General features: G+C 34.6%; 5 protein-coding genes, 3 long non-coding RNA genes and 1 pseudogene across 10 annotated transcripts in view; 4 read left to right on the top strand and 5 right to left on the bottom strand.

Annotated features, from left to right (window-relative positions):
* The first annotated feature begins 250 nt into the window (after window positions 1–250).
* Window positions 251–3,982, top strand: LOC133880353 (uncharacterized). Of its 3 annotated transcripts, XR_009902243.1 has the most exons (4): window positions 251–845; window positions 1,095–1,424; window positions 2,445–2,513; window positions 2,680–3,982. XR_009902243.1 is itself a non-coding variant. In XM_062319308.1 (3 exons), exons 1-3 carry the CDS (start codon window positions 574–576, stop codon window positions 3,651–3,653), a joined length of 504 nt encoding a protein of 167 aa, XP_062175292.1. In that variant the 5' UTR covers window positions 251–573; the 3' UTR covers window positions 3,654–3,979. The 3 variants fall into 3 exon arrangements, 1 of the variants encoding a protein (XP_062175292.1); XR_009902244.1 differs by lacking the exon at window positions 1,095–1,424 and having other exon boundaries at window positions 2,680–3,981; XM_062319308.1 differs by lacking the exon at window positions 1,095–1,424 and having other exon boundaries at window positions 3,491–3,979.
* Window positions 3,983–6,518: 2,536 nt separating this feature from the next.
* Window positions 6,519–9,794, top strand: LOC133879111 (receptor-like protein 51; annotated as a pseudogene).
* Window positions 9,795–60,086: 50,292 nt separating this feature from the next.
* LOC133880373 (uncharacterized) lies at window positions 60,087–62,666 on the bottom strand. Its single transcript, XR_009902252.1, has 3 exons — window positions 62,216–62,666; window positions 61,215–61,288; window positions 60,087–60,597 (listed from the first exon to the last, which is right to left on the bottom strand). It is a non-coding gene; the product is annotated as an uncharacterized LOC133880373 (long non-coding RNA).
* A 6,077-nt stretch (window positions 62,667–68,743) lies between these two features.
* Window positions 68,744–78,717, bottom strand: LOC133879413 (uncharacterized). The gene is made up of 2 exons (XM_062317977.1): window positions 78,579–78,717; window positions 68,744–69,727 (listed from the first exon to the last, which is right to left on the bottom strand). Exons 1-2 carry the CDS (start codon window positions 78,605–78,607, stop codon window positions 69,163–69,165), a joined length of 594 nt encoding a protein of 197 aa, XP_062173961.1. The 5' UTR covers window positions 78,608–78,717; the 3' UTR covers window positions 68,744–69,162.
* A 20,072-nt stretch (window positions 78,718–98,789) lies between these two features.
* LOC133878903 (uncharacterized) lies at window positions 98,790–102,199 on the top strand. Its single transcript, XR_009902024.1, has 3 exons — window positions 98,790–99,745; window positions 100,742–100,810; window positions 101,790–102,199. It is a non-coding gene; the product is annotated as an uncharacterized LOC133878903 (long non-coding RNA).
* Window positions 102,200–102,563: 364 nt separating this feature from the next.
* Window positions 102,564–107,013, bottom strand: LOC133878902 (uncharacterized). The gene is made up of 3 exons (XR_009902023.1): window positions 106,709–107,013; window positions 104,051–104,122; window positions 102,564–103,102 (listed from the first exon to the last, which is right to left on the bottom strand). It is a non-coding gene; the product is annotated as an uncharacterized LOC133878902 (long non-coding RNA).
* A 5,288-nt stretch (window positions 107,014–112,301) lies between these two features.
* Window positions 112,302–112,640, top strand: LOC133879110 (protein RALF-like 32). Its single transcript, XM_062317654.1, has one exon. The coding sequence runs from the start codon at window positions 112,302–112,304 to the stop codon at window positions 112,638–112,640; it is 339 nt and encodes a 112-aa protein (XP_062173638.1).
* A 15,798-nt stretch (window positions 112,641–128,438) lies between these two features.
* LOC133878824 (uncharacterized) lies at window positions 128,439–129,101 on the bottom strand. Its single transcript, XM_062317367.1, has 2 exons — window positions 128,795–129,101; window positions 128,439–128,689 (listed from the first exon to the last, which is right to left on the bottom strand). Exons 1-2 carry the CDS (start codon window positions 129,000–129,002, stop codon window positions 128,517–128,519), a joined length of 381 nt encoding a protein of 126 aa, XP_062173351.1. The 5' UTR covers window positions 129,003–129,101; the 3' UTR covers window positions 128,439–128,516.
* A 14,528-nt stretch (window positions 129,102–143,629) lies between these two features.
* LOC133879109 (uncharacterized) overlaps window positions 143,630–144,179 on the bottom strand; it is a 2,346-nt gene continuing 1,796 nt past the window's right edge. Inside the window, exon 1 of the mRNA XM_062317652.1 lies at window positions 143,630–144,179. This exon is cut by the window's right edge and continues 1,796 nt beyond it. Coding sequence (XP_062173636.1) covers window positions 143,630–144,179 — 550 coding nt within the window.

Genomic DNA, 144,179 nt, shown 5'->3' with positions numbered 1-144,179 from the left:
ATAGAGATTACTAACTCAAATTCCTTTCACATTTTTCCCCTCAGTTGCGAAGATATCAAAAAAACAAAAATATGGCTTTATATATTTTTCTATGCGAGCCATGAGGTCATATTTTTTTTATGACGAACAAGTAGTTAAAGGCCTAACTAATGATCCAAGCATCGCTGGACTTTTAGGTACTAATTTGATTAAAACTTTTAACCGTTAAGATCTTCTCATTTTTAAGGTTTTAAGACCCCAAAGGGCCAACCCTCCAAATAAATTTTTAAGAGTTCACTTTTTGGAAGGGATCGAACCATCTCTAACGGCCATATGAAGTGGTTCCACTACCCTCATTAGAGGTGTGTCGAACCCGCAGAAATCGACCCGACCCGATCCGACCAGAATTTCAGCAAAAACCAAACGCTCCGCCACTGCCACCCAAAGCCGCCCATCACCGACCATTCGTCGCAGCAACCTCCAAGCACTGGTGACCCCGCCGACCCAACCTCCGGTGATTTCAAATCTGGTTTTCACCCAACTCGTTCACTGACTTGGGATCGACAATGATGGACGGACTTCCCGGCATTCAAAATGAAATCTGCCATATATCCCTTCCCCTTTCATTTTCACCTAAAATCTCCCCAAATCTCTCTCTCCATCTCCATCTTCCCTCTCCCCCCACCCACCGCCGACCACGAGCAGCAACGCCGACCCAAAGGTCGAGCACTGGTGACACAGCAACTCCATCTCCGGCAACCATGGATTTCAATTTTTTTTTTTTTTTCCAACCGTGCCACCTCTCTCTTCCACCGTGCTCCTCCCCCTCCCCCCTTCACCACCGACGATTCAGGCCACCAAAATAGGTAAGGTTTTCTCCATTCTTTTCATTGATTTCTGACACCTGCACTTCGCTTCCTCACTTTGATGCTAGTAGATGTTGGGTTGATGGGTTGGGCTGGGTTAGCCTCTGGATTATCAATTCAGAATTTGTCTAAGAAAGTCTGCATTTTTTGTTGAATACTTTAATGCTGTAGTGATTGGAAGTAATCAAAGTGAGAATCTGAACAAAGGTTTTATTTTTATTTTATTTTATTAATTTCTCTCTTGCTTAGGGTTTGTGCACATCAAGACCCTTGGATGTTCCCAATACTCCTAAACGTTCCCAATACTCAGCTTCCAACGAAAAGGTTAAGAAATAAGGTAGTCCAAGGCTTCAAAACATACCTGATGATCAAAAGCCTTTCTATGGTAGTAATAGAAAGAGGTTATCAGATGGCCTCGAAGAGAAAGTTCGCGATTAAAGGACTATAAAAGTGGTGTTCGGGGAAGACATTCGTTGTAGAAGCGATCTGGTGACGGGTCATAACAGTTTTCGTGCTCAAGTTGATAATTCAGATAAAAGTGTGGCCAGAGTGAAAAGGGCATTTGAGGGTTTTCAACAGGTTTTACCTTCGCTTTTTTCAGGTGATTACAATATGTGTGTGTGTGTGTGTCTATGCATGTATGTGTATAGTTGTAGTCAAGTTTCCTTCAGATGTGTTATTTTATGAATATTTGGATGTGCTTTAGATATTAGTATGTGTTTTTATCTAGGATAGAAATTTGTTTGTATCACTTCTAAAGTTTCTTCAAACATTATTTATTTATTTATTTATTTATGTTAGCTTGCTACTATGTGAACTAAATTAAGGACAGAAAAGGGAAAGTTTGGAATTGGACATGTCTACAAATAGCTGAGGATTAATAAAATTCAAGAAGAAAACAACAGTATAATAAGAATGTAGCATTAGCTTCATAAATGCCAATTGTGCAACAGTGAAAGTAAACCAATGATGCTGATACTTTAACCTGCCATAATTGCTTTGTTGGTTACTTTTGTCAATCAATTGTATGAACCTCTTATTCGCATTATTCTGAATTAAATGCTTTTTACCCCCTGAGCTAGATAATACCAATTTGCAGTTTTGTATCAGTGAGGCTAATAATTCATTTGCGCACACATCACGCATTGGTGCCTCAAATCCTTGTTGAGCCTTTAACACTGAGATTGAACTAGTACTTTATACAGAATTAACTGTTTAGGGTGATCATATTGTTGTCTTTTGACTAGTTTTCTGTGTACATTTGTTAAATCTTGTGAAACCACAATGAATACTTTAATTAAAGGTATAAGAGCCCTGTAGTGACCAAAATCTCTTCTAAACTTTTCCATATGTTTTTGATTTGATTAATCTGGAGTAGATATGGTTGCGTCTTTTTTTTTTTTTTTTTCTTTTTGTCTACTATAATCATCTTAATAAGTAATCTTTTCCTTAGCCTGTCTATGCTTGTACTGTTTTTTTATATATCTGCAGATTTCTAATACTTGTGCAAAGGAAGACAAAACACAGCTTGTTTTGTCTAATTTAAAAACTTGAGCAAATAATCTTTTATTGACATAGCCTGTCCGTGATTGTCTACAGGAAGTGGAGAAGAGATGCAAGAAGCCTAAGGATAAGGATATGCAAGTTTCTAATGGTTCAGAAAATAATGTGAGTATCTTCAACTTCAGTTTCCTTTTTTCTCTTTCTTGGTGGTTTTGTTTTTTGTTTTTTTTTAAAAGTTGTTTTCAACATGCTGAAGAAGTTCTAGTTTCCTGCACTGCCTTGCGCTCTCTCTCTAACTCTCTCTCTCTTTTAATGCCTTTTCTAAGTCTAGCTATTGACAGTTTTGGAGAAAGCACGACGCTGAAGTTGAATTTGACAGTCTGAAAGTCTGGGCTCTACTTCAACTACTACAGTTCTGTATGTGGTTCGGGCCCTTAAATGTTACCAGGCTGGCCTTGCCAGTTGATGCATATATGTCAATATGACCTTTATGTTTGACATGCTTTATACTCTGTTACACTAGGCTGTAGTTCCACTAATTCACTAGTGTATATGGTTTGAGCCCTTAAACGTGAATAGGCTAGCCACCCTATTGATCCACCCATTTCAGTTTGACCTTTATGTGCGATATGCATCCTGCATAGCATTTCAGATGATTGCTAAAGTCTATTATTTAAATATTCTCAACCCTTGGTTTATTATATCCCTTGCTGGATTCATGGTTTCCCCTTGGCAATTTTGTTTTTTCAGTTCTTTAATCTTCTAATTTCGATGCTGGCTCTTTTCAATTGGCCAATTCACGCATTCATAATTCACACAAAGTATTCGTCTGCCAATCCTAAATCACTCAAGGATCAGTATGGTTTCTAGTGATTCTGTTCCACAGACATATTAAAGCAGTAGATACTAAAGTTTTATAGGCTTGAAATGTTAGTTAATGAGAAGGATTGGAGCAGCCTATTGGGTGGAGGTCACAGAGTTGGTGCAGTGGAAAAGGGGGATCAAAATAAGAGCCATTGAGAATGGCCCATGTAATATCTTTAATAAATTGTCAAGTGCCTTCAAAGATGGGAGAAAACTTGTACCTTGGTGATTCTTGATCTTTGTGGTTTTGTTTACATTAATGCTACAAATGTTTGCAGAATGGAAATGCATCAGATGATTATTCAAGGAGATGTTCCAAGCGACCTAATCTGTAGGCAATTTCTGAGGCAAGTTGCTGGCTTATGTGTTAACATATGTGAATTCAGATATGGAGGACGATTTCAGTCCTGTGGATGTGGATGTGGATGTGAACCTTGTTAAGAGCTTTCTTGATTCCTTTTCTTCCCAACAAGGACCTCCCGATCCTGCTTCCAATTTGCTTGGGCTCATGGGTGTACAGCTCCCACGCGATGACAAGAAGGGCGAATGATTCTCTCAATGGGCCTTGTCCAATTTTGTATTTTGTTTTCAGTTTAGTTGAGTGGTTTCAGGTGTAATTTTTTGAAGAGAAATATGATTTATTGGTTTTGGGGCATCATGTGTATTTCTTAGAATTTTAATTCCTAAAAGTACTCCTAAAATTAGTTGTTGTTTGTTGATGTTTTTGAGTTTATAGTACACGTAATTTCTATTGGTGTTTGTAATAGTTAGGTGTTGTACCATGCACAAATAATCAATTGATGTTATCTTGATGTATAAGAATTACATTATTTTGAAAAGTTGTGTTGTTTCAATTGATATTATCTTCATGTATAAGAATGTCACAGGTATAATAGCTTAGTGGGCCTTTGGCCTTAGCAGCTTAGTAGCCTTTGGCCTTGATAGCTTAGTAGGCCTTGAGTTTGTCTATATAAGGCCCAGAGTCTAATTGTAGAGGCATCTAATTTGATCATTGTTCTTTGAACAAACTTAGAGAATTGCACTCTCGAATGTGTTAGGAGATTGACCCTCTCGAATGTGGCTTGAATTCTATATTTTCCCTTCTATGAATCAATCAATTTCAATTTCATCATCAATTCATTTCCAATTCCAATTTTCTTTTACAAATTCTGTAGATCAAACCCTAAAATACCTAGAAAATCAGTAACAAGATAAAATGCTTGTTACAAAGAACTACATTATTTTCAAAGTTGCTGGGCAAACCAATTTGATCATTTTTCCAATCTTAAAGCTGCAAATACTCAAACAAATAGATAAATGTTTTTATTCTTTTTCGCAAAATTTACTTCGTGCAGATGCAATAGTTCTAATTGAAAAGCTCTAAAAAAAGATGTGCACCGACATTTATCCAACAAGCTACCACCACAAGGCATAAAGTGAAGATATGTGTTCGTCACGTTGGTAAAATTAAACCCCCCCCCCCCCCCCCCCCGCACATGAGATAACAAAAATTCATTGGTATTCATTACAAATTTACAAACAAACAAGAACCAAGTTCACAAGCATATGGATATACATGTCTCTGATCTCTGAGGATCCCCTTGTAGATAGCAGAGAAATCGCTCTTCCCCAACAAATTCACCTCTGAGAAGCATTGAGTTGCACGCTCCACATCCTCTAAATTGAACATAAGGCTTTCAAGAACTTCCTGAAAGACCCCGCTTCAAACTTTAGCAATTGGGTCCCATCCATCCATTAGAATACTCAAAAGACTGATGAGAGGAGACACATTCTTCCTATAAACTTCCTTAACCTGGTCAATACTAAGACGACTACCTGAAGCGTCAAAGGCATTTCCAATTTTCTGTTTTTGTCGACGGTACCATGCAAACATGAAAAGTCCAGTAACAGCCAAAGCAATAAGAACTCCAATCACCCCAAAAGGTACACCAATTTGTACTGGAATCCACCATTCGGTCTCTTCAAATCTAAGTTTTCATCCACAAGGCCATAAAAATAAAATCAAAACTTTTGACCACCTTGATTCTCCAAAAACATCTATACTTCAAGCACGAGAGCAAGTTAGTGTAGCAAGATAATATTACTTGAAGGGACCATGCCTGAGAAAGAGTTGTTTTCTATGTTAAGAACCTCTAGAATGGGAGCATTAACTAACCATACAGGAATAGAGCCAAAAAAGTAAGTAAAGGTCAAATCCAACCTCGTTAACATTTGCAAATCACCCAAACTTGCAGGAATTGCACCAGTCAATTGATTGTATTGCAACGCAAGAACACTTAGCCTCCTCATATTTCCTATTTGTGTTGGTATGCTGCCAGTCAACTTATTGTAGCACAGCTGCAAAACTGCAAACAAAGAAAACCCCAATTGAAATTTTGTCAGTTATGTTTAATTATTGAGTCCTGTGAAATAACCCTGAATTGATTGATGATTCAGTTCACACTATAAGAGCTAAGTCATGGATTTAAACATAAACGAACAAGATTTAAAAGCTTTTCTGGTCCTACTAAGGAAACTCCTTACAAATCGAGTTCCGAGTTTGTACTATGGGGAAAAAAAAGGATCAATACTTTTTCAATTGGTTCATTGCCACCCTTTTTGAAAAAGTGATATTGTCTGTCTACGGGTTAGATACCTCACGACATGTATGGTCTGCCTTAGCTAATATAACAATATAAAAAGGATACACCTCTCTACTTGGGATTAAGCTTCCAAGACAATTCATGATATCCCTTGTTTTTGACTCAACCTCACAAAGAAGTGAATGACACTAATTCCATCTAAATTATACATTAATCTTGTCATGCAGGTCAATAAATCTAGACAAAATGGCTCTTCCTTTTCTAGAGAGAGACGCTCCCGAAATTTCTAGAGAGAGAGAGAGCCAAAGGGGCCGGGTTTTCACCCGGGGGGGGGGGGGGGGGGGGGGGGGGAGGCGCTCCCGGTGGTGAGCTCCTCCAAGTCCTCTAAAGCTTTGGAGGTTTTTTGTTTCCTCCCGAGAGTGACCCAGTGGAGGTTTAGGTGTCTCCCGACCATTAGGGCTGTGGAGTTTTGGTTCCCTCTGGGTTGATTCGATAGTGGTTGTTGTTCCCTTGCAGAAGATTTCACAAGATGAACGTGTTAGGGAGCGGCTTCTGGTGTGTCTTTGGCGAAATTTTCTGATTGTGCTCTTTAGTTTCTTTTCTTTGGAGTCAAATCTACAAACTTTGACTAAGTCTCTCAAGACACTCGCCTCTCCACTGCGGTCGCCGACTTCTTCCGATCCAGCAGTCCCTAGTCGCAACCATGTCGGCCCTTCCTGCTCAATGCATGGCTAGCAAGCGCCAGGAAGGTCACTCCTTGGTTTGGTGCGTGAGGGCCATAACTTGTTTTCCAGGGCATAGATGGTGGAGTTTGGAGGTTCCGGTGGTTTTAGCAGTCGTCTGCTGCAGAGGATGGTCCCTGGTGTGGCACGTGTTCTACACGCGTCGTCGCCTGTGATGGCGTTTTCCAACGCCGATTCTGTTTTGGCTTTTGTTTTTGGGCTATTTTTTTTTTATTCACAGTTTACCTTTGTGATGCTCAAAAAATAAATAAATTTGGACAAGATATTCTTATCTGGACAACTACTTTTATAACAAGAATGTGCATCCAATAATATCCACCTGCATATGACCCTGCCGTGACGCCGTCATTCTAAGATCAACTATTCCGTCTTTTGGAATATAAGGGGTTCAATTTGTTTCGGAATAAACTGTTTTTTTTTTTTTTTGAAAATTTATTTTGCAGAAAAATATTTTCACAAGAAAATATTTTTCATATTATTCGGTATTTGGATTGTGTGAAAAATCACAAATATTTTTTTATATTTTCATTAAATGATCATATTATCATATAAAAATTAATTTTTATTCACAACATCAAAATATTAATATAAAAAAATTAACCTAATAATTTTGGTTATAATGGGCCCTAGATCTGGCTGGGCCGGGTAGACTGCAGGCCACGGTGGCCACTCCCAATGGGCTGATCAGGTGGCTTGCCACCCGGCCACCTTTGATCGTTGATGATATTAAGAGCAAAATGCCAATAAATGCTTGTTGACAAAGATAGAGGGCCGGCTAGCGGCAAATGAGCATTGCTGGGTAGCCCATGCCCCAACCAAAATGGATAAAAAGAAGGCGGAATTAACAATGTGTATTGAGAAATTTCTAGACACAAAAATGATGTTGGATTTGGGTTCAACCGGCGAATCGGAAAAAACATTTACTGCATTTCTTGATTTGTAAAAATAAAAAAAGCATTATATTGCTTAACTTTAACCCCTTTTTTTCACGGATCCCGAATTATAAATAATTATGCAAATACTGATAAACTTTTACAGAATTCCTGTATCCCAACAATGCCCGGAAGATTGCAGTTAACGAGATGAAAAAAAAAAAAAAAAGGTTTAATAAATAAGGAAATGCTTATTACTAGTGTGCATTGGAATTGGCCTAGCCTATATATTAATGGTTTTACTTTACCTGAACCACATGCAATTGAAACAATAATGGATTTTGACTCATATGAGACGTCGGGTTAAAAAAAAAAAAAAAAAAAAAAAAAAAAACCTTCTTGCCAGATGAATAAGGTCATGATTTGCGGGATGTCTGTCATAAATAAGGTCACAAATTTGTAAATTAAAAATATGTACATTCTGGATATTCCGTCACTAGGAATTAATGTGCATTAGACTAGTTTTTCACGTTTATTTGAACACTTTCTTAAGTGGCTTTTAAAAGTCATTATTAGATTTGGAATAAAATTTTATAGAATTTTAATTCATGGTTTTAAAAGTCACCTGACGACCCATGTATAAACCAAAGAAAGCCATGGTCAACCTTGGATTTTAATTTTCTTTTTTATTAAATTAAATATATATGTATTTTTAGACTAAAAATCCAAGCTTGACCCCTACTAAAAATAAATTTGACACCTCATTTATACTTTAGTCTTTTCAAATGAAAAAAGCTTGGTTTCATCCCCGCGTAAGAGAGTGTATAAATGGGTATAAGAGAAGAAAATGTGTGTAGCATTACTCTTTTCTGCCTAGAGACTTTAGCCCAATTATCAAGATGGACCATTTGTCATTTCCAAGTAATTTTAAATACTAATTTTTTATCTTATTACTATTGGATTGATGTGTCAGTATTTATTAACCTGTTAATTTTTTTAAAAAATAAATATTAATTCAAATACCAATTTACGCTCTCAAAGCAGTCCAATATTATATAATTGAGATGGAAAATAGGTAAGAAAAAGACTCCTGAACCACAGTGTAGAGTCTAAAGACATAGGTAGGACCCATTTTATAAGACCAACACAATCACATTCTATGTTTCTAGAAAGGTGCGGTTGCGCACCAATCAAGTCTCAAATGAGTAAAAAGCATTCCTCGTGTGCTGGAGTATATTAACTCGGATCCGGCTTCTGTGCTGTACTTTAAAAGTACAGCACAGGTGCTGTAATATAAAACGGTGGCGTTTTAACTTCAAAAGAAGAAAACGGTGATGTTTTAAACCAGTAGAAAATTAAACTCAGCTTCTTGTTTGACGTCGTTACTCTTCTGCTCCCTCACGTCTCTCTCACAAAATCTGCCTCTGCCTCTCACACCACTCTCTCTCTCTCTCTCTCTCTCTCTCTCTCTCTCTCTCTCTCTCTCTCTCTCTCTCTCTCTCTGATTAAATTAGAAGAAGAAATTTGAGGTATTTGGCTCTCTCCCTTTTGTCTCTCTCACGAATCTGCTTCTCCCTCAGCTGAATTAACAGAGAACCAACAAAATGGCAGCAACAGCAGCATCACTCTCCACCGCCGCCACCAGCAGCAGCAGCAAAACAATCTCCCTCTCCCCCACACCCTCTCCCACTTCCTCTCCAACTCCAACGACGCCGTCTCCATCTTCTTCTTCTTCGCCCTCCACGCTTGACCCAAAGCAGTTGAGAGCCCTTCAGTCCCTCAACATCCCAACCGCCAAGGACCCCTGCCAGAGCAAGAACAACGCCACCCTCTGCGACTCCTCCAAGCCCTTCCGCCACCTCCTCTCCTTCTCCCTCTCCCTCACCAACTGCCCTTAAGTCCCTCTCCTCCCTCCACTCCCTCTCCTTCCTCAACTGCCCCATCTCCCCCATTCGCTTCCCTCCCGAACTCTCCTCCTCTCTCCGATCCTTCGCTTGCATCCACTCCCTCAAAACACTCACCGGCTTCTGGCTCTCTCACCTCCATAACCTCACCGACCTCACTGTCTCTGCCACTCCCGTCAATGCCTCTGGCCTTTATGTCATTCTCAGCAACATGAAGAAGCTTAATTCCATAACCATCTCCCACGCCAATTTTACCGGTTATATTACTAAACACTTGAATCTTAACCTTACCCACATCGAACTTTTCGGTAATAAGCTCAGGGGAAAGATACCCAGTTCCATTACGCTTCTTGAAGATCTCGATTTCTTGAATCTTTCGTCGAATGCTCTTGTTGGTGAAATACCCAACTCCATTATCTTGGTTTATCTTATCTTGGCATCCTCAAATTTCTTCTTCTAATTTAATCTCAATCCATGGTAGAATCAGAATCTCATAGGAAAAAAATTTGAGAGAGTGAGAGAGAGAGAGAGCCAGTGGTGTGAGAGGCAGAGGCAGATTTCGTGAGAGAGACGAAGGGGAGAGAGAGACGTGAGGGAGCAGAAGAGTAACGGCGTCAAACAAGAAGTTGGGTTGAATTTTTTACTGGTTTAAAACATTACCGTTTTTTTTTTTTTGAAGTTAAAACGCCACCGTTTTATATTACAGCACCTGTGCTGTACTTTTAAAGTACAGCACAGAAGCCGGATCCTATTAACTCATCAGCAGCCAAGCTTTTGGCAGATATTATCCGCAACGTGGCAAAAGGAGGATGGACTGAAATTGGTGGATATTGGTCTTGTTTGGTAAAGACAGGTACAGAACAGAGTAGTAGAGTTGTTAATTTTAAAATCAATAGAAAATGATGATGTGATATAAAAGTAAAAAGAATTTGTATAGAAAAGTGAAAAAGTTTTGTATTTTAGTGAATTTTTTATTTGAATAGTAATAAAAATATTATTGATGTAATATATAAAAAAAAAAAAAAAAAGTGAAAATATTTTGATGTCGATTATTGTTGAAAAAAATGAAAAAGTGAGAAAAAGTACTGAAACGGATAGTGTCCTGTTCTGTAGTGTTCTTCGCCAGACACTGCCATTATTTTTTGAATCAAAACAATGAGGGAGCAATTGTCGTCTTTGCACTCTGCGTGTGGCCAGGAAACAACGTACACATACATTCCATAAGCTTCATGCAATGACTTATCGGCAACGATATGTCGTCGCTAAAAGTAATTATCAACTACTTGTATACTATTAGCAATGACAAATTGTCGTTGCTAAAGACCAAATTTCTTGTAGTGAGTGAAACGGATATTGTCCTGTTCTGTAGTGTTCTTCGCCAGACACTGCCATTATTTTTTTGAATCAAAACAATGAGGGAGCAATTGTTGTCTTTGCACTCTGCGTGTGGCCAGGAAACAACGTACACATACATTCCATAAGCTTCATGCAGACTCGTCAAGGAGAATGGGTCGAAGGCCTAGGTTTGGTAAGTCTCTCTCTCAACTCTCTAAGAAATTAGTGATGAATCTTTGCTGTCTGTTAGAGATGTTAATCTTGTTTTATTATTATTATTATTATTTTCTTTTTGAACCTTTACTGTTAAATATTAATGAGGAGTCTTCTTTCTTTTCTTTCTTTTCTCCTGGCCCTCTTGTACATGTTTTGTCCGAAAATATATTACTAGTGTTCTACCTTCTTTTTCTTACCATTTTTGAATGGTCTAGTAAAATTACTTTCACGTCAGAGGTTCTAGAATCAAACCTACAGGCAATAGCAATATGTTTGGAGACTCAGGCTCTTGAGATATCGATTTAGGGATTATTCAATCATATATATGAAAAACCATTTTCATATATATATATATATATATATATATATTTACTTAACATAGTTTGATAAGCTAATTTTCATTACTAATTAACTAGCATTATGTGAATTTGTGAATTAGGTATCACTACAAAAAATTTAGATTTTAGTAACGTGCAAATTTTTATAGGTTACTAATATTAGTAATGTGCTAACAATTCGCACGTTACTAAAAACTTTAGTAACTTGCTAATTTTAACACGTTGTTATTTAGTAACGTGCCAAAATATGCATGTTACTATTTAATAACGTACGAAAATTTACACGTTACTAAATTTGGTACGTACTAAAGTAGTAACCCTAAAATTTTGCACGTTACTACATTAGTAACGTGCAAAATTTACCACGTTGTTATTTAGTAACGTGCTAAAATTTGGACGTTACTATTTTGTAACATGCAAAATTTGCACGTTATTAAATATTATGTCAATATAATTTTTTTTTAAAATAATAAAATTTTAAATAATTAGTAACCTAACTAATTTTGCACGTTACTAAATTTAGTAACACGCAAATTGTTTGCACGTTATTGAATTAGTAATGTGCAAAATTAGTAACGTGCAAATTCTTGCACATTACAAAAATAGTAACATGGATTATTCTTGCACGTTAGTAAGTTGGTATAAAAAAAATAATTTTAAATTTTAAATTATTAATGACGTGTCAAATTTAACACCTCACTAAATAATAATGATCTATCATGATCAATCATGATTTACCATGATTGATCGGAAGATCTATTGATCCTATTGATTTATCATGATCGGTCGGATGATTTATCATGATCGATCATGATAGATCAATAGGATCGATATATCATCCAATTAATCATGGTAGATCATCCGATCGATCATGATAGATCAATATGATCAATAGATCATGATAGATCAATATGATCAATAGATCATGATAGATTAATATGATCGATAGATCATCCGATCAATCATGGTAGATCATCCGATTGATCATGATAGATCAATAGGATAAATAGATCATCCAATCAATCATGGTAGATCATCTAATTGATCATGATAGATCAATAGGATCGATAGATCATCCGATTGATCATGATAGATCATCCGATCGATCATGATAGATCATCCGATCGATCATGATAGATCATCCGATCCATCATGATAGATCATTCAATCAATCATGATAGATCAATATGATCGATAGATCATCTGATCGATCATGATATATCAATAGGATTAATAGATCATCCGATCGATCATGATAGATCAATAGGATCGATAGATCATGGTAGATCATCCAATTGATCATGATAGATTAATAGGATCGATAGATCATCCAATCGATCATGATAGATCAATAGGATCGATAGATCATCCGATCAATCATGGTAGATCATCCAATCGATCATGATACATCAATAGGATCGATAGATTATCCTATTGATCATGGTAGATCATCCAATTGATCATGATAGATTAATAGGATCGATAGATCATCCGATCAATCATGATAGATCAATAGGATCGATAGATCATCCGATCGATCATGATAGATCAATAGGATCGATAGATCATCCAATCAATCATGGTAGATCATCCGATCAATCATGGTAGATCATCCAATCGATCATGATACATCAATAGGATCGATCGATCCTATCGGATGATCTATCGATCCTATTGATCTATCATGATCGATCGGATGATTTATCAATCTTATTATCTATCATGATCGATTGGATGATCTACCATGATTGATTGGATGATCTATAGATCATATTGATCTATCATGATCGATCGAATGATCTATCAATCATATTGATCTATCATGATCGATTGGATGATTTACCATGATCGATCGAATGATCTATCGATCCTATTGATCTATCATCATCGATTGGATGATTTACCATGAGCGATCAGATGATCCATCGATCCTATTGATCTATCATGATCGATTAGATGATCTACCATGATTGATTGAAATGGTCTACCATGATTGATTGAATGATTTATCTTGATCGGATGATCTACCATGATTGATCGGATGATCTAATATGTTAGTTAAACATACTATATAAGGCAAAAATGTATTTTTTTAATAAGATAAAAATGTCTATAAATTTTTAAAAAATAAAATAAAAATAAATTTTTTAAAAAACAAATTAACAAAATTAAAATTAAAAAAAAAATTAAAGAAAAAACGAAAAGGAAAGATTTTTTTTTTTTAAACCCAAAATTAACTTAAAATTTTTTTTAAAAAAAAAACCAATTTTTCGAAAAAAATAAAATTAAAGAAAAATTAAAGAAAAATGAAAAAAAAAAAACGAAAAAGAATTTATTTAAAAAACAAATAATAATTATGAAAACAATTTTTTTTAGAAAAAATCAAACAAACGAAAAATAAAAAAGAAAAACCTGTTTTTTATTAAATTAAAAAAACGAAAAATAATATTTCTTAAAAAAAAACAAAAAATATAAATGAAAGTTAAGAAAAAAAAAAACCAATATATATATATATATATATATATATATATATATATTCAAAAAAATGAATTAAAACTTAAAAGACAAGAAGGCTCATGATTGAGCCTTTTGGGGGGTCTCTCTCTCTCTCTCTCTCTGTGTGTGGTCTTTGTTTCAGATATTTGATTTATTAAAATCTGCTACAATTTTAAAGAGAAACAAGAAGAAAAAGGTACCTACTCTTCTCCATTTTCTTCTTCTTCGTCTTTGTGGTTTCTGTTTCTTTCTTTTCTATTCTTTTTTTTTTTTTTGCAAATTTTGTGACATATCTCAGCTCCGTCTCTCTCGTCTTTGTATCAGATTATAGTTTATTTATTGCAATTATTGAAATCTACTTCAATTTTCAAGAGAAACAAGAAGGAAAAGGTATCTTACTCTTCTCCCCTTTCTTTTCTTTGTCTTAGTGGGTTTCCGTTTATTTTCTGTTCTGTTTTTTTTTTTTTTTTTTTTTTTTTTTTTTTTTTTTTTTTTTTGTTTTGCAAATTTTGTTAATTCATTTCTTTTGGGGCTGAATTTGCAGATGTCCAGAAGCTTTATCAGCTGTGCGATCCCGGTGGGTCATTTCTCAATTCTTATACTTCATCTTCTTCGGTTTTTTTTTTTTTATTGAAATAAATTTTGTTTTGTGCGACGCCGGCTCCCAAGTTGGCTTAATGTTCATCCCACCAGAAAGATTGACTCCGGTTAGACCCAGTACCTGGCTGCCGCCCTCTCCGTCCAGTCCTTCCCCGGTGGGTTAAGAATGGAGTTGTGGGGCTTCTTCACTCCGCCAGTGGCCAGAGTGGACTTTCGGGCAGTCTTTGTGGCCAAATGCTTCCTCAGAACTTTGCCTCCGGTGGACTTGCAAGACGTTTGCTTGGTGAGGGGCACTAAAAAAATGGTTAGATCTGAAAAAATGGCTGGATTTGAGCAAGAGGGAGGGATGAAGAGAGGGGGTGCGTTGGGGGTAAACATTTTTTTAAATTTTTTTTTACATAATTTTAGTAACGTGCGAACACACGTTACTAAAAATAATATATTTTTTTATTTATTTTTTATATACTTTAGTAACGTTTTTTTTTTGTTTTTTTTTTTGTTTTTTTTTTTAAATTTTTTTTTTTTATTAAAAGTTAGTAACATGCAACACTTGTGCACGTTACTAAAATTTAGTAACGCACAAATGTATCATGTTACTATTTAGTGATGTGCAACACTTTTGCACGTTTTTAAAATTTTAGTAACGTGCAAATTTTTTCACATTATTAAATTGTAACGTGGTGACGATTTCTACATTACTAAAATTATTTTAGTAACGTGAAAATCACATTACTAAAGTAAGGTTACTACACTTTAGTAATGTGGAAATGGGTATTGCACATTACTAAAGCATGGTTACTAAAATATTTTCAAGTGTCTCATGTAACGTAATATATATTTATAAGAAACTAGATATAGGTGATCTAATTCATGTGTATCCACTATTGATATACTAGAGAGTTATATGATCGGCTTGTCTTTTATCATCTTGATCCATATCTTCCTCTCATGCTAACCGTACCCAATCAAAATCTACAAGATTAATTTAATTTTTAATTTCTAGATTGACATAAATTTCAATTTAACATTTGATTTCAAGCATTAAATACTTAAAACAAGATGCCAAACTTGCATGTTGTTGGTACAGTTTACGGTATGGTGACGTGTCGCCTAGTGATTCGTTGCCTCCCTCGATCGGCCTACCTCGAAACCTGTGAAAGAAACAAATGACTAGTCGGGGGTGTCGACTACGTTCATTCCGATGCCTAAGTCAGTTCAAACTAATTCTTTAGAGAATATCAGTAATCTCAAAAGCTCAAAGAATCTGTGTTTTTTCATACCTGGCGTAATAGTCTTATTTATAGGCTTATGGTTACGTTATAGACCTACTGGGACTCTCAAAACCCAATTGGACTAGGAGTTTGAGTCTCAGTTGGCTTGAATCTCAACCTTATCTTCAGGAGATTTGAATAAACAGTAGAGTCCGGGTTGGATAGCACTCTGCTTCTTCAATCCTTGTTCTATACCATTACGGCCTTATCCCACTAATTATGGGATATAGATTAGCCTCTAAGCTTCTGGGATATGGGCCTTGTCCCACTGTGCAGCGTTCTAGCTTCAAGGATAAACTCATGCCAGCGTTCTGTTAACAATTAATCACTTATTAGTCGAGTTTAAGAAGATACCTTCGAGACGGTTGTAGTGTGCTTCGACCAATCCTCCGAGGCATAAATATCCAAGACATGTTCGCTCTGATCGTACTAGGAGATCTCGAGATATTTCGCCGAGGTGTAAATATCCGACACATGTTCGCTCCGATCATACCAAGAGATCTCGAGATATTTCACACAGTTGTTGAGTTCGGTAGGTCCGAGGTGTTATCATACCGAGACAATCTTTCTATACAGGGTCACGATGAATGTCTGATATGTAACACCGAGTGACTCAAGGTCAGGATCCACATGCCCTCGGGGTTGATTTTATCCCTAACACATGTAACAAATAATCATCTCAAATTAAAAAATACAACTCAATACATTAACAGAAGTAGATGATTTTTTTTTATTTTTTATTTTTTTTTTTAATTTTCATTAAATAGGTATGCTCATGGCATGGCCTATTCATACTCACGCCATCTATGTGTACTCTGGAAGTACATATATGAATTTCTTTTGTAACATTTTGGCCTGCACGAGTCTGATTTATTAACTCTAAACTCTCAAAGGCAAAAGGTTATTAGGATGCCAGAGGAACTTATAAACCACTACAATTCATATCATGAGAAAATCATATTTTTACGGAATCATAAGTCTTAGCAAAATAAGTGCATGACAACATAGCTTAATAAGACAAATGGTCTCTTGTTTTGTCTGTGCCTGAGGCACTTATTAACGCAGAACAAAGATGCAACAAAAGTAACATAAGTGGATGCCATGATTCCCCTCAAAAGCTTAAGCATCCGAGCCACCTGCATCATCTGTCTAAAAACCTGAAAAAAGGAATAAAATAACAGGTGAACGAAAGGCTAAGTAGGTAATAATCCTAACCAAGTTAAACATTAAAACAATTGGTTAGGGGTAGACATTTAACAACACAAGTAATTAAGATTAATTGGCATAAAACATTTAACTTTGAAATAAAACGCAAACTTCTTACTAACTTAAACCTCATGTCATTTGTAACTTTAATATTGTGGTTATGCATACAATTACACCTCACATGCATGAAATTGTGCTATCCGACTTTCGAGGATCTAGCAACACCGTGGCCACAGATATGCCCTGATCAAATGATTAACATATAGGTGCACTCGGCATAGCAACTTAGTGATGGTCACACCTTCACGTAACCATAACCTCATTGTGGTGCAATTCATCCTAACTTGATTTCGTGCTACTAACTTTTCCATAGGCCAAAATATACTTCAATAATTAAGGTTTCACCTAAACACATGCTTGTCTTACTTCTTGATATTCTCCTTATTCATCTAATACTTTTATGTGTATAGGATGCCCTTTGTTTTGTAAAAACGTTCTTGTTCTATAAAGTTTCCTAAAATGAATTTTTTTTTTCATAATTTGGAAAGTTTCCTAAAATAGAAAATTTTCAAATTTGGAAGCCTCATTTCATAATTAAGCATTTGCACCCATGTTTGAGTGACAACTTAGTTATAAAATATCTCAAAACCTTGAACTTTTAAATCATGTGGTAACATTTTAAAACATGAAGTATTGACAACATGTAATAATTCCAATGACAAGAATGTAATAACAAAACATTTTAAGGTAAAACATGGTATCATAATCATATATAACTAACACATTCACACGAGATATGGATCCTTACTTATTCAATTATAAAATATTACTTTGCAAGATAATTAAACTCTTAAAGAAATTTATCATGACATGGTTAATAACCAAAATTGAAATACATTTAAAAGGGGTAAGGATATCACTTATCTCGATATTGCACTAAACGTAGGAGACAATTGTTAAAACCTGAACAATAAAATTTAGCTAGGTTAATTAGCCATATACTAAGTACATAGACTCTAATTAGAAGTTGGTCCTCACTTAATTAACCTTTTTGACATTTTCCCCTATTAATAGAAGAGTTTTCTTCTTAGGAATAAGTCCAGAGCTTAACCCTAGGTTCCTCAATTTTTTATTTTGTTTTTTTGGACCTTGGTCCAAAATTATGGGTTTTGATCACTTTCCCCCCCCCCCCCCCCCCCCCCAAAAAAAAAATGTTATAATCTTACTTATTTTATTAATATTTTTCATATTATTTGAATAAAGGATTAAAGTAGGGTTAGTTTTGGCCCAAAACACAAGAAAGGCTTAACACTTACTAAAATTTGGATTAAACACCGACCCAAACATGGTATAGGCAGAAATTTTCAGATTTAACTCAAAGTTTTTCATGATGCCATCCATGACAAATAACTTATTTTCTTGGAATACTTTTAATACCACTTTAAGGGTTAATGTTTAGAAATGTTTTACCGTTCAAAAGAACTACATTATAAGAGTTTTTTTGCTCTAAAAGTTTATGACCTAGCCTAAAATCTGTGCTCATGACCATTAAAAATGCACTTTTCACATCAATAATCACTATGGGCTTTAGGAATGAAATCCTAGGTCTTTTTAATAAAAGATCATTATAATAAGGACTATAATATTGAGGCTCATTTTTAAATGTCAAATATTTTCTACAAAGAGCAACGTACTTGGTAACCATAAACTCATTTTTAAATGACAAATCTTTTCTACAAAAGAGCAAAAATATTTTGTCAACATGGATTTAGATAATAAATCTCCTCTTCCCCCCCCCCCCCCCCCCCCCCAACTCTCTTTTGTTGTTATAGACTACCATCTTACAAAATCATATATTTTGGCTAATAAATGACCTTACAAGTTTTTCTTAAAGTATGGTGATACTCATATGTTCATGCCCTTGGCTAATAAAAAAAGAACTCGGGAATATATAAGACAAGGTAACATAGTTTCATTTTTATAGTTTAAATATCATTTTCATTACTTAAGCAAAAAATTTCCACACATATTATTAAGCATAACATGGATAATAACTTTGAAAGATCATATAAAGAGTTACTTACAAAGGTGAGGTAAGCCACAGTACAAAGGTAATGCACTTAATTAAGAAAGAGTTATTCTACATTAAAATCATAAGGTTTGATTGTCTATTGTTCTTTATGTTGTATGTTATGAATCAAATTAACATTAAATCATGAAATCAATCATTTTTCATAATCTCCTTTAGGGGGCCTTAATCCAATATTTACTAAGTTCACTAGATCCAATGACATTAATTCTAATATCTAAGCTAGCCAAATACTTAGGGCTAAAATTCTTATACCAGATATGAAGGTGTATCGCATTGTTTAACTTTAATTTCACTTTAATAATTGGGTGAAACTATCAGCAGGATGCGGTCATATATGTTCTTCAATTCCTGATGTTATGATATGTCGTAGGTACATAGCACGTCAGTGGTATCTATTCAAATAAAGTTAGAAAATGATTTTTTTTTTATTTGTTTTTCTAGAAATTTTCTATGGCAAAGCAATCAAAACCCACATGCATGTAAACTTGATTTAGAGTTGTGTAAACTTTTCATTCTATCAAAACTACGTGATTGATTGATGCAAGTCATGATCAGCTTAATTTGCATTAAAAGTTGTTAGGTTTACAAGCTGAACAATCAGAATTCACATGATTGATTTGATTTTAGATTTCTAGCTTGAAACAAAATTTCAACTGGGCGTTTGAGCTTGAGCATTAAGCACTAAAATCAGATCCCAAACTTAATAATTAATCATCTATAATTGAGAACACTTCATTGATAAACATAATTAATTAGAGTACTTTTGTTAGTCTCCGTTCCAAAGCCCCAATGCTTGTTGAGATCAAACCAATTAATGGGTCCATTTGAAATCCTTTAATTTTACCAGTACACACTCAATGTTGCATAGTTCAATAGATTAATTAATGTAATTAATGATTGGGTGAAATTATCAGGAAGAGCCAGTCTAATATATTCCTCAATTTCTAATGTTATAGATTTTGCTGGAATGCACGAGTCCAGTACGTACGATCTCAAGAAGCGCCTATCACTACATTGAATACAAACAGTGCGTACAACATGTTCATGTAGATGTTATATATAAGGAAATACGTACCTTTTCACACTGCTGTCGGTGGCGTCTCGTTAGATGTTTGAGGGGCTGCTTCTGCTTGTTGAGATGGACGGAAAATCTGTTGGAATCGGCAGGATATAGCAGTGAGCCACTCAACAGCCTTTTGGTAATAGTCTGAGCTGTGTGGTATCTTATCGAACAGGAATATTAGAGGTGAACACGACCAGATCAACCCAAGGAAAGGATGGAGGATGTATAATAAAAAAAGTGTGGCAAGGAAATAAAATACGAGAAAAACACAGGCATGGGTAAGTATAAAGTTTGAAATTGGTGGGGTTGTCTGGTTTGAGGTTATGGGGAGCTCGCTCCTGTTTTGACTTGCTAATTTAAATTTACACCATGCCATGAAGGTAAACAGTTGGACTACAAGAAAAGTAGTCCAGGTTATAGGGTGGTTGATTGATAGTTTCGCGTCCGTGTTTACTGAGATAAATGCAACTAACCCAGCAATGTACGGTAAGAATGTTTTTCCCAAAATCGGAGCGAAACCTCTGCACAACCAAAAGTAAAAGAAATGTAATAATCTTTTAATAAGCTAAATGCAATATATACATTAATGCATGTAAGACACGTTCAAATTGACTTCTTTGTTCATTTCCATCTCTTTATTAGGTTTGTTCTTATGATCCAAAATCAATTTCGTTACCAGTGTTTCTGGTTGAAATTTATGGTAGGTACTTCTAGGCAATGAACATCGATCAAAGCAAGCACACTAATTAAGTTAAGCAATAATATTTAAAAAGAAATAATAGTGCAACATATTATCCAAAGCAAATGGTGCATGAACCCAGCCTTCCCTCTAACATCACGTAAATTAATTAGATCAGAGATTTATTTACAAAATAGAGTTACGAAAAGTAAAATATTTTGTGCCAAATGGGGCTGGTCCTATATATTGCACGAATTTTCTCACATCATATATATATATATATACATAAATATAATTAAGCTCTCTTGCGCATTTCAATCTCTTTTTCAATTTCTTTGTTATGAGTAAAAAATTGGAAAACTCATTTAATCTCTTTGAACTTTCATCACATTTGTAATTACTCCCTCTAAACTTAAAAAAGCTCTTAATTTTAGTGTATTTATCTTTCAATTTTTTATTTTTTATTTTTTCAATTTCACTCATTTATTAGGATTTTGTGAAAAATCCTAAATGAGGGGTATCAAAATTTCCAAAATACCCCTCATTTTTCTTTTTTTGGAAAAAAAAAAAAAAATTGTTAGGATTTTAGCGTTGGCAGTATTTAAAGAAATTAAATTTGCAAAAATACCTACACCTTAATATTTGAAAAAAAAATAGGTATGTTGGAAATTTTGATAAAATTTAGCAAAAAATCATAATGAATGGGTGAAATTGAAAAAAAAAAAAGAAAAAAAAAAGGGATAAATAGACTAAATTAAGAATTTTTGAAGTTCAGAAGAGTAATTACAAAAGCGACTACAATTTAAAGGAAATTAAGCGAAGTTTTTTTTTTTTTTTTTTTAAAAAAAGAAAAATATGTATACCAACATCTCATCTTGAAATTTATGACGCTGGATCAATTCAATTAACATCAAAGAATATATAATAGCATATAAATTGAGCAATTGAACATAAAAATTGAATAATACAAAATATTCACAATGGAATTGTAGGAGTGGACCGAATGGTCGTTTTTATTCATTTTCGATCATCTCCATCTTTCAGTAAGCTGCGGAGCAATATTTACTGATGAAGAACATAAGCACACGGGAAAAGATCGAAAATATATAGTCATGTTCATGTAGGTGAGAAGAGCCAAAGGGAAAACTGTACGTGAAACCAAAATCAAATAAGTTGATACTCACATTAGTGCGGAACGAAGATTGAGAAAGGTGTTGCCCTGATCATCCATATCCCCTCTTCTTCTCGCACAAGCTGCTATGGAGGAACCTCCCCTGTATTCTTGGATTGAAGAAGCTGGTTGAAACTAGCAGCAGGAGAAGCATGTCATGAGGTCCATTTGCTTGTATGTACGTGTCAGTCTCCTGAAAATATATGTAATTGTAAAGGGTGACACTGGTAATTGTCCAAAACACCCTTTACAATTAGCAGTGTTTTGGACATATGTGCCAAAACACCCACCCTTTATATGTAATTGTAAAGGGTGTTTTGGACATTAAGTGTTTTCTATGAAATCACTTTTCCAATTTGAGTGTCTATGAAAACCCTTTACATATGTAATTGTAAAGGGTGGGTTTCTCGGCACAATTGGACCCACCCTTGACCAATTCAGCAACACTTTTCCAATTTGACCAATTTGAGCAACACCTACATGAAAATTGACTATTTTTCTTTGTAGTTTCTTCTTCCTTTGAAAATTTGATGTAGTCAGTACTTTAAGCTATCGCATGAAATGGCTATGAAGTGAGAGAACTGAGAAGAGCTTAGCTTTTTTTAATTTGTTTAGTAAAAGTAGAGGAAATTGGCTTTTCCTTTTTTTTTTTTTTTTTTTTTTTTTTGGCTTAATTAATGTTTTGATTATTATTTTCTAACCACTCGATTACATCACCTGTTTTGGATGAGTGCATAGGAGTACTGGACCACAATGGTAGGCTCGCGGAAGTTTTACGATTCGAATTCAGAGTATTCTTTCTTACTTTCCATTTCATTATTAATATTTGGGGTAATTACCTTTTCCCTCATCAATTATCAGCCATTGTCAACATGCCCCTATGAACTGACACATCGACCAAAAGAGAGCATCCAACTACCAACTTTACACACTTTGCCCCCTTCCGTCAAGGAATTCCGTTAACTTGGACGGAATATTCCATTTTTGGGCGTTAATTTTGGTTTAAAGACCAAAATGCCCTCCAGCAGTAATTAATAAAAAAAATATTAAAATTAATGTTTAAAAAAGTTGAGGGCATTTATGTCTTTTTACGAATTAAACTGACGGAAGGGGGCAAAGTGTGTAAAGTTGGTAGTTGGATGCTCTCTTTTGGTCGAGGTGTCAGTTCATAGGGGCATGTTGACAATGGCTGGTAGTTGATAGGGGAAAAAGGTAATTACCCCTAAATATTTTTTTCTAATGCTCCGTTTGTTTCAACGTAAAATGGTTTCCGTCGTAAAATGGTTTCAGGGAAGTCATTTTTCAAGAAACCATTTTCCGTCGAAAGCATTTTTCGGTGTTTGGCGCGTACGGAAAATCGCAAATATTTTTTTTTATATTTTTATTCAATCATATTAACTTATAAAAATCAATTTTTATTCACAACATAAAAATATTAATGTAAAATAATATAAAAATCATAGATGACGAGATTCGGTCACTGACCGAAAAGATTATGACAATTTTTACCTGATTCCGGCTAATATAGCCAGAATTCGAGATAAAGGCCGGAATCCAGACATTTTCGTCGGAATCTGGGATAGCCGAATTTCGGCGAAAGTGGCTGATTCCGGCAGTTTTGCTGGAATCTAGCACTAAAGGCCGGATTCCGGCCATCTGGCCAGAGAGGCCGGATCCCGGCAGGCTGGCCGGATCTGGCCAGATCCGTCCGGCCAGCCGGCCGTTTTGGCCAGAGCCGGCCTGGAACCGGCCTCTCTGGCCAGGGCCGGCCGGGATCTGGCCTCTCTGGCCAGATCCAACCAGCCGGCCAGAATCCGGCTCTCTGGCCAGATCCTGCCAGATGGCTGAAATCCAGTCAGATGGCCGGAATCCGGCCAGTCTGGCCAGATCCGGCCATCTGGCCGGATTCCGGTCAGATTGGTCGCCGGAATCTGGCTGACCGGATTCCGGCGAAGGTGGCCGGATTCCGTCGCCAGATTCCGGCGACATTAACCGGATGTTGTTGGATTCCAATTTTCATGTAGGTGTTGCTCAAATTGGTCAAATTGGAAAAGTGTTGCTCAATTGGTCAAGGGTGGGTCCAATTGTGCCGAGACACCCACCCTTTAGAATTACATATGTAAAGGGTTTTCATAGACACTCAAATTGGAAAAGTGTTTTCATAGAAAACACTTAATGTCCAAAACACCCTTTACAATTACATATAAAGGGTGGGTGTTTTGGGACATAACACTGCTAATTGTAAAGGGTGTTTTGGACATATGTGATGAAAACACCCACCCTTTACAATTACATATATTTTCAGGAGACTGACACATACAAGCAAATGGACCTCATGACATGCTTCTCCTGCTGCTAGTTTCAACCAGCTTCTTCAATCCAAGAATACAGGGGAGGTTCCTCAATAGCAGCTTGTGCGAGAAGAAGAGGGGAAATGGATGATCAGGGCAACACCTTTCTCAATCTTCGTTCCGCACTAATGTAAGTAATATATTGGACCAGCCCCATTTGGCACAAAATATTTTACTTTTCGTAACTCTATTTTGTAAATAAATCTCTGATCTAATTAATTTACGTGATGTTAGAGGGAAGGGTGGGTTCATGCACCATTTGCTTTGGATAACATGTTGCATTATTATTTCTTTTTAAATATTATTGCTTAACTTAATTAGTATGCATGCTTTCTTTGATCGATGTTCATTGCCTAGAAGTACCTACCATAAATTTCAACCTAAGACACTGGTAACGAAATTGATTTTGAATCATAAGAACAAACTAATAAAGCTAAGAGATGGAAATGAACAAAGAAGTTAATTTGAACGTGCATTTCTTACATGCATTAATGTATATATTGCAGGTAGCTTGTTAAAAGATTATTACATTTCTTTTACTTTTGGTTGTGCAGAGGTTTTGCTCCGATTTTGGGAAAAACATTCTTACAGTACTTTTCTGTCTTTATCTTAGTAAACACAGTCCCGAATCTATCAATCGACAACCCTGTATCCTGGAATGCTTTCCATGTAGCCGAATTGTTTGCCTTCATTGCATGGTGTAAGATGAAATTAGCAAGTCGAAACACGAGCGAGCTCCCCATAACATCAAACTAGAGAACCCCACCAATTTCAAACTTTATACGTAACTCTGCCTATATTTTTCTCATATTTTGTTTCCTTGCCATATTTTTTCTATCATACATCCTCCGTCCTTTCCTTGGGTGGTTGATCTGGTAATGTTTACCTCTATTCCTATTTGACGAGAGACCACGAAGCTCATCCTATTACCACAAGGCTGTTGAGTATAGCAGCCGACTATTCAACATATTACGTTCCTCATTCCAACAGAATTTCCGTCCACCTCAACAAGTAGAAGCAGGCCCTCAAGCATCTAATGATACACCACCGACACCAGTGTGAAAAGGTATGTATTTCCTTACAACATCTTGTATGCATAGTTTGTATTCAATGTAGTGATAAGCTTCTTGAGATCATATGTACTGTACTCGTGGGCCACTACATCCCAGCAAAATCTATAACATTAGAAATTGATCGAGGAATATATTGGACTGGCTCTCCCTGATAATTTCGCCCAATCATTACATCAATTAATTAATCTATTGAACTATATATGCACCAAGGAGTGTGTACTGGCAAATGGATTTCAAATGGACCCGGTAATTGGTTTGATTTCAACAAGCATTGGGGCTTTGGAACGGAGACTAACAAAAGTACTCTAATTATATTTATCAATGAGGTGTTCTCAATTAGAGATGATTATTAAGTTTGGTATAAATATCTGATTTTAGTGCTTAATGCTCAAGCTCAAATCCAGCTTGTAAACCTAACAACTTTTAATGCAAATTAAGCTGATCATGACTTGATCAATCAATCATGTAGTTTCTGATAATTTGTAAAGTTTACACAACTTTTAATCAAGTTTACATAATGCATGCGGGTTTTGATTGCTTTCCATATAAAGTAAATGTCAAGACCCAAAAAAAAATCCTTTTTCTGACTTTATTTTAATAGATACTGCTGTTGTGCTCTACATACCTAAGGCATACTATTACATTAGGAATTGAAGAATATAAAAGACCACGTCTTCTGATAGTTTCACCCAATTATTAAAGTGCAAAGTTGAACAACGCGATATTAATGTGTTTGTTCATGAAAGATGTAACACCTTTCATATCTGGTATAAGAATTTTAGCCAAGGTTTTGGGCTTAGATGTGAGAATCAATGTCATTGGACGACTTGGTGAGCTTAGTAAAGATTGGATCAAGGCATCCTAAAGGAGATTATGAAAAATGATTGATTTCATGATTTAATGTTTGATTAATTAATAACATACGGCATATAGAACAATAGACAATAGAACCTTATGATTTTAATGTACCATAACTCTTTATTAATTAAGTGCATTACCTACCTTCAATCATATTTAATTAAGGAAACCTCTTTCTAATTAAGTTGTCTTAGTAGCACCAAATTCTACATTCAAATGACTACCTTGGTAATTAGGGAAAGAAGAAAACCTTCCATATAGAGGACTAGTTAATAGGTGAAAGTTTTCCACGTTGGGAGGGGCATAGTTGCTTTTTTGACTTCACAAGAAAAGCAAACTAGTATCTTACATTCCAACTCCTCACATTTCACACGACAAACCCTTCATTCTAACTCCTCAAATTTCTTTGATCTACTCTTAATTTTCCTCAGCGCTCATTCACTTCCAAGAGCCCAAAACCCACTTCCTACTCCTCATTTACTTCCTACTTCTTAATTTATGCATTAGATAGCACTGTTGCATTATCAGGGAAAATAAAAATATAGAGAAGCTACTCTAGGTAACTTTTTGTGATTTTTTTTTAAATTTTTCTTAACATTTAAGAAACAGAATTTTTATAAAAATTTCTAAATTTTTGAGAATAGAACTCCTATCAAGAAGCTACTGTGAATACTTTTATAAAATAAGAGATAACATTTTGTTGGTTTTAACAGCAAACCAATAAAAAATTAAGTGAATAATCGTTAGTATTTGATTGATTTATTATGAATGAATATAGAATTTGCGGGCGTGTGCTCCTCGATGCTAACAACTTCCTTTCAATCTAAACGAAAATGCTACTTTAACAATAGAATAATGATTCAATGCCACTTAAATATACAACTTTTCACCACCTTGCCTATGTGACAAAGTGGTCCCCCACTACTTTTTGAGTTTTTTTATTTTTTAAAAATAAATTAAGGTGAGGGACCACCTTGCCACATAGACAAGGTGGTGAAAAGTTGTATATTTAGGTGGTAGTGAATCATTACTCTTAACGATAAGCCCATAACATGGGCACTCCTCCCCTCACACGAGGGAGGGTGGGGCCAAGACTCATGTGAGGGGAGGAAGCAATCAGGGCCCGAATGTAAAATGATCCTTTCTTTTCTTGGTGCCTGCGGAACTCATGCTTACCTGTGGCAAAATTCTTAATGGGACCCACCACCGTCTCTCTCTCCCTGATTGCTTTTGAACAACGGATAATCTTTTTTAATTTTGTCATATATATATATATATTGAGACAGAAAAGTTGGTAATTCTCCTGTCTGCACTTTTTTGTACGACGTCAACGTACCTGCATTTTGCCTCTTAAAAAAAACATGGACAGTGATTGATGCACATGCAATACAAAGTACACAGCATATGCATTTTTCTAATACACATGAGGTGGGGTTCACACACATGGAATGGGGTTTATAATGTGTGAATTTCACCTATGTGTTTTGGAAGATTGCATGTATTGTACACTTGTAGTTTTTTTTATCATTTCCTAAAAAACATTCAAACATCTTTTTAGAGTGATGATGTTCTTTTACAAACAAGATAACAATCGTTAATAAGGTGATTGAATATTGTAGATGGGCTTCAAATTCAATCTTTAAATTCAAAGAATGAATCATCTTAAGTTTTTTAATACGAAAGTTTGATATTTTTTTGAATTTGTAATCATATTTTAATTACAATACAATTTTCATTATATTTTATAATATTTGTTTGTTTGATTTTCTTTACAATCATTTTATTTAATTTATGGATTTAGATTGTGAACTCATTAAGATAAATAAATGATAAATAAAATTATGAAAACTAACCATAACTGTAGCTGATTGAGCATTCCTGGTAGCCTCATCAAAATAGTTTTTTAGTTATTTTGGTGAGTCAATTTCATGAAAACACTAAAAAATCACTCATAGCAACCTCACCATTTTAACCAAAAAGTTTTGATGTGTGAAATTACTCACCAATTCTGATTAGAAATAATCACTCATCACCAACTTACTCACCAAATTTTGTTTCACATTTCTCTCTCACATGATCAGCACACTTTTTTCCTTTTTTCTCTCATTTTCTTCTCTCATCTCCCATCTCTCTCACACGATAATGTCCCTTTTTCAAGGATACGAAGGATTCTTTGTAAAAATATTAAATAGAGAAATAATAAAAAAAAATTTGGAAAATTATTATTTAAATGAAATAGTGAATATTGACTAGTTAAAATAGTGAGACTGCTGGAGGAATTTTAATAAAGTAGCTCACCAGAATAGAAAAAAAATAATTTTTAATTATTTTGGTGAGTAAAATTTGAAGAGGCTACTAGGAATGCTCTTATACACTTGTAATAACAAATCAATTAATAAACTTAATTTGTTGGTTAACATGTCAACGTCCGAAACTTCCAAAAGAAAGAAAAAAACATTATTTATGTAACCACTCAGATTGGAAGTTTGAATATTATCTTGTTCTGCAGCAAACCTGTTTTGACTTTTAGTGAGACCTTCTCATTCTCCTGCTCTTTCACACGACACGACGTCGCGACAAGTGAAATCCAACGGCCTTTTGCCACGTCTTTAGATTAGAAGACGTAATTCATAAGAAACTTCCGGCTACGATCCATTTTTATTTAAGAAAAATTGTATTGTTAGTCTCTGTGGTATGCTATAATTATTTTTTATTTCTTATGGTTTAAAAAGTTCATGAGAGGTCCTCGTTGTATGCAATAATTACAAATCAATCACTGGCGTCAAATTCTGTTAAAATTTTTAACAAATTCCGTCAAATGCCACGTCAGCGACACGTGTCGCCCATAAGATGGCGACACGTGTTCATCTTAATTAAAAAATAAATAAAAATACTTACTTTTTTCTAAAAAAAATAAAAAAAAAAATTAAAAAAAAAAAAAAGCTAAAAGGGTGGCTGGGCCATCCCTTTGGGGGTGGCGCGCGGCCACCCCCTGTGGCCGAAGGTGGCCGCGCGCCACCCCCTGCGGCCACCCCCAAAGGGGCGGCCGAGCCACCCTTTTAGCTTTCTTCTTTTTTTTTTTTTTTTGAATTTTTATTTTATTTTTTTTAAAAAAAAATAAGTATTTTTATTTATTTTTTAATAAATTTATATTTTTTTTATTAAGATAGACACGTGGCGTCATTTTATTGGCGACACGTGTCGCTGACGTGGTATTTGACGGAATCTGTTAAAAATTTTAACAGAATTTGATACCAGGGATCGATTTGTAATTATTGCATACTACGAGGACCTCACATGAACTTTTTAAATCATAGAGAGTGAAAAATAATTATGACATACCACATGGATTAACGATACAATTTTTCCTTTTATTTATTTATTTATTTATGTCGGTGGCAAAGATGAAAGATCCCCTTAAAACACTGACTTTGGTTTCTTAACTAACATGGAATCATTATTGAGAGGAGCTTTTTCTTTTTTCAGATAAATAAAATATAATTTATTTTTTTTAAAAAAAGTAGAATATTATTCTACATTTTAAATTACCAACTTTTTTATTTTAACTTATGTCATCCTCTAAGAAGACAACGTCAAACCTAGGTTGAGGTCATCCACCACAAACTGAGAGGACATAGTGATGGTGGTTCTGTTTGAAAACTCCCTTCCTATCCTCTTCCCTTGTGTGTTTTTTTTTTGAATGATTGAAAATTAAAATTGATGTGATATAAAGTTGAAATAATTTATATGGAAAAGTGAAAAAAAAAAATTGTATTGTAGTGAGTTTTTTATTTAAAAAGTAATAAGAAAGTGTTGATGTGATATAAAAAGTGAAAAAAGTTCAGAATATTTTGAAGTTGATGGTTTTCAAACAGGACCGGTATCTCTTTTGTGTCGTGAAAAATGCAGCTTAAAATAGGAATGACACCCATTTATTTAGTGAAATAAGTGATTCCGAGGAGACCAGGGCAGAGCCATCTAATTAGGCCCAAGGCCCAAGGTATTCCAAAAAAAATTAAAATTAAAATTTTATTCTTAATTTTTTATTTTTTTATTTTTTAGTTTTGGCCTGTTCAATTTTATTTATTTTTTTATTTTTTTAATTTACCCCAATTTGCAAAGGTGGACTTCTAAACTCTTGTAGAGAGAGACTATATAATAGCCGCTCCAGCTATGAATCCAATAGCAACAGGAGTAGCTTTTGAAAGAAAATAATAAAACCAATTAAGCCTGTGCAAGTCATCCAAAAAAACAATATCCAAGTATGAAATTATTAATTGAGAACATTTCAAATGGGTTTATTAAAAGTTCTTGCTTAAGTACTTGCAAATTGTATTAGATTATGTCCAGATTAAGTTAGTAGTACTGAAATTAATTAATGTGAGAGGAAGTTAAGAGGTTGGCAATGTGAGAAATTAGTCACTCTTAACTTCCTCTCCAAATTAGATTTGGATTTTTTTTTAAAAAAAATCTATTCTGTTAAATTGATATTTGTCTATGAAATAAGTGATTTTTACAAGTATTTTTAAATTTGCATATGAGAATAATATGATTTACATAAAAAGGACACATATAGAGTGACTATGTATATTTTTGTATTTATTTATTTATGTAGGTTCGGACCTCCAAATAAAAAATTATGATTCCACCTATGATCCAACTTCTTTTTTTGGTTACTTGTACCATATGGATATAAACCCTTGAGCACCCAAGATAAAAAATAATGAACCTGTACATGGCAAATCTTATTGGTAGGTAGTGTTATGATAATGGATATGGCCTTCACTACCGCATGCATGTTGCAGTGGAAAATGATACCCTTTTCCACCTAAAAAATTTGCTTTATAAACTTAATAAGAAAAAATTTATTAAAGCTTAAAAATTATAGAAAAAAATAATTAGAAACCAAAAAATATAAAAATTAAGAAAAAAAAATTGCTTTAAATACTTAATAATTAAAAATTGGAAAAAAAAAATATACATATTCCCCTCAAACTACCACTCAATTGTTAATAAACCTTCCAAACTATTAATTATGTCAATGTTCCCCCTCAAACTACCAAAAAATGTTAATGTCCCCTCTAATACTAACAGAACGACAAAAATGACCTTAAATTTGCTTGAATAAGACAAAAATGTCCTTATAAATTCAAAAAAAAAAAAACTAAAACTAAAAAAGAAAAAAAAAACTTAAAAAATTAAATAAAAATTAAATAAAAAATGAAAAAAATACTGAAAATTTTAATTTTTTTTTTTTAAAAAAAACGAACAAAAAAAGAAAAACAAGTTCTTTATTAAATAAAAAAAATGAAAAAGAACAATTTTTTTAAAAAGAAAAAGAAAAAGAAAAAAGAGTTTTAATTTTTTTGGTATAAATTCTTGTCATTTTATATTTTTTAATAATTATTTTAGTTTTTATTTTATTTTAATAATTTTATGAAGGGTATTTTTGTCGGTAGGGGGACATTAACAATTTTTGGTAGTTGAAGGGAGAACATTGACATAATTGGTAATTTTGGAGATACATTGACAATGAGGTGGTAATTTGAGGGGGTTATATATACTTTTTCCTAACAAATTTATTAAAAATTAAAAAATATAAAAATAATTAAAAAGCAAAAAATATTTAAAACTTTTTTAAAAATAAAAAATAAAAAAAAAAGGAAAGAAAGAAATAAAGAAAAGGTAGCCAGTTGGACAAGGGAGTGGCCCAAGAAAAATACATAATAGCCGGCCACCCCCTTGGCTAGCCGGCCACACCTTTTGTTTTCAATTTTTTGCTTTTTAATTTTTTTTTTTATATATAATTTTTAAGTTTAAATAAAATTTTATTATTAACTTTTTAAAGCAATTTCTTTTAGTTTTTAATATTTTTTATTATTAACTTGGGCTTAGAGATGCAGGCTCTTGGGCCTTGCCGACTGAAGGCGTAACCCTCCCTTGACTGTGTGCCCCAAGCAAAATTACGGAGGTGGAGTCTTTTGTGATTCCAAATTCATTTTGGCCAAAAAGATTGCAGAATTCGTAGTGCATTTGAGATTGTAATTTCACAAATAAGAAGTGCAATTTTAAACTAAATTGCATAACATAAATCATTTGAAAATTGCATTTTTAAAAATAACTAAATTGCATAACATTAATCATTTGAAAACTGCATTTTTAAAAATTGCGATTTGAAAACATAAAATATCTATTTTTTCAAATCCCAGGTAATATAGTGCTTTCTTGAAAATGCATACTTTTAAATGTTAATTTGCGATTTTAAAGGCAAATCTGCAATTTTACCAAATGCTTAACTGTGTTTTTAAAAATCATTTTTTCAAATCGCACATTTTAAAATCGTTATTTTAAATTATACTTTTTGAAATCACAAACCCAAATGAACCCTTAACATGATCGAAAAATGAATGCTTAACACTTGGTTGATTCATTAAGTGCGGGTTTAGTATGAGATATATGGAATAGAATTGTTATTCCTATGAATAAGTATTCCTCAAAAAAAAAAAAAAACAAAACAAAACAAAACAAAAGAAAAAAGAGAGGAGATGAATAACTATTTCTTGAAGAATGGAATGATTTTTTTAAAAAACTCTTATAAATTTTTTTTTTTTTTTAAAAATAGAGAGTATTTTTAGTAGACTCACGAAAATAATTTTTTTAGCAATTTTAATAAGTCAAATAATTTTTTTTTTTTAAAAAAAATTCCTCTCTAATAGACTCACCAAAAAATTAAAAATTAATAAAACCCGTCTCTTTTTTTTTTTTCTTTTTTTTTTTTTCATTTTCACACCCAAAAACAAAACGTTCATTTTTTTTTCCTTGGAAGCATATGACATTTTTTGAAAAATATGACCATTATGGATAAAAAAAAATTAAAAAAAATAAGACCGTTAAGAAAAGACAATTTTTTAAAAATATGACCGTTAGAATAAGATAAATATTTAAAAATATAACCATTAAAATAAGATAAGTATTCAAAAATATGATGTTAAAAAAAGTCAAACATTCAAAAATATAAATGTTATTAGAGAAAGAAGAAATAAATCTTTAGTATATATATATGGAATAGTGAAGTGAATACCTTAAATGATAAGATTGCTGTGGTGCTTTGAAATAGTACGTTTATATGTAAAATAAAATAAAAAATAAAAATATTTTAACTATTTTATCTAGCAAAATTTGATTACTCTCCGTCTTCTGAGAATGCTTATGTACTATCGGAATTATGACAAGGTAGAGCTAGAGTTGCTGAGCACAGCACCAGCGAAGTCGCGCACGTATGGTCCGGTAATTCAAGTAGTGATGTATAACAAAAGATCGATGATGCAAGAATTTAATTCAAAAGGAACCTGTAAAACATATATAGTTAACACAAACAAAAGGTGGCATAACATTGCATTTTTGTTAATTAATTAATTATTATTATTATTATTATTTTACTTTATGTTATACTTTTTTAAGATAATTAAACTCTAACACATTTTTTTTTTTTATTTTCGTTAAATATTATCTTCGAGTATTTTTTATTTTTATTTATTTTTTAAATCATCCCTAAGAGATAAATGAAATGACTATCAAAAAGAGGGAGAGAAAAGAAAAAAAATGATTAAAAAAAATACACAAGTTAAAGTGTTTGAATAAAAATAGCTAATAAAAAGCAAAATATTTGTTTTAAATAACCAAAAAAAACAAGCTATTTGATGTAATTTTTGTCTCTCATATTAACTAAATATAAAGATTCTAGACATGCTGGAGATGCTCTTTAATAAATTGCATGATGGCTCATGATATTCATGCTAAGGGTGGATAATATATATAATGTATTAATGCCCAGACAGCACAAACAAAACCGGGAAAGAAAATCCTATATATCTTTCGCGTCTACTTTCTTGCCCAAAAGTTCGTTGCATGCCCGATTAGGAAAATGTTAGATTTACAACATCAATACAACAACTGTACAACAATCCCTCACATGAGGTTGGGTCCCACATACTGGGGTCCACCCTCATGTGAGGGGTTGTTGTACAGTTGTTGTATTGGTGTTGTACAAGAATCAAATCCCGCCCGATTAATGTCCCCAACAAACAGGAACGAGGTATAAATCATCTTTCTTGTCTCCTTTCTTGTTCAGCTTATGCATTTTTGGTGGCAACTATCTTTTTTATTATAATCTTAGTAAATTATTTGTTTAAATTTGAGAGAATTTAGATGGGTAATTGTGGAAGATCATTTATGAAACTCACATGACCTAAATAAAAATTAGACTTCCCAACCACTTATCCGGCCAGTCAGATGTCTCTCACAAGTACAGAATTGTCCGTCCAAATTCTCTTAAATTCGAAAAAATTATTTGGAATGATCCTGAGAGGGAGAAATTGTAAAAGAGTGAAATACAAAGTATTGAAAATATGATTTTATTGAATACTTTTACAGTGATACAATCTGATCTGTTATATAGACCTACTGCTATGAGCTGTACAACGGCTATAAGCTATACTGCAAGGAGTGATATATACCATGATTTGTTGGATTATGTTTGTACAATCAATTAGACATAGTAACATGCCTTTTGGGTGTTTATCCTTTCCCTTTGAGATCGTGATACGAGTTATACCTTAACAAGCTGATTGCATTTCTTTGGTGGTTGAGCAGAGGAGTTTCTGCAAGGAAAGCTCTTATTTCCTTTAAGATCTTATCATTTTTTAGGTTTCAAGACTTTTTGATAATGTTTGATTAAATCTCTCATCTTTAAATTTTAAGGTAAATATATAATAAATTTCTGAGTCGGAGTACTTTTTTTTTTTTTTTTTTTTTTTTTTTTTTTAACATTGGATCCTTTAGTTTTTCGCAAATTTGAAACCAATCTCTCCGTAAGTTTTCGGTTTATTTTCGCAACCTCTGTTAGTGTCACGTCAACATTTTTGCCACATTATCTTAAAATATGATTTTTTTTATTATATTATATTATTTTGTAATTATTTTTAAAATATATATATATATATATATAAAATGGAAAGAAGGGTTTAGGGGTGGCTGCCACATTAGGGAGTAGGGTGGCTCACGTCTACCCCGAAATTGGTATTGTGGTGGCCCGAAAGCCATCCCCAAGGGCCGCGGGGTGGCCACACAGCGCCACACAATTACCCTTAGCCTTTGGGGGTGGCCCCTCCCTAAGGGGGGGTGGTTGCCAAAACTCCTCTTTCCATTTTTTTTTAAAAAAAAAAATAAAAGAAAATTTTAAGAAGATGTAGCGAAAATGCTAATGGGACTCTAACGGAGGTTGCAAAAATGGACAAAAAAGTCATAGAGGGACTGTTAAAAAGGCGCTCCGGCTTAGAAATTTATTATATATTTACCCTAAATTTTAAGATAGTAATATAGTATGACTATGCTATATATTTCAAAGTGGGCCTAACCCTTACAAAGATTTTAAATATTGATTTGATTAAAGGGTTAAATATTTTTTTAGTAAACGTGGTTTAACGACTTTATTAATGTTGACCTCGACTTTAATTCGTATTGTATATGATATCTCGCTTAAGGTGAAAAATGGAGATGATCCCTAATCCATTTTATGTCTATAAAATTAACAAAAATTCATGTCAAACTGATGAAAATTTGTCATGTGGCATGTCTCTTTCAAGAAAAAAAAAAAAAAAAAAAAAAAAAAAAAAAAAAAAAAAAAAACCACCATTTTGTGCAAAATAGGAGTGGTTGAGCGATTCCCAAAGGGGCCAGCCCTCCAAACAAATTTTTAAAAGTTGGCCTTTTGAAAGTAGCCGAACCATCCCTGAGGACTATAAAGGTGATTCCACCACCCCAAACTGGCTATAGGGGGTGGTTAAACCACTCCCAAAGCCCTTGATATTGGTTTGGCCACCCCATTACTCACTATGGGGTTGGCTCCGACCACTCCTTTCATATTTTCTTTCACCTTTTTTTTTTTTTCCAAATTAAAAAAAAAAAAATCTATTTTTATTGAGGCATATGCCACGTGGCAATTTTTTAATTGGTTTGACACAGATTTTTGATAATTTTATGGATGGAAGATGGACAGAAGGACCATCTCCGTTTTTAGTCTTAAACAAAATACCATCTACGACATAAATTAATTGAAATCGTGGTAGGACATTAATAAAGTCACAAAGACAGTTAACCATTGGTTACATCATTAACCCTTAAAATCATACATTTCACAAGTTTATGACTTTGTTAGTATCCCAAAATATCCTCATAATGTTCTCCTAATATTTTCTTTGTTTTTTGTGAAGCCCATTCAAAATAAAAAGGAACTTCACTCTTACTTCCAAAGTATCAATATTTTTGCAATCATAATATCGATTTCTCAAGAAATCTACCCTTTTAATTTCATGTATTTTTTTGTTAAAATACCCAAAACGAAAAAAGAAAGTGAAATTGAAAGGCGAAAATTCTTGGGCCACTCTCCATCAAGACAAAGTCTAGACCCACGATGGTCCTGTGGACTGTGGTGATCAGAATTTTCATTTTATATATATTAAAGACAAGCCAATCTTCCTAAATTCTATTTTATCAGCACTGAGCACTGAATACACATGAATTAGATTACCTATATCAATGTTGTTTCTTACATTATATGGTACACTAAAAATATTTATAGCTGATTCACAAATTCAAATTCACATTCACAATTATATAATCTCAAGTCCAAAACTCATAATCTCCAAATCAAAACTCAGTCCAAAACTCATTATACTTTCTTTCTTTAGTCTCCTTTTAGCTGTATTGGGTCGAGCATGTTGCAACTTACCATACTGAATCACACTGGATAACAATATAATCTCTGCTCGGAATTATGCTTCCAAGACAATTCATGTAATAACCCTGATTCCCTTTCGAGGGTAAAATAGTTTTTACCACCTATGAGAATGGATAACTGGACGGGATTAATAAACACCTGATTTTATATATGAATTTTTAATTCTTGATATTAATTCATATTTCTTGATATTAAATAGCCACTCCTATATTTTATTAAAACACCTACTTTTAAATTTAATAAATTTATATCAATTTAAGTTCCACTTTTGTATTTTATATTTATAAAAAAAATATGAGGACCAGATTTTATATTTTTATTCAATTTTATTCTTATTAAAATACCTATTTTATTATATAAAACCCTAGTAGCCAAAAAATAAAACCCAATTCCTATAAGTAAATATCCTGCCGTCACTTTCACTTTCCCCAACCTCAAAACACTCTCAAGCCGTCTCCCTCTCTCGCACAACGGTGCGTAAAGTATGTAGGAATGGCTTTTTCCCATCTTTGCTTCTTGTCGTTAATCTCTGTAGCAGGCATACATACCTTTCTTTCTTTACTAGCTATTTTTTTTAATACAAAAGTGGACAATTACATTGAATTGCATGATGTCTTTTTCTCTCTCCTTTGTCTTTCCCCAAACACCAACGTCACATGGTCTTTTTGTCTTATTGTATTGTCTTACTTTTCTCTTGCTTTTTTTTCTTGTCTATAGCAAATCATGAGAATTGTATCAACCTTTGTCTTCTTCTTTTTCTCCTTATTCTTTGTTTTTCCGAACACCACCGGGAAGTATATATATATATTATTTTTTTCTCTTTTCTCTTCTTGTCCTGGCCTAACTCAAATTCAGATTTGTTGTATTACAAAATTCTCTCCCTTTTCAATTCAACCGGATGCTACTTTGGGAAAAAATTATAAATTGTTGTTTATTTGATTGTGTTTCTTTTTCTTCTACTCACATGTTGCCATAAATTCTTTCCAGATGGATGTTTAATCCTGAAAATTCTATTTTGATACAAAGTAGTTTAAAGTAAACATTCAAACCTTCTTGTAAATTCCTTAAAAATCATGGATTATTTTTATAAATTATTTTACTTAAGGGTATAGTTTGTGATATCGGAATTTATTAAACTCTATAATTATAAAAATAAAATATTTCTGACAACAATTACTTTTATAGAGTCGTATTTCTAGTGTCAATAAAAGAAAACGTGTTATTACTTATTTAATGATTTAATTATTATTAGAATAATTAATGTTGTTAAACATACCTAAAGAATCCATTCTCAGCAGGTTAGCAAGACAAATCCTAGTGGTGTTAGTGTGTAGTTAGTGCCTAGCACGAGATATTGATTTATTTAAACCTGTACTAGGTGACTAGTTAGCAGTCGAGATAGTCCAGCGACTTATTGCAATCAGAGAGGTAAGGGATCCTCTACCCCTTCTAAAATTATTTTACGTCATTATTTTGTCCATTGATATTAGCATATTTGCAATTAATTGTTATCGTTCTGTATTTCAAATTATATTGATGTATGAAAGACTGTTTTTAAAATAGTTTTGAGATGAAAGTTGTCGGAATAAATGTTATTCTTGAAATCAACAGTTTTAAGAGAAGCTTTGGCTATAAAGGATTTTCTAATTATTAGTAAATTGTTTAGTTGGTTCCCGACACGGGAAGTTACAGCTTTTTGAAATTAATGAGAAAAGGAGAGTAAAAACCTTCCCACACGTTGCCTCAAAAGTTATTAAAGGAATAAGAATAATTTATGAGAAAAAATAAAGATTTTTATAGATGAGACACGTGTGTGGAGGAGATTATTATTTTGGCCCCAGGGATATTCACAGAGATTTACAGATTTTGAGCTCGGTACCGTTGCTTGGATGGAAGCGCAACCACTCAAGGACTTAGAGAAGGCGGAATCCATCCCTATGTCATGCTAAGTGCACTTCAATTAATTAGCAGACGGGGCAGGGCCTGTGGCCACAGTTTACCTGCCTGAGGTCGCAGTAGACCGTGCAACCCTAGTACACGGGGAGTAATAGTGTACAGGGGCCCTAAATATGAGAAGTTTATTTATCAACCAATAATTTTATGCTTTATGAAAAAAATGCCAAATTTATGTTTTATATTATGGAAATTACTAATTTCAAGTGTGTTTTGAATACTAGTTTTGAAGAAAATGAATTTAACTCAACCGTTTTATGGTTAAGGGTTACCTTACTGAGCATTTTTTCGCTCACCCCTTATTTTGTTTTTGTTTTCAGGTTATGAGCAGAGAGACCTAGGCGGCCGGGATGGGATCTAGGCTAGCATTAGGACATTGCATCTCAGTTACTTTAATAAGTGCACTTGCACAATGAATTTAGTTTTCTTTAGATTTTCAATTATTGAATCAAACATAATTGTTCATTTCGAAATAACTGTTTCCGCATTTATTAAAGCTCTGAGTTTTTAAAATCTTTATTATTTTTCTTATTTAATTTATTTAAATCAACATATTAGCTAGGTTATCTGGCAGACCTTACGAATCTTTGCAGTTTGGGTATGAAAATGGACGAACCTAAACCATAGCGGTTTGGGGGCGTTACAATTCATATCCCTTGTTTTTGCATCGTATCATAGCCTTACAAACTCCTACTAGATGAACAAAACTATATGGCTTGGGTCTAACAAGTTTGGCCCATACTTTGCACGAATGATTTAATAGGCATTTTTTATGGCATTGAGCCATGCTCACCTAAGTTCATTTATGGTCCTACTAAGGACACTCTTGACAAATTGATTTCCGAGTTTGTACTGTAGTAAAAATAAAAAATAAAAAAATTAATACCTTTTTTTTTTTTTTTTGAACAAAGTAGCATGTGCTACCCAATATATTGCTGAAAAAAGCCATAAGGCTTACAATGAGAAGGAGGTACAAGACCCCTACAACTCTAAGCCAGAAGGATCTGACTTAAAAAACAGCTCCCTTAGTAGAACCCAAACCTTACAAAAATTACATTGGAGCCTCTCTTTACATTAAAGCACACTCTCAAAATAAAAGAGGGCCGATCTAGCATTTAGCCACTAAAAATTCCAGTAAAATTTAAGCAATACAAAGTCAGGCTGTACTGGAGAAACAAAGAAATAACACATCACAAGGCAGAAAAACAACCAAAACAGGACGCCGGCAGCGGAGAACCGGCAGAAAACTTCGTCAGAGCTCTACACGCGCCGACACCGGGAGCACCCAGCAGCAGATCCGACGCCGTACACCCCAGGCGCCGACAAGCACGGCTTAAAACGACGGAGTGTGGCCTTCACGCGCAGTCAGAGCGTAAAGACACTCTGGCGCGTGAGGACCACACGCCGAGCTCCGGTGAACCACGCGGCCGATGCTTCTGACAGGAGGGGCGGAAGACGCCGGGGAACACAGCTGGGTGGCGCGTGTCTAGCAGAAGTCGACGGAAGTGCGTAGATCTAGCTTCGAAATCTGAGAGAAACAAAACTTAAAAACCGGCCAAAACACTCTGTCGACGACACCAGAGAACCGGCCACTCCCCAAATCGGACTTCTTGAGTTGGATCTCACTGCCAAAACCTAATGAAAAAACAACAAAATAAAAAATAAAAAAACAAACAAACACAAGCCACCATAACCCAAAGGAGCTAGGGGAAAAACAACCACCACCGGTTCAACCTGAGGGAACAAAATCTCTACAGCTCAAAAGGCTGAGAGAGAAGCAAAAGACACAGCCGGGAGGAGGGATGCATGCCCCCCTCCTCTGGCCAGATGGGACTCTTTTTCCTGGACTCTCAGAGAGAAGTTTTTCTAGACACACGCAGACGACTCTTAAATATTAATACCTTTTCAATTGGTTCATTGTCACCTTTTTTGAAAAAGTGATATTAACTGTCCATGAGTTAAATACCTCACGACATGTATGGTCTGCCTTAACCAATAAAACAATATAAAAAGGATACACCTCTCTACTTGGAATTCAGCTTCCAAGACAATTCATATATATCCCTTGTTTTTTACTCAACCTCATGAAGAAGTACTGAATGACACTAATTCCATGTAAATTATACATTAATCCTGTCTACAGGTAGACCATGCTCCAACCAAAATGGATAATGTATAATGTTAGAAATAATCAATATATTATTTAAACTAATATGCATAGCGAAAATAAAATAGGTTTTAGGCTTACCACTGGCTATTGTTGCTCAAGCGTTTCCCAAGAACTTCTGCAAAAATAAATTTTGAGGTATCTTCTAACATATGCCTTTTGCTTTATGGTTGTACTGATGGTGTATATAGGCACTCTATTTATAGGCTAGGTCAGGGACCCTCAAAATAGTAAATACCATATTATTCATCCCATCAAGGAAACAAATATTATTAATTGATTTTTGAAATCAATTAAACGATTCCATTACGGTAATCTAAATTAATAGAAATTACCATAACCATAATACCATATATTATATTTATTTATTAAAACATAATAAATATAATAAATACTGTAATATGTGATATAAATGTCACATAAGGGAATAATATCTTACATATAAAACCTCTGTCAAGTTGAAAAGAAGGCGGAACAATGTGAATTGAGAAATTTCTAGCCACAAAAATGATGTTGGATTTTGGTTCAACTAGCAAATTGGAAAAAAAAACATTTACTACATTTCTTGATTTGTAAATTTTTTTTTAAAAAAAAGCATTATATTGCTTAACTTTAACCCTTTTTTTCTCGGATCCCGAATTATAAATAATTATGAAAATACTGATAAACTTTTACAAAATGCTTGTATCCCAGCAATGCTCGGAAGATTGTAGTTCCCGAGATGATAAAAAAAAAAAAGAAATAAAAATAATAAAAATAAAAGTTTAATAAATAAGGAAATGTTTTTTTTTTTTTAACAGAAACGGTAATATATCATTGATATGGTGAACAGCCCAAGGCTTACAACTTGAAAATAAGGGACAATTCTCCTATTCTCTAAACCAGAAAGATCTGGCTTAATAAACTGCCTAAGTAGAAATACAACTTTTACAAGAAAGACATTTGAGCCTCTTTTACATTAACGTTCACATTCAAAAGAAAAGAGACCAGATCTAGCAATTAGCCAACAAATATTCCCATAAAAATTGAACCCAACACATGCAGACTGTGACCCAAGAAAAGAGAAAAAACACACGAAACTGAAGTAGAGACCACCCAAAAACAAGCTGCCAGCAGTGGAGGAAAAGGGCCAAGAAGCCGGAGGGCAGTACGTGAGGGACACACCCCAACACCGGCGCTACCCAAACGGAGGACCGACGCCGAACGACCGAAAATCGCCGAGATCGGCCAGAAAAAAAGCGATGCATGGCCCACAGGCGCACCAAACAACGGAGAGCCCACTGGCGCATGGGCACCACGCGCCGGTCACCGGCGACCGACAGGGCCGGATCTAGCGGCGGCTAGGGCGGAAGGCGACGGAGAACACGGCTGGGGGGTGCGTGTTAGTCAGAAGTGGGCGAGGAAGATTAGATCTGACTTCCAAAATCTGAAGAAAAAATGGTGAAAGAACGGGCCAAAAAAATCCTGCCAACGACACGAACGCTCGGCCAATCCCCCAACGAAGACAACTTGAGATGAGAAATTCTGCCAAACAAAAGAAAACAAACAAATAACGATACATAAAAACCACCATAGCCCAGAAAGGCTCGGGGAAGACCAACCTCCACCGGATCTAGCCAGGAAGAACAAAAGCTCTACAACTCTAAAGGTTATGAGAAAAACTAACTCCACTGAACCAACCCAGGGGGAACAAAAAAACTCTCTGACTCACGAGGAGTCAGAGGGAAATCACCACCGGGAAGGGGAGGCAAGAAAAAGCACCCCCTCCTGGCGAAAACCATGCTCTCGAAATGTTTATTACTCGTATGCATTGGAATAAGGTCATGATTTGCGGGATGTCTATCATAAATCAGCTCACAAATTTGTAAATTAAAAATCTGTACATTCTGGATATTCGTCACAAGGAATTAATGTGCATGAGGCTAGTTTTTCACGTTTATTTTTACACTTTCTTAAGTGGCTTTTACAAATTATTATTGAATTTGAAATAACTTTTTAATGGATTTTATTTCATGGTTTTAAAATCATCTAAGGGCAAAGAGACGGACCCATGTACAGACCAAGGGAGACCATCTCCCTTGGCTTTTAATTTTTTAATTTTTTTAGATTAATTATTTATGTATTTTTAGGCTAAAAAATTAAGCTTGATCCCTACTAAAAATGGAAAGGTTGAATTGGTCATTTCTCTAGGATCAATAAGCTGTGTTTTGATACCAATTTGTTGGAAATGGGAAACCACACACACACTAAGAGAGAGAATGAAAAGGAAGAAAGACAATAAATTGATAGAGGACTTTGTATTTGTAACTCCTATGTAAAATAACTCTTGAAAACCCAAAAGATACAACCTCTTCAAGTCACTTATTAACTTACAAGAATAATAAAATACTCAAATAAAAGTTATTAAAATTAAGTTTATTATTCAACATAAATGAGCAAGTTATGGAAATATTTTTTTGATGAACTTTAGCTTTAAAACCAAATACAACAAACTACACTCAAGTCAAAACTGGATTTGAAGTTTCAATAAGAAACAAAACCTAAATGCATGCAGCTAATCAGCAATCCAAAACACACTCAGCTCAACAAGCAGAGCAAACATCACAACAAAGCAACACATTACAACCAAAGAAGCAAGGAAGCACACAACAAAACAGAGTAACAAAACCACAACTTAACAGATTAAAAGCAATGAATCATTCTAGCTGGAAACTTGGAAGCTATGGAAATATTGCTTCATACTTTCTATTAGTCAAACATTTTGCACCCTTGGAGGATCAGGGTCAGCTTGCTGTGTTGGATTGCAAATCCATTTGAATGCATCATGTAGTTTGTTGAATACTCGAGCTGATATACCATGAAGCGACTCAGAAATTTGCTGGTATTTATCATGGAGGCTATGGAGAGACTCAGAAGTCTGTTGGTATATATCATGGAGAGACTCAGAATTTTGTTGGTATATTTCATGGAGTGACTCAGAAGTCTTCTGATATACATCATGGAGCAACTCATAAATCTTCTGATATGAGCCATGCAATACCCTTATGGACTTGAATGCACATGGACATAAAATGATCCACCACCAAATGGGAGGAAGGAGGATCGATAGCAATAAACCACAGGCTATGACACCCGAAATCTGACAAACACAAGTTTAGTGAGAGGGAGGTATCTCGTGTTTTGAATTGGTTGGGTCATCTCCTCTAGCAAATATTTGGCGTAAACTTGTGCGGCTAGTACTAGAATGAAAAGCAACATGATTGGACCATGTGTGTCGAATGGAAAAGCCTGTGCGTTTTGATAGTTCACTTGGATGAGGCCAATAAGCACTTGAACAAGAAACTGGACAATACCAGCTTGGATATTGTTGGAGGAACCATGGGTGCCAATCCGTCCTTGCTCACTGGCAAAAACAAAAATAGAAAATGAAAATCTTTTCTAGTTTCTCACTTATATATTAATAAGTTTAGTTTATTTAAAGAGTATAAGAAATATAAAGATATATTGATAGGCCGGGTACCAATTTTCTCTCAATATATACACTATCGATCTCATGTTAATTGAAATTTTTGGCGCCTCAAGATTCAAGTGTGTGAACATAAAAACTTGATAGGATATAAGTTTTGCAATTCAAAACAAAACATGCAATAATGCAAAATATTCAAATAATTAATTTCAGGTATTTTTTTGTAGGCTTAATTGATTTACAGTAAATGGTGAATAGGGTCTTTTATATTAAACATATATAGAAGAAGAGTGTATAGAAAATGTATGTTCACATTGTGTATCAATAAGCTTATAATAGATTTATTGGAGTGGGCGCTTGCTTCCAAACCTGTAAGTAGATTTCCGTCCATATATGTATATAATTAAAATTTGTTTGGGATTCAATCTATTATTTTGTGGGTTGACAACATAAGAAATTCTGAGAATTAGATCATATGTCTAATTAAAAAAGAAAAAAAAAAAAAAAAAGAAAAGAAAGAAAAGAAAGAAAGAACCATTTGACACATCAATCCGACCTTCATGTATGTAAGACTTATTGTCCCAAATGATATAGCACAAATATTTTCACATACTATTATTAGTATTATTGGGTTTAAATGGTAAGGTTACCTAATCCTAACTTTCTAAACTCTTCTATTTTATTCATTTATTTGAGAAAACTCTCCTATTGATTTTATTAGTGATATATCAACAAGAAACCTTCTGGTCTTATAATTAAAATCATAGTTTAATGATAAGAGGAACAAATGAATAAGAAAACAGGTCTTTTCTCTACCCGTTAATGTTGAAATGTGGGAAACCAATTTTTTTGTGGCATTAACCTATAATTCATTTGAAGTTTGTACTAATAAATACATGTCTGTCTTTTGATCTATATTTTTTAAATTGTCGCATTATTGATATGTGAAAATTATGATAGTTGTAAATCTTGAGATTGAATGATTGAATTTGATTATTGAAGAAGTTAATTACATTCAAATCTTTTCAGTTGGCTCCCCAATTCATCTATATATACATATATAAAAGATTGAATTTCAATCTTAAATGCTCTCCCTTTTTTTTTTCTTTTTCTTTTTTGCGGGAGGGTGGAGAGGGGAATTATAGGATTTTTTTACCTTATAATATTTATTTTGTAGTGATTATTATATGCTTAATTTTGGTTAAAACCATGGCAATATAATAGATTTGTTAATATGTGGAGCTTAACGAAAGAAAGTGTGAAAACCTACAGATGATACAGAATGAGACAATAATAAATTGGTCATTTAATTTTATTTGAAATTCAAATATGAGTTTAACCCAAAGTTTTAAGTTATTTGTAATTCAATAATGAATGCTCTCTATTTCAATTTTTTTAGACCATTTTATCCTTCATAAATACACAAAAATGTCCCCTCCAACATAAGGTCTACCAACAACATGCAATCACGACCGAAGCAATAATATGAACCAATGTCCAAGCTCCAATAGGCTTATAATACTAAGTTACCATACTAAAAATTAAAAGATTACGACATTAAATTAAGAGTTTTTTTAAGTTTAGAGCAGTAATTGCAAAAGCGACGACAATTCAGGTAGGTTAAGTGAAGTTTTCTCAACTTTCTTTTTTCTAGCAAATACAAGGAAAAAAAAAAACACTATTTGGTAGATTGCTAAACAATTGGGATGACATGACAGTGAAATCAACAATTTTTTTTTATTTTTTATTACAAGCTCATATTGATCCAAATGTTGATTTCTACTACACTGTCATTCAAATTATGTAATAATCGTATAGCAGTCTACTAAATAACAAAACTCTTTTATTTTTTTGTCTCTTTCATATATACTTGTTAATTATTTAGATTTTAATGTGCATTCTGGAATTGGTCATAGAGAAGATTAAAAAGTACTTTTAGTACATAAAATGTTAAATAGGTCTGTTTGGTAAAATAAACTCTTTATTGACCTTTTTTTTTTCCTCTAAAACAACTTAAAACTGCGTTTTGAAATAAATAAATAAATGAAGCTTTTTTTTTTTTTTTTTTTTTTTTTTTTGTAAAAAAGCTCTTTCAAGTATTTGCCACAGATAAAAGTTGTATTTCTCCGTACAGTTCCAAACCAACTCTAAAGCAGTGAATTGAGCTTGTCAAAAATTAAAAAAAAAAACACTACGCCTCTCTCATTTTTGCCGAGCTTGGTGAAAAGAGAGTGAAGAGTGTTGAAGTGATCACGTGATGGGAATTGGCAACGAACAGTTTACGGGAATGTGGTTTACACGTACAGTCGTACATTGTTTTGGGCCACACCTACACCCACGTACACACGCCGCCACGCGCACCAATATTTGCCTTAAAATACAACAAATTAAAAACGCACCACATGACGACCCACCATTGATGCACCGGAAAACCCAGCAGGATCGACTCCTCTCCGTTTCTTCTGATTTCGCCGGGAATGGTCTCTAATCTCCCGATCTGAATCTCTCTTCTCTTGTTCGGTTGAGAGATGAACAAGAAAGAAGAAATAAAGGGCAGGGAAGGGAAGGGAAATAAAAGAGGAGAAAATAAGAATATAAAGAGTGAAAATTTTTGAAAAAAAGATGGGGGGATACGCGGGACACGAAAAATTTCGTGGACACGAAAAATTTCGTGTCCCGCGCATCCCCTCCAAAAAACGACTCCAGTTGGAGTCGTTTTGCCCAAAAAGGTTCCAATTCAATATAAAAATTAAATTTCAAAAAAAGAAAATTAAAAAATTATATATATATTTTTGCTATATGAGTCAAATTCTACTAATTTTTTATTTTTTATTTTTAAAAAAAAATTACAAAAAAAGTGATTTCCTAAAATAATTAAATCTAATATTTTTTTTTTTTTTTAAAAAAATGAGTTCATATTTTTATTTTGAGAAAAGATTAAAAAAAAAAAAAAAAAACGAACTCAGCCATCAATTGAGATTATTCTCAATTTAAAAAACCAAATTTGACGCATCACTAATTTAGTGACATGTTAAATTTCTCTATGTCACTAATTAATTATGTGTTTAAAAAATATTATTAAGTAACAAAATTTAGTTGGTATACCCTCTATAGTGTATAATTATATCATTGTAGTTTAAGGGTTTTTTCTCTCTCTATATATATAATGATTATTTTAATTATAATTAAATAACTTATTATAGATAAATTATAAAGATAAATATAGTATAATTGTATAACAAAATAAATAATGTGCATGCCTACGTACTTCTATCGATCCTATGATCCTGTCATAATCGATCGGACTAATGTAATAGGATCGATTGGATGTTCGATCAATTAGAGTAATACACTTAGTTCGGTCCTATCAGACTAATGCATTAGAATTAATCAGATCAAACTCTATCATGGTTGATGAAACCTTTAATTGTGTCAAGTTTGATCGATCATTTGATCGTATCACGATCGACTAAACTAATGTACTAGGATCGATTGGATGATTCTATCGATCCTTTGATTCTATCGATCCTTTGATCCTATCATGATTGATCGGACTAGTACTTACGATCAATTGCATGTTAGACCGAACATTCACAGTGTCAAGTTGGATTGATTGAACTCTAAAAAATAAAATAATGACTTCTAACAACCAAGTGTGTGTTTGTGTGCAACAAAATATCTTAAATGTGAAATTTAAAGAAGACAAGATATTTGTTGAGGAAGTGGAAACTCTGTGAAGAGAAAAACCACTTCGAGGCAGCCAAACCCAGGAACTCCACTATCCAAAAACAAAGCAAGTTACAAAGCACTCGTACTCACAAAACCTATTGTAGTAGTCATACCTTTAACTATAACACGAAGCTCATCGTGAACGCTTTCCAACCAAGTCTCATACTTGAAGGGGTCTTTGGTGGATTCCTTTACCTTATGGCCGACTCCTAAGATAGACTTCACACAAACTGTTGAGCACACACCGGCAACGGTTTGAGAGCTAGCGAATCTTCGATTCTCCCTAAACACCCTCTCAAAGATAAGAGAATTCAATACCAAATTCTATACAATTTACAAGCCTAGAGCCTTTTATTTATAGGCTTAAAGAAACCCTAAATCTGCACAAATTTGGACTCTGGCTGTCTAGCATTCGGACGGAAGCTAGCCACGTCCGGATGGTCTTCTGCGACTGCCTTTTAGAAACAACGCAATTCTTACTATAACAAGTCCACGTCCGGACGGTTTGACCGAGCGTTCGGACAATCTTAGCTATAACTCCTTTTCGCGTTCGAACGGAACACCGGAACATTCTGAAATGCTGGACAGCGTCTGGATGTCTTGCCATGTCGTCCAAACATCTTGTAGAAACTTCACAAACAGTGTCGACTACTGAAATCCAACTCCGTATAGAAATTAGAGAAGCTTACCTAGTGTCCGAACAGTGTTGCTCTGACGTCCGGACGTCTTCAACGCAATCTGCTAGACACTGCGGGGCGTTTGGGTGCCTTCAAAGGCTCGTCCGGACGGTTGCATAGGAACCGATTTTTCTGTCTTGGAATGTGCAAGGAATCTTTATGGACATCTTGTAGAAACTTGTAATCAGTCACATGTTTTGAAATGAACACTGTCCGAGTAAATGAAGACTCTGAAATGAGAACCGACCATCCTGTTAATTTGCAACCATTACATAAAGTGTTTTTGTCATTGTGAATGTAGCCAACTTTAAATACTAATAAACTCTCCATTTGACCATTTTGGGACAAAAAACACTTGACCGGTTTGGAAATACATTCCCGGTCCAAAAACCAAAAAACACTCTCATTTTTTGTCACACAAGGACAAATGGTAAACAAAGTATTAAGAAAAAGACCAAAACAAAAACAAATATAAGAGAAACAAACAAGGCTAGGTCTTCAACGAGAAATCATCACGCACATGTATCTAAACCTGTAAAAACAGTCAGATAGCTGGTCAAAAATACGCAAGCATATAGAAAAGAGTTAAGTAATCAATTAGCATAAATTTCCTGCAGACAAAACTTTTTCAATACTAAACTTAACTTATGCAATGCGTGTGTGTGTGTGTGTGAAAGCTTTCTCAATAAGGTATGAAGTTCACTGATATGAACTAAATCACCTGGATTTTCTAAAGAAGAGAGAAAATCAATGTTAGATCAGTCAAAAGTCAAACCTTATTTTATTAGGCCCTGGCCACCATCATTTGATACACTCCCCCTAAGTTGCAGCACTTTTCTTTTACTTCATCCTTTAGTGACCGTCTATTTCTGCAATGATTTGGTCACTAAATGTTTCTATAGGGACAAGCTAAGAACAAATTTATAACATAAAAGCAATGGATCTTTTTATTTATCCATATTTATTCAGAATTGAATGTTTTTTATCACTTGGTGCTGCAATCTAAAAAGAATGCTAGAATTTATGGGTTCTACGTTCAACTAGCGAGTTGGTCAATTTGACCGTCTTAGAAAAAAAAAATCTCTCTCATTTAGAATTTCCAAAAGCTAAAAGTTAGAGGAGAAAAAAAAAATACCTTAGGAGAGCCTTAGATAGTGCATATTTTTCATCGCATGAGAAAAGCAACTATCTAAAAGAATGCAGCAGGAAAACTCAGCACATATTAGATTTAGAATCTTAATCAAATGAATATATATTCTATCAAAGCACAGAGAACTGTCAAAACAGATAAATATACACGGGATAGCTGAAAATTTTTTAAAAGAACCCTTACATCAAATCCCCTCATTTTTTTTTTAACAATAAAAAAAAGGGGTAATTACCTTTTTCCCCCATCAACTACCAGCCATTGTTAACATGCCCCCATAAACTAACACCTCGACCAAAAGAGAGCATCCAACTACTAACTTTACATATTTTGTCCCATTCTGTCAGTTTAATTCGTAAAAAGACTTAAATACCCTAACTCAAATTCAAAAATGACATAAATGCCCTCAACTTTTTTAAACATATTAATTTTAATATTTTTTTATTAATTACTGTTGGATGGCATTTTGGTCTTTAAACCAAAATTAACGCCAAAAAATGGAATATTCTGTCCAAGTTAACTGGATTCCCTGACGGAGGGGGGCAAAGTATATAAAGTTGGTAGTTGGATGCTCTCTTTTGGTCGAGGTGTCAGGTCATGGGGGCATGTTGACAATGGCTGGTAATTGATGGAGGCAAAAGGTAATTACCCCTAAAAAAAAAAAAGCATGCAACCCACGGAAAATACTTAGAAGAATAGAAGAGTCTGATTTGGGCATGAAGCAAGACATGTCTAGGACATGTTACAAATACCAATGGCTTTTCTAAGAGATTCAAACCTGCTTCCATCAAGAAATTTGGTGAGGATGTTAGTCATTGATTTTCTGTGGCAATAAAAATAAGATCTACTTCCCTAGACTCTACAAGGTCACGGATGAAATGATGTCGGATGTCGATGTGCTTGGTTCGAGAATGTTGAACTGGATTCTTGGAAATATTTATAGCGCTAGTATTGTCACAGTGAATAGCCATAGTGTCTTGAGTGAAGCCATAATCACAGAGCAATTTCTTCATCCACAATAACTGGGTACAACTTCCAGCGGCAATATACTCGGCCTCTACAGTGGAAAGGGAAATTAAGGCTTGTTTCAGACTCATCCAAGCTCTTAGATTAATACCAATATAAAAACATCTGCTAGAGGTGCTTTTCCTATCATCAGCGTTTCCAGCCCAATCTGTATCAAAGTATCCTACAAGCACAAGATTTGTTTCTCGAGAAAAATATATACCACAATGAACAATGGCATTTATGTACCTAATAATGCGCTTGACAACGGTGAGATGAGATTCCTTAGGATTAGCTTGGCATCGAACACAAACTTTGACACTGAAGGCAATATCTGGTCGACTTGCTGTAAGATAGAGAAGACTGCCAATAATACTTCTGTAAATAGTAGAATCTACTTGCTTGCCTGTCAGATAAGCACTAATCTTGATGCTTGTGCTCATGGGAGTATATGTGTGGCTTTTCCCATCTACACCAAAACGTTTCACCAGATCTTTGGTATATTTAGCTTGAGAAATAAAGATCCCATAAGAGGTTTGTTTGACTTGCATCCCCAGAAAATAGGTCAACTCACCTATCATACTCATTTCAAATTGTTGTTTCGTTTCTTTGGCAAACTCATGAGCTTGAGAATCTAAGGTTGCTTCGAAGATGATATCATCCACATAGATTTGAGCAATGAGTTTGTGATTCCCTTGATTTCTGATGAATAGAGTCCGATCTGCTTGTCCTCTTGTTAACCCATTATTCAGAAGATAAGTGGTTAATCTCTCATACCACGCTCGTGGAGCTTGCTTCAGACCATACAAGGCTTTCTTCAGCTTGTAGACATGTTGAGGATAGTGAGGATCTAGAAATCCTTTTGGTTGTGCCACATAAACTTCTTCCTAGAGAATGCCATTCTGAAAGGCACTCTTGACATCCATCTGATAAAGCTTGAAGCCTAGATGATAGGATATAGAGAGCAAAATTCTGATAGATTCAAGGCAAGCAATTGAGGCAAAAGTTTCGTCAAAATCTATCCCTTTAATTTGAGTGTACCCTTGAGCAACAAGCCATGCTTTATTTCATATCACCGTGCCATGAGAATGGTGAATAGACATGCCAGGTTTGATAAACATAGTTCTATGAATAAGCATAGCATGTGAAGAAGATGTAGCATTATTACTACTCATAACAGATTCACAGGGTTTTTCCAAAGGTAGTTTTGAGTGCATTAAAGCATCTTCTAAAGACTTAATTTTTTTAATAAACACATCTTTTTCTTTTTCAAAACTTTCAAGTCTTTGAAGATGATCTATGCTGGAAGTTTTACAACTTTCAAATTGTTCAAACAATTTGTGACACATCCTTTGGAGTTCACCTTTTTCCATTATAAACAAAGAAGTCAATAAAAGATCACACTCAAGAACATAAATCTAGAATAGAGTGTACCAAACTCTTATACCAATTGAAAAAAAGTGTGTGTTTATGTGCAATAAAATATCTTAAATGCCGAATTTAAAGAAAACAAGATATTTGTTGACGAAGTGGAAACTCTATGAAGAGAAAAACCACTCTGGGACAGCCAAACCCAAGGACTCCACTATCCAAAAACAAAGCAAGTTACAAAGCACTCATACTCACAAAACCTATTGCAGTAGTCATACATTTAACTATAACACGAAACCCATCGTAAACGTTTCCCAATCAAGTCTCATACTTGAAGGGGTCTTTGATGGATTCCTTTACCTTAGGGTCGACCCCTAAGATAGACTTCACAAGAATTGTTGAACACACACCGGCAACGGTTTGAGAGCTAGTAGATCTTTGATTCTCCCTAAATACCCTCTCAAAGCTAAGAGAATTTAATATCAAATTCTGTACAATTTACAAGCCTAAATCCCTCTACTTATAGGCTTAAAGAAACCCTAAATCTGCAAAAATTTGGACTCTGGCTGTTGAGCGTCCGGACGGAAGTTAGCCATGTCCGGACGGTCTTCTGGGAATGCCTTTCAGAAATAGCGCAATTCTTACTATAACAGGTCCACATCCAGATGGCTTGACCGAGCGTCCGGGCAATCTTAGCTATAACTCATTTCTGTGTTCGAACATAACATTGGAATATTCTGAAATGCTGGATAGTGTCCAGACGTCTTGCAAAAACTTCCCAAATAGTGTTGACTACTGAAATCCAACTCCGTGTAGAAATTAGAGAAGCTTGACCTAGTGTCCGAACAATGTTGCTCTGACATCCAGACGTCTTGAACGCAATCTGCTAGACATTGCGGGGCGTTCGGACGCCTTCAAAGGCTCGTCCGGACGGTTGCACAAGAACCGGCCTTTCTATCTTGGAATTTACAAGGAATCTTCATGGACATCTTCTAGAAACTTGTGATCAGTCACATGTTTTGAAATGAATACTGTCCAAATAAATAAAGACTCTGAAATGAGAACCGACCATCCTGTTAATTTGCAACTATTACATAAAGTGTTTTTGTCATTCAGAATGTAACCAACATAAAATACTAACAAACTCTATCACGATCGATCAGGCTAACGCACTAGAATCGATTAGACTACTACACTAGGATCGATCGGACATTGGATCGAACCTTCACTGTGTCAATTTTGATTGATAGAACATTCGTATCACAAAAGATCAAACCGATGCACTAGAATGAATTACATATTCGATCAAACCTTCAATTGTGTCAAGTTTGATCGATCATTTGATCGTATCATGATCAATTAGACTAATGCACTAGGATCGATCAACGTAATACATCTAGATGGATTGGATGATTCTATTGATCCTATGATCCTATCATGATCGATCGAACTAGTACTTAGGATCAATCGCACGTTAGATCGAACATTTACTATGTCAAGTTGGATTGATCGAACATTCGTATCACAATAAATCGGACCGATGCACTAGGATGAATTACATATTCAATCAAACCTTCAATTGTGTCAAGTTTGATCAATAATTTGATTGTATCACGATCAATTAGACTAATACACTAGGATCGATCAAAGTAATACACCAAGATCGATTGGATGACTTTATCGATCCTATGATTCTATCATGATCGATTGGACTAGTACTAATTAGGATCAATCGAACATTCATTGTGTCAAGTTGGATTGATCGAACATTCGTATCACAATTGATTTGACCGATGCACTAGGATGAATTACATATTCAATCAAATCTTCAATTGTATCAAGTTTGATCGATAATTTGATCGTATCACGATCGATTAGACTAATGCACTAGGATCGATTGAAGTAATACACCAAGATTGATTGGATGATTCTCTCGATCCTATGATCCTATCATGATCGATCGGTCTAGTACTTAAGATCAATTATACATTAGATCGAACATTTACTGTGTCAAGTTGGATTGATCAAACTCTATTACGATCGATCAGACTAATACACTAGAATCGATTTGACTACTACACTAGGATTGATAAGACATTCAATCGAATCTTCACTGTTTCAAGTTTGACTGATCGAACATTCGTATCAAAATTGATCAGACCAATGCACTAGGATGAATTACATATTCAATCAAACCTTTAATTGTGTCAAGTTTGATTGATCATTTGATCGTTTCATGATCAAGTTGACTGTTGCAATATGATCGATCGATTAATCTTATCATGATTGATTGGACTAGACAAGCTCAGCTCAACTAGAGATCGAGCAAAGTTGTGAACTCAAATAGCATTTTCAACGAGCTCGAGCTTGTGCTCGCCCGAGTTTTAAACGAACGAGCCGAGCTTGAACATAAATTTCATAGATTGGCTAAAGTTCGATATCTACAACCCTAAATAGAACTTATGTAGTGCTCTATATATATATATATATATAGTGGGTTTATACAAATATGATATATGTATATATTATATTTAAAGAGGGGAATGAAATAATTAGTGATGTGTCCAATTTGACACATCACTACATTTAGTGACGTTTTGAATTTAAAACGTCACTAAATTAGTGTTGGTCAAATTAGACACGTCACTAATTATTTAAATTTTGATATATTTTTTATTTAAAAAAAAAATAAAAATGTGTAAAATTTAGTGATGTGTCAACCATAACACGTCACTAAATCTAGTGACGTGTCAAATTTGACACGTCATTAAAGTTTACATGTATTTTTTATTTATAAAAAATATATTCAAATTTAAATAATTAGTAACGTGTCATATATATATATTTGAAAAGTTTTAGGTATGTAATTATTTTCAAATTTATTATTAAATAATAAAAATGTCTATTTAAACTTTGATATTTAGATTGATCTTTTAAATTAATTATTTATGAATATGTATAGTTTTCGATACAACAATTAAATTTTGTTAAATTATTTATTTATTTTGTTAGTTAGATTCTTTAATATTTTTTCTTATCAAGTTTTGTTTAACTCTATTGTTTAATTTTACCCCGTGCAAATCAAAATCCTTGCTCCGCTAGCAGTAATGGTGGCAGAGCACGCTATTAGAGTGATAACTACATAATTCATATTCTAAGTGCCTCACCATAGCTCAGAAAATGAGATTGAGAGAGATTTTCTGCTCGTTGTTGATCTTGAACTATTACTGCATGCATTTCTTGATTTGTAAAAATAAAAAATGCATTGCTTAACTTTAACCCTTTTTCCTGAAATCCCAAATTATAAATAATTATGTAAATACTGATAAACTTTTCAAGATGAATGATGGTTTTCTGAGTTTGCATGTATCACAGCAATGCAGTAATGAGATGAAAAAAAAAGGGGATATAATGAAGGAAATGTTTATTTTACTAGTGTGCATTGGAAAGGTTTTTTTCTTTACCTGACCAAATGCAATTGAAATAATTCAGGATTTTTGATTTTATTTTTCTTGCAGATGAACAAGGTCATGATTTGTAGCATTTTTTAGATTCTAGTTCTAGACTTGAAATTTTATATATAATTGCAATTGCTTCGAAAATACCGTTTAGTTGACTTGTGATAATTTGTTTGAACAGCCTCATTCAATTCTGTCTTTCTTCGATAAGAATCAATATGATTTTTGCCGAAATGACCATTAATTTGGAGGTTCAATTCTCTCAAAGCGACCAATTATCTTTATTTTTTCTTTTGTTTTCAAGCATTTTATACGAGAAATGTACTCTAAAAGCCCCAAATTTTAAATGTGCTCGTTAATTAAGATGGATTAAAAGTTGACAAAATTGAAAGGTCAAAAGACATTCAGTCAATTAACACCATGATTATTGGGGGTATTTGGTAACAAACCCTCCATTCTCCTGCTTTATTTTTATTTTTATTAAAAACAATCAACTTTAAAACATTTAAACTTTTTTCACTTATTTATATCACATTAATAATTTTTTATTACTATTCAAATAAAAAAACTTATTACAATACAAATTTTTATCTCTTTTCCATATAAATTCTTTATACTTTATATCACATCAATTACTTTTTATTATTACTAAAAAAAAATTCAACTAAACCATCTTTACCAAATACACCCGTTATCTTTGAGACATTTTTTATAGGTCAATTGTTGTATCATTGTAGCAGTACTGATGGTGTCATGACGAAGCTCATGATTCATAGAATATTAATGGAATCTCTCCTGGTTTCACATTTGATGTGCCAAAAATGTCACAAGGGATATATTATATTAAATACATACTTGCCCCATGTGGTTTGTAAACTTTATTTTTTGGCCCTTCAGTTTTATTTTTTTACCATAGGTGGTATCTGTGCTATAGGAAAAGATGCAAATGGTACCTCCATCTATTTTTCCATTCAAAACCAACAGAAATCCACGTCAGCACCACGTGGTACCATTCAAAATACGACACCTGGCCATAATATTTTTTTTTTTTAATTTTAAGGCTTTTTTTTAAAAATAATAATAATAATAATAATTTTTAGGGTGGCTCCTTTTGGGCCACATGGAGGAGGTTCGGCCACTCCCAGACAGGCCGATCTGGGGGTGGCCGAACCACCCCAGTGGCCCATGAGGGTGGTTCGGCCACCCTCAAGGGCAAAACGGGAAGCAAAAAAATTTAAAGGTTTTGCTTTGGGGGTGGCCGAACACCCCTGTAGGCCACAGGGCTAGTTCGGCCACCCCTAGACCGGCCGATTTGGGGGTGGCCGAACCACCCTCATGGCTCGGCCACCCTCAAGGGCAAAACAGGAAGCAAAAAAATTTGAGGGTTTTGCCTTGGGGGTAGCCGAACACCCCTGTAGGCCACGGGGGTGGTTCGGCCACCCCCAGACCGGCTGATCTGGGGGTGGCCCCACCACCCCCGTGGCCCATGGGAGTGGTTCGGCCACCCCAAGGGCAAAATGGGAAGCAAAAAAAATTGAAGATTTTGCCTTGGAGTGACCGAGCCACCCTCGTCGGCTACGGGGGTGGTTCGGCCACCCCAAGGGCAAAACGGGAAGCAAAAAAATTTGAGGGTTTTGCCTTGAGGGTGACTGAACCACCCCTAGGCCAAATGGGGTGGCTGGCCACCCTCTTATGGCCCAGCCACCCCTACAATTTTTTTAAAAAATAGCTTAAAAAAAAAAATAAAAAAAAAAAAGGTGTGGCCACGTGTCGCATTTTGAATGGTGTCATGTGGCGCTGACATGTATTTCTGTTAGTTTTGGATGAAAAAATAGACGGATGTACCATTTGCATCTTTTCCCATAGCACAAGTACCACCTATGATAAAAAGTAAAATTGAAGGGACAAAAAATAAAGTTTGCAAACTCTAGGGAGCAATTTTGCATTTAACCCTTTTATTTAAATAGGCCATGCCATGAGTATACATATTTAATTTCCATATAAATACGCCATCTATGTTTCCTTTGGAAGTACATATATGAATTTCTTTTGTAACGCCCTTGCCCAAAAGGGTCCGGTTTGTTAACTCTAAAGCCTCATAGGCAAAAAGTTACTTATTAAGATACCATAGCACTTGTAAATCACTACAATCCATGTCATGAGAAAATAATATTTTTGTAAAAGTATAAGGTCTTAGCATAATAACTGCATAACAACATAACTTAATAAGTCAAGTAGTGTCTTGTTTTGTCGGTGCCTGAGGCACTTACAAAAAATACTCCTATATATATATATATATATATATATATATATATATATATATATATATAAGTAAATTTTTATTTAAAAAAATGAAAATTTCAATTTTTTTAAACACTACGAAAGAATTTAATTTTTTTTAAAACAAAAAAAAAAAAATTAATTTCTAAAAAAAATTAAAACAAAAATTTAAATTTAAAAAAAAAAAATCAAAACTTTTAAATTTGGCCACCCTTGATTTTTATGTATTTACTTATTATTATTATTATTTTAAGTTTAATTTTTGAATTATTATTATTTTATTTTATTAAGGGTATTTTCGTAATTAAGAGAACATTGACAAATTTAAGAATTTTGGAAGGGATGTTGTCCAAATTAACAGTTTGAAAACAACATTGTCAATTAAATGATAGTTTAAAGGGATACGTAGGCTTTACTTTTTTTCTTTTTTCTTTTTCTTTTTTTTTCTACAACCAAACAAGATAAATCTGTTAGGATATAAAAGATTAAACTCATAAAGGCCCCCATCAGTGTTTTTATGTAAACGTTGAGGGGCCGAAAGTCTGTCCCAATTACTTGCCCATCATCCTTTTGCCAAATTGTGGGTATTACTTGATGCTGGGGAACACAAATGTCTCGTCTTGTTAATTGGGCTATAGTCTCTAGGCCCAATATTTTGGGAGGGTAGTCCTTCAATGGAACGTAGCCCAGTTGATTTGGCCTTTCCTTTTTCTCTCTCTCTTTCCAACAAGCTCGCTAAACATGGATTTTAGGCATGAAATTAGGGGTGGGCGCGGGCCGGATTGGGCCGGAGTTGCATGTTTTCCACAATCCGCCCCGCAGTGAACGGGTTTGAAACTCAAGATCCGCAACCCCCAAATTTTAGTTTTCTAATTTTCCCCCCATTTCCCCCAGCGACCACCTTTCCCCTCCCCCACTATCCGAGCGCCACCCACTAAACGGCCCACCGACCGAACGCCGTCCATAGACTGACATCTCCACCATTCACCCTCCCCCACCGATCGAGCGACGCCCACCAAGACACGCAGACCACCCCTCTCTCTCTCTCTCTGACTTATTATTCATGGGTTTTTCAAATGATTTCTCGGTATGGATAGGTAAGAAATAAGCTTGTTTAAAGTTATATTTTTTCTTGAAGATTTGGTTTTGTTCTTGAAGGTGTTTTTTTTTTTGGTTTATGGGGTTGTTCTTTTTTTTTAGAAACATCAGGTTTTTTTTCCTTGGATTGTTGTTACTTGCTCTAAACATATGTTATTTTAGTGACCAAGATCCAAGAATTCCACATATATGTTCATGGATTTTTCTTGATTTCTCTCTCTATGTGATTTATCCATGAATTTTTCTTGATCTCTCGGTATGGGTAGGTGCTAATTTGAGTTTTGAATGAATTTTGGCCGTGGGTTTTTGCCCCACCTATATTCTGCAACCCACTTCCTCTAGCAACTCCTGAAGACATTTTTTTACAGGAATGTAGAGTTGTTCGAGTATTGAAGTGGCTTGAATATTCATATTCCTGAGATACATGTTCTATTCATTTGTGTTTTGGTATAATAAATTTTTGTTCTCCAAATATTAATACTTATTGATTCATTTACTAAAGATATCTCTTGGCTTGCTTTTCATGAGATTAAGATTAGCCTCTCTGAAAGTGCCTTCCGGGCTTTGAATGGATTACTGTCCTTTTACTTGAAGTGACACTCAGTTTATATTTATCATATGAGAAATCCGGTTAAATATTCAGTTTTCTTTTAAAAAATATTCAGGAACTATGAAAACATGCTCTCTCTGTAAGATCTGATTTACTGCTTTAATTGTGTATGTTCAGACAGTTCCACTTAATTTGGTTATTTTGTTTCTGTTATATATTTTTAAATTGTCAAGTATCAACCAAAGACTAGTATGTTTTGTTTCGCTGTTCCCATGTAATATATATTAGTAAGACTTTTGTTTCATAAAGTATTCTAAATTAATCCACTCCCATAAAACACTTGAAGGTATTTACTTTTTAGAAATTCTATTCAGAATGAAGTGCATGGAAAATGAGATTTACTACGGCAGACCCATTTGAAGTCACCTTTAGCTAATGTCAGGCCTTTCTTTCTCGCTTGGTGAATGCATGTGAGCTACATCACATTGGCTTTAAGTGCCTAGGCAATTACCTCAGTTTTATATGCAAATGTGTATAATATATGGAAAAGATTTCTTTATCATTTATGTGTGTGCCTTAATGCTGTATTATAGTGTTACTTATCATTGCAGTTCTCCAAGAGTTTCCTCTGTTTTATGTTAATGGTTTGCAATTATGTCTTTCTGATCTTTCAGTATCTAACTTGACCAGAATGGATAGACAGCACCGTGAAGAAGAGCAAAAGAACAGTTCTTCCAAGAAGGCACCTGAGGCAGAGCAGTCCATAATTACATCCACTCTATCCCACCAATCATGTAGTTCTCAAATTACGTTCTCTGCATAAATAACAACCAACATATATATCTGAGATCCCTTGATGTACTAGAAACAATTACCAATAGCTTAAATTCCAACAGCCCAACAAGAATGACATATCATAAGAGAATATCGTTCAATGTACTCCAGCAATAATATCACCTGAAACATGTAAGATAACGTTGGGCAATAGAAACAATGGAATATCAACTTTGCTATATAAGAGGTCCAAACAGTTTATACAAGATCAAACTGACTTAATTTTTAGTTTTCTTTTTACTTTTTTCAGGTAAGCCATAGCTAAAAGTAAGAAAAACAAACATCTACATATCTCAGAATTAAGAGATGTTTCGAACTGCACAGGCTAGGGGCGTTACAAAAGGGGTCCAGAAAGGCCAATCCAATAAATAGTCCTTCACTCTCATCAAAGAAAGGAGCAGACAGAAAGTAGAAAAAGTTATGGGACATAGTGTAACAAATGAAACGATAAGTTTATATAATTAAAGGAATTCAAGTTTAACCTAAAACAATCAGGCAATCAGCTCACAACAAAATTTAGAAAGAATGTAGAAGGTACCATTAAGTGAAATATTGTAGACAAATAAAAGAAAAACATTCTAGTTAGTTTATCACTTACCAACGTTCAACGAATTTTCCCAGGTTTTAGTTTTCCATTATTGCCAGAATCAACTCTTTATTCTCGTCCAGGTACTGCACCAAGCATACAAACATCAAATTCCTATAAAGGTAGCATGCCATCAAATCAACTAATTTTTCAGTTCAAACAAATTCAACTTTCAACCGAAACATGTCTCTCCAGCCTTATTCATGATCAAATCCTAAATGACATGCATAAAAGCAACAATAGTTCAAGCTCGCCATAGTCAAAACCATTCCAGATACTTAAAACATGGGAAGAAACCGCACTCTTCACAACATGTTAACATATGAAAGCCCACCATTAGTGCATACTGCATGCTACTGAAAACTAATGCAGATAAAAACATCAAAGGAAGTATCAGGTACATATTCCTGTAAGATGCAAATACAAATTCCCGTAAGATGAATCGGTAGACACTCGCATAACTTGGGGAAAATTGCTGCTTCTAATGTATGCATATGCATTGAGATAACCATGTTTATATGTGAAAAATGCACCACTTGATCAACTTATGGTGCCATTTTTTATGCATCAATCATATGACCCTATAAATCACAACCACAGGGCGTAGTTCAATGAAATATACATTACCACAAATTAACCCTTGTCATCAAAATGCAATTGATCGAAATGCATAAGAAACAGTGTCCAGCCCTCAAGGAAAGATGTTAGATTTCACTTACACAATGTATCAAACACTTCAGGATCAATTTCATGTTTTATGCATTACCATGTCAACCCCCCAAAAAAAAAGTAGATTACTTATTAAAATAACTACCCACAAACAAAAATAAACAGGACTGATCAAATTTCAATATAAAAGCCAACTGGATTCTAGGTTTTCTCACGCTTCTTCTATCATATTGCATGTTATACCTAAGACACCCTCTATACAAATATGCACACATTTTACACATACATAAATATGCACTTATATACCCACACCACACACACACACACAAAAGAAGTATGGGTACCTTTTGAATTTGCTCAGTTGTGATATTAGCAGTGAGAGCACCATTCAACAGTTGTGACTGCTGCATCTCCACAAACTAGTCCGGCTCTGGAGAGAGAGATCCGGCCATGGAGAGAGAGAGAGAGAGAGAGAGAGAGAGATCCGGCGAGAGAGACTGACCGTAGAGAGATTCGGGAACGGCGGCCTGCTCGGGGTGGTCGGCATGGTCGTGGGCGACAGTGGTCCGTGCTGTTTGTGGCCGGCGTTGGGCAGCGTTGGGCAGGGGAGAGGGAAGATGGAGATGGCGAGAAGGATTTTTGGGTGAAAACCAGATCTGAAGTCGCAGGAGGTTGGGTCGGCGTGGTCACCGGTGCTTGGAGGTTGCTGCGATGCGTGGACGGCGGTGGGCTGAGGCCTGAGTGTTTGGGTTGGGAGATTTTGAAAGTTTTGGGCAAAATTTTCTGAAATGAAGGGAAAGTGGACGGGAATTGTGTTTTCGGGAAGTTTCCTGATTTATTTTTTATTTTTTTTTTTATTTTTTTTTTGTTTTACTTGACGTGGTAGGGTGCCGCATCAGTTTGGTCATAGCCCGGGTCTACGAAATAGCAGCCCACGAATGATATTGAGCTTATTTGGTAGAGGAAGGAGAATGGCCTCACTTATCTCAAAAATAATTAATTTTAAAACATTTTAATTTTATAATTATTATTTAAATAAAAAAATTTAATACAATACAAAATTTTTTCACTTTTTTATATAAATTCTTTTTATTTTATATGACCACTTTTCTATATAAATTCTTTTTATTTTATATTACACCTACCAATTTTAACTTCCACTATCAATTCTCCTCCTCTTCCCCTTCTCTTGCCAAACAAGCTCATTCAGACTTCCTATCTGAGTGTCTTCCACGAGGTTGATGAAAGCATGCATTATTATCAACCAATTAATAATGTTTTCTTCCTAAGTTTTAATTGGGACAAATCTGTTACCCTTAGTTGTCATTGAACTAGTTTTTTATTCTTGCAGAAATCAATGAAGATTCTAGAACTTCACCAGAATTGATTATGCATTTCTTAATTAAGCTTCGACGAGATAACCTTGAGCACCCAAGATCTCCTCCACTTCAGAATCCATTTCTGGAAGGGATACGTTCAAAAAGTCAATGGGCAAGTTTTATTTTTTAATGAATAGGAACAGGAATAGGAATAGAAATAGAAATATTATTGGAAAAAAAAAAAAAAAAAAAAAAAAAAAAAAAAAAAAGCCAAAGAATTACAGCGCAACATCAAGGGCCTAAATCAATATAAAATAAAATTAAAAAAATCAAGGGCCTAAAGAGACGTAGCTACTAAAATAAAAATTAAGATCATTTACAATTATTTGTTCAAATTTAAAAAAATTCAGGCAGATGATTGTGATACACTATTTATAAAAACTACTTGACCAAAGAAAAATTGAGCTACCCAATCACTTATCCGGTCAGGTAAATCTTATAAGTGATCTCTTATAATCACCTATTCAAATTTAAAAGAATTTGGCCAAATTATTTTTAGGATCCTGATTGAGATGTCAACATGGACAAAAAGTTGCCAACTTAATAAAGCACAAAAATTTTGAATCATTAGCATTTGTATTCGACACAACAAATGAAAAGTTAAAATTTAGTTAAAAATAATAATTTTTTATTTTAACTATCCACTTTTTAAAAGTATATACATTCAGGACAACTTTTTAGCTATTTACTTTCACTATTCTATTAAAATATTAATTTGTTTTTGGATGAACTAAAGCAATTTTTAATTGAGGCTTTGTTGAGATCTAGTTTCAAAGAAGTTTTGCTCAATCTCTTTGCTACTCTCTTTTGGCATTTTAAGATGCAAAGAACTTAAAAGATTCATCTCATCGCAAAACCATAAACACCATAAACTAAATACAAAAAAAATAAAAAAATCAAATATACTCTTTTGCAGCAAAGGAATATTGAACTCTAGCTATCACCTAGCAATTGGAAGCACGACGAAGACACAGTCCTCTATTTTTCATGACATTTGAGTCTTTTTTCGTTTTTTTTTTTTTTTTTTTTTTTTTTTAAATCAATCTATAGGGGTATGAAAAAAATTTGTAGCTTGAGGGGTCAGTCGCAATCTAAAGTTTGGGGGTACATTTGTAATTAATGTGTATTTGATAATATTATTAAAATAAAAGTAGAGTACTATTTTAAGCAAACATTTGTATATAATGTTGAAGAAATTGACTATTATTTATGTTTTTTTTTATTAAAAAACAAATCTTCATAAATACTTAGCCAAAAATTAAAATATTATATAATCCAGTTTATATTTGAAGAAAAGTAGACAACTATTTTAAGCAAACTTTTGTTCTTCATAAATACTTAGGGAAAAATAAAAATAAAAAATAAAAAAAAAATACTTAGGAAAAAAGTCAAAATCAAAACATTCTAATTTTTTTTTTTTTCACTTTTTATATCACATCAATTACTTTTTATTACTATTCAAATAAAAAAAATAAAAAATAGAAAATACACTATAAAACAAAACTTTTTCACTTTTCCATAAAAAAATTTCAAACTTCTTTCTACTTTTTTTTTTTTTTTTTTTTGAAGCTGATTCTTTCTACTTTATGTCACAACAATTACATTTTATTCCTATTCAAAATATATATATATATATATATATATATATATATATATTTCTCTCCATAAGAGTTACCAAACAGGGCCAAAGTATTTAGTTAAAGCAGGTAGTACCTTTAAGTAGAACATATGGCCTAGTAGAACATCATTCATTGGAACAATTTGAGCTTTATGAATATCCTTATATTTGATTAGGTTTGTTGTCAATTTTTTTTTTTTTTGTTCTGCAAATATGGGTGAAAGTTTTTCAACATGGACAAAGTGGTCCTATATTTACTTAACATAGTTTGATAAGTTAATGCCCATTACTAAACTAGCATTATATCATGAATTTGTGAATTAGTTATAAATATTAGAAGTGTTCCATGTAACGCATGAAACAAGATATAGGTAATCTAATTATTCATGTGTATTCACTGCCGATAAAATAGATAGTTAAACACGATGCGGCAGTCCAATTAGGCATGTTGCTGACTAAATTGTCTTAACACATGTCGTTTGTTTAATTAGATATAATATGGTAGCACCCATAATAATTTAGCAGAGGGTGAATGAAGGGATCATTCAATTGACAAAGATTAAAGCTTTAGGGAATGATTTGATAATTCTTAAACCTTATGAAGCAATTTGATAAAAAGTGAAATCCCATAGACTAATAGAGCTAGCATTTTTCCCATTCTTTTTTCATAATTAGTTCCACACTTTCCTTTCATGCTAACCCAATAAAAGCCCACGTGCACGATTGGTTTGATTTTTAATTTCTAGCTTTGAAATAAATTGCAATTCAGTGTTTGATCATTTTGAGCATTAAACTCTAAAATAAGATATCAGACTTGTTTGTAAATTAAGCATACGCATGGATCATTCCATCATCTTAAATTAAGTTTGCTGATTTCCATTAAATTATATTTAAGTATACCATGCTTGTGGAGATCCTACTATCTAATAATGTATCTGTTGGAAATACCATTTGAATTCCTTTCATGAGTATACAGTACTATACACTCACTAATCTTGCTTTGTTCAATTTTGCCTTGTAATAATTGGGTGAAATTATTTCCAAGAGTCAGTCCTATATATTCTTCAATTTCTAATGTTATAGATTTTGCTGTGATGTACTTGCCCATGTACAGATGTACTAGTACAGTATCTCATGAACAAACATTAATGCCTAGAACATGCATATGTTCATGTTGAAAGACTTAGAATATTGCAGGAAATATATTCTTATTACTCAATGAAAACATCATGGTACATCGGGTATATATAGTGTTACAGAGTTGTCTATATTCTATCTATGGACAATATAGCCATTACAGGAATAAATGGGACAGCATAATTACAGAGATTGCACAACTAATATGCATTCTCTATTTATGTTGAGGGTAGACTTGGGATCATAGCAGCAACACTTTCCTTATGCTGCTGTGATCCTTTCCTTTCTTTCATGATGCTGGCAGCTGTGCGTGTAATTACTTTGATAGTGCCATGATTCTTGGTTGCATGATTGTTGGGATGTATATTGCTGGAATGATGCACAGGCGCTGCATAGGCGAGACTTGCCATGTTGGGAGATTTGCTTGGGGAAGAGTTTCCTTATTGGGTGCTGAGGAGATACGTACACTAACATCCCCCCGCAAGCGAATGGGGAGTGAAGTGACCATGAGCTTGGATTTGAGTGCAGCAAACCGGGCCTTAGACAACCCTTTGGTGAAGATGTCAGCAGTTTGATCGAGGGTAGAGATGAATTTGAGGAGAATATCACCATTGACAACTTTTTCCCGAATGAAGTGGTAGTCCACTTCTATGTGCTTTGTGCGTGCATGGAAGACCGGATTAGAAGCAAGTGCCAGGGCACTGACGTTGTCACACCATAGAGTGGGAGCTCGATGCAAACAGATGCCAAGCTCTTTGAAGAGCATTCGTAACCAGAAGAGTTCGGCAGTAGTGAGGGCAAGGGCTCGGTATTCAGCCTCGGTGCTGGAACGAGACACCACTACCTGTTTCTTGGCACTCCGGGATACTAGACAAGGATCGAGGAAGACTCCAAATCCTGAGGTGGAGCGGCGATCATCAGGGCTCCCTGCCTATTCTGAGTCGCAGAAAGCTTGGAGATGAAGAGAGCCTTTTGTGAAGAGAAGACCATGGTCAATAGAGTTCTTTAAGTATCGGAGAACCCTTTTGGCAGCAGAGCAATGTGCAGTGGAAGGATTGTGCATATGTTGGCACAATTGGTTGACAGAAAAGGCCAGCTCAAGACGAGAGACAGTCTAGTACAGCAGTGCACCAACCACTTGCCTGTACTCAATAGGATTCGGGAGCATAGTGCCATCAAACTTGGACAATTTGGAACCAGAGGAGCAAGGGGAGGCTGCAGGCTTAGCACCAAGCATGCGGGTGCGATGCAAAAGATCAGTAATATATTTTCCCTGACTGAGGTGGAGAGAATCTGAAGTCCGATGAGCTTCAATGCCAAGGAAGAAGTTAAGAGGACCAAGGTCCTTGACAGGAAATTTAGTCTGCAATTGAGAGATCAAGGAGGTGATAACAGCACTATGAGTCCCTGTGACAATGATATCATCCACATATATTAAGAGATAAATTTTAATATTGTTCATGATGAAGATAAAGAGGGAAGAGTCCACAAGAGAAGCCACAAAACCAAGGTCCAATAGTGCTGATGAGAGACATGAAAACCAAGCTCGGGGAGCTTGTTTGAGGCCATAGATGGACTTGTGAAGCCTGCAAACGTGATCAGGTTTGGAGGGGTCAATGAACCCCTGGGGTTGCTCCATGTAGACCTCCTCCATCAAGGATCCATGTAAAAAGACATTGGAGACATCCAATTGCCGAATGGGCCAGTCAAAGTGAACCGCCAAAGCTAGAACAATTCGGATTGTAGAAGCTTTGATTACTGGACTGAAAGTTTTAGTGTAATCAACCCCATTTTCCTGCTCAAACCCCTTAGCCACAAGCCGAGCTTTGAACCTCTCAACACTGCCATCAGGCTTGTGTTTAATGCGATACACCCCTCTGGTGATTAAAGCTTGAAATTCATCAGACATGGCAGCCCTTCATCGAGCATCAGAAGTAGCTTTAATGTAACAGGAAGGCTCAATCTCAGAGGATCCTGTGGGCAATGTAGCTGGGGGGTGATTGGTGGTGTAAAACATTTTGTAATCAGCAAAGGTTTTGGGCTTGGTGGACCCTGTGCAGGTCCGGGTGAGCATAGGATGTGTTGATACAAGGGGCAAAGGGGGTTGGTTAGGAGGTGAAAGTGACTGGGAATCAATAGGACAAGGTGATGCCGTAGGGAGATAGGGCAAGGCAGGGTTGGATGTCTCAAGTAAAGGTAGGGGTGAAAAGGGGGCAGGAGAGTCAAAGGTTGGACTGTTGGGAGAAAGGGTTGCAGGAGAGATAGGTTCTGCAAGAGGTAAGGGATCAAGGATGATAGTAGGTATAGCTGCAGGAGAGAGAGGTGCTGCAAGGTTGGGATCAAAGGAAAAAGGATCAGTGATGACAGTAGGTATAGCTGTAGGAGACTCAGCAGGCAAAGAGGACTGTGTTGTGTGTGTAGCAGGAGATGCAGGGATCTAATGTTATAGATTTTGCTGTGATGTACTTGCCCATGTACAGATGTACTAGTACAGTATCTCATGAACAAACATTAATGCCTAGAACATGCATATGTTCATGTTGAAAGACTTAGAATATTGCAGGAAATATATTCTTATTACTCAATGAAAACATCATGGTACATCGGGTATATATAGTGTTACAGAGTTGTCTATATTCTATCTATGGACAATATAGCCATTACAGGAATAAATGGGACAGCATAATTACAGAGATTGCACAACTAATATGCATTCTCTATTTATGTTGAGGGTAGACTTGGGATCATAGCAGCAACACTTTCCTTATGCTGCTGTGATCCTTTCCTTTCTTTCATGATGCTGGCAGCTGTGCGTGTAATTCCTTTGATAGTGCCATGATTCTTGGTTGCATGATTGTTGGGATGTATATTGCTGGAATGATGCACAGGCGCTGCATAGGCGAGACTTGCCATGTTGAGAGATTTGCTTGGGGAAGAGTTTCCTTATTGGGTGCTGAGGAGATACGTACACTAACACATGTAGAGTGCAGTAGTAGTATCTATTGTAATTAATTCACAAAACGGAAACTTTTTATTTTCTTATTTTTTTTTTGGTCAAATTTACTATGGCAACGAAACGAATCAACAAGAAAACATTAACCGGTCTTGAAAAATGACGATACGAAAAGTGAAATATCTAACATGTTCTATAGATGAGTCAAACGTTTTGCACCCTTGGAGGGCCGGCTTGCTGTGTTGAATTGCAAGTCCATTTGAATGTGTAGTGTAATTTGTTGAGTACTCGAGTTGAAATACCATGGAGCGTCTCAGAATTCTGCTGATATTTTTTATGGATCGACTCAAAAGTTTGCTGATATACATCATGGAGCGACTCATAAATCTGCTGATATGAGCCATGCAATGCCCTTATGGACTTGAATGCACATGGACATAAAATGATCCACCACCAAATGGGAGGAAGGAGGATCGATAGCAATAAACCACAGGCTATGACACTCGAAATTTGACAAACAAGTTTAGTGATAGGGAGGTATCTCGTGTTTGGAATTGGTTGGGTCATCTCCAGCAAATATTTGGCGTAAACTTTTGTGACTAGTACTAGAATGAAAAGCAACATGATTGGACCATGTGTGTCGAATGGAGAAGCCTGTGCGTTTTGATACTTCACTTGGATGAGGCCAATAAGCACTTGAATGAGAAACTGGTCAGTACCAGTTTGGATATTGGTGGAGGAACCATGGGCGCCAATCCGTCCTTGCTCACTTGCAAAACCAAAAATAGAAAATGAAAATCTTTACCAGTTTCTCACTTATATATTAATAAGTTTAGTTTATTTAAAGAGTATAAGAAATATAATGATAACCAATTTTCTCTCAATATATACATTAATGTGTGTCACATTGAAACTTATTTCCGATTTTTTTTTTATTATTTCTTAATTAATTTTGGTATTTAAGGGCCAAAATAAAGTGGCGTCACCACCCTCAAAGTCAAGTGTATGAACATAAAAATTTGATAGGATATAAGTTTTGCAATTCAAAAGAAAACATGCAATAATGCAAAATATTCAAATAATTAATTTCAGGTATTTTTTTGTAAGCTTAATTGATTTACAGTAAATGGTGAATAGTCTTTTAAATTAAACATATATAGAAGACGGGAGAGTGTATAGAAAATGTATGTTTACATTGTTTATCAATACACTACAAAAAACCCTGCAATTAGCCACTTGCAGTTCGACACGTGTAAATGGCCACGTGTTCGGGGTGTGGTAGATCTGGTTGTAACAAATTGTACAATTCGCCACGTGTATAGTGAAAAACGTGTCTGTTGTGCCACGTGTACTAATATACACGTGTCAGACAGTCTGCCACGTATACTAAAATACACGTGGTAGACAGTGTGCCACGTGTATATGAGTTCACATGGCACAATGGCCACGTTTATTGACTTAAACGTGTCCACTATGCCACGTGTACTGGCACACTGTCTGCCACATGTATTTTAGTACACGTGGCACAGTAGACACGTTTTTAATAGTAAACGTGTCCACTGTCAGCCACGTGTACCTACATTACACGTGGGCGCCTGCTTCCAAACCTGTAGTAGATTTCCGTACATCCATATATGTATATAATTAAAATTTGTTTGGGAACCAATCTATTATTTTGTGGGTTGATAGCATAAGAAATTCTGAGAATCAGATCATATGTCTAATTTAAAAAATTACAAAAAGAAAAAAAGAAGAACCATTCACTACAAAAAAAAGCTATAATTAGCCGCGTGTCTACAGTAACTGTTACTGTAGACACGCGGCCAACTAGCCACGTGTCTTAATGACAACATGGCAAACTGTTTACGAAAAACAAGTAGCCACGTGTAATAAATTCACGCGGCCATTTGGCCACGTTTATTTTTAGTTGGCCGCGTGTATATTTTACATGTGGCCAATTCCAATTTTCTCACTTTTATTTTTTTCTTCTACAACCACCGCCTTCTTTGACTTTTCTTATCCTTTATTTTTTCTTTTTTTTTTCTCTCTTCGACGGTAATGGATGGACGGCACATACTGAATATTCAGTATTATTTTTTTATTTTTTTTTATAAATGGCGACGTGGCTTTGAGCCACGTCGCCACTGGTCCAGGTACTCTGCGCGGGACAATTCCCACGCGGCACCTGGCCACACATTTCGAACAAAAAAAAATAAAATTATTAATACTAAAATGGACGGTACAGTTCCCTCTCTCTCTCCAGTCCGGTTTGTAATATTCTCCTCAGTTTCTCTCTCTCTCTCTCTCTAATCCTCCGATTCAGTTTCTCTCTCTCTCTCTCTCTCTCTCTCTTTCTGTCACAGTACCACCGGGCAGCGAATCCGACCACCGCACGTTCCGGCCTCAACTGGAACTCGCCGGATCGATGACGTAGGAACTCGCCGGATCCAGTGAGTTCTCTCTCTCTCTCTCTCTCTCTCTCTCTCTCTCTCTCTCTCTCTCTTGTGTGGATCTCTCTTTCTTATCCCTTGATGTTTCAGTGATGTCGGGATCGGAGGACTGGCCGAAAGAAGAAACTTGATTTTTGTAGTTTTGAATCTAATTTCCGGCAACTGGCGACTTTGTTGGTGATTTTTTGCTGTTTTGTTGGTATTTTGGGCCAGAATGAAAATTTTCGAAGATTTTGCTGTTTTGTTGAAATTTTGCTGTTATGTTGGTATTTTTTGTTGTTTCGGTCCTGTTAATTTTGTTGGATTAATCTGTTGTCACCGGCCTCGAAGATGTTTCCGGAAGGGGAAAAAATAATCTGTTGTTTTGTTGGTGGTTTTTTGGCCAAAATGAAAATTTCCGGAGATTTTGCTGTTTTGTTGATATTTTGCTGTTATGTTGGTATTTTTTGCTGTTTTGGTGTTGTTTTGTTGGATTAATCTGGTGTTTTGTTGTTGCTGGCCTCGAAGAAGTTTCCGGCAAGGGGAAGAAAAAAAAAGGTTGTTCCGGCGAAAGAAAATACTGGTGAAAAGAAAAAAAAAATTAAAAAAAAAATTAAAAATTAGAGAAGCCTTCTTCTCTTTTTTTTTTTTTAAAAAAAAAAACTGAAGCATTTGGCCACGAATATTTAAGTACACGCGGCCAACTGTTAGCCGCGTGTACTGTAGTACACGTGGCTAATTGTCAGCCACGTGTATTAAAATACACGTGGCGAAATGTGCATTTAGTGTCATCCGGATTCACCACGTGTTTTCACGTGGCTACTTGCACGTGGCCAACTGTTCGCCACGTGTACAGTGACCATACACGTGGCGAAATGCAAGTGGCTAAAAACAATTTTTTTTGTAGTGATTTGACATATCAATTCGACCTTCATGCATGTAAGACTTTATTGTCCCAAATGATATAGCACAAATAATTTTTCATACTATTATTAGTATTATTGGGTTTAAAAGGTAAGGTCACCTAATCCTAACTTTCTAAACTCTTCTATTTTATTCATTTATTTAAGAAAACTCTCCTCTTGATTTTATTAGTGATTAAGAAGAAATCTTCTGGTCTTATAATTAAAATCCTAGTTCAATGATAAGAGGAACAAATGAATAAGAAAACAAGTTTTTTCTCTACCCGTTAATGTTAAAATTAATGTGGGAACCCCCCCCCCCCCCCCCCCCCTTTTTTTTGGCATTAACCTATAATTCATTTGAAGTCTGTACTAATAAATACGTACATGTTTGTCTTTTGATCTATATTTTTTAAATTGTCGCATTATTGATATATGAAAATTATGATAGTTGTAAATCTTGAGATTGAATGATTGAATTTGATTATTGAAGTTAATTACATCCAAATCTTTTCAGTTCAGAGAGGAGTTGAGGGAGCTGATGATGAGAGGCCGGGAAAGTAGGGGTGTAAATCCGGTCTTGGTTCTCGGTTACTGGCCAAAACCGGAAACCAGAACTGGGGTCCCCGATTATTGGATTTCAGTAACCAGAACCGGGTACCCTGGTTAACCAGGGACCCCGGTTAACCGGTTTTTACCCAGTTACTCGGGTGAAAACCGGTTATCCAGACCGGGTAATTTTTTTTTCTTAAAAAAAAAAAATATATATGAAAAACAACCAATCGCCTGAACCTGCACGACCGCTCTCATCACCTCACCGCCTCAACAAATTTTAGCGCCAAGATTAAGGAATGGCAGAGGTTGCCGAATGTGGGGCCGTATTAGGAGATTGGAGAGAAGAAGAGCTCTAAGGCTAGAGTGAGGGCATTGGAGAAACAGGAGGTTGCAATCGTTCATGAATTCTTGAGCTTGACGGTGGAGAAAATGGTGGAAGTGGAGAAGATCAGCTACTTTAGGAAATGGTTTGGGAGACACGGCTAAACATATCCATGAGAACCAAAACACCACAATTCCAACAACACCCAACATGAACTTTATTCGGCCACTCCAACCAAAAACAGGGGATTTTATCAAAATAAATCAACAATAATAAATCAAATCAACTATTTTACAAGGATTACTATTTTGAGGATGTACCTAGAAAATCCACCAAAAAATGTGTTGAACGGGTCACGGAATGAATCACCAGAAGTTTCAACCCTTGCTCCACCGAAGTTGACCCATCACCAATTGGCTTGACCCACCGAAGAATCGGGTCTACTTTGGTTCCTCTCATGTTCGACGGGTCATGGGTCTTCTCCGACATCACGGTGTCGTCTACTCCGATAACTGGCGACCTGTGGTTGATCATGTCTCACTTTTTGGTTCACAATTTCCCTCCCCGATCTCCTCTCTGTCACTCCCGATCTCTTTCTCAATTGGACAAAGGAAAGCAAGAAAGATAAATGAAAGAAAGAAGGAAGAGAAAGGTAAGAAGGTTCCGGTAGCAAAGAAGAAAGATGAATGATGTGTGTTTGTCCAAAGAGGAATGGTGTATTTGTTTTTTTAAGAAAAAAATATGTTTTGGAGAATGGAGATCACGAGTCGGTGCTGGAGGCTAGAGCGGCGCAGGGACTACGGGCGGGTAAGGTCCAAAAGAAACAAAAGGAAAAGGTAGGGTTTTTTAGTTTTTACGGTGCAGGGACGAAACAAAAGGGTTTTTTTATTTAATTAAGTGTAAGACCCGGTCCCGGGTTCCCGGGTATAACCGGGTCTTGTGAAATCAAGAACCCGGGACCTGGATCGGGTACCTAACCTGTTACTGGTTTCTTGGTTTTTTGGGCCCAGTTAGTGCCCGAATCCCGTTTCGGTCCAATTATAACCGGTCTGGATTTACACCCCTGCGGAAAAGTAGAGAGAGACACGTAATCGTGGCCCCAAGAGTACTGTTTGTGAAGGGGATGTACGTGGAGTTGTTGAAAATAGCGGACTAGGGGTTGCTGGGTATTAGACTACATTTTACACGTGTTTATTTTTATATAGTGTTGGGGATAAATCCCACTCAACCCGATCCAAAAAGAAAATTCAAAAGTCAAATAAGGTCCAAACAGATAAGAATAATGATCATATCAGAAGTCTAAGAAGATATCAGATCAGAAGTCTAAGAAGATATCAAATTAGAAGTCTAAGAAGGATTAAAGTCCAATTAGAACTCTGACAACAGTTCTAGATCGACAAGGAGCAGGAATTCTAATCCAGCTTTGACTCCACCACTTTGCCTATAAATAGGCTCATACCCCAGGTATAAACGAAGACTCAGTTTTTATGCACAGAATATTATTTTCTTACAGAAGCTAACTTAGGCATCGGAGCGGGACCCCCGGAAGGGTCCATAGTTTTTGTTGTTTTGCAGAATTATTGAGAGGCGTGAAGAACATCAAAGGAACGTGCAGATTCACACCATACCGGAAACTGTACCAACAGTTTGGCGCCGTCTGTGGGAACGATTATTCGTTCCTTATAAAAGAAAAAGAAGATCTAGCATGGTGATGAACACACGTTCCGGAAGCCAGACCAACCAAGAGCCCATAGTCCGAATGGAGCCAGTTATTCAGAATAATTCGCAGCCTCCACCGAACCCTCCCCCGGGGGGTGGAGATCAAGATCGCATAGCAGCGTTGGAAGCCCAGATTGAATCCTTAACACAGCGGAATGCCGAGTTGCTGCGTAGGAGGCCGGAACAGCCCAATCCCGAGATGAACAGGGATGAGCGTGAGGAAGAAGATCACAACAGCAACACTAATCCTCGGAGGGAGGATGATCGCCAAGGAGATCTGAGCAGAGTTATTGCCGAGCTGGAGAGAAGGTGCACGTACATGGAGATGGAAAGAAAGGACAAAAGCAGATACGTAATGGTGGACAAGCTCTTAATGGGTACAGACTCACCCTTCACCAGATGGGTGGCAGACTATCGGCTTCCCGATAAGTTTAAAATACCCCAAATTCTAAGTTATGCAGGAGACAGAGATCCCTTGGATCACCTAGAAAATTTTCGAGCTCATCTAGACCTTCACGGGACACCCGATGAAGTAGCATGTCGGGCCTTCCCTCTTACTCTTTCGGGGAATGCCCGAGACTGGTTCAGGAAGCTGCCCCCGAATTCCATTAATCAGTTCAAGGAGTTGTCCAAAATATTCCTAACCGAATTTCTAGCTTTCCGAACAAGGAAGAAACCTTCGGGATATTTGCTATCATTGCACCAGCAAAGCAACGAAAGTCTTAAGGAGTTCATGGCTCGGTTTAACCGAGAGAAGGTAACGGTCGAAGATCCAACCGAGGATATGGTCTTTGCTGCCATTTATCAAGGAATTTCACTCGAGGAGCCTTTGATGAAGAAGTTGGTCCGAAAGCAACCGAGTACCTTGCAGGGCCTCATGGATAAGATAGAAGAATTCATCAATCAGGAAGAAACGCTGAAGTCTATGGCCAGTTCTAGGCCACCCCGAGAGACAGCCCCAGAAAAGAAAAGGAAAGAATTCAGGAAAGTTGATGGGGAAGAGCAGAGGCAGGTAAAGAAGTTCAAAGATTACAATTTTACACCTCTCAATGCCGAGATATCAGAAGTCCTTATAATGATAAAAAGAGATCCAGCGTTCCGGGAACCACAAAAGATACCAGGTAATCCTCCTTACAGGAATGCAGGTAAATATTGTGATTTTCATAAACAAGCAGGTCATTACACCGAGGGGTGCGTAACCCAAAGGTTGTTAATAGAAGAATTCATAAAGAATGGCAAGCTGGTTCGGTTCTTGGGAGAAAAACGGAACCAGCAAGGAAATAACAGGCCTCGGAATCATCAGGACTATCAGCCCCGAGATCAGCAGCCACCGAATTACTATCCCCGAGACCGTCCTCAACTAGGAGAGAGGCATCAAGAGAATGATCCCCGAGATGACATAGAAAGCATTCTCGGATCAATCATTGCCGAGAAAAAGAAATAAAGAGAGTCAGGGGGGTCGGATTTAACCCTCGAGTTTTCCAGGAGTTAGCCATTTCAAGAGACAGGGAGAAAACCCTAAGAAAAAACAAGAAGGTAATGGGGGGTAAGATTTAACCCTCAGGTTTTGCAGGTTTTCAGAAGGAGACAAAGATCAAGTTTCCTTAGACATGGAATTCCCATTATTCAAGCAAGCTTCGGATAAGGGAATTGGGTGGTAACTGTTGGGGATAAATCCCACTCAACCCAATCCAAAGAGGAGATTCAAAAGTCAAATAAGGTCCAAACAGATAAGAATAATGATCATATCAGAAGTCTAAGAAGATATCAGATCAGAAGTCTAAGAAGATATCAAATTAGAAGTCTAAGAAGGATTAAAGTCCAATTAGAACTCTGACAACAGTTCTAGATCGACAAGGAGCAGGAATTCTAATCCAGCTTTGACTCCACCACTTTGCCTATAAATAGGCTCATACCCCAGGTATAAACGAAGACTCAGTTTTTATGCACATAGTATTATTTTCTTACATAAGCTAACTTAGGCATCGGAGCGGGACCCCCGGAAGGGTCCCTAGTTTTTGTTGTTTTATAGAATTATTAAGAGGCGTGAAGAACATCAAAGGAACGTGCAGATTCACACCATACCGGAAACTGTACCAACATATAGCCACGTGACTTTTTTGTTAGTTAGAAAAATAACTTTGTTAGTCAAATATTTTGTTAGAATGTAACTTACAATGTAAAATGGTTTGTTTCGGTGTAAAATGGTTTTCGTCGTAAAATAGTTTCAGGGAAGTCATTTTTCAGAAAAATATTTTTCGTCGAAATTATTTTTCGGTGTTTGGCGCGTACGGAAAATTACAAATTTTTTTTTATATTTTAATTTAATCATATTAATTTAAAAAAATTAAATTTTATTCACAAAATAAAAAATATTAATATAAAATAATATAAAATTATTTTTTAAAATTTGGCATATACAAATTCCGGCAAAAGTTGCCGGGATCCGGCCATTTTCGTCGGATTCCGGCGAACTTTGCCGGAATCCGGTAGAAAACGGCCGGATCCCGGCCATTTGACCGGAAACTGGCCGTCCTGGCCAGTTTCCGGCCAGCTGGCCGGAGATTTGGCCAGAACAGCCGGATCCGGCCAGATGCCGAGGGTCCGGATCTTCGGCGTTCTGGCCGGATCCGGGCCGGGATCCAGTGAGATAGCCAGAGATCCTACGCTCCGGCGACATCTGCCAGACGTCGCCAGATTCTGGCTTAATTTGTTGAATTCCGGCACTGACCGGAGTTGGAATCGGACTTGTCAAAATTCGGCAATAGTCAACTGTTTGAACGTAAAGGTCGACTGCGTTGTTTAAAAAAGTATCGACTGCATCTACCATTTACGGAAAATGATTTACGTTTTTAAAAAGCGTAAATCATTTTCCGAAATTTATTAAGCATTTTTGGTCAAACCGAAATCATTTTCCGGTTGACCATTATTTTCACCCCTACCAAATACCGAAAAATACCGAAATCATTTTTCAGAAATCATTTTACGCCGAAACAAACGGGACAACATCCGATTAATGTTGCCGGAATCCGGTCAGCCAGATTCCGGCGACCAATCTGACCGGAATCCGGCAGACCGGCCGGATCTGGTCAGACCGAACGGATTCCGGCCATCTGGCCGGATCTGGCCAGAGAGGCTGGATTCCGGCCGGCTGGCCGGGTCTGGCCAGAGAGGCCGGTTCCCGGCTGGCTGGCCGGACGGATCTGGCCAGATCCGGCCTTTTGTGCCGAATTCCAGCGAAACTGCCGGAATCCGGCCACTTTCGCCGGAATCTGGCTATCCCAGATTCCGACAAAACTGTCCGGATTTCGGCCTTTATCTCGAATTCTGGCTATATTAGACGGAATCAGGTAAAAATTGTCAGAATCTTGTCGGTCAGTGACCAAATCTTGTCATCGATGATTTTTATTTTATTTTACATTAATATTTTTATGTTGTGAATAAAAATTGATTTTTATAAGTTAATATGATTGAATAAAAATATAAAAAAATATTTGCGATTTTCCGTACGCGCCAAACACCGAAAAATGCTTTCGACGGAAAATGATTTCCTGAAAAATGACTTCCCTAAAACCATTTTACGACAGAAACCATTTTACAAGACTTGTTCTGGTATACCTCATGGCTCAGAGCGAATTAATTAATTAAACATGCATGTAAAACCATAATTAAAGCAAAGAGATTTGCACCTACCAGTTGACGAAACCGCTCACTGCTTCCATTTCCCCGAGCTATTCCTACTATCTTGTAAGTAACTGAAACACTGTGTCAGGAATGGAACTGGTTTTGGAAGATGGTGGGGATATTGAGGTGAATGAATTATATGGTTTTGGCAAAGTGCAAGGAAGGTTGATAGATCGAGTGATCATCAACGCGGGGGACAATGGGCGAAATGGAACTCTAAATACCAAACAGGCGGCTGCACGCGTGGACGCGGATCGTACGCGTAACCTAGGTGTCTTTGGTTATTTTTTCCACAAATTATAAGAAAATCGCACGTTGCCAATTAGCCACATGACTAAAATATTCATATTTTTTCCATTTTTTTTTTTCCAGAAATTGAAATTTTTTCCAATTTTTTTTTTTAGATTTGAAATTTTAGCCACGTGGTTTATTGGCCACGTTGCCAATTAGCCACGTGGCACATAAACCATGTGGCTAATTTATTAAAAATTATTTTAATTTAATTATTAAAATTTTTTTTTTTTTTTTTAGATTTAAAATTTTAGTCATGTGATTTATTGGTCATGTGGCACATAAAGCATGTGGGTAATTACTTCCCTCCAATCCATTTCTGATTTATTGGCCATGTGGCACATAAAGCACCTAGGTGTCTTTTCTTATCTCTCAAGACGCATATAGTAAGGTTTCACTTTTATTTTGAGTTTTGCTATCCAACTAACCAAAATAATTAACACTTTAACCATTTTAACAAACCCAACTTGAATGCTTCCCGTTTTCCAGCTTAATTAAGTTCAATCCGGCTCAAAATTAAATAGTTTTCCCAGTTGATATGGTGTTAAGAATTTAATCGAAGGGAATTGAATTTCAATCTTAACTGCTCTCCCTTGTTTTTTTTTTTTTTTTTCACCTTATAATATTTACTTTGTAGTGATTATTATATGCTTAATTTTGGTTAAATCCATCGCGCAATAAGAGATTCATTAATACGTGGAGCTTAATGTAAGAGAGTGTGAATACTAACAAATGATGTAGAATGAGATAAGAATAAACTGATTATTTAGTTTTATTTAAAATTTAAAGATGGGCTTGACCTACTCTTCCAACCAAATGGTCTAAAAAAATAATTTGATCATTTTACCCCTACTAAATACACTAAATGGATACTCTCTACCTATTGTAATTTTTTTAGACCATTTTATTCTTTCTAAATACATTGAATGAAAGCTCTCCATTTCAAATGAAATGGACAGAAACATTCTCCCTTGAGGTACCAAGAAAAGGTCAATTTGAACCAAAAGAATTAAAAAAAAAACGTTTTGAATATGCAAGTTCCATCACTAGAGCATTTTTTTTTGTGGGGAAAGAACATTGGGGCCTGGATTCATTTGTGGGTCCCGATGTTTGTGTCAGAGAACCGTGCCACTTGAGCTGTTGCATGCATTTGTGTGCATCATTGCTGTCGTCAAAACCAAATCTATGTGGGGCCATTAGTCATCATCCCGATAGTAGCACTAGAAAATGAAGGTGTCGTTTGGCAAAGATAAAGACAGAATATAATAATAAAGGTTACTAATTGTTAAGTTGGTACGACTGAAAATTTTTTCTTTTTTTTTTTTTTTTTTTTTTGGTGTTTGGTACGACTGAAAATTTTTTGTTAAGTTGAAAACATTTTCGGTTGACCAGAAAAACCTAATTTTTAAGCTGCATAACATGATTTCTCTTTTTATTTGTATAAACTATTTTTTTTGATTTTAAGCTTCACCTTCTTGACCCATAGTATCCGACGTTATTCTTGCATATACTCTCTCTTGCAGTTTATTCTTCGTCACCACCAGAAGTCGTTGTTCAATGTCGGAAGCTACCGGAAGTCACAAGCTATCGGCCAGAAAAGAGTGTGGAAGGAAAACTTACATGCACCACATGTCCACAAGTAATGCTTAGTTTAGTTGACCAGAAGCGCAATATAGCTCCCAATAAGAACTCAAGACTAAAGTTTGCTCCCAATATGCACGGATTGTTTTTAAAATGTTCTTTTTTATTTTTAGATTTTAATTTATAGAAGAAGAAAATATGTAATTTACTTTACAATCAACCTTTTAATTTCAATCTAAATTTCTTTAAAATTAGACTATAATAAATCATTTGCTTATTATAATCTATGTACTTTAACAAATCTTTCTTCTGAGACTGAGAAATCAGTAAATGATTTTAGACATATTTATTATAATTTTACAATTAGTTAGCTACAACTTGACGTGATTATCTATTATGATATATATCTAAGATACAAACAAAATCCCCATATATATTGTTGAGATTTGACGGGTAAGATTGTAGTAATCCTTTTGTAATGAAACCTTGCTTAATTAGCCGCTAGCTCTACATTCAAATTCTCTAAAGGATAAGGTTTGCTCTACATTCAAATTCTCAAGAATATTAACTAATAAAGATAGAGCTCCAAAAGTAAAAGAACAAAGCAAAGTATCCAAAAATGATACTTTACATAGTACCAAAAATGACCCCTCCAATGTAAGGCCTACCAACATGCAATCACGACCAAAGCAATAATATGAACTAATGTCCAAGCTCCGGTACATAGGCTTATAATACTAAGTTACCGGCCATACAAAAAATAAAAAGATTGATACATTAAACTTGGAGTTTTTTTAAGTTTAGAGCGGTAATGGCAAAAGCGGCAACAATTTAAGTGGGTTAAATGAAGTTTTTCCTACTTTCTTTTTCTAGCACATACCAAAAAAAAAAAAGAACTATTTAATAGATTGCTAGATAATTAGGATGACGTTACAGTAAAAATTAATAATTGAATTTATTTATTTTTTTACAAACTCTTGTCGATCAAAATGTTAATTTTTATTATTATATCATTCAAATTATATAATAATCATATAACAATTTACTAAATAATATTACTCTCATAATTTTTTTAACCTTTAGTATATACTTTGTTAATTATTGTGGTTTACCAAAATAATGGCCGCACCTAACCCCACGTACGCACGAGCACCAACATGACCTGAGGACTTCGGCCTTGTTTGTTAAAGAGCATAACAGAACACAGTAATGCGTGTTACTATTCACGTATTTTTTTTTTTTTTTTAACTTTTTCACATTTTCTAATACCAATCAACATCAAAACATTCTTACTTTTTTCATTTTTTATATCACATCAATAATTTTTTATTATTATTCAAATAAAAAAATTCACTATAATACAAAATTTTTTCACTTTTTTATACAAATTTTTATTTTATTTTATATCACATCATCACTTTTTACTCATTTCGAAATTAACAATTTACTATTCTGTTCTATTCTGTTATGTATTGTTATTTGCCAAACAAGCCATTCATTCCCTAATGTTATTATCGGGATGACGAATTATAATGGCCCACATAGATTTGGTTTTGACGACAGCAATGAGCAAACTATGGGTACCCACTATGCACACAAAGTCATGCAACAGCTCAAGTGCACGATTCTCTGACACAAATATAGGGACCCACAAATGAATCCAGGCACGAATGTTCTTTTCCCACAAAAAAAATGTTTTGAATATGCAGTTGCCATAACTACAGCCATGCAAACAAGTGCATGGTGGGTACCCATAGTTTGAGGTCCTCTCATTTTGTGGTGGATGACCTCAACCTAGGTTTGACGTCCTGTTTGCATTTTGTACGACGTCAACCTGCATTTTGCCTCTCTTAAAAAAACATTCAAACATGTTTTTGGAGTGATGATGTTTTTTACCAACAGGATGATTATTAACAGTTAATAACAGTTAACGATAGTTAATCAGGTAATTGAATATTTTGATTGTGATTATCGGTCATAAGGTATTAAGAAACCAATTAATAATTAGATAATTAGTAATCAGTTTATATATAGATAGTAGATGGCTTTCAAACTCAATCTTTAAATTTAATGAATGAATCATTTTAAATTTTTTAATACGAAGTTTTGATATTTTTTTGAATTTGTAATCTTATTTTAATTACAATACAATTCTCATTATATTTTATAATATTTGTTTGTTTGATTTTCTTTACAATTGTTTTATTTAATCTATGGACTTGATTATGAGCTCATTGAGATAAATAAATGATAAATGATAAATAAAATTATGAAAAATAATCATAACCGCAACCGATTATACACCCCTAATAACAATCAATTAATAAACTTAATTTGTTAGAGAAGGTCATCACTACAAAAAACTTGTATTTTAGCCACGTGGTGATTACCCACATCACGATTTTGCCATGTGAGTAATCCTCCACGTAGCGAAATACTTTGCATAGGTAATTAGCTACGCGGATTTTGTCACGTCGCCAATTAGCCACGTGGATGATTGCCACGTTGCCAATTAGTCACAGGGCTAAAATATTCATATTTTTTCTTTTCTTTTTTTCTTTTTTTTTTCAAAAATTGAAATTTTTTTCAATTTTTTTTTTTTTTTAGATTTGAAATTTTAGCCACATGGTTTATTGGCCACGTTGCCAATTAGCTATGTGGTACATAAACCATGTGGCTAATTTATTAAAAATTATTTTAATTTAATTATTAAAAAAAATTAATTTTTTTTTGGATTTCAAATTTTAGTCATGTAATTTATTGGCCATGCGGCACATAAAGCACGTGGGTAATTACTTCCCTCCAATCCATTTCTAATTTCCCTCTTCTTTAATTATCTCTCTCGTTCTTACTTTTTCTAATTCCCCCCCCCCCCCCCCCCCCCTTTTTTTTTTTTTTCATTTCCCCACCCCTTTTAACTTTTCTTTTCATTTTCCTTTTTTTTTCCTTTTTTTTTCCTCTTCTTTTCTGTTCTTTTCTTCTTTTTTTTTTTTTTTTTTTTTTGTAGTTTCATTTCGCTATGTCTTCAGTAAACATTCATCTCCACCGGTAAAATAGGAACGACGACGTGGTGAATTTTGATTTTTGTTGGTGATTTTTTGGTGTTTTGTTGGTAATGCGGTTGACCGATATTTTTGGTGATTTTTGGGGGATTTTTTTAAATTAGATTTCATGGGGGGAAGGAAGAGGAAGATTTTTTTGAATTGGCTAAAAGTGCCTATTTTTCTTCAAAAATAAAATGCATTTAGCCACGTGTGAGTAGCACGCGGCTAAAAGCCATGTGTCTAAGTAACTATATGTATAAAAAGAAAAATGATAGATTTACAACAACACCACAATAAGTGTACAACACCCCCTTACATGGGGTAGGGTCCAGTGTATGGGGCCTACCCTCATGTGAGGGGGTGTTGTGCACTTGTTGTGGTGATGTTGTGTAGGAATCAAATCCCGTATAAAAATACCACGTTGCTAAGTGACATTTAGCAACAACCTGATTAATCACGCAGGGCCCACGTGGCTAACGATTAGCAATGTGAATAACCCTCATCCACGTGGTTAATTAACATCCTATAATATTAAGTTTTTTTGTAGTGTGAATGCTTAACATATCAACGTCCTATAATATCAAGTTTTTTGTGGTTGAGGCTAAATATCAAGTCTTTTCGTAGTGTGAATGGTTAACATATCAACGTCCTATACTTCCAAAAGAAAGAAAAGAAAATTATTTATGTCGCCACTCAGATAGGAAGTTTGAATATTATTACCTTGTTCTTTGGAAAGCCTGTTTTGACTTTTAGTGAGACTTTCTAATTCTCCTGCTCAATTATTAAAGTAGCCACTCATGTAGGAAGTTTGAATAATATTATCTTGTTATGTAGCAAGTCTGTTTTGACTTTTAGTGAGACCTTCTAATTCTCCTGCTCTTTCACACGACACGTCAAGTGAACTCCAACGGCCTCTTGCCACGTCTTTAGATTAGAAGACTAAATACATAAGAAACTTCCGGCTACGATTCATTTTTATTTATTTATTTATATGTCGGTGGCAAAGATGAAAGATCCCTTTAAAATATTGACTTTGGGGATATCATTATCCCCTATTGACTTAGGTTTCTTAACTAACATGTTGAAACGATCTTTTTCTTTTTTCAGCTTCGTGATTTTTAACCAATAAAATATTTAAATCTTTCTTTATTTTTTTTTAAAAATAAAAATAAAAAATTGAACTTGCTAAACAATTATAGTCCGTTTAGGTGTTAATTTTTTTTTGAATTAGAATATTATTTTAATTTAATTACAAATTTTGACTTTAAAAATAAAATTTGAAAAAAATAAATAAAATATAATTTATTTAAAATACATTTTAAATTACCAACTTTTCTCTCTCAACTTATGTCATCCTCTAGGAAGACAATGTCAAACCTGAGTAATGCTACATGTCATACTCATGTCCCTCTTGTGTCCCTCTAAAAATGAGGTGGCTTTTAAAATTACTATTGAGCTTGTGATTGATCAAAATTGAATTTTGATCACATGGTGATTTTAAAAGTCACCTCATTTTTAGAGGGATACAAGAGGGACATGAGTATGACGTTTAGAATTACTCGTCAAACCTAGGTTGAGGTCATCCAGCACAAACTGAGAGGACACAGTGATGGTACATCTTTTGTGTTGTAAAAAATGCAGCTTAAAATAGGAATCACACCCATTTATTTAGTGAAATGAGTGATTCCAAAGAGACAAGGGGAAGAGCCATCTAATTAGGCCCAAGGCCTAAGGTGTTCCAAAATATATATATATATATATATATATATATATATATTTTAAAAAAATTAAAATTTTACCTCTAAATTCTTTTTATTTTTTTTTAGTTTTGGCCTCTTCAAATTTATTTATTTATTTTTTAATTTACCCCCCCAATTTGCAAAGGTAGACTTCTAAACTCTTGTAGAGAGACTATATAATAGCCGCTCCGGCTATGAATCCAATAGCAATAGGAGTAGCTTTTGAAAGAAAATATAAAACCAAGGCTGGGCAAGTCATCCAAAAAACAATATCCAAGAATGAAATTATTAATTGAGAACATATCAAATGGGTTTATTAAAAGTTCTTGCTTAAGTACTTGCAAATTGTATTAGGTTATGTCCAGATTAAGTTAGTAGTACTGAAATTAATTAATGTGAGAGAAAGTTAAGAGGTTGGCAATGTGAGAAATTAGTCACTCTTACCTTCCTCTCCAAATTAGATTTGAATTTTTTTTAAAGAAAAAGATCTATTCTATTAAATTGATATTTATCTATGAAATAAGTGATTTTTACAAGTATTTTTAATTGTGCATATGAGAATAATATGATTTACATAAAAAGGACACATATAGAGTGACTATATATATTTTTGTATTTATTTATTTACGTAGGTTCGGACCTCCAAATAAAAAAATTATAATTCCACCCATGATTCAACTCTATTTTTTGGTTGCCTGTACCATATGGATATAAACCCTTAAGCACCCAAGATAGAAAAAATAAACAATTACATGGCAAATCTTATTGGTAGGTAGGGTTATGACAATGGATCTGGCTTTCACCACACCACCGCATGCATGCTGTAGTGGAGATCAGAACTGTTTTTCACTTAAAAAACTTGTTTTATAAACTTAATGATAAAAAATTTATTAAAATTTAATAAGTATAGAAAAAATAATAATTAAAAAGTAAAAAATATTAAAACTAAAAAATAAATTGCTCTAAATACTCAATAATAAAAAATGAAAAAAAAAATATAAAAATTCCTTCAAACTATCCCTCAAACCACGCCAGCCGGTCAATATTACGAGTGAAATTATACGTCAAATATGACGCAAATTCGTGCAATCAAACCACGTCAGCAAGCAGCGTCGTGGTAAAGCAGGTCAACACGCGAAGTTGAATGGGTCAAATGATTAACATTCCGAACTTTATGGGAACGTACGTAATATTAAAAATGAGTATTATATTTGACTTTTCAGGATTCCAAGTCTAAAGCAAATACCACATTAATCCACGTATATCAACACTATGAAGTCTTTTCGTAGTGTGAATGCTTAACATATCAACGTCCTATACTTCCAAAAGAAAGAAAAGAAAATTATTTATGTAGCCACTCAGATAGGAAGTTTGAATATTATTATCTTGTTCTTTGGAAAGCCTGTTTTGACTTTTACTGAGACTTTCTAATTCTCCTGCTCAATTATTTATGTAGCCACTCAGATTGGAAGTTTGAATAATATTATCTTGTTCTGTAGCAAGTCTGTTTTGACTTTTAGTGAGACCTTCTAATTCTCCTGCTCTTTCACACGACACGGCGACGCGACAAGTGAACTCCAACGGCCTCTTGCCACGTCTTTAGATTAGAAGACGTAATTCATAAGAAACTTCCGGCTACGATCCATTTTTTATATAAAAAGGACACACGTATATCGTTACTATGTATGTTTTTGTATTTATTTATTTATATAGGTTCAGACCTCCAAATAAAAAATTATGATTTCACCTATGATGCAACTCCTACTTTTGGTTGCCTGTACCATATGGATATAAACCCTTGAGCACTCAAGATAAAAAATAATGAACCTTTACATGGCAAATCTTGTTGGTAGGTAGTGTTATGATAATGGATCTGGCCTTCACTACCGCATGCATGTTGTAGTAGAAAAATGTACCATTTTTCATTTAGAAAATTTGTTTTATAAACTTAATAATAAAAAATTTATTAAAACTTAAAAATTATAGAAAAAAAAATAATTAGAAAGCAATAAATATTAAAACTAAAAAAAAAAAATGCTTTAAATACTTAATAATAAAAAATTGGAAAAAAATATACGTATTCTCCTCAAACTACCACTCAATTGTCCATGTACCTCTCAAATTATTAATTGTGTCAGTTTGCCATCTCAAACAATCTCAATGTCCCGTCTAATAGTAACAAAACGACAAAAATAACCATAAATTTGTTTGAATAAGACAAAAATGTCATTATAAATTAAAAAAAAAAAAAAAAAAAAAAACTAAAAAAAAATTATTATTTTTTTTAAAAAAATTAAATAACAAATTAAAAAAATGGAAAAATACTGAAAATTATAAAAACATTTTTTTTAAAAAAAAATCAAATAAAAAAAGAAAAAAAGAAAAACCAGTTCTTTATTAAATTAAAAAAATGAAAAAGAACAATTTTTTAAAAAAAGAAAAAAAGAAAAAAAGAAAAAGGAAAAAGAGTTTTAATTTTTTTGTTAATTTTTGGTATAAATTTTTGTTATTTTATATTTTTTTAATAATTATTTTAGTTTTTATTTTATTTTAATAATTTTATGAAGGGTATTTTTGTTATTATGGGGACATTGACATTTTTTGGTAGCTAGTTAAAGGGAGGACATCGACACAATTGATAGTTTGGGGAGTATATTGACAATGAGGTAGTAGTTTGAGGGGATTATGTGTACTTTTTCCTAACAAATTCATTAAAAGTTATATAAAATAATAATAATTAAAAAGAAAAAAATATTAAAAACTAAATAAAAAGAAAAAAGAAAAGGTGGCCGGTTGGACAAGGGAGTGGCCAGCCACCCCATTTTTGGCCAAGATGGTGGCTAGGCTGATTTGGGGTGAACGAACCACCCAAGAAAAATACATAACAGCCGACCACCTCCTTGGTTAGCCGGCCACACCTTTTGTTTTTTTTTTTTTTTTTAAGTTTTTAATTTTTTTTGCATTTTTATTATTATTATTTTGTTTATAACTTTTAAGTTTAAATAAATTCTTATTTTTAACTTTTTAAAGTAATTTCTTTTAGTTTTTAATATTTTTTGCTCTTTTTATTATTATTATTATTTCTTTTATAATTTTTAAGTTTTAATAAAATTTTATTATTAAATTTTGAAAGAAAATTTTTATAAGTGAAAACGGTACCATTTAAAGGAAAACAATACTATTTGTCACTACTGCATGATCCTAGGATAATATAGAGAATTTCATGTAGCCATATTGAAATCTATTTACTTCGTAAGCTATTCCTTTACATAAATTTTATATAATACATTCACATGGGTCTCATCCCATGTGAGTGTGTTGTATAAAAGTTGTATAGTGTGTGTTATGTAAGGATCACATTTTGAAATAATAGAAAAATGTTTTGTACACAATATTTTTACAAAATTCCTCTCGCATGGGGTGTGACCCATGTAATGGGGGGCCTCATCTTATGTGAGAAATGTAGTGTAGTTGTTGTGTAAAAATGTTGTGTTTGTATCATTACTCGAAATGATATTTATGAGATTTGATTCTTACACTTCATGGGCACAACAACCCCTCATATGAGGGTGAGCCTCACACACTTGGCTCCACTCCTATGTGAATGAGTGTTATGCCCATGTTATAAATCTATCATTTCCGATATTTATAGAACACACTTTACACAACAATTAAATAGCACACTTACATGTGGTGGGTCCCACCACATGTAAGTGTGTTGTGTAAAGTGATTTTTTATTTTTTATTTATTTTTTTACATGTCCACACAAAAAGAGGGAGTAGGAATTCGAACTAGTGACCTCCACTTCATGAGGCGTGGTCCCCAACCGATTGAGCTACTCCTTGGGAACGTTGTGTAAAGTGTGTTGTGCAAGTATCCCTTCCCGTCCCACTCACATGGGTCTCAAAAAAAAGAAAGTGTGTTGTGCAATGACCAATTTTTCCCTAACTGATTTTAGGTTTTTTTTTTTAAAATATATATATATTAAAAGTTGCAAAGTAAGTAAGGTGGTCAAAAATTGTGTCTTGGAATAACAAAATATCATTTTGCCATCCCATGACACAATTATAGACTTTTTTTTATTATTAAAAAAAATCACAAAACCATGTAAATGGGTTGAAGTCTAAGTTTATGATTTTTTTTTTTTTTTGGAAAAAAAAAAGTCAATAATTATGTTAATAATTGTATTAGTTGTAATAATAATGTTATATGTTTTGCTTGGTTCTATACTCCTATTGATCCTTTCCCATGACGCAAACCCATGCAACCAAACCACATCAGCAGGTCAATAATATTACGAGTGAAATTATACGTCAAATATGACGCAAATTCGTGCAATCAAACCACGTCAGCAATCAGCGTTGTGGGAAAGCAGGTCGACACGAGGAGCTCAATGGGTCAAATGATTAACATTCCAAACTTTATGGGTACGTACGTAATATTAAAAATGAGTATTATATTTGACTTTTGGGATTTCAAGTCTAAAACAAATACCACAATCCACCTATATATATATATATATCGAGATGCAGGCTCTTGGGCCTTGCCGAGTGAAGGCGTAACCCTCCCTTGACTGTGCCCCCAAGCAAAGTTAAGGAGGTGGAGTCTTTTGTGATCCCAAACTCATTTTGGCAAAAAATAAAAATAAAAATTGTAGAGTTCGTGGCTTAGGGTGCATTTGAGATTGTGATTTCATAGATAGTAAGTACAATTTTAAATCAAATTGTAGAATATAAATTATTTTGGAACTGCACTTTTAAAAATTGCAATTTGAAAACGCAGAAAAGCTATTTTTTCAAATCACAGGTAACAAGATGTTTTTTTGAAAAAGCAAAATTTTAAAGGCTGATTTGCGATTTTAAAGGTAAAACTGCGATTTGGCCAAATGCAATGCTTAATTGTGTTTTTAAAAATCACTTTTTTCAAATCACATATTATAAAATCGTTATTTTAAATTGCACTTTTTAAAATCACAAATCTAAACCTACCCTTAAATGACTGGAAAATGAATGCTTAACACTTGGTTGATTCATTAAGTACCGGTTTAGTATGAGATTTATGGAATAGAATTGTTATTCCTATGAATAAGTATTCCTCCAAATAAAAAAATAAAAAAATAAAAAAAAGAAGAAGAAGAAGAAGAGATGAATAACTATTTCTTGAAGAATGGAATGAGTTTTTAAAAAACTCCTATAAACTCTTTTTTTCAAACATAAATTGAAAATAAATAAATAAACAAATCAGAAAATCACAACTTTCTATGGGAAGACTCCTACCATCACTAAGGATGGGGGGGGGGGTCTTTACCACTTACAATAGGAAGTGAAGAAAAAGGATGGTAAGGATGGGGGGGGGGGTCTTTACCACTTACAATAGGAAGTGAAGAAAAAGGAAGGGGAGAACTGAGAATGCTACCAGAAAAAGATCTGGTTGCAGCCCAACGTGTTACATGGTGGGCACAGAAGTTTGCACTTCTAGAGATTTTGTGAACTTCCCAAGAGGAAGAGGCTGAGATGGAGCCAACTGTGTTCATGATGAGAGAAGAAATCCTCCAATCTTGAGTGATAGACAGATTATGTAAAGCAGAAATGACAACTTGTGAATCACCTTCCAAAATAAAAAGATCGAGATGATGAGATGAAGCCATCGAGACAGCTAACTTGGCAGCAAGAGCTTCTCCATAATTTGGTTGACAAGGGGGGAGAGCAAAGAAGCCATATGAATAATTTTTCCTTGTGAATTACGATAGACCGCAGCTTGGACTGAGAAGGAGCCTCTGATAGCTGTATCAAAATTAATTTTCACCCAAGGATGTGGAGGAGGCTGCCATTTCTCTATAACAATGGGAAGAGAAGGATGCCAAGCATTGAAGTGCTCCATAGTAACCTTATTGATATGTTGAGAGATAAGGCGAACATCAATGTTGATTCCTTCATGATGAGATTTATTTCTGTAAAACCACAGGAGATCACAAGCCACCGCTGTAAAGATCTGAAATTTATGATGATCCGTTGGAGGAATATGCAGAGAAGTCCCTGGAGAAATAATCTGTTGAACCCAATGTGTCATAGTGCTGAAGTTGAAGGCTGAAGAATCTAGAGGCCAAAAGGAATTTTGCCACACAAAGCGGGCAATAATATAGTTGAAAAATAAGTGATGTAGAGAATCATCACCAATTTTACAAAGTGAACAAACTGGTAATCTATTAGGGAAAGGTAATATGGAATTAATTCTGGAGGTTGTGGGAAGGATATTCCAGGCAACTTTCCACAAGAAAAGTCTCAGCCTATCATTTAGTTTTAATTTCCAAAGATGTTTCCAAAAGGGTTGGGAAGAAATGACAATCAACTCAGGATGATTAGTAGTTAGGATAGAAAGATAAGCTGAGCTAATTGAAAATTTCCCTGAATTAGCAGGAGTCCAGATATAATTAGGAGCGAAGAAGGAGATATGTGAATTTTGAGAATTTCATGTGCCGAAAGATCGTCAAACAGGGACAAGATTTTAGAAATATTCCACATAGATGATCCTGGAATTAAAAGATCTGAAATAAACAAAGAAGGTTGCTCCCTATTACCTGGAAATTTCGGGCTAGGTTTGAAATTTGGTAAGGTAGGAATCCAAGAAGTGGTCCATATAGGGAAGTGAGAATTGATAGAAACCTGTAGACTGCTCCAGAGGTGAGGAGTGACTTGTAATGAAGAATATCTTTCCATAACCAAGAAGCATTAGACACCACTGGCGAAGATAAGAAGGTTCCATAATAAATTTATTTCTCTCAAAGCTGATTAACCCAAAGACAATCAAGATTGGATAAAAGCTTCCAACCAAGTTTTGTAACCAGAGCTAAATTGACATCATACATATTGCGAATACCCAAGCCTCCAAGATGACAAGGATTGCAAATAGAGCGCTAGGATTTGAGAGAGAGATTACGAGATTTCCCTTCAGGAAATCCCCACCAAAAATCTTTGAAAGATTTATCCAAAGCTGTACAGAAAGATTTTGGAAGAAGGAATGTACTCATTGTGTATGAAGGGATGGAAGAAGCAGTAGCTTTGATGAGTACAGTCCTACCGGCTTGAGATAAAGTTTTGGCTCGCCAACCTTCAATTTTCCCGAGCACTCTTGTAAAGATATCTTGGAAAGCTTTCTTTTTTGATTTCCCAATGAATAGAGGAAGTCCCAGATATTTAGCTGTTGATGGGCGAAGTTGTAGTATTTTTACTTTGAGAAGACCAAGAGAGAATTGTCTTTGAAGCAGCCTGGAGAACACTTTCATTCCTAAAATAAATAGGAATGAAGATAAGGGATCACTTTGCCGAAGACCACGGGCCGGATTGGAAACCCAACTTAGCCAAGATGGCAAATAGAAAGTTCCATTCCATACGGTCAAAGGCTTTTTCCATATCTATTTTGATAGCCATAAGACCCCCTCGTCTCTTTTTTTTCTTCAAAGTGTGGAGAAGTTCATGAGCAAGAATGGAGTTATCTTGGATATTTCTAGAAGGGACAAAAGCAGATTGGAGAGGGGAAATGAAATGATGTAAGAGAAGTTTAAATCTATTAGCCAAAATTTTAGAAATAATTTTGTAAATGATGTTGCAGAGGCTAATAGGTCAAAAGTAGTTAACAGAAGAAGATCCTAGTTGTTTGGGAACCAAAGCTATGAAAGTATGATTTTGTTCCTTAAGGAGATGATTTTTTGAAAAGAAATCCCAAACACTGCGGAGAACAACATCTTTAACAATACTCCAATATTTCTTGTAAAACAAAGCTGTAAATCCATCTGGGCCAGGAGCTTATAGATCCAATACTAGAAAGAGCATTAAAAATTTCCAACTCATAAGGAATGGTACAAAGAGTAACATTTTCATCAGAGGAGATGGAGTTCTCAAAGAGAGATAAAAATTCATTAGGACAAGGTGGATTTGAGGTGGTGAAGAGGGAGGTAAAATGCGAGGAGAAGCAGTTCCCAATATCCGCCCTGTCAGTAATCCAAGCTCCCGTGGGCAACTTGAGAAAATCAATGGAAGTTCTTCTTCTTTTGATAATAGTAGAGACATGGAAAAATCTAGTATTAAGATCCTAACAGGTGAACCAAGTTTCTCTAGATTTATTCTTCCAAAGAATCTCTTCCTAAAAATAAAGATCATCCAGAGTTTTTTTGATAGTCCATTCTTCAGTAGAGGTATTAGGATAAGTCTGGGATCTCTGAAGGACATCAAGTTGACTTAACAAGGTGTGGATCCGAAGTTGAATATTCCCAAAATAAATAGAATTCTAGACCTTAAGAGCAGCTTTAGTAGATTTCAGTTTCTGTGCAAGAATAAAAGAAGAGGTGCCCACAACATTCGACCGCCAGGCAGAAGCTATAACCTCAATACAAGAAGGATCTTTAGTCCAAAATTCCTCAAACCTAAAAGGTGTAGGAAGATGGGAGTTGCTAGAGGAAGTATTAAGAAGCAGAGCATTATGATCTGAAGCTTGGGCTGGAAGATGCCGTACTGAGAATAAAGGGAATAGATGAATCCATTGAGTGGAAACAACACTATGATCCAGTCTTTCTCTAATAAGATGCCGGCCATGCCTGTGATTTGACCAAGTGAAGGGGGAACCAGAGAAACCAAGATCAACCAACCCATGTGAATTCAGAAAATCCTGAAATGGATCATTTGAAGAACAAGCATAAGGCTGACCCCCAAATTTATCAGATTGGCCCATAATACTATTAAAGTCTCCAATACATAACCAAGGCCCATAATAATCAGAATTAATTGAAGCTAAGTAATTCCAGAAATCAGAATTGTTCTTATTGAAGCTGCGACAAAGGCGTGGAAGAGATTTTGAGTGACGGAGCGCTTGGCGGTGCGCAGACGACTAAAAAATAGAGGTTGCCGGAGGGAGGGCCAGGAAACTTCAAAGATGTTTATTGGAGGCCACAAGACAATGGCTCTTATACCATATTAAAATAAATATATGAAATAGAGAAAGATATGTGAGAGAGAGAGAGAGAGAGAGAGAGAGAGAGAGAGAGAGAGAGAGAGAGAGCGAAAGAGAAAGAGCGGAAATATATTAAGGACTACATTGTATTGAGTCTTGATAATATTGTATTACAAGAGACCTCTCTCTCTCTCTCTCTCTCTATATATATATATATATATATATATATATATATATATATATATATAGTAGACAAGAAATTCTAGACTAAACCCTAGAATACATTATGAAGGAAATAATACTAGAAAGGTAATAAACCCAATAAGGAGCATAACGATATTATACAATTAGAATTTGCGCAAATTATTTGTTTAAATTTGAGAGAATTTCGGAGGGTAGACTATTTATGAAATCCAACTGAACCAGATAAAAATTGGGCTTCCCAACCATTTATCCGGTCAAATGGGTTCCATAAGTGGTCTAGCTCTCACAATTATAAAATTACAAGCTCAAATTCTCTTAAATTTGAACAAATTATTTGAGAGGATCCTGATAAAAAGAATTGTGAAAGAATAAAATACAAAGTACTGAAAATATGATTTTATTGAGTACTTTTACAGCAGTACAATCTTATGTCATATAGACGTACGGCTATGAGCTGTACAGCGGCTATAAGCTATACTACAAGGAGTGATACAATGATTTGTGGAATTATGTTTGTACATCCAATACAATCTAGACACATTGGATGAGACCCACGTATATGAGTTCTACATATAGGTTCTGCATAGATTCTACCTAACGTGTCTAAATTGTACGAAAATTGTGCAAAAATGTTGTACCTGAAAAATCATTTTTTTGACGTAGTAACATGCCTTTCGAGTGTTTATCCTTTTCCCTTGAGATCGTTATACGAGTTGTAGTGTGGAATTGCCTTTACAAGCTTATTGCATTCCTTGGGTGGTTGAGCAGAGGAGTTCGTGCAAGGATAGCTGTTATTTCCTTTTGTAGCTTTGTTTCTTTGTGTGTCTAAGGTCGCAAAAAGGGTCCAGTGAAGCTATATAAGGTCACATACGTATGGTTAACAAATTGGAAGGGAACTGTATAGTGAATTGCACTAATTAACTGTTAATAGTTAGTGCAATTTCTCTTAAAATGTTTTAATATGGTTGTACGTTTTAAGGATCATGTCTCATGAAGCGAAGGTCATTAGCTTAAATTACTTTCCTATTTTCCTCTTCATTTGCGGAGATATATATATATATATATATATATATATATATATATATATGGTTTTATATTTTTCTATGCCAAGCCATGAGGTCTACGAGTTATTCAAAAAATAAAAATAAAAATTTGAGGTCTACTTGTTCAAGTCTTTGTAATATAATATATTTTAGTACTAAATTTTTATGACGAACAAGTAGTTAAAGGCCTAACTAATGATCCAAGCGTCGCCGGACTTTTAGGTATTGATTTGATTAAAACTTTTAACCGTTAAGATCTTCTCATTTTTTAGGTTTTAAGACTTTGGGTTAAATCTCTCATGTTTAAATTAATTTTAAGATAGTATGACTCTGCTATATATTTCGAAGTGGGCCTAAGCCTTACAAGACTTTTAAATATTGATTTGATTAAATGGTTAATACTTTTTTTTTTTTTTAGTACGCATGGTTTAACAACTTTATTAATGCCGACCTTGATTTTAATTTATTGTATATAATATCTCATTCAAGGTGAAAAATAGAGATGGTCTTGATCCATTTTATGCCCATAAAATTAACAAAAAATCACGTCAAGCCAATAAAAATTTGTTATGTGGCATGTGTCTCTTTTAAAAAGAAAAATAAAAAAATAAAAAAAACAAAAAAACAAAAAAACCACTCCTTTAAGCAAAATAGGGTTATTCGACCCCAAAGAGGCCAACCCTCCAAATAAACTTTTAAGAGTTGGCTTTTTGGAAGAAATCGAATCATCTCTAATGGCCATGAGGTGGTTCCACTACCCTCATTAGGGGTGTGCCGAACCCGCAGAAATCGACCTGACTCGACCCGAATTTCAACAAAAACCAAACGCTCCGCCATTGCCACCCAAAGCCGCCCATCACTGACCATTCGTCGTGTCGCAACAACCTCCAAGCATTGGTGACCCTGCCGACCCAACCTTCAGTGACCTCAGATCTGGTTTTCACCTAACTCGTTCATTGACTTGGGATCGACAATGATGGACGGACTTCTTGGCATTCAAAATGAAATTTGCCGTGTATCCCTTCCCCTTTCGTTTTCACTGAAAATCTCCCCAAATCTCTCTTTCCATCTCCATCTTCCCTCTCTTCCCCCACCCACCACCGACCACTAGCAGCAACACCGACCCAAAGGTCGAGCACTGGTGACACAACAACTCCATCTCCGGCAACCATGCATTTCAATTTTTTTGTTTTCCAACAGTGCCACCTCCCCCACCGTGCTCCTCCCTCTCCCCCCTTTACCACCGATGATTCAAGCCACCAAAATAGGTAAGGTTTTCTCCATTTTTTTCATTGATTTCTGACACCTGCACTTCACTTCCTCACTTTGATGTTGGTAGATGTTGGGTTGATGAGTTGGGTTGGCTTAGCCTCTGGATTATTAATTCATAATTTGTCTAAGAAAGTTTGCATTTTTTGTTGAATACTCTAATGTTGTAGTAATTGGAAGTAATCAAAGTGATAATCTAAACAAAGGTTTTATTTTTATTATTATTATTTTTTTTTAATTTCTGTAACGGATATATTAGTTAATGGGCCGGCTTAGTAATTTAATGGGCCTTGGGCCTTATTAGTTAGTGGCCTATTAGTTTAGTGGCCTTTAAGTAGGTCTATATAAATAAAACTAGTTAAATGTTTTAGGCATGAAAATTGGTTTCCAGTCTTTAGCTGAAGAGAAATGATCCCTACACTCATTTCTCACAACAGCCCCACAACAAGCTGACGTGGCTGGTAATATTTTATTATTTTTTTTTGTTTTGTTTTCTTTTCTTTTTGTAAAAAAATAATAAAATATTACCGATCACATCAGCTTGTAGTGGGGCTGTTGTGAGAAATGAGTGTAGGGATCATTTCTCTTAGCTGAAAATAGAGGGAGAGTGCCTCGAATCACTCATGGAGGTTTTAGGCGTCTTCGAATTTGCCTAATTTCAATATAATATCATTTTCTAATTTTATTGTTTTTCATTGTTCTTACATTTCTTCCATTCCATTTCCCTTTTCCTTATTCAATTTCTATTTCAGTAATCTGTGTGTAACAATTAGTATCAGAGCGTTAGATCCATGGCTTTTTTCTATCAAGCAGCCGAGCAGCAACGATTCAGGGCATCACTCGATGATTTCATGTCAAGATTGGAACAAATTCAAAATGAATTCTCTAGGAAGTACGACCGTAGGACAGCTACAATTCTAGCAAAAATCCAGGACGAGGCAGAGGCGGCTCAGGCAGTCCGATTGGAATTCCCTAAGTTTAATGGTGAAGATCCGAAAAAGTGGTGCTCCTGTGCAGCACGATATTTTGATTTATATGGCACTCGGGATGCCCAACGTCTTTCCATCTCTTCCTTACATATGGATGGTAAGGCTGATGTTTGGTTTCGGGAAGTGAACGCTATTCATACTGTTCCTCGGTGGGATGATTTTGTTTAGGCTCTTATAGCACAATTTTCAGCTCCTGCGAAGGTAGAACACCTAGAAGAATTCAAAGACGAAGAAGAGGAGCATAGTGACGATGAAACCAACCCAACATTAATTCCGGTACCGGATCCGGCGGATGACACAAAACGCACAACAAACCCAGCAACAGAACCGGCTGAAGATCCAAAGCACGCAAAAATTACAGCGGTAGATCCGGTTGATGACACCTACCATCTGTTCGACGAAATTCCTCCACGAATTTCCGAATCTTTTTTGGAGAGGCCATTTCCAGATCCGGCAGTGCCTAATGTGATCATACTAGAGGCCATAAATCACTCTGTGAATTCCTTAGTTCCTCGGAATTCATATGAAGACGGGGTGGATTTTGTTGTTCTCAAACACCGATGGCGTTGGAAAGAAGAAGAGGATGCGACGAGAGCTGGGCGAGGAAGACGGCATTGCTGTTGCCGGAGCCGCGCAAGACAGGGGACCCGAGGTCCGAGAAGCCGAGCTAGGGGCTGGAGACTTGGACCGGTTCCGATGCTTTTCTTTGTGTGTTCTAGAAGCTGCAGAGAAAGCGGAGGAGTGGTCCGTGTGGATGACGAAGGGCAATTTCGGGCTGTGCACTTTACGCCTAAGAAGATGGACAGGTGGCATCCACATGATTTATTTTCAAAAATGAAAGACAGCTGGAGTCCATTTCATTTCAAAGCTGAAGGAGGCTTTTTTTCTTCTTTTTTTTCTCTCACGCGTGAAGATGGCTTATCCTTTTGCTTCTAGAAGATTGTAGATTTTACGAGCCCTTCTACACATCCTCCCCTCATCCCCCCTTATCACCCTTTTATAATAAAAAAATTGATTTTTATTAAAAGTTGTCTCTGATGTCACATCAGAGACAACTTTTTAATAAAAATCAATTTTTTTAAAGAAAAAAGGGTGTTGAAGGGAGGATGAGTGGAAGATCTTTAGCATTTCCTGGATTTTACAATGGGCTGGATCTTGTGCATGGGACCACTTGCATCGGGAACCAGTACTGCTTATCTTGAGAAAGGGCTGCTTTTTGTGGGTTAATGGGCCTACAACAATTGGAGCCATATTCTTGTTCACAAAGAAAGGGCAGCAACAACTTTTGAAGCTTTTATTTATTTTTTTATTTTTTACTCAAAAATAACTGCACCTTGTGGGCAAGGTGTTCCTTAAAGGAGTTGGTATTGTAACGGATATATTAGTTAATGGGCCGTCTTAGTAGTTTAATAGACCTTGAGCCTTTTTAGTTAGTGGCCTATTAGTTCAATAACCTTTAGGTGAGTATATATAAACAAAACTAATTAAATGTTTTAGGCATTAAAATTAGTATCCAGTCTTTGGCTGAATGGAGGGAGAGTACCTCGAATCACTCACGGAGGTTTTACGCATCCTCGAATTTGCCTAATTTCAGTATAATTTCATTTTCCAATTTTATTGTTGTTCATTGTTCTTACATTTCTTCCATTCCATTTCCATTTTCCTTATTCAATTTCCATTTCAGTAATCTGCGTGTAACAATTTCTCTCTTGCTTAGGGTTTGTGCACATCAAGACCCTTGGATCTAAGCTTCTAATTCTCCTAAACGTTCCCAATACTCAGCTTCCAACGAAAAGGTTAAGAAATAAGGTAGTCCAAGGCTTCAAAACATACCTGATGATCAAAAGCCTTTCTATGGTAGTAATAGAAAGAGGTTATCAGATGGCCTCGAAGAGAAAGTTCGCGATAAAAGGACTATAAAAGTGGTGGTCGGGGAAGACATTCGTTGTAGAAGCGATCTGGTGACGGGTCATAACAGTTTTCGTGCTCAAGTTGATAATTCAGATAAAAGTGTGGCCAGAGTGAAAAGGACATTGAGGGTTTTCAACAGGTTTTACCTTCGCTTTGTTCAGGTGATTACAATATGTGTGTGTGTGTGTCTATGCATGTATGTGTATAGTTGTAGTCAAGTTTCCTTCAGATGTGTTATTTTATGAATATTTGGATGTGCTTTAGATATTAGTATGTGTTTTTATCTAGGATAGAAATTTGTTTGTATCACTTCTAAAGTTTCTTCAAACATTATTTATTTATTTATTTTTTTATGTTAGCTTGCTACTATGTGAACTAAATTAAGGACAGAAAAGGGAAAGTTTGGAATTGGACATGTCTACAAATAGCTGAGGATTAATAAAATTCAAGAAGAAAACAACAGTATAATAAGAATGTAGCATTAGCTTCATAAATGCCAATTGTGCAACAGTGAAAGTAAACCAATGGTGCTAATACTTTAACCTGCCGTAATTGCTTTGTTGGTTACTTTTGTCAATCAATTGTATGAACCTCTTATTCGCATTTATTCTGAATTAAATGCTTTTTACCTCCTGAGCTAGATAATACCAATTTGCAGTTTTGTATCAGTAAGGCTAATAATTCATTTGCGCACACATCATGCATTGGTGCCTCAAATCCGTGTTGAGCCTTTAACACTGAGATTGAACTAGTACTTTATACAGAATTAACAGTTTAGGGTGATCATATTGTTGTCTTTTGACTAGTTTACTGTGTACATTTGTTAAATCTTGTGAAACCACAATGAATACTTTAATTAAAGGTATAAGAGCCCTGTAGTGACCAAAATCTCTTCTAAACTTTTCCATATGTTTTTGATTTGATTAATCTGGAGTAGATATGGTTGCGACTTTTTTTTTTTTTTTTTCTTTTTGTCTACTATAATCATCTTAATAAGTAATCTTTTCCTTAGCCTGTCTATGCTTGTACTGTTTTTTATATATCCGCAGATTTCTAATACTTGTGCAAAAGAAGACAAAACACAGCTTGTTTTGTCTATTTTAACAACTTGAGCAAATAATCTTTTATTGACATAGCCTGTCCGTGATTGTCTACAGGAAGTGGAGAAGAGATGCAAGAAGCCTAAGGATAAGGATATGCAAGTTTCTAATGGTTCAGAAAATAATGTGAGTATCTTCAACTTCAGTTTCCTTTTTTCTCTTTCTTGGTGGTTTTGTTTTTTGTTTTTTTTTTTAAAAGTTGTTTTCAACATGCTGAAGAAGTTCTAGTTCCCTGCACTGCCTTGCGCTCTCTCTCTAACTCTCTCTCTCTTTTAATGTCTTTTCTAAGTCTAGCTATTGACAGTTTTGGAGAAAGCACGACGCTGAAGTTGAATTTGACAGTTTGAAAGGCTGGGCTCTATTTCCACTACTACAGTTCTGTATGTGGTTCGGGCCCTTAAATGTTACTAGGCTAGCCTCGCCAGTTGATGCATATATGTCAACATGACCTTTATATTTGACATGCTTTACACTCTGTTACACTAGGCTGTAGTTCCACTAATTCACTTGTGTATATGGTTTGAGCCCTTAAACGTGAATAGGCTAGCCACCCTATTGATCCATCCATTTCAGTTTGACCTTTATGTGCGATATGCATCCCGCGTAGCCTTTCAGATGATTGCTAAAGTCTCTTATTTAAATATTCTCAACCCTTAGTTTGTTATAACCCTTATTGGATTCATGGTTTCGCCTTAGCAATTTTGTTTTTTCAGTTCTTTAATCTTCTAATTTCGATGCTGGCTCTTTTCAATTGGCCAATTCATGCATTCATAATTCACACACAAAGTGTTCATCTGCCAATCCTAAATCACTCAAGGATCAGTATGGTTTCTAGTGATCCTGTTCCACAGACATATTAAAGCAGTAGATATTAAAGTTTTATTGTCTTGAAATGTTAGTTAATGAGAAGGATTGGATCAGCCTATTGGGTGGAGGTCACAGAGTTGGTGCAGTGGAAAAGGGGGATCAAAATAAGAGCCATTGAGAATGGCCCATGTAATATCTTTCATAAATTGTCGAGTGCCTTCAAAGATGGGAGAAAACTTGTATCTTGGTGATTCTTGATCTTTGTGGTTGTTTACATTAATGCTAAAAATGTTTGCAGAATGGAAATGCATCAGATGATTATTCAAGGAGATGTTCCAAGCGACTTAATCTGAAGGCAATTTCTGAGGCAAGTTGCTGGCTTATGTGTTAACATATGTGAATTTCAGATATGGAGGAGGATTTCAGTCCTGTGGACGTGGATGTGAACCTTGTGAAGAGCTTTCTTGATTCCTTTTCTTCCCAACAAGGACTTCCCGGTCCTGCTTCCAATTTGCTTGGGCTAATGGATGTTCAGCTCCCACGCGATGACATGAAGGGCGAATGATTCTCTCTATGGGCCTTGTACAGTTTTGTATTTTGCTTCCGGTTTAGTTGAGTGGTTTCAGGTGTAATTCTTTTGAAGAGAAATATGGTTTGTTGGTTTTGGAGCATCATGTGTATTTCTTAGAATTTTAATTCCTAAAAGTACTCCTAAAGTCTGTTGGTGTTTGTAACAGTTAGGTGTTATACCATGCACAAATAATCAATTGATGTCATGTTTCAATTGATATTATCTTCATGTATAAGAACTACATGATTTTCAAAGTTGCTGGCCAAACCAATTTGATCATTTTTCCAATCTTAAAACAAGTAGATAAATGTTTTTCTTCTTTCTCGCAAAATTTACTTGGTGCAGATGCAACAGTTCTAATTGAGAAGTTCTAAAACAAGATGTGCGCTGGCATTTATCAACAAGCTACCACTATAAGGCATAAAGTGAAGATATGTGTTCGTCACATTGGTAAAATGAAACCCCGCCCCCCCCCCCCCACACACCACAGGAGATAACCAATTTGTACTGGAATCCACCATTCAGTCTCTTCAAATCTAAGTTTTCATCCACAAGGCCAGAAAAATAAAATCAGAACTTTTGACCACCTTGATTCTCCAAATACATCTATACTTAAAGCACGAGAGCATGTAAGTGTAGCAACCCAACGGCCAGTTGCTTAGGGGCAAAAATGAGAAAAATAAGAAGAGGACCTTGCTGAGTGGGCCCAAGGGTGGGGGGAAAAATTGGGGGGAGGAGGGAAAAAGAGTTTTCATACACAGCCAACATTACCTGAAGGGACCATGCCTGAGAGGCTGAGAGAGAGTTGTTTTGTATGTTAAGAACCTCTGGAATGGGAGCATTAACTAACCATACTGGAATAGAGCCAAAAAAGTAATTAAAGCTCAAATCCGACCTCGTTAACATTTGCAAATCACCCAAACTTGCAGGAATTGCACCAGTCAATTGATTGTATTGCAACGCAAGAACACTTGGCCTCCTCATATTTCCTATTTGTGTTGGTATGCTGCCAGTCAACTTATTGTAGCACAGCTGCAAAACTGCAAACAAAGAAAACCCCAATTGAAATTTTGTCAGTTATGTTTAATTAATTGATGATTTTGTTCACACTATAAGAGCTAACTGTGAATTACAGGTTTAAAAGCTTTTCACTGGACCCAGTTTCTAGCTTAATCTCTACTCTCTAGAATTACAGGTTCATAAACAGAGTATGCAAGTGTCGCACCAGATTAAACCCAAACCAGTGGCAGTGAATAAAACGAGATAATACAAATTGGGAAAGAAGAGAAAGGTATTGCAAAGATTCGAGCTTTTTATTGCACAGTCAGTGAGGGGGAAACAAAGTCAGTGAATAAAATTAAACAAATTCAAAGTTTAAAAAAAAAAACAAAAGTGGACAAGAATGAAACTTTCCTCTAAAAACACACAGGCCAAGAACCAAAAATGCAAATCAAATTGGAAATTGACCATAAAAAGATAATTTAAAAAAGCAACCTTGAAGATTATGCATAACAGATAATATCCATACAATTTTTGCAAAATACCCATACAACACGATATCTCAAAAGCTCTAGAACGAAACAATAGAATTTCTCCTACCAACACAAGAACCCAAGATATGTTAGATATAAACAACAGAGGCAGCTTGTTATATGAAAAAAGAATCCCTAATGCAAAAACAGAAAAAGAAGCAGCATAACATCAAAAGGAGACATCATAAACATCAGAGGACAAAACAATCAGTAATAGAAAAACAAAACATTGGCAACATATTGGAAGAAGAAAGTTATTTAATGCTTTAAGACAGTTCAAGGAAAAGAAGCAAGAAGGGAAAATGTATCGTATTTCCCAAAACTCCAACTTAGCTAATGCTAATCACTGCAGCAACTATGTGCACAAACACATTGTTTTGATTTCCACCAAATGGCCAGAGTTGCAGCAATACCAGGTCCCCAGGCAATGAAAATCCCAAAACATCAATTTCTTACCTCTTCCAAGCTGTAAAACCAACCTGTAGCAATATTTTCAACCTTTCCAAAGGAGCAACAGCTGTGCATGACCTGCATAGACATCAAAACTTTTCAGACTGTAAAATGAAAAAGGCAGTACCACTAATACAGGTATTGGAAAGAAATGCACAGCGTGTTCTTGCAGTTACCAACCAGAAATGCAAATAAGAAAAATATAAACTAGGTACTAGATATTTACACTAAAGCAAGTTAATAAAACTTAGTGATGCCATAGTTTGCCAAGGCAGCTCAATTTTATAAAAGTTGAATAATTGATGATCTGCCCAAACACAGTTTTTCTGATCACTTCTTACGAAAAATCAGATGGTCCATCGAAAAGTCAGAAAGTAACAAAATTTACAAAGTAGGGAACAAAATCCTTCACGAAATTTTCCCTTCACTGTTTCTTTGGTTTAAAAGATTCATATTTTAAAAAGTCAAACATGTAGATTGCATCATTTCAATACACTGTATAAATTTTCCAACCCATCATCTATACAATTTATGAAAACAACTACATAACACATGCTTAACTCTAGCAGTAAACACATTCACAACACAAATATTTCAAGTCTCCAAGCAAACAGTCCATTACTTTGTAAAGACAAGAAAAATGAAAACCACATAGCAGCAAAGCAGAGACTTGTAGACCTTGTTTCATATGCTTTATATCAATTACAGGATAGTTGTATTAGGCTCAGCCTAACAGACTCCTTTCTCTCTGAGGTCCAATATGTCAACAACCAACAAGATTCAATCATTTCTCATTTATTTCTTCTCCCACATTATCAGTAACCAATCAAAATCTTAGATTCAGTTAATTCTCCTGATTTATTCTAGTTCCTATCATAAGACGCGTCTAATGGGAAAAAAAAATTAAAATCTTTTTTTTTTTGGATGAATAAAATCTGTATAAAACCAAACTCATCAAAAGTACATCATCTCTCCAGTTAAAACTGGAAACACCTCCCCAAAACAAGGGACAAAACGCAAACCGCTAACAAGAGCAGAAAAAACAAAGCAAACATCACACAGAATACAACTCAAACTACAAAACTCTGAAACAGCATACAACTCAATCAACAAAACTTGCTTCTAACATAGATTCCAGTTTTGCACCAGTCTGGAATTCTGGTCTGAACTAGAAACAGCACCTCTAGCCATCACCTTAGTTCGAACTTCCCACTGAATTTGTGCCACAGTCAACTCCTCGGACCTAGGAGAATTACCATGAAGCAAATAGTTCCGGTGTTGCCACAGGTGATAGACAGTAGCTGCAAAACTTAGCTTACACAAAATATTGGCCAAGCTCTTGCCTTTCAATTCAGTTGAGCACCAAACCGAGACTTCCTCCCATTCCATTTTCGGATAAAAAATTAAACAAGACTCCATTAAAGCCCTCCAGATCCGTCTACTAAAACTGCATTCAAAAAACAAGTGATCCCGGCTTTCTTGTCTAGCATGGCAGAAAAGACACAACATATTGTTAGTCACTCGCCAACTACACAATCTGTCCCGAGTAAGCAGAGCATCCTTAAAAGACAACCACAAGATGAAAGCATGCCGGGGAATGGCTAAATCAAACCAAACTACTTTCCACCAATGAAAAATAGGATGTTTCGCTCTTAAACTCTCCCAAGATTCAGCACACGAGTAAAATCCTTTCTTAGAATTCCATATAGGAGTATCAGTACCCCCCCCCCCCCCCCCCCCCAATCTCCACCTCAGGGAGCCGACTCTGAATAGAAACAATACTATCCGATCGACCTCCTGACCAGAACCAATCACCCTTACGAATTATAGAAGAGACTTTAGCTTCTTAGTGACTTGCAGCATCATGGATGACTCTTGGCCCATACTTTTCAAATAAAGACCCAACAGGATGCCAGTTATCAAACCATAAAAAAGTCTTGCTCCCGGCCATCTCCAATTTCGATCCGGATAAAATCTTTTGCAAGCTCTCTAAGATTTAGTAACTTCTTCCAGCTCCACGGGCAGGGGTTAGGAATTGCAACCTGCCAGAAACTCCTGCCTTTTAGCCAATTTTCTTCAACCCATGCCACCCAAACAGACCCTGCTTGTAGAAAAAGGTTCCATATATGGTTTAGCATTGCAGCCTTGTTCCAAATTTCCAACCTTTTTAACCCTAACCCTCCCTCATTCTTAGGAACACATACCTTCTCCCAAGCCACTCCAGCCTTTGCTTTAGAGTCTTGACAATTCCAAAGGAACCTGTTCATATTTTGTTCCAGCAACCGAATGACTTGTAGACTGTACAAAGCCGAAGAGATAAGCTGCAACCTACCAGCGAAGGATAACCTTTTGACTAACCAAGAATCAACTCTAACAGAAATAATTTAGAATCTTTTCCTTTATACTCTTGCAAACATCCAGACATAAAAGATTTAATTTTTAAATTTTGATCACCCAAATGTCCGGAAACAAAAATAAAATGTCCAAAAGCAAAGAAAACGAGAAAACATTTCCCGGGAAACTTTACGGGGGATTGTTATTTACATAGTCAAATGAGTACGAAAATGAGTATCTAATGAATAAATAAATACATAACTTTGATTTTTTTCAGTAAACAACGAGAGAGAGAGAGAGAGAGAGAGAGAGAGAGAGAGAGAGAGAGACCTGGTCGGAGAGGGGCAGCGATCGGTCTGCTAGGCAGCGCTCGGTCGGTGGGTTTGTGGCCAGAGCTCGGTCGGCGGGAGAGCGGGACAGTGGAGATTTGGGCAGGGATCGCAACTCGAGCAGGGGAGAGACTCAGAGAGAGAGAGAGACCTGATTGGAGGGTCAGGGTTCTATGAGCCTGATTATTAGGGGCCCTAAAATGAAGGGAGTAGCTTGTGCAGAAGACGTGTAACGTTGTGCAGAAGATGTGTGGAAGTGGGAGGTGAAGTGAATGCGGCTGAACTCAGGAGTGCAATGCAGTAGTGGTGCGGTGAACTTAGGGTCTTTTAGGGTTACGATTTAAAAAAAAAGGTGTAATTTAAAATCATGATTTTAAATGTGTAGTTTAAAAAAGTAATTTTTAAAAATATAGTTAAGTATTTAATAAAATCGTAGTTTAATTTTTTAAATTATAAATTAATCTTTAAAATTTTGTGTTTTTAAAAAAAACACTATCTTACATGTAATTTTAAAAAGTAGATTTTTCTGCGTTTTCAAGGGTGGAACAAGCTTTTCCAATTTGGGAAGAGGGAGGCAAATTGAAAAAATAAAAAATAAAAATTGGAGGGGGTAGAACTAAAAAAATAAAAAAAAAAATTAGGAATAAATTTATTTATTTATTTGAAAAAACCTTGGAGCTTGGGGGAGCCAGCCCCCCTCCCCCATTTTACTACTTCCGCCCCTGCCCATACCGAATATAGTGGTGGCCAAACCAATCCCAAGGCCCTTGAAATGGGTTTGGTGACCCCCTTATTTATCATGGGTTGGCTCTGACCACCCTTTCATCTTTTGTTTTTTTTTTTCAAAATATTATTATTTATTTTTTTTTAAAAAAATTATTATTATTATTATTATTATTATTTTATTCTATTTTTAGTGAGACATATGCCACGTGGCAAAATTCTTGGGCCACTCTCAATCAAGACAAAAGTCTAGACCCACGATGTGGCTGTGGATGATCAGAATTTTCAATTTTTTATTTTTTATTTTATATATATATATATAAAGACCAGCCAATCTTCCTAACTCTATTTTATCAGCACTGAGCACTGAGTACACATGAATTAGATTACCTATATCAATGTTGTTTCTTACGTTATATGGAACACTAAAAATATTTGTAGCTGATTCACAAATTCAAAATTCATGATATATTATATATTCACAATTATATAATCTCAAATCCAAAACTCATTATACTTTCTTTCTTTAGTCGATCTCCTCTTAGCTGTATACGGTTGAGCATATTGCAACTTACCATACTGAATCACACTGGATAACAATATAAAAGGATACCCCTCTGTGCTTGAAATTAAGCTTCCAAGACGATTCATATCCCTTGTTTTTGCATCGTATCAAAGCCTTACAAATTCCTACTAGATGAACAAAACAATATGGCTTGGGTTTACCAAGTTCGACTACACGAATGATCTAATGGGCATTGTTGATGGCACTAAACCATGCCCACCTAACTAAAGTCATTTCTGATCCTACTAAGGAAACTCAAGACAAATTGAGTTCCAAGTTTGTACTGTGGGGAAAAAAAGGATCAGTGCCTTTTCAATTAGTTCATTGCCACCCTTTTTGAAAAAGTGATACCTCACAACACATATGGTCTGCCTTAGCTAATATAACAATATAAAAAGGATACACCTCTCTACTTGGAATTAAGCTTCCAAGACAATTCATGATATCCCTTGTTTTTTACTCAACCTCACGAAGAAGTGAATGACACTAATTCCATCTAAATTATACATTAATCCTGTCATGCGGGTCAATAAATCTGGACAAAATGGCTCTTCCTTTTCTAGAAGGAGACGCTCTTGAAATTTCTAGAGAAAGAGAGCCAAAGCGGCCGGGTTTTACCCCGGCGCGAGGGGGGGGGGGGGGGTGGGAGGCGCTCCCGGTGATGAGTTCCTCCCAGTCCTCTAAAGCTTTGGAGGTTTTTTGTTTCCTCCCAAGAGTGACCAAATGGAGGTTTAGGTGTCCCACCTATTAGGACTTTGGAGTTTTGGTTCCCCGGGTTGATCCGATGATGGTTGTTGTTCCCTTGCAGAAGACTTCACGAAATGAATGTGTCAGGGAGTAACTTCTGGTGTGTCTTTGGCGAAGTTTTCTAACTGTGCTCTTTGGTTTCTTTTCTTTGGAGTCAAATCTACAAACTTTGACTAGGTCTCTCAAGACACTCGCCTCTCTACTGTGGTTGCCAGCTTCTTCCTGTCCAGCAGTCCCTAGCCACAGCCATGTTGGCCCTTCCTGCTCAGTGCGTAGCCAGCACGCGCTAGGGAGGTCACTCCTTGGTTCGGCGCGTGAGGACCATAACTTGTTTTTCAGGGCATAGATGGTGGAGTTTGGTGGTTCCGGTTGGTTCTAGCGGTCATCTGCTGCAGAGGATGGTCTCCGGTGGTGTCTCATGTTCTACACGTGTTGTCACCGGTGATGGTGTTTCCCAACGCCAATTCCATTTTGCCTTCTATTTTTTTTCAATTCACTGTTTGCCTTTGTGATGCTCAAATTTTACTGGACTGTTTGTCGGTTTAGGTGTTAGATCTGCCATCTTTTATTTGTTGAATGTGCTTAAATGTAAAGAGTGGCTTAATTAATGTTGTTCTTATAATATTTGTGTATTGCATGTTTAGATTGTTGTTTTTAGTCGGATTTATTTGGCTTAGGGTATAGAAGATCTTATACCTTTATTTTGTACTTTGTCCTTAGGCTTTCCACATGATATTTGGTATAAAAAGAATAAAATAAATAAATAAATAAACCTATCTGGACAAGATATTCTTGTATGGACAACGACTTTTATAACAAGAATGTGCATCCAATATAACAAGACCCTGCCGTGACACCGTCATTCCAAGATCAACAATTCCGTCTTTTGGAATGTAAGGAGTTCAATTTGTTTCGGAATAAACCGTTTTTTTTTTTTTTTTTTGGAAAATCATTTTGCAGAAAAATGTAAAAATATTTTTCATATTATTCGGTGTTTGGATCGTGTGTAAAATCACAAATATTTTTTATATTTTCATTAAATAATCATATTATCATATAAAAATCAATTTTTACTCACATCATCAAAATCTTAATATAAAAAAATTAACCTAATAATTTTGGTTATAATCAGCCCTAAATCTGGCTGGGTCGGGTGAACTGCAGGCCATGGTGGCCACTCCCATGGGCTGATCGGGTGGCTCGCCACCCGGTCACCTCTGATCGTTAATGATATTGAGAGCAAAATGCCAATATATGCTTGTTAAAAAAGACAGGAGGGCCGGCTAGCGGCAAATGAGCATTGCTGGGTAGACACAAAAATGATGTTGGATTTGGGTTGAACTGGCTAATTGGAAAAAACATTTACTGCATTTCTTGATTTGTAAAAATTAAAAAAGCATTATATTGCTTAACTTTAACCCTTTTTTTCACAGGTCCCGAATTATAAATAATTATGCAAATACTGATAAACTTTTACAGAATTTATGTATCCCAGCAATGCCTGGAAGATTGCAGTTAACGAGATGAAAAAAAAAAGAAAAATAAAAAGGTTTAATAAATAAGGAAATGCTTATTACTAGTGTGCATTGGAATTGGCCTATATATTAATGGTTTTACTTTTACCTGAACCACATGCAATTGAAATAATAATGGATTTTGGATTTTGACTCAGATGAGACGTCGGGTTTAAGAACAAGTAAAAAAAAAAAAAAAACCTTCTTGCCAGATGATCAATAAGGTCATGATTTGCGGGATGTCTGTCATAAATGAGGTCACAAATTTGTAAATTAAAAATATGTACATTCTGGATATTCGTCACTAGGAGTTAATTTGCATTAGACTAGTTTTTCACGTTTATTTTTACACTTTTTTAAGCGGTTTTTAAAAGTCATTATTAGATTTAAAATAAAATTTTAGGTAAATTTAATTTATGGTTTTAAAGTCACCTAAAAGCAATGACGAACCTATGTATAAACCAAACAAAGCCATGGTCGACCTTGGATTTTAATTTTCTTTTTTATTATATATATACTTAAAAATCAGGCTTAACTCCTAAAAAAAAAAATTGACACCTTATTCATATTTTAGCCCCTTCAAATGAAAAGGTTTGGTTCTACCATTCCTAACATTACTCTTTTCTGCCTAGAAGCTTTAGCTCAATTATCAAGATGAACCATGCTTTTGTTATTTTTGAGTAATTTTAAATATTAATTTTTTATCTTATTACTATTAGATTAATGTGATAGTATTTATTAATTTTTTAATTTTTTTATAAAGTAATATTAATTCAAATACCGATTTACACTCCCAAATCAGTCAAATCAGTCCAATATTATATAATTGAGATGGAAAATGAGTAGAGAAAAAACATTATTCCTCGGGTGCCGTAGGATATATATATACTCAGTATAGTAGCAGCCAAGCTTTTGGTGGATATTATCCGCAACGTGGCAAAGGCGGATGGAATGAAATTGGTGGATATTATTTTTTGAATCAAAACAATGATCGAGGGTCCAATTATTGTCGTCTTTGCACTCTGCTTGTGGCCAGGCAACAACACATTCCATAAGCTTCTTTCACACTCAGCAAGGAGAATGGGTAGAAGGTCTAGGTTTGGTAAGTCTCTGTCTCAGCTCTCTAAGAAATTTGTGATGAATCTTAATTTGCTGTTAGAGATGTTAATCTTGTTTTATTATAATTATTCTTATTTTCTTTTTAATTGAACCTTAATTTACTGCATGTTAAATATTAACAAGTCTTTTTTTTTTTTTTTTGGTGAGTAGTATGGACCTAGGAATTCAGTTAAACAAGTATGTGACTATGGGGTGCGCTTAATAGCGCCTAGCATCACTGCAATTTAGCCTGTACGAGATATGTTTCCGTTTCGCATTATTTTTTTGATTTATGTGCTTAATATATATTATCCACGAGAGCCACATGTGGTTTCAGATGCTTCCTTGGTTCTGGTATTTTTTACGCCTTTTTAGTTTCTCCGATTTCTATCATTTTTCTTATTTTATTTTATTTTTCACTCTATCTGCATGTGCTTGTGATTGAGATTTTGTTATTTTGGTCTGATTAACACTGATAGCCACTCTACATGTGCTTCTGATAGATTCCTGACGAGTGCCATGCATGTGAAAAGATTGAGCACACTGGGACATGCAATAATGGGAAAACAAAACATCTTCTGATCACCCTATCAATTCCTTCACAGCCCTATCCCTCACAATTATTAAAGATTTTTTTTTAAAAAATAAGATCTCTGCGTGTGTATGTGGCAGGGCATGCAGTGATATGGTAACAAACCGTTGTCATATATGTCTATCCATCTAAATGCAATAATAAAGTAGAACAAAACATATAAAGAGGAAAAATAGCACATGAAAACGAAAGGAATACAATATATATTAGCAAGGTTTGGTGAAGTGCAGTCCCACAGCTTCTCGCTAGTGCGGCTTCCACTAAAAGCTTTTTTCCAAAAAGTCTTGATGATTCTCTATCAAAGTGCTTAAAAGTAGGAAGGATTTACAGAAACGTCTAACTCCACCGATCTACCATGAAGTCTCTCAAATTCTGCTTCCTTCTTGTCCTTGCCCTTGTCTCTCTCTTCGACCCTTCTTCCTTGGCGACCCATGCTTACAGTAGTACCCCGTGCAACGGTTGGATTGCAGAGTGCAATGAAGAAAATGAGCAGTTGATGGAGTCAGAGATAAGTCGGAGATTTCTTGCACAACAGAAATCCATATCATATGGGGCACTAAAGCCAAACCGCCCTGCCTGCGACTCCGGAGCTAGAGGTCAAGATTATAGGAGCAGTGAAGGCTGTCTCCCTCCCCCAGCTAACCCTCCCAATAGAGGGTGCCCTAAATATTACCGTTGTAGGTCCGGCTCCTGATCATCTAAACTCCATGGAAGTTATTATATCACATGATGATGATCCGAGCTTCAAACCCATATAGTTGAAACAAATTTTAATTTTAGGTTCATGTAAATCTATCTGTTGTCGTTTGTAATATGCAGTGATTTTCTTATTCTTGATATCAACCACGAATCTATATTATCCAAACTATTGCTAGAAATTAACTCTTAAATAATCTCAATTTGTTGGTACTTAAGTTCTATTTTATCATTTGTTTTCCTTAGCTTTAATTTCATTTTGTCGTAAATAATTAACAACTCAATTGCTTTCATATTATTTTCAACCATTTCTTTTTCATCTAATTTTCATTCAAACACAGTAATTAGTTTGATTTGCATCGTTCTGACTCTTTTCATATTTCTTTTGAGAAACTTCATAATATAATTTTGTTTGTTGATTTTACAATTTGCTTATTATGTTAGGTTGTCCTTTTAATTAATGGGCCATTGTCGTGCCGGATGTGAGTAAAGGTAGGTGATAATGCCCTTTTGTGAAGGATATCATTTGAACCTAGCTATAATATTGTTGTTCATTATAAGAATTATACAAAACACATATAAAATTGGAAGTTCAAAAATTAAGATACATTTAAGCTTTTAGTGGGATTGGAAGGTAGAATCCAAAATTACTTTTCCAATTCATAAACACACCCCACTCCATCACAAAATAGAAACTATTTTATGGTCCAGATTAAATTTATAGTATTTAATAATCTATATGCCCCCTACATTGGCACATCATTTCATCATTTAAATATATTAAATGATGTAGCATTATATACACAGTTAAATATTGTAAAGCGTAAACCCCTTAAGAAATGTATGAGTTTTCTACAAACCGGTTTCTTGCAAATCAATAAATTTTCTACAAACTAACCTCTAAAAATGACATGTACTTCGATTTGAACTACTGAAAAAAGAAACGTAACCCTCAAAACCGGCTTTAATGATCTACATGTTAACCCTATAACTACTTCGATTTGAACTACTGAAAAATGAAACTAGCTAAATATTCATCAATTTATCTCATCGGTCATCACACAGCACCTCGAGTATTATCACTTATCCAAGAGCTCAAAACGACGTCACTAATGTCATCATTTCTTAGAACGAGAACAAAATCATATCCCATAAGCACCCAAGCAACAGAAATTCTGGAACCCAGCAACAAAAAACAAGATGAACAATAATCAAGCTGGTTAATTAAACACCACATTCAAAAAGCATGAATACCATGGGAGCTTTAACAAAGGGCTTTTTTTAAAAAAAAAAAAAAAAAATTTAACACCCAATACAGGGACACTATACTAAAGATGCAAACAAACAAACAAAAAAAAAAAACATTCTCTTTAGAGTAATGTTAGACTTTGGACAATCCGTTTACTTGTCCATAATTCAGATACTAAATAAGTAAATATGAGAAATTTTTTACGGAGTTTAAGTTCAAGCATGTTTTAATTTGGAGAAAACAAAACAAAATTTCAAGCATTGCATTTCATGGGCAATAAAAATGAAGCTGATGAGAAAATAAACTACCTGAGAGATAGAAAGACGGGAGGAAGACGAGCCGCGACCAAATCCTGGGACGGTGGCAGTAGTGGCAGAGAGAGAGAGAGAGAGAGAGAGAGAGAGAGATGTAGTGGTGGGTGGCCAAAGCGGTGGGTGGTGGGTGAACAAGTGGCGGTCGGATCCTGTGACGACGGCAGTACTACTATCGCCGGAAGAAGAGATAGAGAGACAGAGAGTAGAGTGAGAGGAGGCGGTGTGATGCATGGGACAGGTGAAATGTCCCGCACAGCACACCCCCCCTAGCAAAAATTTGGGACGTGCCAATTTGGCACGTCAAAAATTAGTGATGTGTCAATTTGACATGTCACAAATTTAATGACGTCTCATTTTATTGACGTGCCAAAATGACACATCATGTCACTAATTATTTAAATTTTAATATATTTTTTTAAAACTATCTTGATTTAAAATTTAACAACGTGGCAATCTTTGACACGTCACTAATTAGTGACGTGTGGAATTCGACATGGTCTAGTAAAATTACTTTCACGGGGGTTCTAGAATCAAACCTGCAGGCAATAACAATATGCTTGGAAAATCAGCCTCTTGAGATTTAGAGATTATTCAATTATATATACGAAAAACCATTTTCATATATATTTACTTAACATAGTTTGATAAGTAGTTAATTCTTATTACTAAACTAGCATTATGTGAATTTGTGAATCAGGTATAAATATTTTCAAGTGTCTCATGTAACGTAAGAAACAAGATATAGGTGATCTAATTCATGTGTATACACTGTTGATATACTAGCTAGAGAGTTATATGATCGATCGGCTTGTCTTTTATCATCTTGATCCATATCTTCCTCTCATGCTAACCCAATCAAAATCCACACGATTAATTTAATTTTTAATTGCTAGATTGAAATAAATTTCAATTTAACATTTGATTTAAAGCATTAAACACTTAAAACAAGATGCCAAATTTGCATGTATAGTAACAAATAATCATCTCAAATTGAAAATACGACTAATACATTAACAGAAGTAGATGAGTTTTTTTTTTAATTTTTTTTTTTAATTTTTTAAATTTTCATTTAAATAGGCCATGCTATGAGTATACATATATATATATATATATATTTAATTTCCATCTAAATACGCCATCTTTGTGTTCTTTGGAAGTACATATATGAGTTTCTTTTGTAACATCCTGGCCCGCAAGGGTCTAGTTTGTTAACTCTAAACTCTCAAAGACAAAAGGTTATTAGGATGTCAGAAGAACTTATAAATCACTACAATGCATATCAAGAAAAAATTAATATTTTTACGGAATTGTAAGTCTTAGTATAATAAGTGCATAACAACATAGCTTAATAAGTCAAGTGGTCTCTTATTTTGTCTGTACCTACGGCATTGATTAACGCATAACATAGATGCAACAAAAGAAACATATATAAGTGGATGCCATGATTCCCCTTAAAAGCCTAAGCATCTTAGCCACTTACACCATGCATCCATCTAAAAACCTAAAAAAGGGGGAAGAAAATAACGGGTGAACGAAAGGCTAAGTAAGTAATAATCTCAGTCGGGTTAAACGTTAAAACGATTGGTTAGGGAAGACATTTAACAAGATAAGTAAGATTAATTGGCATAAAACTTTTAACTTTGAAATAAAACGCAATTAAACTTCTTACTAACTTAAACCTAATGTCATTTGTAACTTTAATATTGTGGTCATGTATACAATTACCCTCGCATGCATGAAATTGTGTAATCCAACCTTCGAGGATCTAGCAATATCGTGGCCACAGATATGCCCTAGTCAAATAATTAACATATTGGTACACTTAACATAGCAACTTAGTGATGGTCACACCTTCACGTAACCATAACCTCAATGTAGTGCAGTTCATCCTAACTTGATTCCGTGCTACTAACTTTTCCGTAAGCCAAAAGATACTTCAATAATTAAGGTTTCACCTAAATACATGCTTATCTTACTTCTTGATATTCTCTTTATTCATCTAATACATACTTTTATGCGTATAGGATGCCCTTTATTTTGCAAATACGTTCTTGTTCCATAAAGTTTCCTAAAATGATTTTTTTTTTCATAATTTGGAAAGTTTCCTAAAATAGAAAATTTTCAAATTTGGAAGCCTTATTTCATAATTAAGCATTTGTACCCATGTTTGAGTGACAACTTAGTTATAAAATATCTCAAAACCTTAAGCTTTTAAATCATGTGGCAACAACATGTAATAATTGCAATGACAAGAATGTAATAACAAAACATTTTTAAGGTAAAACATGGTATCATAGTCATATATAATTAACACATTCACATGAGATATGAATCCCTACTTATTCAATTACAAATATTACTTTGCAAGATAATTAAACTTTTAAAGAAATTTATCATGACATGCTTAAGAACCAAAATTGAAATACATTTAAAAGGAGTAAGGATATCACTTATCTCAATATTGCACTAACACTACAAAAAAGAAAAAAGAAAAAAAAAAATGAAAAAGAAAAAGAAAAAGAAATGGATTTCTCGACAGTTTTAAACCGTCCAAAAATTGAAAAAAACCATCTAGGAAAAGGTCGAGACGGTTTTTTTGGACGGTTTAAAACCGTCCAAGAGAATGGGTCGGTATTTTGAGTTGTGGATGGTTTGGGCCGGACTGTCAGCAATTATAGATAGTTTTCGAAACCGTCCAGAAATAATTCCAAATCCATTTCCAAAATCATCCAAAATAATGTATATTTTTTTTAATATATATATATATATATATATATATATATATATATATTAATAATCCCTAATACAAAATTCCAAATTCATTTCCAAAATCCCAAATTCAAATCCAAATCCAAATCTATTTCCAAATTCAAACTCTTCACAACAATAGTCTATTAGCTTACATATTTCAATAATTGATGCATACCTATTACAGAATACAAATATAAATACATAATTAAAATCCAAAAAAAAAAAATATATATTCCATACACCATTATAATCATCAATGCATGCAAGGCCAGAAGAGAATCCAATTTATGGCCTTGTGTGCAGTGCTTGCTTTAACCATCTTGTTCATTTATGCTTCTAGTGTTTGCTACAATAGGTATATAAATCCCAAATTGTTAGGTAAGAATCATCTTGATGAGGCTATGATTAACATGTTGCAAGGTGAAAACTAAACACAACTAATGATTATAATATAACCGCTTGGATACTCATACAAGCAACTTCATTTTTTTTTTTTTCGCTTCAAAGGATAGAATAGATCCTTGAACTAGTAGTAGCATTAGGAATTAGCCATATACTAGGTACATAGACTACCTTTATAAAGGTAGGTGACAATTGTTAAAACCTGAACAATAAAATTTAGTTAGGTTAATTAGCCATATACTAGGTACATAGACTCTAATTAGAAGTCCGTCTTCACTTAATTAACCTTTTTGACATTTTCCCCTATTAATAGAAGAGTTTTCTTCTTAGGAATAAGTCCAGGGCTTAACCCTAAGTTCCTCAATTTTTTGTTTTTTTTTTTTGGACCTTGGTCCAAAATTATGTATTTTGATCACTTTCCTAAAAAAAAAAATGTTATAATTTTACTTATTTTATTAATATTTTTCATATTCTTTGAATAAATTATCAAAGTAGGGTTGGTTTTGGCCCAAAACACAAGAAAGGCTTAAGACTAGCTAAAATTTGGATCAAACACCGACCCAAACATGGCATAGGCAGAAATTTTCAGATTTAACTCAAAGCTTTTCATGATGCCATTCATTACAAATAACTTATTTTCTTGGAATACTTTTAACACCACTTTAAGAGTTAATGTTTAGAAATGTTTTACCTAGGGGTGTACAAACGGAGCGGTTATAACCGCTTTAAAACCGTTAACCGCTAACCGCTTTTTAAAAGCGGTTATAAATAACCGCTAACCGCTATACATATATATATATATATATATATATATATATATATATATATATATATATATATATATATATATATTAAAAAAAATTAAAAAATTGAAAACATTGGGGAGGGGCGTCGTTTTGGGCATTGCTGAATGCCCAAAACGACGCCGTTTTTAACAATATATATAACCATCTTTTAGGTTTAGGTTTCATTTCCTCAATTCCTCACCTCTCGTCTCCTCTTGCCGCTGCACAGCCTCACCCCTCACCTTGGCCGCCCACGTTTCCTCCCTTCCCGGCCCTCACTTCTTTCTTCATTTTCGTTCCCTCACTGCGCCTGTGCGCCACTTAACCCCAAAGTACCTCCCTTCCTGAGCCGCTTAACCCAAACTTCTTTCTTCATTTTCGTTCACCTCTAACCTCTCACGTTTTAGGCTTTCATGTTTCACCCCTAGGTCAGCAAGTGCTTCAAACCGCAAAAGGTAGGCTAGGTCCCACTCTCGTCCTTTCTCTTTCAATTCATTTTTTCCATTCTCTATCTCTCGCTCGCTCGCTCCTTAGCTCTGAGAGCAATTAGGGTTAAAAATACAAACTGAATTTCAATTCCTAGCGAATCTTCTAGTTTTTGGTTTTACTTCTCAAGAGGTGAAGTTTTCTTAGTGATCTCTCAGACTAAGACTCGAGGAGGAACGACAAGGCATTGTTAGAAGGTAGGGGATGGAGATCTGGTGCTTCACCGATGGAAAGGAACGGCAAGATATTTCAAGGAAATATGACTTTTCTTTTTTGTGTGCTCAAGTTCTTTGGTGGATCTTTCTTGAATAATTAGTTTCCTCTTGAACGCTTCATTTCGATTTATTTGGAAGAGGAAAAGAAAAGTGTTTTCTTTGAAATCGAAACATTTTTGTAATGTTTAGGTTTTAGATTTGTTTGTATTTAGTTATTTAAATTTGTAATGTTTAGGTTTTAGATTTGTTTGTATTGGTTATTTAGATTTGTTATGTTTTGGTTGTAGTGTTTGGAATTTGGATTTGTATTTGAATTTTTGGATTTGGATTTGTTTTAGAATTTGGATTTAAAAACTGTATTAAAATCAGCCCAAAAGTAACCAAAACAGGCCCAAAAGTAGCAAAATTTGGCCAAAAAACTAGATCCAAAACCAATTGAAAGCCTAAATTAAAAGTAGTTATATAACCGCCGGTTATTTAGTAAATAACCGCTAACCGGCGGTTATAAAAATAACCGCCTCCGCCTAGGCGGTTAGCGGTTTTAGCCAATAACTGTCGGTTATAACCGCTTGTACACCCCTAGTTTTACCGTTCAAAAGAACTACATTATAAGAGTTTTTTTTCTCTAAAAGTTTATGACCTAGCCTAAAATCTATGCTCATGACACATTAAAAATGCACTTTTCACATCAATAACCACTATGGGCTTTAGGAATGAAATCCTAGGTCTTTTTAATAAAAGAACATTATAATAAGGACTATAATATTGAGGCTCATTTTTAAATGTCAAATCTTTTCTACAAAGAGCAACATACATGCTTGGTAAGCATAAACTCATTTTTAAAGGACAAATCTTTTCTACAAAAGAGCAACAATATTTTGTCAACATGGATTTAGATAATAAATCCCCCCCCCCCCCCCCCCCCCCCCCCCCCTCTTTTGTTGTTATAGACTACCATCTTACAAAATCATATATTTTGGCTAGTAAATGACCTTACAAATTTTTCTTAAAGTATGGTGATACTCATATGTTCATGCGCGCCCTTAGCTAATGAAAAAAGAACTCGTGGATTTATAAGACAAGGTAACAGAGTTTCATTTTTCTAGTTTAAATATCATTTTCATTACTTAAGCAAAAAACTTCCACACATTATTAAGCATAACATAGAAAATAACTTTGAAAGATCATATAAAGAGTTACTTACAAAGGTGAGGTAAGCCATAGTACAAAGGTAATGCACTTAATTAATAAAGAGTTATGCTACATTTAAATCATAAGGTTTGACTGTCTATTGTTCTATATGTTGTATGTTATGAATCAAATTAACATTAAATCATGAAATCAATCATTTTTCATAATCTATTTTAGGGGGCCTTAATCCAATATTTACTAAGTTCACTAGATCCAATGACATTAATTCTAATATCTAAGCCCGATACCTAGGGCTAAAATTCTTATACCAAATATGAAGGTGTATCGCATTGTTTAACTTTAATTTCACTTTAATAATTGGGTGAAACTATCAGCAAGATGCGTTCATATATATTCTTCAATTCCTAGTGTTATGATATGCCGTAGGTACATAGCACATCAGTGGTATCTATTCAAAAAAAAGTTAAAAAAAAATGGTTTTTTTTTTTTATTCTTTTTTCTAGAAATTTTCTATGGCAAAGCAATCAAAACCCACATGCATGTAAACTTGATTTAGAGTGGTGTAAACTTTTCATTCTATCAAAACTACGTGATTGATTGATCCAAGTCATGATCAGCTTAATTTGCATTAAAAGTTGTTAGGTTTACATTGAGCATTAAGCACTAAAATCAGATCCCAAACTTAATAATTAATCATCTATAATTGAGAACACTTCATTGATAAACATAATTAATTAGAGTACTTTTGTTAGTGATCTCCGTTCCAAAGCGAGATCAAACCAATTAATGGGTCCATTTGAAATTCTTTAATTTTACCAGTACTACACACTCAATGTTGCATAGTTCAATAGATTAATTAATGTAATGATTGGGCGAAATTATCAGGAAGAGCCAGTCCAATATATTCCTCAATTTCGAAGGTTATAGATTTTGCTGGGATGCACGAGTACAGTACATACAATCTCAAGAAGCGCATATCACTACATTGAATACAAACAGTGCGTACAACATGTTCATGTAGATGTTATATATAAGGAAATACGTACCTTTTCACACTACTGTCGGTGGCGTCTTGTTAGATGTTTGAGGGGCTGCTTCTGCTTGTTGAGATGGACGGAAAATCTGTTGGAATCGACAAGATATAGCAGTGAGCCACTCAATAGCCTTTTGGTAATAGTGTCAGCTGTGTGGTAAACATAACCAGATCAACCACCCAAGGAGAGGATGGAGGATTTATGATAGAAAAAATATGGCAAGGAAACAAAACATGAGAAAAATACAGGCAGAGATAAATATAAAGTTTGAAATTGGTGGAGTTATCTGGTTTGATGTTATGGGGAGCTCGCTCGTGTTTCGACTTGCTAATTTCATCTTACACCATGCCATGAAGGCAAACAATTGGGCTACAAGGACAGCATTCCAGGCTACAGGGTTGTCGATTGATGAATTCGGAACCGTGTTTATTGGGATAAAGGCAACTAACACAGCAATGTATTGTAAGAATGTTTTTCCCAAAATCTGAGCAAAACCTCTGCACAACCAAAAGTAAAAGAAATGTAATAATCTTTTAATAAGCTACCTGCAATATATACATTAATGCATGTAAGACACGTTCAAATTGACTTCTTTGTTCATTTCCATCTCTTTATTAGGTTTGTTCTTATGATCCAAATTCAATTTCGTTACCAGTGTTTCAGGTTGAAATTTATGGTACTTTTAGGCAATGAACATACATCGATCAAAGAAAGCACACTAATTAAGTTAAGCAATAATATTTAAAGAGAAATAATAATGCAACATATATTCAAAGCAAATGGTGCATGAACCCAGCCTTCCCTCTAACATCACGTAAATTAATTAGATCAAAGATTTATTTGCAAAATAGAGTTACGAAAAGTAAAATATTTTGTGCCAAATGGGGCCGGTCCTAGCTATTGCACTAATTTTCTCACATCATATATATATATACTCTCTTGTGCATTTCAATCTCTTTATCAATTTCTTTGTTATGAGTAAAAAATTGGAAAACTTCATTTGACCTCTTTGAACTTTCATCACATTGGTAATTATCCTTTCTAAACTTAAAAAACTCTTAATTTTAGTGTATTTATCTTTCAACTTTTTTTTTTTATTTTTTTTATTTCACTCATTTATTAGGATTTTATGAAAAATCTTAAATGAGGGGTATCAAAATTTCCAAAATACCCCTCATTTTTTTTGGAAAAAAAAAAAAAAAAATTGTTAGGATTTTAGTGTTGGCAGTATTTAAAGAAATTTCCAAAAATATCTACGCCTTAATATTTGGAAAAGAAAAAATTAGATATATTTTTTTAAAAAAAATAAGAATTTTGAAAAATTTTATAAAATTTAACAGAAAATCATAATGAATTGGTGGAATTTAAAATAAAAAATAAAAGATAAATAGACTAAATTAAGAATTTTTGAAGTTCAGAAGAGTAATTACAAAAGCAACTACAATTTAAGGGAAATTAAGTGAAGCTTTTTTCTTTTTCTTTTTATTTTATTTTTTTAAATATGTATACCAATATACATCTTGAAATTTATGATGCTGGATCAATTCAATTAACATCAAAGAATATATAATAGCATATAAATTGAGCAATTGAACATAAAAATTGAATAATACAAAATATTCACACATGGAATCTTAGGAATAGTCTGTTTTTATTCATTTTCGATCATCTCCAGCTTTCAGTAAAGCTGTGGAACAATATTTACTGGTAAATTAAAGAACATAAGCACTGTTTATTTGTGGAAACGCGGGAAAAGAAAATAGTCATGTACGTACGTAATTAAGAAGAGCCAAAGGGAAAACTGTAAGTGAAACCAAAATCAGATAAGTTGATACTTACATTAGTGCGGAACGAAGATTGAGAAAGGTGTTGCCCTGATCATCCATTTCTCGTTATTCTCGCACAAGCTGCTATGCAGGAAGCTCCCCTATATTCTTGGACTGAAGAAGCTGGTTGTAACGAGCAGCAGGAGAAGCTGTATATAACATTGCTAAAGCTCATGGCAATGTTATTAGTAATCATGCTGTCCTAGTTTATTATTTTATTTTATTATTTGGCTAAAGCTGTCCTAGCTTTCCCACGGAATTTTATAACTTTTTAATTGGGAGATTTAAGCTTTTGTCCCATTCCTTTCTAAAAAATTTCATAAGGATTACCAAAAAAGGAATGGGACAAAATTTCATAAGCTTGGTTTGACTTTGAAATTGTAAGTTGAACGCAAGTTACAAAATTGCCATGAGCATTTTTTATAACTTTCCTTAAAAGGCCTATCTGCCTCATTGGAAGATCATGTTCCTAGTGGTGGGCCCAGCTGGTTACTTGTGTTAAGTACTTCCAACAGCCAGATCGTGTTTAGACGCATAAATTCCCTTACCTATTTGGAAGCTAGTCCACGGGGATCCGGCTTATGTGCTGTAGTAAAAACTACAGCACATCTGCTGTAATAAAAACAAACGGCTCAGATTTTATACCATTTCATTTAACTATAAACGATGTCGTAGAGGAGGCTGAATGCAAACGTTAAAGAAAACTAAGTATCACACCGTTTGTTAAGATTTTCTTCACAGCACTGCATCATGTCTTCTTCTTCGCAAACCAAAATTTCTTCCATTGTGCTTTCTCCAAAGAGATCGAGATTATTTAACAGCAAAAACAATATAGAACAAAAAAAAAAGAAAAGAATGTAGAGCTTCAAGGAGAGGAGAGAAAGGCCATGGAGGTAGCAAGAACACAAGGACAAATCATTGACTCAACGGAATCTAGACAGAAAAGAAAGAGTTTCAAGGTCGTTCAAAGGGAGATAAGAGAGAAAAGAAAAGAAAAATAGAGGAAAAAAAGAAAGAGAGAAGAGAGTAATGGGTTAACAAGAAATCCTTTTTCACGTTCGGTTTTGAGGGGTTTTTTTTCTTCATATAGCTCTTATATTTCATCTTCTTCAATTTCTACTTCTTTATGTCTGCATAATTATTTTTTTCAAACTTTGGTTACAGAGAGAGTAATCTAAGAGAGAAATATCCCTTAGATCGACCAAGGAATCATCACTCCCCACCTCTGTTGCCGACTAAACTTCGGTTAGAGAGAGAGTGGGTGGAGTGGACTAATATGGTGGCCGAGTGCTGGAATGTATGCAAATTCCACCACTCGACCATTTTCCAAGCAGCTGGAACAACAGGAGCCGTTGAATTTTGACTGAATTTTTTTAGTGAAACAACAATGGCGGCCATTTTCATTTCCAAGCAACTGGAACAACAGGGGCGGCCAATTCCATTTCCATTAATTTGTATGTTGAATTTTGAGTGAAATTTTTTAGAAAAAGAACAAGGCTCTTGATGCCAGGGGCTCATTGAGAGGGAGAAGTGAAAAACACTAGAGAGAGGTGGAGGTGGTTCTATTTGTACTGTTGATGCCGGGCTGTTGTTAGAGCTGACTACACAGTACACATATAGAATATAGAAGAAAGAGAAAAGAGATAACTCATGGGTATTTTTCTTTGAAACGGCGTTAATGTGTTTTTTTCTTAAAGACGCCGTTTGAGTTCAAATCAACTGAAATTGGATCTGAGCCGTCAATTTTTCTACAGCAGATGTCCGGTACTTCTCTCTACAGCATGTAAGCCGGATCCAGTCCACGGAGTAGCAGCTTGTGCCAAAAAGGATGTTGAAAAAGAACACTTTTTTTTTAACATCCTTTTTGGAAGTCCTATGGCATCCTTAAGCTAGTCCCTTTCCCTCCCCTTTCCTTATGAGGAGCATTTTTTTTTTAACTTTCCTTAAAGGCCTATCTGCCTCATTGGAAGATCATGTTCCTAGTGGTGGGCCCAGCTGGTTACTTTGTGTTAAGTACTTCCATTAGCCAGATCGTGCCTAGAAGCATAAATTCCCTTACCTATTTGGAAGCTAGTCCCAAAAAGGATGTCGGAAAAGAAAACTTCTTTCTTAACATCCTTTTTGGAAGTCCTATTGCATCCTTAAGCTAGTCCAACGAGGCTGACAGGCAGGGGCAGAGGGAGGGGCTCGAGAGGGGTTAAGTGCCCCCCTCACTCCCGAAAAAATTTCGTAACTCCTGTAAAAAATCCTCCTGACCCTTTAGTTGCCCACCCTTAACCATTCATCGGGGACAATCATTGTTCTCAGCCACCCACTCATCAAACATCAAGATTCACCGGCAAAGACTTACGCAGCGACGTCATTGATTTTTTATTTTTTTTTCTTGTTAGTTTCAGCTTTTAGGTTAGATGAATGTAGAAGAAGATGACACAGTGTCGTTTAGTATTCTCCAAAACGAGTCGTTTAAATAAACAAAGGTCCAAATGATGCGTTTGAAGCCTGCCCAGTACGTTGCTTCCTTTTTCTTTTCTTTAAGGCATCACTATTTATTACCGACTTAATATAATATTAATATCTTGATCTATTAAGATGCCGACAAACTCACAAAAGCAAAAGTAACTCAATGGTCTTTTTTTTTTTTTTTTTTTTTTTTTTTAATATCAACTCAATGTTTTAGTTGCAATTGAAGTATTGAACCAAACTCAAGAGTCTGAAGCAAGTTCAAGCCATCAAATTGTCATTCTTCTTACACTAGTTATTTTAGCCTGTCAATTTTTTTTTTTCAAGCCGTTCTTAATTCAGATCATTTTTTTTTTTTTTGAAAGCCTCGTATGTGTACAGGAAAAAAAAAACTAGCATATATATATATTTTTTTTTGAATGTGCAAATTCTCTTTCTTGAGAAGTTTCAGATATTCATTTAAACTTTTACATTGATTAAGTTTTTATATTTAGATTGTTCTTTTAAATTAATATATATTTAGTTCTTGTTACATATTTTAATTGTATGAAATATATAATTGTAATTTGAGTTACTTGAGAATGTGATTATAAAAAAAAAAAAATGATTTTGTTGAACTTCAATCACATTCTAAACGAGCTCGTGTTGAGGTGGATCGTAGATCATTGCTTAAGAAAAAAAAAATTAATTTCATTTTAATGATAAAGACCAAATCCAAAAAACATATGTACAAAAAGAGACATTGTCAATCAGTTAATCACGATTTTTTAAAAATACAATTTGAAAAAATATGGTGACGTTTTGATTGAGCATGATTCAAAAAAATATGTTGATTGATTATTTGTTTACTTAACCGAATGGAAGTTCAATCTATGCGTGAAAAAAAAAATTATAAACTATATTTATATGTTTTAAATAATACTTAAATTTTATTGACTTGTTAATTTATTTTATTAATTATAATTTTAAATACTTATAATTAATTTTTATTCAATTGATTTTTTAATCTTGACCCTCTCAACTAAAATTTTGACTCCGCAACCACTGACAGGGCCTCTAAGGATGTAATAAGAAAGTGAAAAAAAAAAAAAAAAAAAAATTGCTCCCTTTCCCTCCCCTTTCCTTATGAGGATCATTTTTTATAACTTTCCTTAAAAGGCCTATCTGCCTCATCGGAAGATCATGTTCCAGGTGGTGGGCCCAGCTGGTTACTTGTGTTAAGTACTTCCAACAGCCAGATCGTGCTTAGAACTTAGAAGCATAAATTCCCTTACCTATTTGGAAGCTAGACCACGGAGTAGCAGCTTGTGCCAAAGGATGTTGAAAAAGAACACTTCTTTAACAACCTTTTTGGAAGTACAATGGCATCCTTAAGCTAGTCCAATGAGGCTGACAGGGGCATTTAAGGATGTAATAGGAAAGTAAAAAAAAATTCTCCCTTTCCCTCCCCTTTCCTTATGAGGAGCATTTTTTTACTCAAACATTTTCATTTAAATTGTTAGAATATAAATACTCCGGTCTCCTGCTGCTCGTTACAACCAGCTTCTTCAGTCCAAGAATATAGGGGAGCTTCCTGCATAGCAGCTTGTGCGAGAATAACGAGAAATGGATGATCAGGGCAACACCTTTCTCAATCTTCGTTCCGCACTAATGTAAGTATTAACTTATCTAATTTTGGTTTCACTTACAGTTTTCCCTTTGGCTCTTCTTACCTACATGAACATGACTATTTTCTTTTCCCGCGTTTCCCCAAATAAACAGTGCTTATGTTCTTTATCAGTAAATATTGCTCCACAGCTTTACTGAAAGCTGGAGATGATCGAAAATGAATAAAAACAGACCATTCCTAAAATTCCATGTGAATATTTTGTATTATTCAATTTTTATGTTCAATTGCTCAATTTATATGCTATTATATATTCTTTGATGTTAATTGAATTGATCCAGCATCATAATTTTCAAGATGAGATATTAGTATACAAACTTTTTTAAAAAAAAAAAAAAAAAAAAAAAATTCACTTAATTTCTCTTAAATTGTAGTTGCTTTTGTAATTACTCTTCTAAACTTCAAAAATTCTTAATTTAGTCTATTTTTTTTTTTTATTTTTAATTCCACTCATTTATTATGATTTTCTGTTAAATTTTATCAAAATTTTCAAAATTCTTATTTTTTTAAAAAAATATATCTATTTTTTTTTTTCCAAATATTAAAGCGTAGATATTTTTGCAAATTTCTTTAAATACCAACACTAAAATTCTAACAATTTTTTTTTTTTTTTTTCCAAAAAAAATCAGGGGTATTTTGGAAATTTTGATACCCCTCATTTAGGATTTTTCATAAAATCCTAATAAATGAGTGAAATCGAAAAAAAAAAAAAAAAAAAAATTGAAAGATAATACACTAAAATTAAAAGTTTTTTAAGTTTAAAGAGAATAATTACAAATGTGATGAAAGTTCAAAGAGGTGATCAAATGAAGTTTTCCAATTTTTTACTCATAACAAAGAAATTGATAAAGAGATTGAAATGCGCAAGAGAGTTTATATTTATGTATATATATGATGTGAGAAAATTACTGCAATATATAGGACCAGCACTACAAAAATCGCATCAAATAGCCACGTGCAGTTTGACACGTGTACAGTGTCGTACACGTGTCAAACATTTAGACACGTGTAGTTTGACACGCGTATTACGCGTGTCAAATGTGCAGGTTACAAACTGCACAATTTGACACGTGTATAGGAATACACGTGTCAAAACATTTTGACACGCGTATTGGAATACGCGTGTCAAATTTGACACGTGTATTCCTATACACGTGTCAAATTGTTTTTAATTGGAAAAAAAACCAAATTCAGTTTTTTATTTAATTAAAATTTTTATTTAATTTTTTAATTGTATTTTTAATTAAATTAAAAACACAATTAAAAAATTAAATAAAAATTTTAATTAAATAAAAAACTGAATTTGGGTTTTTTTTTTTTTTAAAAAACATAATTTTTTTATTGTTTTTTAAAATTTATTTGGGTTAATTAAAATTTTTTTTGAATTTTTCAAATTTTGTAATTTTCGACCACAAATAACGCAACATTTATTTTACCCAAAACCAACACGAAATCATACTACACAAACAAATAATTAATAACATATTCGTTAACAAGCAAATATTTACGAACAAAAAATAATTACACAAAATATCTACAAATCTGAAAGGCGTCTCTGCGAATCACGAGGTACCGTCCCAGGCGTGTTCTCGCCCACCGGCGATTGCTGCGCAATGAATGGTGTAGCGGGCGAAGGTGTAGCGACAGTGGAGTGCTGGCTCAGCTGTCGTCCAACAGGCGACAACGTACCAACCGTTGTCGAATTACCTGCAAATAATATAGACAATTAAAGTATATAATATTACTTGCAAAATTAAAGGGGTAATGAAAACAAATTGAAATTAATTGTCCTATACACAATATAAATCATACCTGCAGATGCACTACCAACGGACGACGTACTACCTACGTGTGCAGGAGAAGACTGATTACCAACACATGGTGCTGGTACTCCCATGGAGGACATGAAGACCTCCATCTCTCGCAAGCGCTGCTCTATGCCGTCGAACTGTTGCACGCGCTGCTCCAACCGGTCATTCCTCGCTCGCTCAGCATGTAGCTCCGCTTGCATCTCTTCCATCTTCCGAGACTGTTCGGCCCAATCCCGAGACGTCCCCTGAGATGGTCCCCCCTGTGACCGAGGCCTATATGAAAAACATGTCCCTCGAACAGGTGTGACGTTCGGCCCAATCTGCCGAACCCTCCCTGCATACTCAGGCCTCCCAATCGCCTGTTCGTAAGCGTCGTTCGGTGCCCAACGCACCGTGTCTGCGGAGACGCTTTGCGTGGCGGCTGGATCACTGGCTAAACTCTGCGTCATCCTCTCCTGTACGTCGTCAACTATAAGAAATTGTTTTTTTTTTTTTAAAAAAAAGGGTTTAGGGTTAGGGTTTAGGGTTATAACCCTAATTAGGGTTTTATTTTTTAGAAAGTGTAGGATTATTTCATTTTTTATTTTTAAGGGTTTAGGGTTAGGGTTATGGTTTGTTAGGGTTTAGGGTATTTTTTGTTTTGAAAGTGTAGGATTATTTTCTGTAGGGTTTTAGTTTTTTTTTAGAAAGTGTAAGTGTTTTTATTTTTTTAATTATTTTAAAGGGTTTAGGGTTAGGGTTTGTTAGGGTTTATGGTTAGGTTTTATTTGTTTCTTTAAAAGTGTAGGATTTTATTTTTTTATTTTTAAGGGTTTAGTGTTAGGGTTTAAGGTTTAGGGTTAGGGTTTTTTTCCTAGAAAGTGTAGGAATTTTTTTTTTTCGGTTTAGGGTTAGGGTATTTTTTTAGAAAGTGTAGGTTATTTTTTTTTTAAGGTTTAGGGTTTAGGAGTTAGGGTTTAAGGTTTAGGGTTAGGGTTTTTTTCCTAGAAAGTGTAGGATTTTTTTTAAGGGTTTAGGGTTAGGGTATTTTTTTTAGAAAGTGTAGGTTATTTTTTTTTTAGGGTTTAGGGTTTAGGATTTAGGGTTTGTTAGGGTCTAGGGTCTAGGGTTAGGGTTTAGGGTTTAGGGTTTTAGGTTTTTTTTTTTTTTTTAGGGTTTAGGGTTTAGGGTTTGTTAGGGTCTAGGGTTTTTCTGGTTTTAGGGTTTATGGTTTAGGGTTTAGGGTTTGTTAGGGTCTAGGGTTTAGGGTTTTCGTTTTTTTTTTTGAAAGTGTAGTAAGTTTTTATTTTTTTTTAAGGGGTTAGGGTTTTATTTTATTCTTTTTATAAGAGTTTAGGGTTTGTTAGGGTTTAGGGTTTAGCAGTTTAGGTTTTTTTAGAAAGTGTCGGATTTTTTTTTAGGGCTTAGGGTTTAGGGTTTAGGGTAAGGGTTTTTTTTTAGAACGTATAGGATTCAAAGTTTATTTAAGGGTTTATTATTGTGTTGGTTTTATGGTTATGATTTTAGGATATAAAGTTTATATATGCATATGAGAGAAATTTTAGTTTTTTTTTTTTGAGTTTTTTTATCCGAATATACCAAATTCTTCTTATAAATCTGTAGTCTCTTCACATGAATAGTTAACGTTAAAAATGGAAGATAAAAAACAAATTCGTCGCAATTGATGATTTATGACGTTTGTTTGAAGGTTTTTTTTACGAATATGATTGTAAATGGTGGATAGTGGAATATTTGTTTTTTTGTTTTTTTTTTTCCCGAAAATACCACAATTTATATATATTAGTAGCACAATTTATTTTCCCCACAATTTATATATATTCATAGCACAATATGTTAATTATAATTTTGTATTTTAATTTTACTTTGCCATTATTGCTCACGATCATATTTTTATAAAATTAAAATGATAGCGGATATTTTTTCTTTTTGCCACTTCATAAAAATACCAAAATTCACAATAGCACATTAAATTCATAGTAGCACACTAAAATATATCTCAAATATCCTCACATCAAGAGTTTATAAAAAAAAAAAAAAAAAATTAAATATAATCACCAATAAATTCCATATTTCCATATTCCATATTTTCCATATTTCCACCAACTAGACAATGATTCAGTAATAAAAAATCAGTAATAAAAAATCTACAAGTATATATTCCATATTTCCACAAACTAGACAATGAAAAAAATTAGACAAATATCACAAAAAAAATTAATAAAATATACAAACTTATAGCAAAAAATTCAAAACAAAAATAAAAATAACTCACAGTGATTTTTGTAGTGCAAGCTTGTACGTGTACCTGGAATTTTTGACAGAAAAAAAAAAAAAAAAAAAAGCTGAAAATGTTAGAACATATATGCACTGTAAACCGAGAGAGAGAGAGAGAGAGAGAGAGAGAGAGAGAGAGAGATTGAGAAGATGAGTGAGAGTGAGAGGAAGTGGAGGGAATACCGGTCCGGACGCGAGGGCTGTGGTGGGCGGGGGACAGTGGCGAGAGCTGAGAGAGAGAGAGAGCTAGAGAGAGAGAGAGAGAGAGATAGCCGGTACCAGACAGTACTGGCCGGAACGGGAGGTGAGAGAGCTAGGGAGAGCGAGAGAGAGGGAGGGTCGCCGGCAGAGGCACCGGAATGGGCTGTCGCCGGCCAGAGCTCGACGGAGAGAGAGAGAGAGAGAGAGAGAGAGAGAGAGAGAGAGAGAGAGAGAGAGAGATTTACGTAAGAAATGGGTAGCTTCCTCTGGAAGCTACCCATTTCTTCTATATAAATTAAATATAAAATATAAAATTTAAAATATAAAATATATTTAAAAAAGTATATAATTTGAATAATATATAATTTAAATATAATATATAATATTAAATTATATCCTCCGATTGGCCAGGTGGCGCGCGGGAGAATTCCCGCGCAGTACCTGGCCAATCAATTGGACACGTGTACGTAGTACACGTGCCCAATTGGGGACGTGTATGTAAATACACGTCTCCAAATGTCATTTTTTTTTTTTTTTATATATATTATATATATATATATATATTTAATATAAAGTTTATATATATTTTATATAAACCCATGCAACCCAGAACGTGTATGCACTGCATGTACTGCATGTACACATTGCTAAACCCTAAGACCTAAAACTAAAACATAAACTATAAATTAAAACTAAATATAAACCCTAAATTTAAATCATGACACTAAGTATAAGTATATATACTATACTACCCTAACCCTAAGTATATGTACTATATATTATTTTGAATTTTAAAATGGCGGCGCGCGGGAGACGTGTAATTAAAATACACGTCCCCATTGTAGAAATTGTATGTAATTAAAAAATAATAATTATATATATATATATATATATATATAATTTAACAACGTAAAAAATTGTTAGGGTTTAGGGTTTTAGTTTCTTAGGGTTTAGGGTTTAAGGTTAGGATTTTTGTTTTTAGTGTTAGGAATTTTTTTTTTAGAAAGTCTAGGATATTTTTGTTTAAGGGTTTATGGTTTAGGGTTTAAGGTTAGGATTTTAGTTTTTAGTGTTAGGGTTTCTTTTTTTAGAAAGTGTAGGTTTTTTTTTTCTTAGGGTTTAGGGTTTAGGGTTCGTTATGGTTTAAGGTTAGGGTTTGGTTTTAGAAATTGTAGGATTTTTTTTATTTATTTTTTTTTTTTTTTAAGGATCTAGGATTAGGGTTTAGGGTTTAGGGTTTTACTTTCTTAGGGTTTAGGGTTTAAGTTTATGATTTTTGTTTTTAGTGTTAGGAAAAAAATTTTAACAAAGTGTAGGATATTTTTGTTTAAGGGTTTAGGGTTTAAGGTTAGGAATTTTGTTTCAGTGTTAGGGTTTCTTAATTTAGAAAGTGTAGGGTAATTATTTTTTTAGGGTATAGGGTTTAAGGTTTAAGGTTAGGAATTTTGTTTTTAGTGTTAGAGTTTATTTTTTTAGAAAGTGTAGGATATTTTTGTTTAAGGGTTTAGGGTTTAGGGTTTAAGGTTAGGAATTTTGTTTTTAGTGTTAGGGTTTCTTTTTTTAGAAAGTGTACGATATTTTTGGGGTTTAGGGTTTAAGGTTAGGACTTTTGTTTTTAGGGTTTAGGATTTAAGGTTTGGGTTTAGGGTAAGGGTTTTTTTTTAAGAACGTGTAGGATTCAGAGTTTATTTAAGGGTTTATTATTGTGTTGGTTTTATGGTTATGATTTTAGGATATAAAGTTTTGGGATACAGTTTTTGTTTTGTTTTAAGAGTTGAATGTTCTTTATTTAAAAAACAAAAACAAATACGGGTTTAGGGTGTTTCTTCTTTTTATAAAAAGGGTTTATTGTTCCGTGTTTAGGGTTAGGGTGTTAGGGGATTTTTTTTAAAAAAATGGTTTAGGGTTAGGGTTAGGGTTTTTGTTTTGTTATAGGGTTTGGGCACGTGTACTGAGTACACGTGTCCAATCCGGGACGTGTATTTAAATACACGTCCCGAAATGTATTTGCATGCATAAAAATATATATATATATATGTATTTATATAATTTAACAAAAAAAAAAAAAATACAAACCCATGCAGCCTGAAATGTATATACCGTACATATAGCTAAATAAAAAATAAAAACTAAAACCTAACCATAAAATTAAACTCTAACCCTAAGTGCATAGACTATATATAGCTATAAACTACAATCCTAATTAATGGTACGTATTGTATATAGTCATAAACCCTAACCCTAATCCTCGTGATTTAATATATATATTTAAAAGTATATAATAATAACACATGAAAAATATATTGACATTATTATTCATAAAATGTAAAATCAATTAAATCATAACCCATAGCTTTAAGTGTATATATTATATATACCTATACAACATAAAACCCTAACCCTAAGTGTATATACTATATATAGCGATAAACCTTAACCCTAAGTATATACTATATATAGCTATAAACCCTAACCCTAAGTGTATATACTATATATAGCGATAAACCCTAACCTTAAGTATGTATACTATATATAGCTATAAATCATAAGTTTAAGTGTATATACTATATATATCGGTTTTATTTAATTTTGAACTGCTCATGATTTAATATATATATATATATTTAAAAGTGTACAATAATGAAACGTGAAAAATATATTGACATTATTATTCATTAAACGTAAAATCAATTAAATTATAATTCATAGCCCTAAGTGTATATATTATATATACCTATAAACCCTAAAACCCAAACCGTAAGTGTATATACTATATATATCGATAAACTATAATCCTAAGTATATATACTATATATAGGTATAAACCCTAGCCCTAAGTGTATATACTATATATAGCTATAAACCCTAACCCTAAGGGTATGTACTATATATAGCCATAAACCCTAAATGTATGTACTATATGAGGGACTAAACTATAAGTATTTAATTCATTATGTAGCGCAGAATTCTAAAAATAATTGCATTTACTATATATAGCCATAAATAAAAAGGTTACTGTATATAATTTCTAAACCGTTTACATGCATGCATATCTATATATATAGTATTAATTATAGGTTTTTTAACTTTGTTATGTTTAAATTTTTTTTTTTTTTTTTTGTTTCTAAACGTAGATGGTGTACAAAACTGAACCCTAATTTGAACTATTTGGTTTAATTAGATATATAGCACCAAATTTGGTTAATTATGTATATAGTACAATATAGTATACTATATATATATAAATAAAGAACCTAAAAAGTATAAATTTCAAATATAAAATTTACATATAGCATATAGTTTTCAAACTTAATTTTATGTGCATAAGTTATGTACACGGTATTTTCAAAGATTTGTATGATTAATAAGATAATGAGTTTAATTTTTTTTTTTTTTATTTTAAAAAATTAATACAACACTGATTTTTTTTTTAATGTTTATTTTGGCAAAAAATACCAATTTGCCACGTGTAAAAATACACGTGTCCAAGTGGACACGCGTATGAAAGACACGTGTCCAATTGGACACGTGTCCTATTACACGTGTCCAGTTCGACACGAGTATTTTATACTCGTGTCCACTTGGACACGTGTATTTTTACACGTGTCCAGTTAGACACGAGTATTTTATACTCGTGTCGAACTGGACAGGTGTCTTATTACACGTGTCCAGTTAGACACGAGTATAAAATACTCGTGTCCAAATGGACACGTGTATTAAATACACGTGTCCAATTGGACACGTGTATTTCATACGCGTGTCCATTTTTTACGCTTGCACAATTTGACACGTGTCATTTGTGACACGTGTCAAATTTGACGCGTGTCTACAGTAACGGGTACTGTAGACACGTGTCAAACTGCAGCGATTTTTGTAGTGCAGCCCCATTTGGCACAAAACATTTTACTTTTCGTAACTCTATTTTGTAAATAAATCTCTGATCTAATTAATTTACTTGATGTTAGAGGGAAGGGTGGGTTCATGCACCATTTGCTTTGGATAATATGTTGCATTATTATTTCTTTTTTAATTATTGCTTAACTTAATTAGCATGCTTCCTTTGATGTTCATTAATTGCCTTGAAGTACCTACCATAAATTTCAACCTAAGACACTGGTAACGAAATTGATTTTGGATCATAAGAACAAACCTAATAAAGAGATGGAAATGAACAAAGAAGTCAGATTGAACGTGTTTCTCACATGCATTAATGTATATATTGCAGGTAGCTTATTAAAAGATTATTACATTTCTTTTACTTTTGGTTGTGCAGAGGTTTTGCTCAGATTTTGGGAAAAACATTCCTACAATACATTGCTGTGTTAGTTGCCTTTATCCCATTAAACACGGTCCCGAATCTATCAATCGACAACCCTGTAGCTTGGAATGCTTTCCTTGTAGCCCAATTGTTTGCCTTCATGGCATGGTGTAAGATGAAATTAGCAAGTCGAAACACGAGCGAGCTCCCCATAACATCAAACCAAATAACTCTACCAATTTCAAACTTTATATTTATCCCTGCCTGTATTTTTCTCATGTTTTCTTTCCTTGCCATATTTTTTCTATCATACATCCTCCATCCTCTCCTTGGGTGGTTGATCTGGTTATGTTTACCTCTATTCCTGTTGGACAAGATACCACACAGCTCATACTATTACCGAAAGGCTGTTGAGTGGCTCACTGCTATATCCTGCAGATTCCAACAGATTTTCCGTCCATCTCAACAAGCAGAAGCAGCCCCTCAAACATCTAACGAGACGCCACCGACAGCAGTGTGAAAAGGAACGTATTTCCTTATATATAACATCTACATGAACATGTTGTACGCATTGTTTGTATTCAATGTAGTGATAGGCGCCTCTTAAGATCGTACATATTGTACTCGTGCATCCCAGCAAAATCTATAACATTAGAAATTGAGGAATATATATTAGACTGTCTCTTCCTGATAATTTCGCCCAATCATTACATTAATTAATCTATTGAACTATGCAACACTGAGTGTGTATTGGTAAAATTAAAGGATTTCAAATGGACCCATTAATTGGTTTGATCTCAACAAGCATTGGGGCTTTGGAACGGAGACTAACAAAAGTACTCTAATTAATTATGTTTATCAATGAAGTGTTCTCAATTATAAATGATTAATTATTAAGTTTGGGATCTGATTTTAGTTCTTAATGTGAATTCTGATTGTTCAGCTTGTAAACCTAACAACTTTTAATGCAAATTAAGCTGATCATGACTTGCATCAATCAATCATGTAGTTTTGATAGTATGAAAAGTTTACACAACTCTTAATCAAGTTTACATGATGCATGTGGGTTTTGATTGCTTTCCATATATAGTAAATGTCAAGACCAAAAAAAAAAAATTCATTTTTCTAACCTTATTTGAATAGATACTGCTGTTGTGCTCTACCTAAGGCATGTTATTATATCAGGATCGAATTGAAGAATATATCGGACCACGTCTTCTTGGTAGTTTCACCCAATTATTAAAGTGCAAAGTTGAACAAACGCGATATTAATGTGTTTGTTCATGACAGGTGTAACACCTTTCATATTTGGTATAAGAATTTTAGCCAAGGTTTTGGGCTTACATATGAGAATCAATGTCATTAGACTTAATGAGCTTAGTAAAGATTGGATCAAGGCATCCTAAAGGAGATTATAAAAATTGATTGCTTTCATGATTTAATGTTTGATTAATTAATAACATACGGCATATAGAACAATAGACAATAAAACCTTATGATTTTATTTTACCATAACTCTTTATTAATTAAGTGTATTACCTACCTTCAATCATACTTAATTAAGGAAACCTCTTTCTAATTAAGTTGTCCTAGTAACACCAAATTCTACATTCAAATGACTACCTTGGTAAGGGAAAGAAGAAAACCTTCCATATAGAGGACTAGTTAATATATTAACTACAAAAAACATTGCACTTAGCCACGTGGCTACAGTACCAGTTACATGGTGATTTAGCCATGTGGATAAATACCACATGGCTAAATGATTTGTGTAGGTGATTCGCCACTTTAATTTTTACCAAGTTGCTAATTGGCCACGTGTCTGATAAGACACGTGGCCAATTTATTAAAATTATTTTATTTTTTATTTTTTAATATTTATATTTAAAATTTTAGCCATGTGGCTTATGTGCACGTGGCCACATAAGCCAAATGGTTAATTTATTATTTTTTTTTAATTTTTTTTTTATATTTATAAATTAAAATTTTAGCCATGTGGCTTATATGCACATGGCCAATTGGCTAATTGATTAAAATTATTTTCATTTATTTTAAGATTTAAAATTTTAGCTACTTATTTATTGGCCATGTGACTAATGTATCATTAATTCCTAAAACTTCCCTCCAACTCATTTCTAATTTCCCTCCTTCTTACTTTTTTCTTTCTTTTCTTTTTTTCTTTTTTTCTTTTTTTTTTTTTCCCCCTTTTTTTTTATTAGCTCCCCAGCCCCCTTTTTTAACTATTCTTTTTTCATTTTGTTTTTTTTCCTTCCTTCTTTCCCTTTTTCCCGGCCCATGCTCGTTGTTCCTTCTTCTCCTTTTTTTCTTCATTTTCTTCTTACATAGTCACAGAGAGGGAGATGGAAGAGGGAGACCGAGAGAGTTGGAGAGAGAGATTCTAAGATAGATCCAGCGAATGACGACGGAGCTGGAGTTCGAAGGGTCACGACCCGAGAGGTTGAGCTTGTGGTCGACCGACTCTCAGAGATGGAGGAGATCCGGCCGACTCACGCTCACCGGCCAGTTTTTGGTTTGATTTCCGTTCGGTTTTTCTTTTCCTTCTTTCCCTTTTTCCCACGCTCGTCGTTCCTTCTTCTCCTTTTTTTTTTTTTTTTTTTTTTTTTTTTTTTTTTTTCTTTCTTTTCTTCATATAGAGGGAGATGGAAGAGGGAGACTGATCAAAGAGCTGGAGCGATTATGAGATAGATCCGTGGTCGGCGACGGAGCTAGAGTTCAAAGGATCACGGCTGGAGAGGTAGAGATCGAGATCGACTGATTTTCAAAGATGGAGGAGATCCGGCCGATAAAAAATTAAGTGAATAATCTTTAGTATTTGATTGATTGATTATGAATGAATATGGAATTAGCAAGCGTGTGCTCCTCGATGCTAACAACTTCCTTTCAATCTAAAATGATTCTTTTCTTGGCGCCTGCGGAACTCATGCTTACCTGTGGCAAAATTCTTAATGGGACCCAGCACCGTCTCTCTCTCCCTGATTGCTTTTGAACAACTGATAATCTTTTTTAATTTTGTTATATATATATATATATATATATGCGTGTGTGAATATAAGTATTTGAGAAAATCTCAATCTCTGTTTTGAGTCGGTTTGGAACTGTACGGACAAATCCCACTTTTATCTGTAGCAAATTTTTGAAAGAGCGTTTTAGAAAAAGGGTTTTTTTTTTTTTTTTTTTTTTTTTTTTTTTTTTTTTTTTTTTTAAATAATGTTACAGACTCTCACTTTTCTACACTCTTAATTAATTTTTAAAATCATCATTAAATTTGATATGAATCTTTATTGAATTTTAATTTAATTTAAATTTTAAAAGTCACCTAAAAATACAAAAAAGTGAGAGTGCGTATATAATAATCCAAAATAGTCATAACCATATATGTGGATAGCAAATAATAACCGTAATTAATAATTACAATATATGCATGAATACGAATAATTAAAAAAAAAACAACCACATTATACAGATACAAATATTACTAATGACAACATCCATATATGCATTTTCACCCTGCTCGCTAATTATGCTTTTCATGGAAGCAATGTCAAGAATGACGTACTTCATATTCTTCGTAGCTATTTGTCAAAAAGTTAGGCTTCATTGAATCGTTAGGTCTCGAGTGAGAAAATTTATTTTTGTGAAATAAAAGTGAACCAGAAAATTTACTCAAAACACTAGCTTGTTCCATTGTAGTAATTCAAATAATTACTAATTAAGCTATCTCTAGCTAGTTATCAAACGAGACCAGAATTACAAATAAAAAAAAGTTTGGGAGTTGTGGGAGACTTATTTTTTTGTCTCTCTAACCCTTGTCTCTTCTTCTCAACCCACAGCCATGGATTGAACCACAATCATGACCAACCTCCCTGATCATGATCAATCGAGGGACGAGAGAGATAGAGAAGGCATATCAATAAAAAATAAATAAAAAGAAAAAGGAAAAAAAAAAAAGTTAAAATTGATTAGCCTAAAGGTCTTTGATTGGAAATTGATCAAAATTTAGACCTTAAAAATAAAAATTCAAATCTTAAAATTAAATGATTCAAAACACAAAAAGACTACAACCCCCTTTTTGGGCTTTTTCCTTTCTTTTGGGCAGTAAGAACCAATTGGGTGGCTGGACTAAACAAACAGACATTTTTCATTTTTTTCCTGTGCGATTGAAGAAACAGACTTAAAATTTTTATCTAATTCATATTAATAGGTTCAATTTTTTTTTTTTTTTTTTTTTTTTTTTTTTTTTTTTTTTTTTATCAAGAACTGATCATAGTTGTTAGATAAAAATATAATTTTTAACATTATTCAATTTAGAATGAGAGCGAGAGTCCCTTTTACCAGATAGTGATATTAGCTTTTATAAAAAATACTCTTTTAACTGCTTATCCACGTGTCGCCACTTTGTTGGTACTATTCCTCAAGGAAATATACAACAGTAACAACATTTACCATGCCTGCCATTTAGGGGATGTTTGGGTGTTATGCCCAACTCAACTTTTTCTTTTTCTTTTTTCTTTTTTTTTTTTGTTTCTTTTTTTTTTAAGAAATTATGTTTGGCTCCAATTTTTGTCTTTTTAACCCAATCCAAATTTTTTTCAACCTTACACTACAAAAAAACTGACCGTTTGAGCCGTTTTTACTGAGCCGTTTTAAGGCCTTAAAACGGCTCAAACTGTTTTGAGCCGTTTTTTTAGAGCCGTTTTCAAAATGGCTCAAACCATAGGGATGGCACTTCTCTATTAGAGCCGTTTTACACTAAAACGGCTCTAATTAAAACCGTTTTTACAAAAACGGCTCTAAATGTTTAGAACCATTTTGTTTAGAACGGCTCCAAAAATTTAGAGCCGTTTTTATACTTAAAACGGCTCAAAATATTTAGAACCGTTTTAAATAAAACGGCTCAAAATGTTTATAGCCGTTTTAGTGATTAGAAGGCTCAAAAAATTTAGAACCGTTTTAGACACTAAAACGGCTCAAAAAATTTTGAGCCTTTTAATCGCTAAAACGGCTCTAAACATTTTGAGCCGTTTTATTTAAAACGGTTCTAAATATTTTGAGCCGTTTTCTCCCAAAACGGCTCCAACAATTTGGAGCCGTTTTTAAGCATAAAAACGACTCTAAACCCCAATTAAAAAAAAAAAAAAGAATTTTTATTTATTTATTTATTTTTAAAAAAAAATACCTAATAACAAAAATTTTATTTACATTCATAAGCTCATAAACATTCATATACACTTATAATTCAAACTCCATACATTCATTTAATCACTATTGCTTGATGTACACACCAAGCTAGCCATAAAAACAATAACAAATAAAAGAACGTATAAACATAAATAATGTCATTCAACCCCAAATATATACAATACAAACTCTAAAACATTCAAAGTAATTTCAAAACATAATATAGAAGTTATTTACAATCACAAACCGATCAAGTCTAACCGATATAAATAATATTTACATCATTTACAAACTTCGATATTCCACATACATTCAAAACAACTCAAGATATTGTTTGTGACGACAAACGCTCATGTGAATCATCATCTTGAGTCGAGGGCACGGAACCTACATTAGTAATTCAGATGAAATGTGCATTATGCAACTATATATATATAAAAAAAAACTAGTAACAATACATGTAACATTTTCAACTGTACAGACTAAAAGAATCACTTCGTTAATTATTTAATAATGTTGGAAGCTAACCTGATCGACTAGCCATTGAAGATTTCACCCTCAAACCATTAGGTGACTCAATGTCTTGCGTAGCCGTAGTGTTGGCCACTAGTGCAGCATTGGCAGCCGCAAGACTTTCCATCATTTTTTGCATATTCTCTATCACTTTACTCTGATTCATCTCCCGTTCCTCTGTTCTTCTCTTCTCTTCCTCCCATCTCCTCTCTCTTTCCTCCCATCTTTCATCCGCTCTTCTCTTCTCTTCCTCCCATTTTGCCTTCAATTCATTTATTTGAGTATTGGCTGCAGCTTCCTGAGACAAGCGTGATGCAAATGAGCGAGAAGTGGGTCTAATTGGTAATGGCCCAAGCCCAACTCCACGAACACGACCTGAGTATTCTGTTGTTCCCATTGCCTTTGCAAGCGCATCATCTTCGGCCCATAGTATTGAACCCTGCAAAGATACAGGATTCGTTCTTGCACTGTCCTCAGCCATCAGCTCCCTAAGCTTGTCCTGACATATATATATATATATATATATTAAATGTGTTAATTATTAAACACTTAATTGACTCGGTAAATACTTATACTATTTCAATGTATATAATTAATTCAACAAAACACAAACTAAATCACTAAGTTAAGCACGCACAATCGTCTCTGAAGCTGATTGAGTGCTAGGCGTCCCATCCCTTTTTGTGTGGGTTGCTACAAAAACTTCCGCTCGGGTGGGTGGCACTTGCTTTAATATCTCCTACGAAAACAAACAATATAAATTAACCAACATTAGTCATGAATGTGAGAATGGGTTTTCAACAAGAAATTCTTTATAATTTTATTTTTTACATTGATACACAACAAATCTGTAAAACAAACAACTCTTTTCCCTATTACAATATATCTCCAATAGTACTCCATAAGAAAATGAAATTGTTAGTATTAAAAACTTCTTGACAAACATTACGTTGTAACAATATGCCATTTGCTTGTTTATGTGGAAGGTTATGCCTGTGTACGTGGAAGTTTAATAAGTTATTATCATAACTCAAACATTCAATCGATTAGAAAGCACAGTTGAATTGTATGTTGGAAGCCAAGCTTTAATTTCAACAATTGATGGTGTTTGCTACATTTCTTCATTATTCTAATAGAACTCTGTTTTACAGTGTTGCATGACCTGTGTACTTAGGTGAGAAAAAAAAAAGTTACTTTATTTCCTGAATTTAAGCATTTTTACTTATTAGGGAGTTAATGGCCAAAAAAGCATGTGTAACTCATGTGTATGCTATACAAACATATCAATTTATCTCAAATCACATATGTTGCTAAATGGAATAATTCAAGTTCTGCAGAATGTGTTGATACTGTCCTTTGAGTTTTGATTTATAGCAAGTTATGATTGATATTGTTATGATTCAACTATGGATAATATGTGATATATGTCTTCTCCAAAAATTAAGCCTCATAATTGCAAAAATTCATGCCCACAGGACATAAGAATATCAAGAAACCCCAAGGTATTGCCATCAAACAAAGTTGGACCCAAGCACACAATTCACCAATGACCCCTTAACATGCAACACCAACATCCAACATATTATCTCAAGAGTCCCAACTCAAGAAAGTGCTTTACTATTTAGAAATAAATTTATTTATTAGAACACCACCAAAAAATAAATCTTTACCTTACAAAATTATTTTCAACGATATATATATATATATCCTTGTGAATCAAAGCAACATACCAGGTCTTTTGCGACTCTAGCGTAGCTCTTCGAGCCAGATGTATGAAAGACCTTATTGTTGCTTTTGGCGATTTGTCTATTCCTTTCTGCCCTTGCCTACACAATTTTTGTTAAAAAAAAAATGGTATCATGCATGGTTGAAAGTTGAAAGACATGATATTAGTAAATAATATAATTACCTTATCTTCCGAAGTCAACCATGTGTCAATGGTAATCTCGAGATCCTCAGCATCAAACTCTGTGATGTTGGACGACGTGTCAAGAATTGACTCGCGAGTATCATTGTTTTGTAGATTAAGACCCTTCTTCACCCTATACTTGTAATTTTTTCGCTTTTGCCCGAGATCAATCATTGTGATCCGTTTGATTTGATCCATTGGTGCATCGGGCATGATGTAATTTGTCGAGGTTTACTCGTGTTACTGCCCCCTTAGCCTCATCGGGGGTTCTTTGAGGCCTATTGTGGACTGTTGGTGCATTCTCTAAGTACCTCGAACAAAATGTCAACATTTCATCTGCTAAGTAACCTTCCGCTATAGAACCCTCAGGGGCAGCTCTATTGCGCACTAAGGATTTGTACCGTCCAAGGGACCTACATATACAAAAAAAACCCTTATATGTATGATACATATATATATGAGAGAGAGAGAGAATACTCGCGTTACCTCTCAATCGGATACATCCATCGATAGTGTACTGGTCCACCAAGCCGACATTCACGAACTAAATGTATGACAACATGAACCATGATTGTAAAGAAACCCGGGGGAAATGTTTGTTCAAGCTTGCAAAGTATTATAGGGATTTCAGCTTCGTGTCGGGCTAGATCTTCTTCTGTCAATGTTTTCGAACATATACCCCTAAAAAATGCAGACAACTCTACTAAAGGTTTCACAACCTTATTTGGCAAAGATTTACGCAAAGCAATTGGCAAAAGTTGTTGCATGAGTATATGATTGTCATGACTCTTCAAACCAACAATGGTACGAGCTTTAAGGTTCACACAACGGGACACATTGGAAGCATATCCGTCGGGTACTCTGACATTTTTAATTACTTTCAAAAAATTTAATTTTTCTTCATTAGACATCGTGTGACATGCTGCAGGCAAATATGTCTTGCCTCTCTCGTTGGTGAATGGATGAAGTGTTTTTCTCAATCCCATTTTACGTAAGTCCAAACGTGCTTCATGATTGTCTTTTGTTTTTTCT

The sequence above is a fragment of the Alnus glutinosa genome, chromosome 10 (assembly GCF_958979055.1).
Source record: "Alnus glutinosa chromosome 10, dhAlnGlut1.1, whole genome shotgun sequence".
Classification (NCBI taxonomy): Eukaryota; Viridiplantae; Streptophyta; class Magnoliopsida; order Fagales; family Betulaceae; genus Alnus; species Alnus glutinosa.
The sequence above is the reverse complement of the archived record's forward strand: the minus strand, read 5'-3'. Positions and strand labels throughout refer to the sequence as shown.

Excerpts from the sequence above, each read along its gene's own strand:
- LOC133880353 (XM_062319308.1), top strand. The coding sequence starts at position 574 with ATGAAATCTGCCATATATCCCTTCCCCTTTCATTTTCACCTAAAATCT. Across the intron at positions 846-2,444 it reads GATTCAGGCCACCAAAATAG|GAAGTGGAGAAGAGATGCAA; the intron begins GTAAGGTTTTCT and ends GATTGTCTACAG. Across the intron at positions 2,514-3,490 it reads CTAATGGTTCAGAAAATAAT|AATGGAAATGCATCAGATGA; the intron begins GTGAGTATCTTC and ends AAATGTTTGCAG.
- LOC133879110 (XM_062317654.1), top strand. The coding sequence starts at position 112,302 with ATGAAGTCTCTCAAATTCTGCTTCCTTCTTGTCCTTGCCCTTGTCTCT.
- LOC133879413 (XM_062317977.1), bottom strand. The coding sequence starts at position 78,607 with ATGGAAGCAGTGAGCGGTTTCGTCAACTG. Across the intron at positions 69,728-78,578 it reads GTGAGCGGTTTCGTCAACTG|TGAGCAAGGACGGATTGGCG; the intron begins GTAGGTGCAAAT and ends TGGTTTTGCAAG.
- LOC133878824 (XM_062317367.1), bottom strand. The coding sequence starts at position 129,002 with ATGGAAGAGATGCAAGCGGAGCTACATGCTGAGCGAGCGAGGAATGAC. Across the intron at positions 128,690-128,794 it reads CGTTGGTAGTGCATCTGCAG|GTAATTCGACAACGGTTGGT; the intron begins GTATGATTTATA and ends TATTATTTGCAG.